This window comes from Chrysemys picta, chromosome 7 (genome assembly GCF_011386835.1).
Source record: "Chrysemys picta bellii isolate R12L10 chromosome 7, ASM1138683v2, whole genome shotgun sequence".
Classification (NCBI taxonomy): Eukaryota; Metazoa; Chordata; order Testudines; family Emydidae; genus Chrysemys; species Chrysemys picta.
The window spans coordinates 50,464,538-50,605,392 of record NC_088797.1 but is presented as its reverse complement, the minus strand read 5'-3'; the positions used below and the strand labels follow the sequence as shown (position 1 = coordinate 50,605,392).

General features: G+C 56.5%; 1 protein-coding gene across 2 annotated transcripts; it reads left to right on the top strand.

Annotated features, from left to right (window-relative positions):
• Positions 1 to 30,574: 30,574 nt before the first annotated feature.
• On the top strand, positions 30,575 to 136,790 carry SEMA3F (semaphorin 3F). 2 transcript variants are annotated; one of them, XM_005289349.5, is made up of 19 exons: positions 30,575 to 30,875; positions 39,057 to 39,208; positions 104,403 to 104,563; positions 108,365 to 108,427; positions 110,131 to 110,250; positions 113,475 to 113,564; positions 120,557 to 120,650; positions 123,080 to 123,199; positions 126,871 to 127,010; positions 127,474 to 127,588; positions 128,328 to 128,397; positions 129,724 to 129,868; positions 130,779 to 131,001; positions 132,898 to 132,986; positions 133,564 to 133,605; positions 134,122 to 134,279; positions 134,624 to 134,691; positions 135,871 to 136,004; positions 136,248 to 136,790. In XM_005289349.5, exons 2-19 carry the CDS (start codon positions 39,097 to 39,099, stop codon positions 136,704 to 136,706), a joined length of 2,403 nt encoding a protein of 800 aa, XP_005289406.2. In that variant the 5' UTR covers positions 30,575 to 30,875; positions 39,057 to 39,096; the 3' UTR covers positions 136,707 to 136,790. The 2 variants fall into 2 exon arrangements, with proteins under 2 accessions (XP_005289406.2, XP_005289407.2); XM_005289350.5 differs by lacking the exon at positions 113,475 to 113,564.
• The last annotated feature ends 4,065 nt before the right edge of the window (positions 136,791 to 140,855 follow it).

Below are 140,855 nucleotides of genomic sequence, written 5' to 3'. Positions count from 1 at the left end.
GGAACTTAAAGGGGCAGGCACTCTTGCAGGGCATAGGCTAACAAACCAAGGTAGAAAAAAGTATCCCGTTAAGGACCTCATGCCAGTGACAGGTGGGGCTTGCAGCTGGTGCTGAGCTGCTCCTGGTCACTGCCCCCTCTTTAGAAGAGAGAAATCTGCTCTGGTTCCCTTTTCACCCTATTTCTCTATCATGTGTGTTTTTCTTTCACTATGAATAATGGCTTGGTTTATACTTGTTCTTGGATTAAATATTAAACTGATAAGACTTTTCAAGAGTTCTTCAGTGCTAAAAACAATCCAGAGGATTGTTTGTTTTGTTTTTGTATCCCAACGCAGCTGGGCCAAGAGCCCATGAACAGCTCAAACAAGTCTCCACTCGAGCTAAATACTGACACAAGGCATCATCAATCGCATTCTTCGTGGCCAGCCGGGAGAGAGATGGTGTCAGGGCTGAATCCCCACTCTGGCACTTCGAGTGCAGAAGGTGGAGACCCACAAGGTTTTAAAAAATTAATACTGGCCACTCCAGGCTTGTATTACACTCCCAAGGTTACAGCTTTTCTCTGATCTTGGCTTGGTAAACGCTGCCACCACCCAAATGCAAAAAAAAAACCCTTTGAACCCAGGAAGGAGCACTTGGGAATTCCTCCCTGTGGGGTACCCTCAAGCCTTTCACCCCCATATTGGGAAGAGCTGAGAAACGAAACAAAGGAAATTAGCTGTTGCCACCAGCTAGTCAAACAACATTCACAAACCTCTTAGGACACCAAAAAATCCAATCCTGTTATTAAAAAAGGTAAATTTTATTAGAAACAAAAAGGAAGAAAATACATCTGAACTTAGGCTTTTGCTAGATTTTAAAAGCGCAATTCCAAAAATCAAGTACCAAGAATAGCTTTCTTGGGGTCCAGCTTAAAAGTTACAAGCAAACAAAAGCATCTGGGGTTTAGTACAGAGGAGATCCACAAGCCAAAATAAAGAAATAAACCTGATTGCGTCTAATTAAACATTCGCTGTCCAATGATTTCTTCTAGGTATGGAAGATGAATTTTCATACCTGGTTTAAGCCTTACACAGCATTCCTGCTTATAGCATTGCTGCTCCCTGTCTCCTTCTCCGGAGAACAACAGACAAAAGGGAAGGTTTTTTTCCATTTTAAAAAGTTCTAGCCTTCCCATTGGCTCTTTTGGTCAGGTGCCATCTCCTTTTCTTTTACCTGTGGGCTTTTTAATCCTTTACAGGTAAAGCAAGCAGAGAACAGACATTAAGAGTGATTTTACAGCCAACTGGCTGGCTGGATGTCCATCAAAGGGAGCTACTCTCCCCCGGCCCCCCCTTCATTTATCACAGATGGAGTTACATTCTTCGGACTCTCCATCGATATTCTACTCTCCACCATCCCCACTGGCCACTTGGCCACTTTCCTTCCGGATTGGCCAAGACGAGCCTGAAATCCCAAGGTGAGCCAATGAAAAAGCCGTTTCCCTGGGGGGAAATTCTCCTCCGGTGTTTTGCTTTTTTTCTTTCAGCGAGGTAGAAACAAAACATTCAAATATTGGCCGGGAGATGTCTGACTGAGTCCGCCACTCCCCTTTCCCCACCCCACAACCACTGGGTGTAGAGCGCTCCTCCACCCCACCACAGGAAACTCCAGCAAGAGGGAGCCAGATGTTTGCAATTAGCCACCTCTCCTCCTGACAGCTGTTTCCCTGCCCTCCTGCTATGCCACTTTCCACGAACTGCTAGCGCATGGCTCTGAAGTTCAGGTTCCTGGATGGAGAGAGGAGGCGATACAGAGGGGTAGCCCTGTCATCACTCCGGAGAAGGAGAAGGCCGCCGATGCTTGGGATTGCACCACTCCACACTTGGTTATAAAAACCTCCTCTGAAACCTCCGGGAGAAGAACCTCCATAGACACTGTATCCCACTGATCAGTGTGTGTCATGTGTCCCTCACTGTGCCTGGGAGTCTCTTACAGCCCCACCTAAGGAGCCTTGACTCTAGCTGTAGCAGATCGGGCTGTTAGATCTGGCGGTCCCTGATTCAGTGCCTGGTGCGGAGGCCAAGATGGCAGCTGTTATGCAGCCACACCAGGCAGGAGAGATCCCTCAGCAGAGGGAAAACCACTCCTGCCCTTAACGAGTGGGAGGAACCGAATGAGAATAATAGACACTTGGAACCAGTGGCCATGAGCTCCTTGCCAGTAGCATAACAAGGAGCCGGAGCATTGCATGCAGCAGTACAAGAGTGCTGGGGTCGGTACCGCCAGCCTGGGGAAATTAATGAATTTAGGATCAAGGGACAATGGGAGGAAGTGATAAAACCCAGCTGGAGGCCCATGGGAGATGCTCTCCAGATGGAGCTCCTCCAACTAAGGCTACTTCAAGCAATGAGAGCTGGCCAGGGAGACTCGCAAGGAGAGAGCTGCTGCTAGGCGAATAGGGCAGCAGGGAGAGAGGAGGTCACCACTAGCCAGAAGCCTCAACGGGAAATGAGGATGAAGAGCAGGCTGAGCTGATGTAGAGTCCCAGGGAATGGGAAGGGCTTTTACAAGCCCCCCGGGGGAGAAAGGAGCCCTGTGAACGAACATGCCGCGGGGGTGGTAGCTGGGAGGGGATAGGAACATGGGCACTGCCAGAGTGGATCCGAGCTGAACCCCGGCTAACCCAGTGCCCTGTCTCTGGCAGTGCCCCGTACCAGAGGCTACGGGGATGGGGTCAAAGTCCTGCAGTACCAGATGTGTGTTAATCTGCCCCGGTCTCTCATAGGCAGAGGGCTGCTTAATGCCTGAAGCTGGAGGTTTAACAGCCTTGCCGGAAACGGTACGATCATTACTACAAGACTTCTGGGTATTTTTGTTCTTCCATACAAATGACTGCTCCCTTGCTGAAGCTTGCTAAGAAGGGATACAGAGGTGGCAAGGAGAGTTGGGCGAATAGTGGATTTTTTGATTTATTGGCAATTCCAAAAAATTAGGGGGGGGGGGGATCATTTCAGATTGAACCCAATGATCAAGTGATGGTGCATTAATTATATAGATCAATTAGAAATCCTAATTAACACTCTTATAACAAGGACCACAGCGTGTACAAGAGAGACAAGCACACTTAGGAAAGGCCTTCTGGCCTTTGAATGGTTTTATTAGCACAGTTAGCAAAATCACAACCACTCCAACCCAGGGAAGTAGATAAAAATAATACAAAATGGTCCAGAGGTCCGGAATCTGAGTGCTTGGCTACTCACACCATCTCCCAGAGACATCTAGAATTGATGAGCCCCCAGTGGGCTGATCTCTGGCATGCCAAGAAGATCCCAACGGCATAAGGTGTGGTTAGCTCTCTGATAGGGGCACGTGGCAGGTGTGAATATTCCTAAAGCTGTCTTGCCTCCTCTATCCATATCTAAACTCCCTCACCCTAATACTTTTGGGGTGCTCTCTTCCTATAAGTTAATACATCATTTATCTCAAGCTCATTATCTTATATGCCAATTAGTGACCACAGCATGCTTGCGGTTGAACATCTGCTGATGTTCATATCCTAGAATATCCCAAACTAGCATAAACTGGAATTCTGGCCCATTGGCAGCTCAGGTACACTTGGTTATTACAGCCATTTGTTTTGTGATATCTTATGCCCCAGGATTACTCCTGGTTAGCTGCTTCTGCTGAGACTTCTGGGCGTTATGCTTCAGCCTGGCTAGACTATTGCCTGACACCTGTCAGCTTCTTGCTCTAACGTATACCTTATGCCTTGCCGAGCAAACACCTACAAGCTATAGGCTGCAGATTAAAAAGTCGACAGTTTGTTTTGGATGGAATGTTTCATCCAAACTGAAATGTTTGTTTCGATCTGGAGCGTTCGGTTTTGGGTTCATTTTTAATAAAACTGCAGGACCGGTCAAAACAGAGAGTTGGTTCAAACTGAAAACTTGAAACACACTGTTTTTTTGGAGGACTTATTTTGTAATAGGTTTATTTCCCCTCACTGAAACAATTTGGTGAATTCACATCATGCTTTGGGCTCAACGAATGATGCCATTTTTTTTTTTTTTTTTTTTTTTTTTTTTTTGCCGGCAACAGTTTTGGATGAAAGATTTCCCTAGCTCTGGTGAGAATTGGCTAAGGAAGTGGGGAGTCGGCTGGAGAGCTCAGCTGTGTCAGAACAATGTTTGAGAAGAAAAGGGCTTTCCCTGCAACTCCCCTCATCACCCTCAAATCACCCTCTTGCCTCTCCCTCTTTCCCCTCTCCGAGTCACTTGTTACCCTCTGTCCCTTACCCAGTCACCCCTCTGAACTGTCTCCCCTGCCCCAAAATCTGAGTCCCCCCATCTCCTCCTTTATTCTCCCCCCTGTGCCCTGCCTTCCCTCCAATCTCTGCCGCACTTTGTCCCCAATTTCCAGCTCCTCCCATGTCCCCAACATCACACGCCCCGCCCTTTCCCCAGGGACCCCCTACCCCACTCTGCCTGACTCATAGGAGGCTGGGGTCTCAGCTGTGCAATGGTTCCTCAGGGGGAGGAAGGCAGGTTTGGAAATCAACTTGTCTGTGCCCCAGCCACAGGCCCCTTTCCCTTCCGTTCCCAGCCTTCTCTCCTCAGGGCTTCCTGAGCCAGTGCTGGGCCTCACCCCTGGAGGACTCTGGTCCTTGGGGGACACTGCTGCCACTGGCTGCTCCCGCTAGTCTGTGTGGCCATGGAGGGCTCCGCTGCGTTCGGCTGAAGGCCGCCCTGGGACCTGACGCCAGCGATGGGGCCAGGCAGAGGGTTCCCTAAGCAGTCTGGACTGGGGGGATGTCCCGCCCGCTGGATCCCCCAGGCCCACTCTCTATACGGGGCCTGGCATCCTCCTTCCCCCGCGGGGAGGGGCCGGTGTCGCACTGAGGTTCAGTTTCCCACATGGCAAACCCCATCGGCCAATGTTTACATGTAGGTACCTTGCTGCTGGCTGGGCGGCCCGGCTGAGAGAGCCACACTTCCCTGGTGGGTCACAAGCGAGTCCATCAGCACAGCCTCAGAACACTCACTTCTTTTTTAAACTCAGGTGTGAAAGGGGTAGGGAGGGACATTTTTCACTGAATTACTGGAATTGGGACGTTTTTTCATTTTCAAAACTTGTGAAAATCGGCCCGTTTTCTTGTGAAAAACATGCTCCCTGGCTTGAGGCCGACTGCTCCTTTTTTTCCTTTTCTTTTAGTCATAAAGGAGCCATTTTAAAACTTCAGACACCTTCTCATGCTGCCCAGGCAGGTGCCATGGGCCCCCACAGTGTGGCTCAGTGCTCTGGGACGGCAGCTGTGCTAACTGGCCATTTGCACAGCTTTCTGGGATCTCTCCTGCCAGCAGTGGTGAATGCAGGGGGAGGGAGCTCAGCACCGGGCTGGGGCCATGATCTGGATGGGGCAGCAAGTGCTCAGCACTGGGCTGGCGCCGTGGTCTGGATGGGGGCAGCACCAAGCTGGGGCCCTGGTGCAGCCCCGGGGACCTGGCTGGAGCCCCACACCACTGATGGATCAGAAAGGCTCAGCAGGGGTGCTGGGGAGTGCTGTTCCCCCTGTGCCGGGGAAGGGGCCACAGTGGGGAACCTGCTGCCATGGGGCGCACAGGATCCCCCAGGCCCAGGGGAAACTGCTCCACATTGCATTACTATGAGTGACAGCCCTGGGAAGTTCTGCCCTGTGGCTTTCCTGGAGCTCTGCTCCGGGGTCCTGCTACCCAGGCTGGGCTCGGGGTGTCTTGCCTGTTAGGCCCAGGAGCCCAGTTAGGAGGCAGCGATTAGTTACAAGGGCTGGACCCTGCTCCTTCTTAAAGGGCCAATGTCACTGATGCAGCCAAGGAGCAGGGACTGGGGGAGGATGGGCAAGAGCTGGAGGTTGGGGAGGGACCGGACAGGAGGAGCAATAAAGGGGCCGGGCTGGAGCTGGGGGCTCATAGCAGGTGAGGGGACAGGCCAGAGCTGCAGGGAGAGGGAGGGAGGAGAAGAGGACAGGAGAGGCTGTGGGGGGCAGGGACAGACAGGTCTGTGACCACTAGCGCACGCTCCCCTCCAGAGCCTGTCTTTTCTCTAACCCCGCAAAATGAGCCAGCATCCCACGCTGCATTGCCCCGCAGCGGCCAGGACATATGGACACCGGGGAGATGCACAGACACATCGGCAGGTCCTGAGTTGTAACAGGTTCCAATAGAGGCTAGGAGGGGGAAGATGAAGAAGGTGGGAAATTGGGGACAAAGCAGGGGGGAGACGCTGGGACAGAGGAGAAGGGACGAGGGAGTCCATCGGGAACAGCAAATCTCCTCTGCAGTTTGAAAGTCCTGTTCCCTGGCAGCTGTGGGAGGGTTTCCCCAGCTCTCGGCAAGGCCAGGCGAGCTGTGACCTTGTCGCTGTGTCTGTGCAGAGCAGAGGACACAGCACTGTTAAACAACCTTCAGGGGCGGGGCAGAACGGATCGGGTTTGGTTAATAATCAGAGATTAATTCTGAAGGTTGAACAAAATTCTGCTGACGGCCCGCAGCCCCCCCCACCACCGCCCCAGCTCTGCTGATGCCCTCGATCCCAGCCCGCAGCCCCCTGCTATCCCAGCCCTGGTGTCCCTCCTGTCCCACTCTGCCAATGCCCCTCAGTGCTGCCCTCTACCCCGCTGGCATTCCAGGCCTGGCATCTCACCTTTCAGAGACGGATAAAGGCCCAGTTACAAGCCGTTGTCTAGACAGGGTAAACACAGCCGAAGGCTTGCAGGCAAAGGGCAGGCAGGCAGCAAGAGGCGGCCAGGGGATAAAAAGCAGGAACGTTCCCAGCCCAGCGGGACACCAAAGGAAATTCCTGCAAACCAGCGGGGAGCCCAAATCTTCTTACACTGCTGCTCCTAGGAGGCTCTAGCAGCCGCCTCCGGCATAGCCGGTGAGTTGACGCGTTCCCAGCAGAACCCAGGAGCCCATCCAGATTCGATGCCCTCTTCTGAATGCTGAGTCAGCACCTCATGCTGCATGGGCAGGGGTGGATCGGTTTGCCGCCACACCAAGCCATGGGGCTACGCGCAGGTGGAGGGGTTGGGTGTGCCCACCCCTGAACTGCCTGCTGGGTGTGAGTGGGACACACATGATTCCGAGGCCTCTGCCCTGGGTGAATCCCCCATCCTGAGAGGACTTAGGAACCTCAAGGAGAATAAAGCATGAAGGTAGCAGCCCCTATACAGGGTCTGGCCACTAGAGGCGGATAGAGAACAGCACCGGGTTGGCCCATGTGATCAGTTCCTCACTCCTCCAGGGAGTCTCCCATGCACAAAAGCACAGATGGGGACTGAATTTCCTTAGTTTCTCCCTCCACTTTCAAAGCAAACCAGTCAGGCCTTTGGTTTTCTATACCCGGTTCCCCTCACAGGTCACCTTGGGCGGAATGTGGCCTGAGCCGGATAAGCCCATTAGCTGGAGGTTTCTGTGATGAGCATCGACAGCAAGATAATTAACACTCGGAGCATATTGAAATAGCACATTAAGTTAGGCTCCTGCATTAGCCCCCCGCGGGGATGAATGGGGGTGGGGAATTTCACAGTCTCTGCATTGCTTGCTCTCAGCCTGCTGGCTCGGCAGCACCGTGCAGCGCTAGAACTGCATTATGGGGGTTACTGCCGGAGCCAGAAATGTTCTACCTGTGGAGCTCAGGCAGTGGGGAGAGCCAGAGGGGTAATTCATAGTGACTGGATTTCTACTGCCCCAGCTTGCTACCCACCTGGCTGGATGGGCAGCGAGCTGCCCCCCAGACTCCTCAACGCTGTCCCCACCGGCGTGTGCCCGAAAGGAAAAGGGAGGGCTGGAGGGCTGCCAGGGTGGAGACTAGACCAAGGGCTTCGCTGAGATGAACTCTAGAGCCAGCCACTCCAGTTGTGTCTCCATGTAGGGGCGTATGAAGTTCTCCCGCCAGTTCCACTAGCCACAGAGCAGCTAGTGGTAGTGGGAGCCCTGGCAGACCCCAGACCCTGGAGATTTGCACTCACAGCTCATTTGAGGCAAGGCCTTTCTGGGCAGCAGGGTTCAAATCCTAGGATCTGTCAAAGCTGAGTGGTGTAAGTGCTGCCTAAGAAAGGCTGAAGGAGGGCTGCAGGTCGGGAGTGAAAGGTATCAGCAGAGCTGTGTGCGAGGGGAGCCCAGGGCTGGGATAGCAGGGGGCTGTGGGTCAGGAGTGAAGGGCAGCAGTAGAACTGGGTCAAGAAATATACCCCATCTTATCGCCTGGCTTTCCAAGCACTAAACCCACATGAATAACCCCTCACCCCAAGCCCATCTCTGCGTGAGATCAACCATGCTGCTGCTCCGTGGCTCAGGAAGGGTTAATCCCGATGATCCTGTGCTGCTGGAGCAGTCCCTAATTCCCAGAGACACTGCAGTGACCTTGCCATCACCTCTGCGCTGACTGTGCCTAGCGCTCCTGGCTGGGCAGGGGAGCGTGGCTGAACGCTGGGAGTGTCCAGGGCGGAGAAGCGGGGGGAGACTTTCTGACTCCTACCGGAGCAGGCCAGGAGCGTGACCCTGAGCACAGCCCTACGGCGGCACGCCAGCCCTGAGTTACAGTGCCACTGGTCTTGCAGAGGACAATCGAGTCAGGCCAATGTCCCCATGGTTTGCTGGCACCTGGGGGCGGGGCCAGCTCCGTGCTCCTTGGCACTGGGCTCCCCCCTGGGCACTGTGTCCAGTCGCCCCATGGCTGTGACCTCTGCACTCGCTCCAGGCCCTGTCTGCACGACAGCCTAGAACTGGGTTTGGAGCCAGAAACGCAGGCGGCCCCAAGCCTGGTTCCGGCCCATTGGGCCATGAGTGACTGTGGCAGCTAACAGGGCTTTGACCCGGCCAGAGGCCATGCTGGGATGTGGGGGAAGAGGGACCTGGGGGGGTCAGGGATTGGCCTGGGACTCAGGAGACTTAGGTTCAATTCCTAGCTCTGCCGCTCAACCCCATCCCGGCCATGTGATTGCGGGCAAGTCATTGCATTGCCCTGTTCCCCAGCTGGAAAACAGAGCCAGCCTGTCCCTGCCTCACCGGGATGGGTGAGGGCTAACGTGGGGGTCAGAAGCCATGGTGAGGGGGCCCAGATGGCACCTGAAAGCACCTGAAAACTGTAGACAGAACCTCCTAACCGTGTCTGCACGGTCAGTCTGCCTTGCTCCCATCTCCTTGGCCACTCGGGGCATCCCCCAGCGCAGGACCCCATGTGCCACTCCCCATTCATGCCCTCTGGGTGCTCTAGTCCCTGGCTCGGGAGAGCTGCCAGACCATACCAATGCCCTCCTAGTCTACTGGACCCACAAACCCCCCTGCTGCAGGTTTGAGCTGGGGGAAGATCTGCTACGCGGACACAGCTCTGCCATGCCAGGGCGGGGTGAGAACATCCCAACCCGGCACAAAGCCACGGCTGATGCTGCATGAGAGGGATGAGTGGTCACATCATCCCGTGCCAATAAACCACCCCCAGCAGAAACCCCACCCAGCAGGGAGAAGGCTGATCCTGACAAGAGGCCCAGTGGTACACCTCTTCATGCCCACGTCTGGGCACAAGCCACACGACCACAATGGAAAACAACGTGGCACAGATGGACCGAGCCACATGAGCGAGGGATACTTTGTCACCACAACGCGAGTTGGAGTAAAAGAAAAAAAAAATCTGCCAAACCAAGTATTCTTAGGACTAGTTTCCATTTTGGTAAAAAAAATTGGCCAAAACCCAGCAACCAAAACACAACTTCTGGGCAAAAACCTTCACCTTGGGGATTTTTGAAAACCAAAACTCTGCCCCCAAAGTAAATGTTTATATAGAGCTATTGAATAAAAATGGTTTTCAAAACCGGATCTTTTTCTTTTGGTAAAAAAAAAAAATATGGAAAAATCCTCAGGGAAAATTCCATAAAGGAAATAAGATTTAAAAATAAACGTATATGGAGAAATAATCGGCATTTTCCAACTGGCCCCTGCCATCAGGACTGTGAGGGGGTAATAGCATAGAAGGGTGGACTCAGGGCAGGTACACCCCCCTTGTGTCCGGGTATGGCATAGCAGATCTCTGCTTTATAGCGTCACCTGCTGATGGTCATTCCTGTCCCTCAGTGCTCTGCCTCATCTGTACGGCCCTACCAAATTCACGGCCAGGAAAAACTCATCACGGACCGTGAAATCTGGTCTTTTGTGTGTTTTTACCCTATACTATACAGATTTCCTGGGAGAGACCAGCATTTCTCAAATTGGGGAGTTGCAGGGGGAGTTGCAAGGTTATTTTAGGGGGGTTGCAGTATTGCCACCCTTACTTCTGCACTGCCTTCACAGCTGGGTGGCCGGAGAGCAGTGGCTATTGGCTGAGCGCCCAGCTCTGAAGGCAGCGCCCCACCAGTGCAGAAGTAAGAGTGGTAATACCATATCATGCCACCCTTACTCATGCACTGCTGCTTTCAGGGGCAGCTGGAGGGTGGTGGCTAGTGACTGAGGGCCCAGCTGTACAGGCAGCAGTGCAGAAGGAAAAGTGGCAATACCATATCATGCCATCCTTACTTCTGCGCTGCGGCTGGCAGTGGCTCTGCCTTCAGAGCTGGGCTCCCGGCCAGCCTCCGCCGCTCTCCGGCTGCCCAGCTCTGAAGGCAGCGCCGCCGCCAGCAGCCATGCAGAAGTAAGGGTAGCAGTACTGCAACCCCCCCTACAATAACCTTGTGACATCCCACAACTTCTTTTCAGGTCAGGACCCCTACAGTTACAACACCACCAAATTTCAGATTTAAATAGCTGAAATCATGAAATTTATTATTTTTAAATTCCTATGATCGTGAAATTGACCAAAATGTACCGTGAATTTGGTAGGGCCCTACTCCATCTGACAGCTCAGCCCTCTTGCTGGGTGACGTTTTGGTCCCACCCCTTCCAGGGTACCAGAAAGGCCAACAAATAACAGTCCAATATCCTTACATCAGATCTATGGCCCCACCGCATCCCCCATTTGCTCAGGGCTTCCTGGTGTCCTAATCCCCGTCCCACATCCCTTTCTTTCCCCAGTGGCTAGCAGGGAAACCCAGTTGCAGCAACTCTGTGACTAGTTCCCTTAATAAAGGCCTGGAGCCCGCACCTGCCACTGTCCAACCCATTGGGCAGGAAAGAAGTAGGGCAGGTGACAGCTGGGCTGGGGGAGGGGCCCTGGCACCCACGGCACTGCAGACCTGTGGGGCGAAGACAGCGTTCCTGCTGGGCGTGCTGGCCTTTGAGGCTGGGGAGGAGCAGCAGGGAATGGGTGCTTTGGAAAGCAGGAAGGTTCCTCCGGGAGCTGCTGGGACGTTCGCCTGGAGGGACGCGGGTGGCCCCTGTTCCTGTCTCCCGGCCATGCTTCCCAGGACTCCCTCGCGGGCACACTTCACCGGGTGTCCCTCGAACCCAGATTCCCAAGGGGATTTTGGCGCTTGACTCCACCACTGAGGCACCAGTGGCCTTTTCAAAACTGCTGCTGAGCTGCCCACTGACCCCATAGGCACCCAACTCCCTGAGGTCCCTGTGTTGCGCCATTGGCCCAGAGCCCTCACTCAAACCAGAGCCCTGAAGCAGGATTCCCAGGCTAGGTGGGGGTGGCGGGGGGGAGGAGGGCATCTCTCTCGGGGCCAATCCTGTCGTCGTGCTGTGGGCACGCCCAGGACTGGCTGCCTGTCCAACCCCGCGGGGAGCATGGGGGCGTGGGTAGGTGGGAGGGGGCAGCACGGCTTGCAGACAGCCATGAGCACGGGCAGCGCAGAGCGAGCATGAGAGCTACTGGCATGAGCGAGACAGACGGTTCTGGCTGCTAGGCCTGGCCTACACTAGCGGCCTGGCCTGGCTTAGGATCTGACTCCAGGGGGGTCATGGCTGAGGGGCCGAGCGGAGGGAGCTGCCAGTCTCTGGCTTGTCAGCCAGGGCAGCCCCTCTCCTCTGCCCCCCATTTCACTCCGGGCTAGTGCGGGCCACTCCCTGATCAGCTTCCCGGCTTCTAGGCTCCCTGGCTTAGTCCTGGCTCTGCCCCGTGTCTGGCACAGGGAGCCCAGGCGCCTCACCAGGTCTGATGATTCTCCTGGGCTGCCGACCCACCGGGTGAGGCATTGGACTGCTGAGCCATGGAACCTGTAATGTAGACAGGGATCAGGCCCTCATGTCCTCTGCCCCTGCTCCACACCCCAGCCCAATCCTCACGCTGGCCCTGTGACTGAAGCAGCCTGTGGGGGATGCCTTGAGTTCTCCCCAGGGCTCTCAGCCTGTGGGGTGAGACCAGAGTAGAGCAGCATAGAGCTGGCTTGTGAGGGCAGTCTTTGGGCCTCCAAACAGCTGGCCCAGAAGCACCGGGGCTGAGCTATTTGGCTGGGGAGGGCCCAAGCGCTCTGGGCCCGATTCTCCAAGATCAGCCCACCCCCATTGCCTATTGAAGGCCAGCCCTCTGCACACCCCAGATCCCAGACGTCCACACACACTGGCTCTTTGTGACAACATTGGCCTGATGATTTGCCCGCAGCCACAAGGCACAGCGGGGCCAAGTCACAGCCACTGCCTGGCCCCCAGCCCCTAGCTTCTAGCCCGTGCTTCCCCCATCTAGTCTAGGGTTGCAGGACTCACCAGTTCCCCTTTCGCTGGGGCAGGGCCATCCAGCCTGGCTGAGGGTGGTTGACAGGAACCCTCTGGCTAATGGACATTATGTTCTGCTGGTCCTTGGCTACCACGGTAACTCTCCAGCCCCCAGCACAGCCCACCTGGCAGGGCAGGGGCAGGGCAGGACAAACCTACCTTCCTTCAGCTAGGGGACCCTGTGACATAACATAGAGCAGCCTGGCTGCGGCTCTCATGCTCTCTGGCACTGGGGTCAGTGCAGGCCATGGGGAGAGGGTGCTGCAGGCGCTCCCCGGTGCCCCTTTCTCTCCTGGCAGAGTGGATCTCGCTCACAGGGGAGACCCAGCGCACTACCCCAGCCTGGGCAACAAATTCACAACCCTGAGGAGCCATCTCAGAGCTCTCCCTGCAAGCAGGGGCATGCACTAGCTGCACCGTCCTGCAGCTTAGTGCAGCCATCTCCCCATGGCGAGCCAGGCTCTGCCCTCCCTCCCCCCACCGCTGCCAGTTCACATTCATGTGACACATGCCCCTGACATCCATGCTCCTAACCAGTGACTGTGAGGGGGTGGGGCAGGGAATGGCTCACTGCTCCGCTGGTTAGGGTTACCATACGTCCGGATTTTCCCGGACATGTCCGGCTTTTGGGGGCTCAAATCCCCGTCCGGGGGGAAATCCCCAAAAGCCGGGCATGTCCGGGAAAATCGGGAGGTCAGCCGGCCCGCGGGGAGCCGGGGGAGCCGGGTCAGCCGGGCCCGCGGGGAGCCGAGTCAGCCGGGGAGCCGGGCCCGCGGGGAGCCGGTCAGCCGGGCCGGTGGGGAGCCGGGCCCGCGGGGAGCCGGGTCAGCCGGGCCCGCGGGGAGCCGGGCCCGCGGGGAGCCGGGTCAGCCGGGCCCGCGGGGAGCCGGGTCAGCCGGGGAGCCGGGCCCGCGGGGAGCCGGTCAGCCGGGTCAGCCGGGCCCGCGGGGAGCCGGGCCGGCGGGGAGCCGGGTCAGCCGGGCCCGCGGGGAGCCGGGCCGGCGGGGAGCCGGGTCAGCCGGGCCCGCGGGGAGCCGGGTCAGCCGGGCCCGCGGGGAGCCGGGCCCGCGGGGAGCCGGGTCAGCCGGGCCGGCGGGGAGCCGGTCAGCTGGGCCGGCGGGGAGCCGGGCCCGCGGGGAGCCGGGTCAGCCGGGCCGGCGGGGAGCCGGTCAGCTGGGCCGGCGGGGAGCCGGGGGGTGCGCCGGGCCGCCGGGGCCGGCAGTGCTGGGCGGGCCGGGGGTGGTCGGCTGGGGCCGGCACCCCAGGGCCCGAGCTGACCCAGGCTGGAAACGCCGGGGGGCCAGCCTGGGCCGCGCCTCCTCCCCCCACACCCCCCTTACCTGCTTCAGGCTTCCCGCGAATCAAATATTCGCGGGAAGCAGGGGAGGGGGCGGAGACTTTGGGGAGGGGGCGGGGTTGGACGGGGGTGTGGGCGGGGCTGGGGGCGGGGCCGTGGGCCGTGGAGTGTCCTCCATTTGGAGGCACAAAATATGGTAACCCTACCGCTGGTGGGAGGCGGGGTGACTTGTGAGTTAGTTCTGCCTACCCTCCCCTCCCCAGTGCACTGCAACTGACCTGGCAATTAAGGGGGCTGTTATCCAGGAATGCCCAGGAACAGGGAACTACTTAATAATTAAATTAGATTGACCCTCTGAATCTTACCTGCCTTTGCAGGCAGGGCCGGCTCCAGGCACCAGCTTGGCAAGCAGGTGTTGGGGCGGCCACTCCGGAGAGGGGTGGCATGTCCAGCTATTTGGCGGCAATTCGGCGGACGGTCCCTCACTACGGCTCGGAGCTAAGGACCTCCCACCGAATTGCCGCCGCAGATCGCGATTGCGGCTTTTTTTTTTTTTTTGGCTGCTTGGGGCGGCCAAAACACTGGAGCCGGCCCTGTTTGCAGGACTCTCTTTGCAGGACTCCCAGTGGGCCAGAGCAGCAGAGTTTAAAGCTGATCTGGAAGATTTAAGACTGGTCTAAGCTATGAAATCCAAGGGCCTCTGCAATCATGCCAGCTGACTGGGATTTGCTTATTATTAGTCAGAACCCCCTTGCGCTAGGCGCTGTATGGACACAGAGTTCTGCCCCGATGAGCTCACATCTGCCACTGAGACAGGAGACAACCAGGGGCCCAGCAAACAGTGTGATGAGGGCCTGCCACAGCTCACCAGCTGCCTAACCACTATCGAGTTCTTTGCAGCCCACGTGGCAGAGGCGAGTTGTCAGGGGTGTCGGGAAGAGGACAATGACGCAGCTGTTGGTAGGGTGACCTGACAGCAAGTGTAAAAAATCGGGACAGGGGGTGGGGGGGTAATAGGTGCCTACATAAGAAAAAGCCCCCAAAATTGGCACTGTCCCTATAAAATCGGGACATCTGGTCACCCTAGCTGTTGGGGTGTTTACTAGGGGGCGGAGTGGAAGAACACATGAAGGGGCTGGTGGGGATGAAGAATGGGAATGTCATTGGAGTGGAGCTGCCATTTGATCCCACAAGATGGTCCCATTTGGTCTTGGGATCTAGGAGTCTCAATAGCTTATACCCTGTCCCATGAACAGCCGTCTGCAGCCACCACTGCACTGGGGATGAGAGGAAGGAGGCAGAAAGGGAGAAGTAGATGTGCAGGAGGTTAGGAGAGGAAGCGTAGCCTTATGGTTACAGCACTAGACTAGGACTCAGCAAATCCAATTTTGATTCCTGGCTCTGCCACAGACAGCTTGGGTGGCCTCGGCCCACTCCCTGTGCCTCAGTTCCCCCTGTGATGGGGAGAATGCTCCTTCTTTTCTCCCATCCTCTGGCTGCAGAAACCCTCATCTCTTTGGGGAAGGGACTGCCTCTCGCCGATCCTGCCCTGATCTTGATTGGCACAACAGTTATAATCCCACATAGGTTCTTATACCATGCCTAGCACTGTGGCATCTGGGCACCAAAGAGAAGATAGATAGATAGATAGATAGATAGATAGATAGATATTACTGTGGTAATTTGAGGCTGGATCCAACATTAGCCAAGGGTGAGTCACTCCAACAGCCCAGTCTCTTTCAAGTCCTGTTCTTCCGAAACCCAATGTGTAATAATCCTCGCAATCGGCGCGTACGTTTCGCAAATTGACGCATTCTAAAACTATGTATAGATCTCAGGAGCCAGCAAAGAGGTCGTCACTTCCTCTCCAGCTGTAATAATACCGCAGCGGAAGACAGGGAGGGGGAGCGGCCTGCAAAGGTATTTGATGTGCAGTCCCTTTGAATTGCAGGAGAGAGATCGGAAGAGGCCAGGCAGAGGAGCTGGTTAATGATTTTTGGCTCTGGAGGGTAGGAGCTAAATGCTGGTTGATTTCACTTTAACCTTGAATAGCGGCAGGCAATTGATCAAGTCTGGTTCCATTCTGGAGGCAGGCTGGGGCAGAGACATCCCAACTGGCTCACACCAAGATATTCATGAAGTCCCACTTCTCCTTCTAAACACAGCCCCAGACTAGGATATTCCCTGCCAAATAGATGCAGCTGCCTGCTTCCAGAGGGAAGGTCCTGACCCGGGACACCCTACCTGTTCCCAAAAGGGCGCTGCAAAGAATGGCCAACCAAGCATTCGGGGTTGGGAGCATGGCACCAGATTTTGTCCCAGTGCTGGCTACCCTGGACCAACACCTCCTCTGCCCCTTGTGCATTTCCTAGCATAAGCATGGAAGATCCTTCAGGGGAAAGCTCCAGAAATGACTTCTTCACTCTTCCTGGGGAAGATCCCAGCAGCCCAGGTAAAACCTTCATGATGGGATGGCACAGGCTCCTGCCAGGGAGCAGATGCACATGCATTAGAGCTCTCAGCGGTAGTCTGGCCAGAGGCCTTTGGTGCTACGGTCGTGGGAGGCTGGAGCAGAAGGAATGGAGAGGATCTATTGCATATGGGCCAGCCCAAGGGGAAGGAGCTCAGGGGAATTCCTGGATCTACCTGGAGCAGATTCAGTGTGCAGGCCCAGGGTGAAAGTCTGAGCTAGGCTCCTGTGGAATAAACTCCAGGGACCACCCCAGGAGAAGTGCCTGAACTGGGTTTCCATGCTCCTAGGGAATGGACTCCAGCCTGGCTGGCCTGAGAGCTAGAGCAGGATACAGTCCACACCCGGCTTGTCAGGAGTATCCTGCTGGGGGGCAATGGTAGGGCAAGGGAAGGGCAGGGCTGCTTGGGTGATGGCTGTGGCTAACAGGAAGAATTCAGGCTGGAGGGGTGCCAGGGGCTGTCAGCTGCAGGGAGGGCAGGTGTGGCTCTGAGATCAGTTGTAGATAAGAGTGTTCACATCATGGAGTGTGGTAGCTACCTAGTCCCAGGGGACCTGGCCTTGACGGGATGTGCTGGAAAACACACCCAACAGAACCAAAAGCATCCCAGCAGCTCCCGGGCTGTGGCAGTGGGCATGTCATACACAGCAAAAACAGCCCCGTGGTACCAAGCATCAGAATCCAGGGCAGTTGGCTCACCCTGGGGCTGCAGGGCTAGAAATAGCAGTGAAGATGTTGCTGCTCGGGCTGGAGCCTGGGCTCCAAAACCCAGCGAGTGACCCAGTCCCGAGACTTGCTGCTGCAGAGGGGGTTTGCAGCGTAGCCATGCCCAGCGACAACTCACTTCGGACAGCGACTCCAGCACGTCTAGCAAGAGTCACTGGCCAGCACGCCCTCTTCAATGGCCCTTTGACAGGCATAGCGAGTCCGACTCACCAGTGCACAGTCCCTGTGTGACTGCTCTGCCCGTGCACAGGCTGGTGGAGCCAGCCCCTGGGGAATTCAGCTGGCCTGGAGGAAGGTCAGGAGCCAGGGCCTGAAGCAGAGCCAGGCTTGGGGCAACCTAAGGAGCACTGTTGGTCTGGAGGAAGTTTCCTGATTGGTTTTGCCACCTGAATGGTCGGGAGAGTCAGCAGCCCGGTTCTTTAGTTCAGCAGCTGCTCAAACCATTTGCCCAGGGCCGCGATATCCTCTGCTCCTGCCTTGTTCCAGCCCTGCTCTCAGCTTATTCCCAGCCCTGCTCTTGCCTCACCTCACTTCAGGTAACCCAGCTCTGACTGCTGACTTCAGCTCTGACCCTCCGCTCTGGCATCCGGCCTCTGCACCGGCTCTTACCCTGGCTACCAATTCCTTCTCTAACCACTAGGCTTGGCTGCCCACAGGTTGGTCCCTGACAAGGCAGTCCCTATTTAGCATAGAGCCAGCACAACAGCTCAATAGCACTCCTTGCAGTACTCAGTGTAGGGGGTTGTGGCCAGGAACAAAAGGGCCCAATGAGAGAACTGCTGTACTCTGGAATAAACTGCCTAGGGAGGTTGTGGAATCTCCATCTCTGGAGATATTTAAGAGTAGGTTAGATAAATGTCTATCAGAGATGGTCTAGACAGTATTTGGTCCTGCCATGCGGGCAGGGGACTGGACTCGATGACCTTCCAGTCCTAGAATCTATGAATCTAAGAATCTATGAATCATGGCTAGTGTGACGGCCGCTTGGTCCCACACAGAGCCCGCTGCAGATTACAGCCACCCTGAAGCTGCTCTACGTTGCGCTGGAGCTGAAGAGTACCAGAGAAGGTGGAGCACAATCCCCCACCCCTCCCCTCCCACGCTTTGCACCAAATGTTGCTTCGCTGCACCCCAAAACTGATCCCCAGTGCTCTAAGCACCACCGCTTTGGGCATCCCCCGTCCCCATCCACACTGAGGGTCAGGCCTTAGGAACCATAGCTGAGGCCTAGGAAAAATAAGGCCTAGTGGAACAATCATCTGAGGAGGGAGATAAGAGAAGTTTCCATCAGAGACCTCAGGGGTGTTATAAAGAGGCCAGGGACCAGTTCATCTCATTAGTGAATTAGGACAGGAAACAGTGGGTTTAAGCTGCAGCAGGGGAAATGTAGGTTAAATAGGAAGATGATTTATAGCGATCCACACTCGGGAACAAACCATTCCAGTCGGATACCACCAAACCCTAGGTTAGCCATGCGGCCGGAGCCTGAAGAGCAATCTGGCTAATAAAACCTGCCAGACAATTTGTCTTGTCTCAGCCCGAACGTTTAAACAATGTTAGGGGTTCAGTGGGATGCCATTAATTCTGCAACCCACCCTAACGCACTAGAGCAGTCTAAGAGCTGGGGAATGTAAGCTCTTTAGCTACTGCAGGGAGTTACGGTGGTTTAAAGTTTAAGTCAGTTTAATGCCCTGTTGCAGTTCAAGAGTTTAAGCCATTCAGGATTTAAGGTGGTTTAAGGCGGCTCGTGACTTAACATGGTTTAAAAGCTTACAGAGCAAAGCCATTTTAAGGAATTATGATCCATTAAGCCTTCCATAATCGATCGATTTGTAAAGATCCATTCAACAAAGCAGTGGATGGGGAGCCCTGAGATCTGGGTTCGAGTCTTGGCTCTGCTACCGATTTTCTGGCTAGCCCTGTGCAAGTCACTTTAACCACAGTGTGCCTTAGTCTCCCCATCTAGACAGTGGCACTCGCCTATCACATTACAGCTGCAGCATGGGATTGTGGATGATAGAATCATCTGAAATAACTGAAGGGAAGCGGGACAGAAGTGACTCAGGAGGGCATCATGGACTTCAAAGTAGGATCACTTAATCTTAAAGCCCTCATACAATAAGTCAGGTTGACTTACAAAGAGTTGAAATAGAAAAATTCAGGCAAGATCTGTTCAGACCCTTCCTTCTTCTAAAGGCCAGCTCCCCAAGACTAGAGCGCTCCCATCTGTATCTCAGGCCAAGTTTGAGATCACAAAGGTGTGACATATACAGGGGCGGCTCCAGGCACCAGTGCACCAAGCGCGTGCCCTGAGGGCGGCAGTCAGGCTGCCTTCGGCAGCATGCCTGCGGGAGGTCTGCCAGTCCTGTGGCTTCGGTGGCAGGTACACCGAAGGCGCGGGACCGGCGGACCTCCCACAGGCATGCCGCTGAAAGCCACCTGACTGCCATGCTTGGGGCGGCAAAATACATAGAGCCGCCCCTGGACATATAATAACTTCCTCTCCACATTGACTTTATAGTCCTTTGGCTCCTCCCAAATTGATTTCAGCCAATCAGAGCTTTGCTGGAGGGACGGGTGTGTGATGCTCTGTATCTCAGGGGGACACCCTACACCCCCATGTTCATTATAAAATGATTGTGTGGTATCCAATGCAAAGTTTGTCATGTTGGGTGGCTTCGGAAGGCTCATAATGCTATGGAGCATGGTTGTTATAGTGCTGTTATAGTAATTGTTACAGTAATGTTATAGTAAGGTTATAGGTTATATTTTCATGTACCGGTATATAGTTATAAGGCTGAAAATGTATCCTCGTGGCTTAGAACAAGCCCATGCAAAAACTCTCCAAGAGCAGAGAGGTAGTTCACACCTCATCAGGGCATGGATGGGACAAACCCAGCCCAGCCTCTCAGGAACAATGGACACTGGCTTAGGCAGGAACAAAAGAATCTGTTAGACCCTCGAGGGAGTGACCCCCTTCCTTTGGGCAGTTTGGAACTGTGATGAGGTAATGCTCACCTGACTCTGAAGAGAGGTGGGTCAAAGCCAAGAGGAAAGAAAGGACATGATAAAAGGGAGAAACATTTTGCCATGCTTCCTCTCTCTCCCACCTACAGCTACAGACACCACCACCACCACCACGCGACTGAAGCGCTGATCAAAGGGGAGAGCCTGGCTGAAGAGCAACCAGCCAGCCTGTCGTGAGAAGCATCTAAGTTTTTAAGGACATTGAAAATGTTAAGATCAGCTTAAGCAACAAAGAGTCCTGTGGCACCTTATAGACCAACAGATGTATTGGAGCATGAGCTTTCGTGCACAGCCCAGCTGTTGCATCCGGCGAAGTGGGTATTCACCCACGAAAGCTCATGCTCCAATACATCTGTTAGTCTATAAGGTGCCACAGGACTCTTTGCTGCTTTTACAGATCCAGACTAACACAGCTACCCCTCTGATACTTAAGATCAGCTTAGAATGCGTTTTGCTTTTATTTCATTTGACCAAATCTGACTTATGCTTTGACTTATAATCACTTAAAATCTATCTTTATACTTAATAAATTTGTTTAATTTAACTGAAGCAGTGCACTTGGTTTGCCATGTGTCAGAGGCTCCCCTCAGGATAACAAGCCTGGTACATATCAATTTCTTTGTTAAATTGACTAACTCATGCCAGAGGCTGTGCGTGAACAGCCCAGGAGTGGTGGTTCTCACAGCAGAGCAGGGTAAGGCTGGCTCCCAGAGTCAAGGATTGGGGTGACCTAGCAGATCACCGGTCCAGATAACACCAGAGGGGAACCTCAGAGGGGGGTTTCAAAAGTTCCCCTCCACATTTTTTTAAAATGTCATTTTGTGCATAGATTGTAAATCTCCTTCAGACAAAGCTATTCACCTGTCAGAAGGTGGACGCTACACTGGGTCGGCAGAACTCCGACAGTCCTTTGTAACCATAGCCTGCAAGCCAGAGTCCTGCACCACCACTGTCCGGTCTGTGGAGTTTACAAACTCCACAGGTCATATGTGCAGGCTTTATAAACGCTGCAACAGCTACTGAAAGAGCAACAAACTCGATGTTCCTAAATGCAAATATTCATAACTCTTGAGTTAATGAGCCAACCATCTGAAATCAATAAGAATCCTGTGCATTAACATGCTGTTGAGAGCACATGAATAAAACAACATTTGGAATTTCGATATCAGGCTCTGCTGGGGGGTATGACGTTCCTCTAAGGTTTGGTGTTTAGACAAGGTTTTCGGGTAGGGTGACCAGATGCTAACTGCAAAATATCAGGACCGCCGCAGGGGGAGCGTCTTTACACTCACCCGTCTGGGTTTTTGGCGGCACTTCGGCGGCGGTCCTTCAGTTGCTGACGGCCTTCGGCAGCATTTCGGCGGCGGGTAATAAACCTTGCCACCAAAGAAAGAAGTACCCGCCGCCAAAATGCCGCATAAGACCATCAGTGACTGAAGGACCCACCGCCGAAGTGCCGCTGAGACCCGGACATGCCGGGTGAGTGTAACAATTGAAAAGGCGCTCCCCCTGCCTCTCACCGCTGCCTAGGCATGAAAAAAAAAAAAAAAAGCGCCCGAAACAAAATATCAGGACAAATGGCGTCCCGACTGTACTTCGATTGGGACGCGGGACAAACTGCTCAATATCGGGACAGTCCCGATTTTATTGGGACGTCTGGTCACCCTATTTTGGGGGCTTTGGTTCAAATGGGAAACATCTCTATGAAAAGTCTTGTATCTCAGGAAGCCCCTACATTTCACACAGTTTATTTTCACTCATTAGAAGATTTTTTTGGGGGGGGGGGAGAAATTACACAAATTGGCCAACAATTAGAGGCCTGGAGAAAACTTCCTTTTGAAGAGATTGAGACTGATAATCTTTCTGGAGCAATGAGTAAGAAGGGACATGATAGAGGTATACAGAATAATGCCCAGCCCAGTGAAGGTAGTCTGCATCGACTCTTCATACTGTCTCCTCACACAAGAACAAAGGGACCCGCCGTGAAAATGAAATTTCAACTGATAAAAGGAAAAGGCTTTTTCATGCAACACAGTTAACCTGTGGGACTCCCAGCTACAAGGTGTCATTGAAGTCTGGAGCTTAGCAGGACTCAAAAGAGGACTGGAAACACTAAAACTTCCAGAGTTACAACAGTAAGGATTTAACACAAAACAAAATGTGACTTTTAGATGGGCTTTCTATGCCCCCATGCGTCAGGGCCTAAGCCAATGAGGAGGGCTGAGCCATTAGGGAAGGACAAGTCATTGTAGAAGCACAGCCCAGTGATTGCAGGCTAGTCTGAGACTCAGAACACAGAACATTCAAGTCCCTGCCACAGACTTCCTTGCAAGTCACTCAGTCTCTGTGCCTCAATTTCCCCATCAATACAACTGTGATAATAGCCCTGCCCTTCCTCATGGAGGTGTGAGGATAAATACAGTAAAGATTCTGACAGGCTCAGCTGCTCTGGTTCTGGGGGCCATGTAAGCACCAGACATAGAGAGAACCTCTGACTAATGCGGGATAGGAGGAAAATTTCCCTGGGGTCAGGTTACTCCGTAGCTGCCTCCTGCAGAGTTTCTTGCATCTGGCACTGGCTATGGTCAGAGACAGAATGCCAAATGGGATGGATTTCAGGTCTGATCCAGTCTAGCAATTCCTATGTTCTTAATAATAAGTCTCCTGAATGGAGCTATGACCATTGAGTGCATCTTCTCTACCATCCCCTGGACCTCACTGGGCCAGGGACTGCCTTTGTCCTGTGTTTGTAAGGCACCTGGCATCCCGGGGTCCTGCTCAGCGACTAGGGCTCCTAGGAGCTGCAAGGGACCAGGGCAAAGGCGGTCTGGCCTAGTGGTGTTGGCTGGAGCTGGGATCAAGAGGCAAAAGTCAGGGTCAGAGCCAGGCCAAGGTTGGAGACTGGAGATCAGAACTAGTCCCAAGCTGGGTTGGACCAGAAAACAAGGTGGAGCCTGGAGTTCACAGCAGTCCAGGACAATTTCCTGGCTCACCCTCCAGGGTTAAATAATGAGCATTGGCCAATCAGAGGGCTGCAGGGTGCTGTTCCCTTCGGGCGGTACTTCCTGTGGTGCCTAATCTCCACAGTGCTGCTTCGAGGTGGCTCTGCCTGGCCTCCCAGTGGTGATGTGGCAACGCCAGCTGTCCCAGGCTCCACAGACCCACTTCTAGCCCTGTGGCTCCTCACAACAACGCAGCTATTTCATGTCTATGGCATGGGCGCTGATTTTTAGTTTTCCCAAGGGGGTGCTCCACCCCTGCTCTGCCCCAAGGCTCCGTTCCCATTCCTCCTCTTCCCCCAATGCCCCGCCCTCATTCTGCCCCCTCCCCCGCAGAGCCACCCAGAGGATTCAGGTGGCCTGGGGGCAAAGCAATTTCGGGGGCCCCTTCCATAAAAAAAAATTGCAATATTATAGAATACTATATTCTTGTGGGGGCCCCTCTGGGGCCAGGGGCCTGGGGCAAATTGCCCCACTTGCCCCCCACCTGGGCAGCCCTGCTCCCCCGAGGCCCTGCCCTCACTCTGCCTCTTCCCACTCCGCCCCCTCCCCGATATCCCCACCCTCTGCTTGCTGCTCTCTGCCCTCCCCCAAGCCGACAAACAGCTGTGACTGGTGGGTGCTGGAGCACCCATGGAGTCGGTGCCTATGGCCATGCAGCCACAGGGCAGCATTCTAAGGCAATACCGTCCCAGAGGTGACATAAAAGTTACCAGTCCTCCCCGAATCACACTAGCAGCTGATTCAATATGAAGACCCAGAACACTGGTTGAAAACTGACTTTTAGGGATGGCAAGATATATAATTTCCCTCCGTTGCTGTTATCACGTAATCTTCTCCGAGCCATGCATGTTCTGATCCTTCTCTTTCGTTTAATCAGCCAGACTGCAGACGCGCGTAGCTCAGCTTCCCTGGTTATAATCCTCACCTCTGTGCCGCACTGCCTATGAAACATGGGCCACAATTTCTACAAGGGCTAATTGATATTCTCTCCAGCTCTTCCTTTTCTTTAGGAAAGTCACCTGCTGAGGACGTCCTGATGTGAGGGAGAAAGGTAAACAGGAGAGACGACTGGCTTTCTTTTGCTCATTGATCATTTCATATTCCTCGCTCATATCTCCTCCTAGGCCTGGCCTCTTTCATCTCTCCTTCTGCAGAATGTTTTCATATCACCGATCGTCTCTCTCGCCCTATTACATATTTCTGCAGTCTCTTATTTCGGGACGAAGTGAACATACTAACAAAGGGGAAGATGTAGTGCTGATTTTGTGCATTGAGGTTATGGTATTTTTCAGATTGTCCTCTCTGTACAGCTCAATTTGATCTGGTCCATGACTGAAGAGGACAGCTCTATGGAAAAAACAGCTGGTGTAGAAGCAGCCTAGTGATTCAGTAGGTGGCACTCTTCTCTGTGAAGACGTACCCCCTGCACTCTGCGAGAGGGCAAGGGCTAAATGTAAGCCTAATACTCTGCCCCCCTCATGGTCATTAAAAGATTCAGTGGCAACATAATTAGTCCCAGTGTCCCACTCTGATTCCGATGCAGGTAATTCCATTCTTCTGCAACCTAACGTTCCTCCTGGAGTTTCAACTGGAGAAGTTATTCTTCACTTGATGACACAGCAAGGGGCAGAGTGGTGGGGATGTTCTACCCCAGAGGTGGCTGTGTTTTAGCTGGTGGATGGCTCAAGTGCTCTTAGATCCTCCAAGATGAAGGACTCTGTCTTGTGGAGCTGGCTGGAAAATGGGAAGCATTTGCTGGAGGAAATTCAAATAAGTGAAAAAAGTGTTGTGTTTCCACTTTCTTTTGTAGAGACTTTCCAGGTGTGTGTGTGGGGGTTTTTTTTAAATATATCTATATTTCTATTAAATATATCTATATATAGAAATATAGATATCCAATAAAATAAAGGGTTGAAAAGAACCTGGAAGATTTAGAAAGAAAAAAATTGTCCGTAAAAACCCCCCATTTTGACAAAAGAGACCCCTTTTCACTGAAAAAAATTCAGCCCACTGTAATAAGTGATCCTGCAAAATTCCATGGGTACCCATATGCTCCATGCACTTAACAGGGTGAGTACAGAACTGCTGGACTCTTCCCTTTCATTGGCCTCTCCTCATTCCACTGACCTGGCCAGTTACTCCCTCTGCATATGAACGATTGTGGTTGTACCTAGGAGCCCTGGTCCCGAACCAGGACCCAATAGTGCCAGGTGCTGTACAAAGAGAACAAAAAGCCAGCAACCTACGTTCTGGCTTTCCTTCATTGGCGTTCGGTTGGTGCTTTGACCCGCATCACATACTCACCTCTGCTTCCCATTCGTCCTATGAGCCTAAATTCCCCTTCCACAGGGACTAAGTGACTGCTGATGGTCTGTGACCCCGAGATGAGGTCCCCCCACCACAAGCTCTGCTGTGGCCTGGAGTTCCATGGGACCATGCTGGTATCAACCCATTCGTAGGGCACTCATTTGCAATAGCCCCCTTTGTGCAGAGAGGCCATCTCTGGTGCGCTGAGCACCTGCAGTTCCAGCTGACGGCCCAGGGAGCCACAGATCAGAGCAGCATTGTTTAAAAATGCATTTCCCAGGAGAGGGGGCGTTAGCTTCCTTCCTTCTTGTTTCATTTCCCGTTGTGCTGGAGCCAAGCCGTCTCCCTATTGCCCAGACGCTGCTCATGGGGGGTTCAGACTGAGCAGTGCATCCAGTCAGCTGGAGCCTATCCCCTGGATACAACCAGCACTTCACACACACTGCCCCCTGCTGGCGTGCCCCTCAGCTGGCAAGACCATCTCCAGGGGATGAGAGGAGCTGTGACTGTGGTGAGCCAGATTATGAAATGAGTCTGGGTGATCTTAAATCGTGATGACTAGCAGCATCTCCCAGCACTCTTGAGGTGCTACCCCAGCTGAGATTCCTTTCCTTAGACTCACACCCACTTACCAATACATATACTGCTCCCTCCCAGTCCATAACACAGCCCAGGGTTTGGAGACAGCCACTACACACCTACCCCCCCCATGCCAACAACTCTCTGAACCTACTGGCTTGTTCTCCAGAACCTCAGCTTTCCTGTAGAATAAAAAGTCTTGTTTTTAGTTGTTCTGGGTGCAAAGAAAACATTAAAAATGAGACCTGGGAGTACTTGCTGCAGCAAGGGTCTGCAGAGCCCGGAACAGCCACTTGGAGAGGTGTGAACTGCCCAGTTAGCGAGTACTGACCACCAGGGCTGATCATTTCAGTGCCCCATGTCTCACAGCAGAGAGGAGAGGGCAGGTCCCAGATCTGCACCCTCCGAGAGACATCTCATTTGCATGTGGGTGGTGTGCAGAAGATACTGTTTTCCTCCCCGAGCCCAGATTTTAAACATCTGCATGATCTACTGTGCACGGCGTCTTATTGAGGCATCCCACAAGGGCAGAGCTCACTGTGCAGCTGGAGCTCGGAAGAGTCCCACGGCCTTTCAACCCTGGGTAGGCCTAATCATGTCTGAGCTTCAGCACCTCTGTGGTAATTAACCAGCTCTACAGCTCACCTTCATATTGCAGGTGCCTGGTAGCAACTCACCAGTGAGGGCTGCATCTGAGGCTGGGCTCCAAATTCCTATTTTTCCTCTACATGTAGGCAGCCGCTGGGTGGGAAATGTCATCCAGGATTAGTTTTCATGCCTTTGAATATCCTCCATCATTTTTGCTTGAGTTTTCTTCATACATTTTTAATAGGAAGGGTTTGAATTTGGGCTCGGAGTGAAATTTTTCCTCAGCAGCCCTACTTTTTATTGCTGACCAATCTCTCTTTTAAAACTTCACCTGTCTGCACAAAACGTAGTGGGGATGCCAAGCCCAGCAAGATCTGATGCAAGACGGAGCGGTTTGTTAAAAGAAAACATTGGCTGTTGAGTCATTTTCAGCCACTGTTCATGTTCTAACTGGAAGTCCATGTTCTGTGCACACAAACCTGGCTGATAGAAAACCAGGCACATAGAAAAATCTTCTCCATGAGGTGGTACAATTACCGGTCAGGTTTTGTCAGGCAACATCCCATGAGTCATGTGCAGTTGCCAATGCACAAGGACTCATGCATGGCTGCTAGCAGACAAAGCATTCTCTTTCAGCCACTGCACGTCTAACCCCACAAGTCCACCCTCAGAGTCACGAAACATTGAGAAAAAGCCTGTAGAATTAATAGAGAACAATCTCTGTTGTAAAGTAGTCAGGATTAACACACACACAGCACAAATCCACAAAAGCAAGGCAATGAAAAGTGAATCCACTTAACAGTACATCTGCCCTACACCTCCACTCGCAAACACACATTGCCACAGCTACTGGCTGCACCACTCATCACAACCTTAACTCTGCCTTACTAGAGACACTAGCCTTCCATTGCCTCCTTGACTACCCTTCTGCACCCACCCCTTTATTCAGCCTTCTCCCACTACAGCAGCATTCCAGGGGGCTAACTTGCCAGCTCAGGAAGGGTCAATGTCACATCAGAGTCTGTGTCAGGGCCTTGCCTCATACGACACAATTTATGGGTTAAACCAAATGCTTAGGCAAACCGCCAAAATAAAGTAGCTTCTCTTCCCCACCTGGCTACAATTTCTGAAGGCTTTTCTCTCCACTCTCTCAGCCCTTTGCCCTGACCCCCCAGGGATGCCTGCAGGAAATTTTCTACTCCTTGTACTCCCCAACTCCCCAGGCCACATGCCAGGTGTCAGCTAAGAGCTAGATCCTTTCTCCTGATACAGGGTCCTACCTGCTGTCTGCCCTCCACCTGAGAGGCTGATACGTGAACTGGGTTCTTTCCCGGGATCCAGGCACTCCCTGCAACTCTCCAGCTCAGCTGAGCTCATGCTGGTTCTTCTGGGGACCTGGGGAATCATCCAGCTCTCATCTGCTCCCTGGCCTCACCAGGAAGCAGCCTGCTAGTCACAGGTAGGGGCCAAGCTGGACTCCCATAAAGGGCCAGCCCAGTCTGTGGCCACAACCAATGACTGCACCAAACACCAACCACAGCTAGTGAATCAGGCCCAGGGGCGGCTCTATGTTTTTTGCCACCCCAAGCACAGCAGGCAGGTGGCTTTCGGTGGCGCGCCTGCGGGAGGTCCGCCGGTCCCGCGCCTTTGGCGTATCCACTGCCAAATTGCCGCCGAAGCTGTGGGACTGGCGGACCTCCCGCAGGCATGCCGCCGAAGGCAGCCTGACTGCTGCCCTCACGGCGACCGGCAGGCCGCCCACCGCGGCTTGCCGCCCCAGGCACGCGCTTGGTGCGCTGGTGCCTGGAGCCGCGCCTGATCGGGCCCAGGGCTGCGTGCCAGAGGGTGGAGTTAAGGATGGGGTGCATCTGGTCTGTAGCACAGACGTGTGCCTGAGGATGGAGGAGAAGAGGGTATGTACTCTGTGGTCACTCGCCCATTCATTTTCTTGCTGTATAAGCTTCATTGATCCCAAGGCCAGAACAGGCTGTTGACCCCCTTGCCTGATCTCCTAAGTGACACAGGCCAGGGAATGCCACCCTCTTACCCTGTGCGGAGCTCAGTGACTTGCCTTTGTCCAAAGCATCTTGCAAAAAGGCAGCAGCTCTAGCTTTATGTCACTTGGATGGTGTAAGGAAGGGCTCTTCGCTTGGTTACCATGGGGGGATTGAACCACAGACCTCTAGGGGTAAATCACTAAAACTAAAGGGGCACTTCCCCTAGCCAACAACTATACTAGACCCACATCCTCTGTGGGTCCAGCACACTAACACACACTGAGCGCTGGGCCATGCATCGATTTGCTTTGGAAGTGTACCTTTGCTTATTTGCTTTAGTTCTTTCCTGGGGAAATAACGGCCCAGAGTTGCCCTGCCCCCAGGACAGCCGTTGCCAGTGATTTGGACATTTCCTTCACAACAGTGGTACCTCGCTCCCTGGATCGTCTCATGAATGAGCCACATGTTTGCAGCACAGACGCACCCAAAGCACAGACTGGGAGGGAAAAGACGCATCATCCTTGCTTAGCCCCAGACCTGAGCCAGGCTTTGGGATTGTATGGGATAACTCCAAGAGGAATGACTGTGACAACCCAGGCCCCCAGCTCTCCTCATTAATCACAGGAATCTCCTGTGTCTCATCCTGACTGCAAGTTACTCAATCTTACTGTGCAGAAAACAATCCTGGGTGTTTGCAGAACACCTTTTGCCCCAAATGATCCCCAGATGCTCTGGTGGCCACACAAATCACCCCACCCACCACTGACATGCAGCCACCTCTGGGGAGGAAGAGATCAACAGCCATAGTTTGACACCTCATCGGAAAGACGTGGCTTCCAGTAGCACAGAGTCTGCCAAGAAATGTGGATCAACATCGGGCTTGCTCAGAGTAAAGAGCACCACCTGCTGAATTTTGAGGCAGGGCAGGGCTCCGGAAATTTGCTGGAGATCCCAAGCACCGATTCTACTGATGCCTTGAAGCCTTGCCACTCCAAACAACTTCCCCAGCCGTGCATTGGGGGTTCACCCTGCATCTCCCGGGAAGCTTGCCTTCTGGCTGGTGTGGGCGATGGTTCCGAATCTCCTCCCCCGAAGGGTTAACCCATCTTGTCTTGGGGAGCTGATGCAAGGAAGGAGGGGGGTTGGGGGGGCTGAGATAATGACGGGAACACGCTTGGTGCTGCTGTCAGTTATGCCTGAGTTTTTCTTTGTTGTAGGATATTTGGCTGGCTGGATTCTGCAATATCACAAAGGCCCCTTCCTCCCCTCCCTCTCTCCCTCTGTCACTCACACTCCTCTTCCTCCTCTCTCTCTCCCCCACCCACCCCAGGGAGCCAGGAGGCTCCAGTGCAATAGGCTGCAGAACTAAGCCAGACAAAGGACTAGCTTTATTTATTTAGATTTGCTAGGTGACATTTCCCCCCCCCCTTTTCTGGGCACTCCCCCTAGAAAACAGGCATCAAAGAATCGGTGGGAAGTGAGGAAAGGTACCAAAGGTTTGGAAAGGGCTGTTCTAAGGTCTGCACCAGCCAAGCCAGGCCCTAAGGCTGGAGCAGGGGAGCGGGGCCGCGCTGGGGCGGGGGTAGGAGTGAGGCTGGAGGTGAGCTGGGCAGGGCTGGGGGGGGCATGTAAACTGATCCGGGGGTGGGGAGGAGACCAAACCAATCCCCTTCCAAGCATTCCTCTGCAATGCTCCCTCTGCCAAGCCCTCCTGAGGCTCTGGCACCAGCGGCTTCAGCGGGGAGGGGCGGTACAGGTGGAAAGGGGTGGGGGGGGAGAGAAGCCAATCAATCCAGCCCCCCATCCCAGGCGGGGGAGGGCGGGGCTATGCAAATCGCAGGCAGCAGAAACCAATGGGCTGCGGCGGGGCCGCGGACTCAGTACGAGTTGTGGAGCCAGGCGGGCCGGGGAGCGCACGGGGCCGGAGTCTGCGATCGCTGCGCGCAGTTCTGTTCGTCTCGCCAGCGCTCCGCGCACGGAGCTGCCAGGGGAAGGCAGCACAGCTCGGCTCGGCGAGCCTATGGCCCTGGGGGTAGAGCCGGCTCGCCCCTGATCGCCGGCACCCCGCAACGGGGGGCGCACGGGAATGGAGCGGGGACTGTGCCGCAGGGCACCCTGCTGAGATGCTCTTGGACTGGCGCTAGGGTCCCGCTCTCCTCCGGGCTGGGGCTGTCCCTGGATCGGTGCCGGCTCCACGCCCGCAGCTCGCCGCAGCTGGGAGCCCCGCGCGTCCACGCTGCCCCGTCGGGGGGCTCAAACCCCGGAGTCGTCCGAAGAGGTACGTATCCGGCGCGGAGCAGGGTGCGAGCCCCAGTCCGGGGGGCTCGGTCCCCTGCCCAGCGCGCTCCACAACTCCGCTAAGGCTTTCGCGCCGGCTGTGGCTGCGGAACATTCTCCCCTGGTGCGAGGCCAGGGCCCGGGGAGGCCCGTTGGGCTGCACCTCCGGAGGTTCGGCAGGGATCGGGCCCCGGCAGGGACCTCCCGTCCCGAGATGGGGCTGAGGGGTGGGAAGGCAGAGATCCAGGCGAGCGCTGCTCCCAACAAACTTCGGGCTGGTTTGAACTCCCCCGAGCAGCGCAAGTCTTCGGGTCGGATCGTTTTGTCCCGCGCCCGGGGGGCAGAGGAGGGGAAAGGGGTCCTGACTTCCTAGGGGCTAGCAGGGCTCAGGGAAGCTCCCGCAGCCGAAAAAGCCGTGGGAGCAGATAGACCTGCTGAGTCCGCCGGCGCCCCGGGGCAGCTCGGCGGCTCTAGCCCTCCGGGCGTGCGGCTGGCGAGCGGGAGCTGCCCTTGGCCGCGGAGGGAGTCGGGTGGGACAGATCCGCGTGGGAAAAGGAAACGGATGGCGTGCCAGGGCTGGCCTGATTCCTCGCAGCGCCCTGACGGGGCAGGGCTCTGGGAAGCCACCCGCAGCCCCTGCAGCTCAGGAAAGTCCGTCTCCCTTTCCGAAGTCTCCTGCTGGTGCCAGGAAGGGGCTACCTCCAAACCCCAGCCCGGCTTGCACCTTTAGGGGGGTTGTTCCTCTGTCCCCTTCCCAGGCCCAGGCCGATTTGCCCAGCCCTCTTGACGCTGCCCCAGGGTTCTGCTCTCAGCCGCTTCAGGGCCTTTGCTTTGGGCCTGGGGTGACCCAGCGCAGAGGTGGGCGAAACCCCTGGGTCTGAGCGATCTTGCTGCTCTTTCGGCTTTATTGGTTTTTGAGTTCCCTGCATTTGTTGTCCATTCTCCCTTCTCTCCTTCCCCTGGTCCCCTCCTCTTCGCCTTGTTTGAATTCTTCTCCCGAGTTCTGGGCCTAGGGACAGCGGTGTGTCCCCTTCTCTGCCCTGCTTCTGGTGGGGCAGTAGGGGAGGGTTAGCCAGTCCCCCACCTCCATCATCTTCCTACAGCCTGCGTTGTCAGACGGGGAGGAGAGGAGCTCTTCAAGGTTCTGCTGCCAGCCTCACTCCCACATCGGCCTGTTTGTTTTCACTTTGGCTTTCATTTCCCCAATGAAAACACAACTGCTGTATAATTAGTGGGAGACATTCCCGTGCCCGGGGAGCTGCGGCCGCCCCGGCTAATTGCGTCAATTTGTTAGACAGGACAAAACCCCCAACCCCTTGTTTTCCTTTGCTGTGGCTCAGATCTCTCAGGCCCCAGTGCAGCCAGAGACTCCCCTGCTCCTGCCAACAGCTGGCACTGGTTGCTTGGGCTGGGGCCCTTGGGCCAGAACATCAGGTGGCTGTTGGACACTATGGAGCCAGGTCCTGGGATGGGGGACGTCTCTTGTTTGGGTTAGTAACAGCTGCTAGCATTTATTTCAGCATCCCCCAATTCCTGCTCCTTCCTTTCTTTGTGCAGCAGCCTCAATTAAAACCTGTTTCGCCTTCTACCATGCAGGGACCTCTCTCCTCGTCCGTCTCTGGATGGCCTGGTTGTCCCTGAGTCGTGGGGCTTGTAGATGTCCCTGAGATGTTGGGTAGGGAGGCTCCCAAATCCATGGGAGAGGTGGATCTGCCTCAGGGGAAGCATGAAGTGAGGGAAGAGCCAGAGGGCTGAAAGATGGAAAGAAGGAACCCAGAGAGAAAAGAGGGACCTGTCAATGGGGCACGGAGGGGCAGGCCCTTGGCAGTCTGACCCCACAGGAGCCAGCGTGCCCAGACCCAGAGTGCCGGGAGACTGTTAATGAGCTGAGGGGTGGGGAGGGCAGCTCGGCTGTGTCCTGCTGGAAGGCTGAGGGGTTTGCTGCAGTGACAGCAGTGCTGAAAGCAGTGCTGCACCCTGGGGTGTGCTGGGTGCCCCAAGATGGCTGGTTTGGGAACGTGGCAGGGGTAACCCTGGAGATGGGCAGAATGCTCCTGGGGGTCCAGGTTTGGGGACCTGCCTGGCTCACTGCCATGTCTGCTTATCGTTGGGCCCTGGCTCATCCTGTCAGTTTTCAACACCAGCCCCCGCCCTCCCTTCACTCTGCCTTCTCCCTCTGCAATGGGGGTGTGTGTCTCTCTCCTGTGGCCGGGAGGGAAGCCGATCTCACCTTGGGGGAATAGTCAGGAGTCACATGGCAGCCCCAGTTCCTGCCAGTGCCACCCTGCAGGGCACGAAGTGCCGTGAACTCCCTGGGAACATGGCTCTTGTGGGGAGTGGCAGAGGGTGGGGCAGTGGGGACACAGAACAGAGTGCTAGTGGAGAGCCACCAACACTCCCCTCGTCGTTCAGGCTCAGGGCGCTTCCTCTTCAGAAATACAACCTCCCCTCCCCCCCGCCGCCAGCCCATGCTGTTAGGATGCTGGGGGGCACCAGCAGAGGGGGCCACATGCAGCTTGCCTGCTCATTCCTCTCCACCAGGAGCAAAGGGTTCTGGGACAGCAGATGTCTCAGGTATAAGGGCACAGCATCAAACCCAGGACAGGTGCCTTAGTCAGAGGCTACCCAGGTGACCCCGCTGACCCACCCAACCTATGATGCCCACCTGGCCTGGTCTCCTAAATACCTCCAGGCTGTCAGCCCTTGGAAATGATCTAACAAAGTGGCAGCCCTTCTTTTACCTGACTGGTCCAAGCGCCATACACACGGGGCTAGAATGGTGATGATCTCCTGAGAGGGGGGGTACTAAGAGGAAGTCCTGTTCCCCCAACCATCTCCCAGCCTTGACCCACTGTCAGACTCCAAGGCTTCCCCCTCCCAGCACAGGTCAGGCAGGTGAAAAGATAGAGGAATATCCCATATCCCCACCCCAAGGACCAGAGCTGCACAGAGAGACCCCTCCTGGGAGAGGGCAACGGAGGGTTAAATGTGGCTGCGGAGGAGTTATGTAGGGGGAAGTTATCTGTCCAGTCCGAGGGGCTGCAGCGTTTTGCTGATGTCATCGTGTGCATGTCTTAGTCACAGAGTTCTTAAGAAGTCCCTTTTGACTCCTGAGCCTGCGGCTTTCTTTTTCTCCCAGAACACTTCCTGCTCTCTGAGCCCCTTTCTTGGACACACGCACACCGAGAGCCAGGCACGGCACAGGCCAGCCACTCCCACCCCCTCTGAATGGGCATTTCAGCAGCAGAGCTGAGGAGAGCTTTCCCTTTCTGCCCAATTGCCTTGGCTCCCAAACGTTTTGGCTAATCTTTATTTGATTTATTTTGGGGACGGGGAAAATAGCTGTGCTGTTTATAGTGAAATAAAAATAACCTAGAATGCCCAGCCTCGGAGTTTGGCCTTGCCCGCCTGCGCCAGGAGCGGAGGGTGGCTGGTTCTTGTTGAGAAACAAATCTGTCCAGAGCAGTTGAGTTTCCACATCTGAGTGTGAGCGACATCGGAGAGAAGAATCGCAGCGCTGAGATGCACTTGGAGATTGGTCTATTCCCTCTGCTCTCTCTGCATTTGTTTTCCTCCCAGCTTTGGACCCTGTTTTTCTTTCTCGTTCCTTTTACCGATCCCTCTTTCTTTCCTCCTCCTCCCTTCTTTCCATTCTCGTCTTTCTCCTCTTCCCCCTTTTCCTTTGTTTGCCATCTCACTCCCCCTCTGACGCGCACACAGCTCCATCCAAATGCAATAGCAGGATCTGCCAGAACTATTTCCCAAAGCCGGCAGGGGGGTTTATTTAACTGCAGCCGACTGTAGCTTTTATATCGCAGGGTAATTTGGTTTTTAGACGTCCCGGCTCCAAAACACATGGCATTGTGCTAAGTGCAGAATCTCAGCCGGGAGATGCTGACATGGAAATGAGCGAGAGTACAATAGACTCCAGAGAGAGAGTTGTGTGTGCCTGAGAGGGGAAATAGATCGATGAAACAAATATTTACGAACTCCAAAGGCAATAGCAATACAGTAGTGACTGGGAGAAGCTGTGATTCCTGTGATGGTGGGGCATTGCCCACAGTTGAAAGAAGCTCTGTATTCCCAGGGGCTCAGCCTAACATCCTTCCAGCCATTCGTCTGACTAATTTGAGGGATTTTCCTATCAAATCCCCAAAGTTAGTTTCCACCATTTAGACAGTCTCCTCCAGTCAGCTCCCTGCAGTTTGCTCCTTGGGCACAGGGGGCAGCACTAAAGGCCTCTCTGGCCCCCGCTGCCCCAGGAGCAGTATCAGGGCATGTTCCGCCCCTCGCAGCCAGCTCGCCTGCCATCTCCCTGCCCTGCTGCCCCCAGCACCTGTCCCAGACATCAAGGCCTCAGACGAATAGTGCAATGGCCACATCTTGGGGCTTGAACCGGGGACCTCCAGAGCGCAACGTGGGACCTGCTGCAGAGCCAGAGCTCCTGGGTAGGGCTGTACCAGCCTCTGGACTGGCAGAGACAGGGACCTGTGCCCAGTGGGGGATGAGCACCAGCTCATGTGATCCCGTGGCCCAAGAGGGTTTCGTGCAGGCACATGTAATTATTTGTGGTACTCCACCTCCCCCACGCACGCTTGCTGGCCTCATCCACCTGTTTCAGCTGGGCTGATTGACCAACAAATACCCCAGTGGAGACAAGGCCCTTGGGCAAGTGTCTGAGACCCCCATCTCTCCACCCTTACCTCCGTCAATGGTGCTTTGCCACCATCAATTTCCCCATGCGACATGTGGCCCATCTGTGGTGGGAGGGAGATGGCTGGATCTGTCCCTGAGCCAGGAAGAATTAATAACCAGGTGCCTGAAAAGCACAGAGCTGTGAAATGAACCCGCTTTCCCTCCCCCTTGGCAAACCAGATATCCCCAGACACCGGCAGTGTCGCCACCTCCCGCGCATTTACGGCAAATGTCCCGGAATTTGGGGCCCGTGAAGCTGCAGTGCCTGGATTCATGTGAGCATTTGAGAGCCTCCCTCTTAGATTGGGAAGAAGGAAGTTTCTGGCCCTGCTGGTTGTGGAGAAAAGTTGGAAAACGGTGACCGTAACAGCTCAGAAATCAGAAGGCAAAGGGGAAGAACCTCGGTTTCTTATTGGCTTAAATCTCATGATTTTTAGGCCAATCTCCTGATTGATTGGGACCTAACTCCTGACTGAGCACAGGGGTCTTAGCCAGACTGCAGTGAGGAGCCTGCCAAGTGATCAGTCAGATCCTCTCCTCCCCAAGCTAGTCCTCTCCTGTCCACTGTGGATGCTCTGGCATTTTGGGGCGGCTAGTGTGCTTGCTCTCGGGGCAGCTCCGATCCGACCCAATTCTTTTGGTGCCAACGGGCTGTTCCTTTTTGTTATTGCTTATCCCAAACAAGATCAGATCCACCCTGCTTGTCCAGGACACCTTGCCAAGCACCCCTCTCACCGACTGGCTCCGTTCAGCAGGGATCCATCCACAAGACGTTGGATGGAGCTGGTCCTTGAAGGGGCAGTGGGTCTCGTCCCAGCTGTGCCACTGTGCCTCCCTGTGGGCGAGAGGGAGATGAAGATGGTCATGTGACCCAGTCAGGCCCCCTGGATGAGGGATTGGGCTGGCTACTGGGGGAGATGGAGAGAATGGGAGGAAGGCCTGGGGGCAGCTGCTGAGGAAGGGGCAGAAGGCAGCCCAAAGAAGTCTGTGATAGATGGAGGGGAGCCTGGCAAGACTCTGTGTTTTGTGTTTGGTTTTGGACTCACACCCTGGAAAAGGTGGGCTTAGCTGAAGGCCTGAGTCACTGAGGGGAAACTGAGTCAGGGATGTTTCAGGAACACCCCCCTCCCCCGCCATGAAGGGTGAACTGGAGGCAGCGACCCTGTTAGAGAGCCCCTCCCACCTCCTTCCAGCCGCTTGCCAAAGCAGGGAGGCCTACTGGGTAGGGCAGTAGCATAGGACTTGGGAGACCTGGGTACAAATCCCTGCACTGCAACAGACTCCCTGTGTGACCATGGGTGAGTCACCTGGTCTCTCTGTGCTTCGGTTCCCCACCTGTCCAACGGGGATAACAGCTCGGCCCCCTAGGGGTGTGTGAGGAGAAATACACTACAGATTGTGAGGGATCCAGTCACTACAGTGATGGGGGGGCCCAGCTAGATAGTGATCTTAAAGCACTTTGCAAAGAGAGGGTCAGTCCCTTTATCCCTGCTACGCAGAAGGGGAAACTGAGGCAAAGCATGACACACACACAGAAGATGCATGGCAGAGCCAGACTAGAGTTCTGACTGCCCAGCCTGTGCCTTGCTCACTGGACTGCGCTGCCTCCTTTCTAGCAGATAGGTTGCCATGTTCAGAGGCCGTGCGTGAGGATTGGGGTATGCCCCACGTTCGTAGGGAGTCTGGTGCAGGTCAAGCTAGAAGGGCAAGACTGAGCACGGGGTGTGAGCACCGCACTGGGGAGGAGATCTCTGGTAGCAGGCGGCTCTCTTTGAGCACAGGTATCAAAGACCTAGCACTTACGGGGAGGGATAGCTCAGTAGTTTGAGCATTGGCCTGCTAAACCCAGGGTTGTGAGCTCAATCCTTGAGGGGGCCATTTAGGGATTTGGGGCAAAAATCTGTTTGGAGATTGATCCTGCTTTGAGCAGGGGGGTGGACTAGACGACCTCCTGAGGTCCCTTCCAACCCTGATATACTATGATTCACTGGTAGGTGATATTCAACCTATTCCAAGAGGCAGTAAGTGGCTTTGCTGACAGGGTAATTAGCCAGTGGACCAAGGGGGTTGCGGGGAGTCTCCGTCACCTGGAATCCAGACTGGGCATCTTGCTAATGCCTGCTCCTGGCTCGGCTCAACACAGGACTAACGGGAGGAGCCCTGGCCGGTCACTAGGGTCCTGTCTGGATTTAAAATCCTGTCACTGCCACATTAAGATAGGTCAGCTTCAATTCCCCCCATTACCCCTGGGAGCCACATCCCATGTGAGCCTGGTGGTTCCTGCAGGGCCCCCAGCTCTCCCCTTCATGGTATTGCCGTATCCCCGCGGCTCCCAGCCAACCTGGCACATATGGATCTTTTTCTTTTTTTTTTTCCAAAATGCCTTTTGTCTCTTTTTGTTCTGTAAATAATGAAGTCCAGATTTCCCCTCCGCTCCCTGGTTTGCACGGTTCTTTGCTTGGTGGGGGATGTGAAGGGGAGGGAACAATCAGGATCCCGGCCAGCAGCTGCCAGCTGGTGGGCCGGCCAGGTCCCTCCATGACTGCCATGGGATCAGGCCAGGAGGGGCCTGTTTAGTCCTGAACCAGCCGCTTGGATTACTGCCCCTCAGTCAAACCCCATTTGCTTTGGCAAATGAGGCCAGCCTGTGAGCTGGTTAATTACAGTGGTGCTGCACCCGGGGATGCTAGCTTGCTTGGCGGAGTCCGCTGTCCTGCAGAGACTGGGGACCCCTTCCTGAAAAGCGCCTGGTGATGGGGCGAGCCTTTGGGCCTGCCCCATCGCCTGCCTCCCCTTAGCCCCACGTTCAATGAGCGGCTGGTGAATAGTTTGCAAACTGGTGCGGGTGGGATGGGCTGGTCGGAGCAAAGCTGGGTTTGATGGGTCGCTTTTATAAGCGGGGACCTGGCAAAATGACGGGAAAGATACAAAAGAGCCAACTGCCCGGGCTCCTCTAGATGGGCCAGACGGCAAGAGATGTGGAAAGGAATGACAGAGTGTCCTGTCTGGTCTACTCAAGCCCTCATGGGAGGTTGCCCCAACTCCCCAGAATCTGTCTCCCCAGCTTCTAGCTCTCCCCCCGCCCCAGATCAGTGCTACCTGGGAACTGGGCAGGGGCTGGGGAATTACTCCAACGGTAGCCCTAAGACTTGGGGCCCCATCTCCCCACCGCAGGATCTGAGGAACAGTCAGTAGGGCTTTTGCCGACTGTCAGACCCCTGGGGTTTATGGACTCCTAGACTGGCTCATTCCTCCCCTCTGCCCTCTCCCCCCAAGTTCTCATCCATCTTCTGATGCAGGGGGAACTATGTGGGAAGGAGCCTCGGAGGTATGTGTGAGCTGGGTGTGCCCTGGCAGTAGTCTGGAGTGTGTCTGTGGATGGTGCCCCCTATATGAGAGGCGGATGGGGTGAGAACCACATCCCCGCAGTGGGCGGGCTACTCCGTTCTCAGCCCCCCAAGTAACACTGCTTTCTCCTGCCCGCTAGGCTTCCCAAGGACTCTGCCTAGACTTAGACCCACCCCACCATGCCCCTCCTTGGCGTCATCCTCTGGGTCACTCTGCTGACGCTGGGCTGGAGGGCGGCCCACGCCAAGGACTATATCTTTGCCACACCAAGGGTGCAGCTCTCCTTCAAAGGTAAGACCCTGTCTCCTTCCTTCTTGAACCTGAAGCTGGGGGTCCCGTGTCTTGTGCTTTGGGGTCACTGCAGCAGCTGTGTCCAGAGTCCATTCCAGGAGCATGGGAAATCCAGGTCCGGTTCTTCCCCTCCCAGGGGCTGTACCAGAGTCCATTCCAGGGGCTCATAAATCCAGGTCCGGTCCTTCCCCTCTTTAACCTCGGGGCCATTAGCACATCCATCAATCCCCTCTGTGTCCACCCCCTTCCTGAGCCAACATGTGCTTTGGGGCACAGGGAAATCCAGGCCAGGATCATGGTACCTTGCTGGAATGGATTCTGGTCAGTTCCTCTGGTGCCAATGAGATAGGGTTACCATACATCCGGATTTTCCCGGACATGTCCGGCTTTTTGGGCTTCAAATCCCCGTCCGGAGGGGAAATCCCAAAAAGCCGGACATGTCCGGAAAAATCGGGACATGCGGGGCCGGCGGTGCTGGGCCGGGGGCCGGGGGCCGGGGCCGGGCCGGTGGTGCTGAGCTGGGGGCCGGGGGCCGGGCTGGCGGTGCTGGGCCGGGGGCCGGGCCGGCAGTGCTGGACCGGGGGCCGGGGCTGGGCCAGGGGTGCTGAGCCGGGCCGGCGGTGCTGGGCGGGCCGGGGGTGCTCGGCCGGGGGCTGGCCCGGGGCCGGCACCCCAGGGCCCGAGCCGACCCAGGCTGGAGACGCCGAGGGGGCCAGACTGGGCCGCGCCTCCTCCCCCCACCCCCCGCCCTTACCTGCTTCAGGCTTCCTGCGAATCAAATGTTCGTGGGAAGCAGGGGAGGGGGCGGAGTTGGGGCGGGGACTTTGGGGAAGGGGTGGAGTTGGGGCGGGGCTGGGGGCGGAGACGGGGCCCCGTGGAGTGTCCTCTTTTTGGACACTCAAAATATGGTACCCCTAAATGAGATCCGCTTGGTGCTGTGGGTGGTGCCACGCGGCGTCTCCAGCTGAGCGGGGGAATTGCATTGTGGGACAGGGAACTTTCCCACCATTCCTCAAGTTGAGCGCTGTGGCTGGCAGACCAGACAGTGGGTGGCAATGTGGCGAGCCCAGGCTGGTCCTGGCACCTAGGACCTGGCGATGCCCCGCGAGCAGGCTCCCTTGGAAGGGGGGAGGGGCGACATGGTTCTTCTGGCTAGTCTCCCCTCTGCCCATGTGGTTGCACAGGGCTGTTGGACTCCCCCATGCCAGATGGCTAGGGTTTGGAGCACGTGGCTAGTGGCGTCTGTGGGGCCGCAGCTGAGCTAGTCCTAGAGGGGAGCCCTGTGCCCAGCCCCACAGCACCCTGTGGAAGGGGGCACAGGCCCAGTTCGCAGTTGATGTGGTTGAAGGGTGAACTGGCAGAACGTGGCAGCTGCTGTTTCAACAGAGGGTGCACAGTGAGCACTTCTGCTCCCCTGCCCTTCCTTCTCGTCCCTGCAACACAGAATGGCCCGGGCCTTGGGGGAGCCGGCAGGGCGGGTTTTTCTGTAAACCCCAGCTGGGGCGAATGCAGAAAGCACACGTGAAGGATCAGAGCTGGCAAAGGAAGGGACAGGTGCAGAGCCCCGGAGCAGGTGCAGAGCCCCGGAGCAGGGCTCGCTGTTGCAAATTAAGCCACCCACTGGTGTTGGTGCCTGTATGGGCTGGGACACTCCCTCCTCCCCCGCCCCCGTCCGTTTGGGGGATCTGTTCACTGGCTCTGCACTTGCTCAGATACCTGGACCCTGTCCAGATGTACATGGCCTTTTGCGCTTGCCCCAGGGGTGCTGGACCCTGCGCCAGGCGGAATGCTGCTGGGGTGGGGGTTGAGCTGGAAAGAGGAGGGGTGTGAGTGGGTGGCAAGTTTCAGCAGGGCCAGGATTTGTACAAGCAAATTGTGGTTATCATGGGTGCCTCTGACCAGTCTGGGTGAACGCTGCATGGGCACCTGTGTCCTGGGTGTCTCTGCCACTTGCCACCTGTGGAGTCTCCCCAGCTGGCAACATTCCTAGCGGGCAGGGCACTGCAGTAGGACTCATTGAGACCTGGCTTCTGTTCCCACCTCTGCGACCTTTGCCGAGTCACTGCCTGCTATGTGCCTCAGTTTCCCCTCTTGCTCCTCAGCTCTTGAGACCAGGAGCTCTTCAGGGCAGAGTGTCTTTTGCTGTGTTAGACAGGGCCTGGCCCAATGGGACCCCGACGTGGGTTGGTGCTGCTAGGTGCTACCATAGACAATATGATGCGGCCCAGGGAGAGTCCCATGCAAATTCAGCCTCTGCCTCTTCTCTCCCCTGGAGGGGTTTGCCCTTTGGGCCCCTCTCGTCCTGCTGCTGGTGCTGGAAGCGATGTGGGACTCAGCTGAGCAGAGTGGGCAGGTGCTGTGTGGACAAGGAGCAGGTGGATGGCCGGGGCGGGAGTCCTAGAGGATTGTGGGAAGGCTTTGAGGGTTTGCAGCCCTCAACAGTTGTGCCAAGGCGCTAGCCTGCATCCGCACTAGAGGGAGCAGGAGGGACAGTCGCTGTACCCCAGCCATGCCAGCGCAGTCCTGAGATTGCTGCCACTCCACCCATGTGGGGTTTGTGCGTGTGGACGGGGTGGTGTTAATGGGAACACTCGAGGGATAACTCGGCATTCACTTGCTGGTGGAGGCCAGCCCACAGCCCCATTGCAAATGAGATCCCGTAATGATGCCCGCATGCCCGCTGGCTCAGCCAGGCCCTTCGCCATTTGGTACCACTGGGCGGGTGTGCAAATCTGTGCAAATGGCTGTGAGCCATACAGCCGTGGCTCCTCGTTTCCCCCACTCTGTGCTGCTAGGGCCCAGAGCTTTGTTTCCTGCCCTGGGCCCTTGGCTGAGGAAGCAGGACACTGCATGCCCCCGTTTGGGATACTGCTGTTGTGCTAGCATGGTGCAGACAGGGTGAGATCCACCCCTTGCCAGGCCTGGGTGGCACCTGTGTCCCTGTTTTGCTGATTTCGGTGGCCGACAGGGCGTGAGCCGGCCCTCAGTGAATTTAATTTTACACTGTATGTAGCTGATCCCATGTGACCCTGCTGACTCCAGTGGCGTTCCTGCTGGCTTACGCCGGGGTGCCCGAGTGCAGAGCCCGGCCCTTTATTTCTCAGAAAAACTTGAACTGAAACATTAATTCAGATGGTCTCAGGGTGGGGCACTGTCAGATGGGCTGGAAAGCGGGTCAACCACCGTCCCAGACCAGCCCCGTGTTGTCTGGGAGATGGGTGGCCATGGTGATGGGCTCAGCCCAGCCTCGAATAATATCTTTGCTAATGGATTGGGAGTGACCCACACGCCGATCAAGGCGAGCTGGGAGGAAGCGAGGAGAATGAAACCACACAAAGGCGCTCAGCAGGGTTAGGCACACGGGCAGCAAACGGAAGCTGATTTCAAGGAAAGCATGGTGGTGGGGCCTTCTGGGGAGCTGAGAAAGGAGCCGAGTCCTGGGACAGATCTAGCTGGCAAAATGAAAAGTTCAGCTCCACAGACTCTTTGCAACAGGCCACTACTCTCTGCAGGGTATAAACTGAGGAGGAGGAATTATTTCACACAATACTTGTGGGTATAACTAGGATGACGCTCGGGGTGCTGGGCTGGGGACGTTCCAGCCCTGGGGACTTTGGAGACCTGCCTCGGGGGTGTGTTTTGTGCACAGGCTGGGAAGTGGATTCGATTACTAAGGTTTTTGCAGGCCTGTGGTTCTGTGATACACTGCAACAGGGCTGCATCGCGATGTGCGGTGTTCCCAGCTGTTCTGGACTCCAGCATGGAAAGAGAGGCAAGCCAGAGCAAAATTCAGTCTTTAGTCCTTCCTCCACCTACAGTGTCCACTCCCGGCAAGCCCGTACTGAATGGAGAGGTCTCGCCGACCCTCTACGTAATCACCCAACAGTGTCCCCTATTGGGAAGCTGGTTATCATAACACCCAGGTGTATGTGCTGAGCAAAGGATGTTGAGCAGTGTTGCAAGATTGAGAAATGGGGGGTGGAGGGAATTGCAGCCACCTGATCTCTTTGGAGACTAGATCAGGCGCTTGTTGCACGGGGCTGCCGGAATGTAACTGCACATCATGTTTCCAACAGCGTGTGCGTTGATGCAATGCCCATGCCAGGGGCGGCAGCTCTAACATAGTCCAGACAAGCATTGTTAAGCCTGGTCTGTGGCGGGATTGTCCACACGCAGTCGCTTCCACGGGAGCTGGGCATTGCTTGTACGTCTCTGGTTTAACTCCTTTAACTCGCGCTGCCCTCGCCGCTGTCCATGACAACTGGATCGGGCAGTTGTCAGGTGGGATTCCCAAAAGCATCTGTGACTTAGGAGCCCAAATCCTGTTGCCTGAGGGATTTAGGAGCATGGGTCCTATTGACTTTGACTTTTCTCTGGAAATCCCAGTTTGGGACTCAGGGTGGTGTTTCCAATTTTCACTCCTCTACCTGCCTCTGCTGCCGCCTCTGTGTGGTACCCACTGGGGATCTGTGTGGCTGCGCTGATTGACAGCTGTGTGCCTGCCTCTGCAGCCATCGGAGAGCTGTTAACGAGAGGCACTGAGGGAATTGCTGCTTCCTTTTATCCCTCCCCCCCGCTCTGAAAGCCACCTACCCTAGGTGCAGATTGGCACGGATGTGCTGGGCAAGGAGGGTGCAGTTTACACTTCGTTGAACTGGAGTAATTATTGGAGCAACTTTTTTGCCTTACTCCGAATGAGCAGGTCACCACCCCCGTCCCCCGTCCATTAGGGGGTCTCTTTGCCCTGCGGCTGCGCTCTTTCAGTGTCTCCAGTCAATGAGAATTAACCTCTCGCCTTCCTTAAGAGCCAGCTGGGATGCTGGAGTTGTAAACTGAGCTGGCTTTAATCGGCTTTTACGAGTCGATAATTTCTCTGTGTGTCTCTCTGCACCGAGGCAGCAGGGCGAGTCGGGATGGGCGGCTGCAGGGAGACCTACTAAGCAACACAGGCCCTCATAGCCAGCTCTGTGCATGAAAACAACTTCAAGGCTGGGGGAAAGGTGAGGGATTCACTGGGCCGGCACTCTCCTCCTCCTTGGCCCAAATCCCACCGCAGATTAGTCGACAGGAACAGGCCCTACCTCCGCAGGCAGGAAAGGAAAGCAAGCGAGCAAAGATAAGCCCTGGCGGGGGCGTCAGTACAGATGGCGCAGGCCCAGCAGGCACTGAAATAGGAGCCAGGACTGTGCCTCTGCTGAGCTGTCAGGGCTAATGGCGTGCCGGCTTTGCAGGACAGGGATCCAGCCCTGCTTTTATGTCACCAATGGAATGAGTTTGGCGGTTTGAGCCATGGGCCCATTAGGAGGAGCTGGTCATGCCATGAAAGCTGTCGTCCAATAGCGCACAAGTTGTTGTGTTTTGTTCAAGAGAAAATTATTGGAATTGGGGCAGCACTGCAAGTCGGGAGTGAGGGGCACTGGCAGAGCTGTGGCGGGAGCCCAGGACTGGGATAGCGGGGGGCTGCAGGTTAGCAGTGAGGGGCACCAATAGAGCTCTGTATGTGGGGAGCCCAGGGCTGGGCTAGTGGGGGAGTGCTAAAAGTTCAGGAAGATGCCCAGAGCTGGGGGTGGGGGACGCAGGTCTGCAGTTGGTGGGTGGCTGCTGGTGGGAACTGAAGGTCACCGGTTGAAGGGGTGTCCAGGTGTGGCAGGGTGTTTAGCAGGACTGCAGGTGCCAGGAATGCCAGGAGCCCCAGACAGCTGGACTGGCCAAGCCCCGCGGGGGTCCCGGATCTGGCCACTAACTCTGTGCCCAGCCAGCCAGGTTCATCCCTTGTGCTGCCCAGTCTGGCTGGCTGGGCACAGAGTTAGTGGCCAGCTGGGAGAGCAGCGGAGGGTGGGTGGGAGCTAGGCTGCGATGGGAGGGGGCTAGTGGATCAGGTTTGGGAGGCTTGGTCACCCCACAATGACCTGGAGGAAGGGGCTTGCTTGGGGCAGGGTGGAGCAGGGGCCACGGCAGCACCCGGTGGCTCAGAAGGTAGCAGAGAGAAAAGCATTTTGCCCCCAGGGCAGATAAGGGGAGGTCAGGAGGTGAGATGAGGATGGTCACCCGCTGGGCCCCTCCCACTGGGCCTGCAGTCTGATTCCATGTTTAATGTCCCCAGGCCTGGCTCCCCGCCCGGCTGCAGGCCACGGTTGCAGCCGGGTACCCTGCTGGGGTCTGCCTGTGGAAGGAGGCTGATAGATGGCCCAGGGCAGCGCTGGGCAGTGCCAGGCAGTCCAGGGCAGCTGGCACCTGGTTTTCATCCCTAGATTACACGTCTGGAAGGGACCACTGGGATCTGACCCCCTGTCTATCCCAGGTTAGGGATCTTTTCGAAAACCATCCAATCTTGCTTTAAAAGACAGTATTTGGTCCTGCCATGAGGGCAGGGGACTGGACTTGATGACCTCCTGAGGTCCCTTCCAGTCCTAGAATCTATGAATAAAAAATGGGCAGGGATAGAGAATCCACCCCGTCCGTGGGTAAATGGTTCCAACGGTTAATTACTCTCACTGTGGAAAATTTACCCCAATTTCCAGTGTGAATTTGTTGAGCTTCAACTTGCCGACATTGGGTCATGTTAGACCTCCCTCTGCTAGCCTGAACAGCCCATTGTTAAATATGTGTTCTGCACATAAATACCTATAGACTGTGATCAGGTCACCCGTAACCTTCTCTTTGTTACGCTAAATAGAGTCTCTCACTGTCAGGCAGGTTTTCTAATCCTTTCATCATCCTCGCGGCTCTTCTCTGGATACACTCCTATTTATCAACATCCTTCTTGAACTGCGGGCACCAGAACTAGACACTGGATTCCAGCAGCGGTTGCACCAGTGCCAGGTAAAATCACCTCTCTGTCCTATTAGAGATTCCCCTGTTTATACACCCCAGGATCACATTAGCTTTCTTGACCACAGCACCACACTGGGAGCTCACGTTCAGCTGATTATCCATCACGACCTCCAAACATCTTTCAGAGTTGCTGCATCCCAGGGCAGAGCCCCCAGCCTGTAGGTACAGCCTGCATTCTTTGTTCCTTAAGGTTTACATTTCCATTCAGTTTGTTTGGAGAATCTCCTGTGACCGGACAATTATCATCTACGTCCTCTCAGTCCAGCCAGTTAATCTGGAACAGCCTCCTTTTGCCTTTCGTATTACCTGGCATTACAGGGCCAAGATCCCATCTCACGTGTGCCCCTGGTGTAAACCAGGAGTGAAAGCTGTTGAAATCCAGGGATCCATGCAGGTGTACGCAAGGTTCAGGCCCATTGAGGCATAATCTCCTTTACTTCTGGTGTTGATCCAGAGCAGCTCTCTGATGGTGTTATGTGCATGCAAGAGGTGGGACTGCCTGGAGAGAGTATGTGGATCAGCATGCTGTTGGGTCTGGATGGATGGATTCTCTCCTCTGCAGGAGGCAGACGGAGAGCTAGGAAACTCTGGGTCTGAGCCCACCCCTTTGGCGGGTGGAGACTCTCAGGAGAGATTCCCCAGGCTTGTGACATGCACAAAGGCAGGGCCATTCCTACCCATACGCAAAGTACGCTGCTGCGTAGGGCACCAAGAAATTTGGGGCACCAAATTCCCTGGTGCCCTGTGCAGCTGCGTGCTACTCCAGCCTCTGCTCTGCCTCTTCCCCATGGCCCCTGCCCCTGCTCCACCCTTTCCCCACCCTCACTCCACCCCTTCTCCAAAGTCCCCGCCCCACCTCTTCCCACCCCTGCTCTGCCCCAGCCCCACCCCCACTCCACCCCTTCCCCCAAACCCCCGCCCTGCTCTGCCCCAGTCCCACCCCCACTCCCCTGAGGACTGCAGCAGGGCCGGGACTGCACTCACTGGCGGCGGGAAGTGCAGCAACCCGGCCCCAGCCCACTCCGCCTGTGAGTGCTGGAGGGCTGTTCCCCCCTACTCCCCAAGCCAGCCCCGCCCCCCCACGGAGGCCTGGAGCCCCACACACTCCCCCCGCAGGGGGGCTGCATAGGGCCCCAGAATTGCTAGGGACGGCCCTGCACAAAGGGACTGGTGATGGGGGTTGCAGAGGTCCCCAAGGCGAGGCTGCCGAAGCCACAGCTCTGGAGCTGCGCGTGCACCGAATGGCTGGTGCAGTGGCAGACGCCCAGAGGGAGGCGCCGGCCCTGCTGTGCCACAACAGGCAAGGGATAGCCGAGGGTCTGGACCCAAGCGAGAGTTTGGCTGAAACCCTGGTGATGGAAACTGCTGCCTTGGCTCTAGCTTCGGGGGCTCCCCACTGAGCTCTCTCATTGGCCATGTGCGCATCCCCCACTGGTGAGCCTGTCTCAAGCACCGTGTGCCTGAACTGGGGCATGAGTCTGGTGTGGCCCAGCTCGGGAGCTCTCGGTCTGGCTGCAGCAAGTCCTGCTCTTACTCGGGAGGGTGCCGGTCAGGCCCCAGTGCCGGGCAAGGGGCGGCTGTTACCCCTGCGCAGAGACGTGCCGAGCAGCGCTCTAGAGTCAAAGTGGAATTTTGCTTTCCACGACTGCTCAGTTTTGCTCCTAAATTCCCCAAGGAAACTCTCAGCTGGGCATGTTTGGCTCGCAGCCAGTGCGCTCTGTTCACAGCAAACTTGGGGTGATCCGTGCGAGCCCCTTTAGAGATGTGGGACATAGGAGAACAGGTGACATGACCTGAATTGAACTTGGCTCTGAGCTGCCTGGCTTTGCACTGCTAGGATCTTCTCCTCTGCAATGTTCTTGCCAGGATTTCACCCCTGGAGTTTCTGATGGGGACTTTCAACCTGATCTCCAGCTTGATAATACATCTGTTAGTCTATAAGGTGCCACAGGACTCTTTGCTGCTTTTACAGCTCCAGACTAACACGACTACCCCTCTGAAGCTTGACAATGGTTTTTGCTGGGCCACTGGAGTGCCTAGGCTGGAGTGTGCTCCTGTAGGCTGGCTTCACCCCTTTGCTTCAGAACAGTTAGTTACTCCCAGTGTACGTGAGATCAGAACCAGCCCCATAGCACCCATTGGGATCCTTACCCTCCCAAGCCTTCCCATCAGCGCTGGGCTGCTCCTGCGGGGCACCTCCATCTCAGCTTGGGCCTGCTTTGAGGCAGCACAGGCGGTGGCGTGGGCTAGCTGCCCAAGTCCTGCCTAGGCTCTCAGACGGGGCTGTGCCGGGCGGCTGGCCCATGCTGTCTGTGCTGCTGCTAAAGCGCTGGCTCCGAGCAAAGCTCCGGCTGCAGCATAGACGGCCTGCATGTGTGGATGTGGCCCTGGTGGCGGGGATGAGCAGCGATGGAAAACAGCCCCGATCCAGAATTTTGCTGTTCAGGAGGAAAAGGGCCAGGCCACAGGGAGGGTCTGTGCCTCCTGCTGTGCTGATGGGACGGCTAGGCTCTGATGGGGACCCCCACGGGCACGGCCAATTTCCCAGCTTCCTCTGCATTGGGCAAAACCAGGGTGGATATTTTTAATCAGCTTGTCACCCAGACTCCATTTCCCAGCCTGCTGCTGTCTCTTCTCTCCCGCCACCATGCGCGGGAGGCTGGCTTAGGGCCCCAGGGGCATTTGCAGGCCGCTCCGGGCCCTCTCCTCGCTCCTTTAAACTGGGGCTTTCCCAGCAGTTATGGGGAATTAGAAGGCGACTCCCGCTGACTTTCGTTGCCTTAGGCCCCTGTGGAATCCCAGCCTGAGATCTGTGCATCTCACCTGTTGACTGATCTTAGCAGCAGCCCCCAGGGCTCGTGTCGGATAAAAGGAAACACACTTGTTTTTACACAGGATGCCGTTAGTCGTTGGAACTCCTTGCCACATGAAGTGGTTGAGGCCATGTTTGAAAGAGGGGCTGGCCATTGATATAGAATCATAGAATATTAGGATTGGAAGAGACCTCAGGAGGTCATCTAGTCCAATCCACTGCTCAAAGCAGGACCAACACCAATATGGATCACATGACTGTCCCGAGTTAGAATAGTTACTGCTGACAAGTTCTGGCAGGGGTGTTGAACTTCCAGCTGCGGGACTAAAGCTGATCGCTGTTAAAGACCTCACGGGGGGGCAGGTTATCCCACATCTGCTACTTCTGACACCTTCTTTGGCAGCATCTGGTGTTTCCGCAGCCAGAGACAGGGGCTGGGCTGGAGGGAGCTTGGTTCTGCTCCAGCCTGGCAATGCCCGTGTTCCAACGAGGGCATGGGGCTCCTTGGCGCCTGCTGCTGGAATCCGGGTGAATTCTCTGGCCTGGGTTATGCAGACCAGCCATCAGAATTGTTCCATCTGGGCTTAGGATCCAGGAATCTCTCTCCTTTCTGAACCTCCCTCTTGCCTGTATTGCACTTGCTCCCCAGCCGGCCAGCGGCCAAGCTCACAGTGGCTGCATTGCAAGTAGCTCTGGTGGAATTCTGCCTAGCCGCGCTGCATGACCTCGTGGGAGGCACAGTGGCCAGCAGGGAGCTGGGCCCAGCCATAGCTAAGCCACAGAGATAAGTGCTGGTGAGAATCAATTGTCTTCTTAGTGGAAACCAGCCGCTACACTAAGTGGGAATCCTTTACTTCCCAATGAGAGAGACAAGGTTGGGGAGGTGATAGCTTTCACTGGGCTGACAAGTTCTTGGCAGAAGAGACAAGTTCTGCGCCACACAGAGCTCTGCCTCTGGTCCGGGACAGGGCCTCGGAGCACCGCAGCTAAACGCCAGGTGGAACCGATTGGGAAGCATAAGGAGTTAACACATGTTGCAAGGAAGTGGGCAGTCACAGCACACAAGAGGGATAGTGGGTATGTGGTAGTGAGACAGAGAACCAGCGTTGCCACTGAGACCTGGTTTGTGCTAAAAAGCAAAGGCGACCCCTTCTGGTAGCATAGGGTGCAGTGCCGTTGAGTCCAGGATTTCAGTGTCTTGCCGAGGGAAGAACAGGAGCCTCTCTTTGGAAGGGACTGGGCTGGTTTCCCGAAGGACCAGGGCTGAGAGGCCAGGGCTGGAGCGATGGCTTTGGGAGAAGTGTTCGCCCGGGGCTCAGAGGGCAGTTTTGTCATTTTTCGGTGCAAGCTCATTTGGCAACGTGGGGATTGGCTGCTTTCACCCGCCTGGCTGCTGGTGGGGCATTGGGTGCCCTGGACGGAGTCCATCGTCTGTTGTGATAGGTATGGGTAGCGCTTCCAGGGTCGGTTGTGCCCCCCTCCGGTCCGGTGGTTATGCTGAGCCCCAGTGGTGTGGCAGTGCCACCAGGGCAGGGCAGCGATGGGCAGTGGGCGTGGGACCGTTGGCCTCGAGGCCTGCAGTTCTGGTGTGGCCCCGCAGCTGGTAGAGGGCTGGCTTTGGTTGAAGGACAGTGTCGTGGTGGGCTTAGCTTGGCTCCTCATGCAGAGGGGTCTCTGCCCCCATCCCTCCTCCCTCACTGGCAGGATGGCCTGGCCAGGGAAACCATGTTCCTCTTGTGTCCATCGCACTGTGGCAGCCTGCCTGGCCTGGGGTGTTTGTGCCGCTGCTCTGGGGTTAGCTGGAGACTCCTGGCCCCAGGCCTGTGTGCGTGGCACCCTGGACCATGAGGAGAACGAAGATGATAAACGTCTCCATGGATTGCAAGGCCCGAAGGAACCTTTGTGACCCTCTGTGAGTAGCCGCGGGGCAAGATGCGATGTCTCGGCTGTGCCGAGGGGCAGAAGATGCAGGTCTGGCCAGGAGCTTCTTGAAGGTGAACAGTGCAGCTTGCCGGGCTCCCTGGGCAGGTCCTGCCCTGATTTATCGCCTGTCTCGATCTGGCACTCATCGGAGCACCTTGCGGTCCTTGGCGGGTGTATCCTCCCACATCCCGCTGAGGCCAGGCGGGGCTCTGTCCGGGCCCGATGGACAGCTGGAGACTGAGACACCGAGAGACTCACCCCAGTCCCATAGCCTGTCTGTAGCAGAGCCAGGAGCTGAACCTAGGCATCTCAGAACACAAACTCAACCTTGTCTCATCGCTTCCGGAGCCAGCGACTGTCTCCTCTTCTCTGCTCCTGCCTTCCCCTTTGGGCTGCCTTTGGCAGCTTGTCTGTGGTGCCATGCCACGGGGCGCTGCCAGCTCACCCAGTGTCCCAGCTGCCCACTGGGGACCCCTAGGACCCAAGTGGGGAGAGTGGTAACAAGGTGTCCAGCCCCTCTGGGTTCTGCGGACTCGTCCCTTCCTGTTTAGCCCTGACCAGGGACGCTTCCCCTGTCCCCCTTTCCGTGGTCTCCAGCCCAACCGCCTGTTGCGAAGGACAGTCGGTATTCCCAGTACAGTCTTCGGGAGCAAAGCATTTCGGCTCACTGCTCTCGGCTGCGGTGCCCAGGGAAGGCAGAGGCGTGAGATTTCTGGTATGTGGCTACTTGGGTCTAATCTTAATGCCCACTCCAAGCACAGCTGACCCGAGCCTGCCCCAAGAGTGCTGGGTTGTTTTCTGACCCGACCCCAACACTCGCAGGTGGGTCCTGGCGGATTGCCAGGCACTAACCCTCGGCGCTCTACAGATGGCTGCTCCCCGCTCCCAGAGCACGGGGCTTGGCAGAGACAAAGTGCAGCCATTGCTGCCCCTGGGTAGCATGTTAAGTCCAATGGCCTGTGTGGCTTGTTCTCCTCCATGTCCAGGCTGGCTCCCTGTCGGTGGCTGGCTAGTGGCCGTCCCTCTGGCGTTGGGGCTGCTGTGGAAAACCCAGGCACAGCCAGGGAGAATGCGCCTGCATAGCTGCCTGAGGGATTGGGTACGCCCTGGCATGCTCTGTCTCAGCACCTAGCTCCGCCGGGGGGCGTGCTTCCAGCAGCGAGGGGTTATGGTCAGGCAGAGCCAGGAGTGCCGCCAGCTTTTTTGCCACCTTAGGCGGTGGAAAGTCCCGCCCCCGACAGAGGTGGCGGAAGGTCCCGCCCCCGAAATACCGACGACGATTGGGGCGGCCGAAGATCTGCCCCCCCCCAAATGTTAGCGCCCTAAGTGACCGCCTAGGTCACCTAATGCGTTGCGCTGGCCATGGGCAGAGCCTGGTGCTGGCTTCCCACGGAGATGGGGAACAGCCAGCTCTGTGCGCAGGCGGCATGGTGTAGCAGGCAGGGCACTGCACTGGCAGTCAGGTGCCCTGGGGTGGGAACTCACAGCCCAGCAGGAAGGGAGCTGAGGTAGTTTGAAGCCACCTTTTGCACCCTCCCGATCCTGGGCTTGAAAGGATGGAGAAGAGCCTGTAGTCACTTAGCCCACAGCCCTGCCCCTGCAACACTCCTCCAGCCATGCTCCTGGCCTGCTCCCGAGGCCAGGGCTTGGAAGCGAGTCCTCCAAAGGCCGCCCTGTGGCTGTCTCTGCACTGCCTGCATTAGGGGAATCCCTCCTTGGCTGGACCCTGGGCTCCTGGGGACCCTTTATGCCGCTGTCTCTGGCACTTTGACTGGACATAAAGGAGCTAGAGCGGGGTGAGGATCCCACCCCGGGGTTCTGTTCTCAGCTCTGCCACTGGCCATGTCACTTCTCTGCCCGTGCCTCATTTTCCCCTCCCAGCACTTGTCTGTGTGGTCGATTTTGTTTGGAAGCTCTTCAGTGCTGGAGCGGCTCTCGCTGTGTGACTGTGCAGCACTTAGTGCTTTGGGGCTGTGATCTCCATGAACCACCTGCCAGGGACACCTTTGCCTGCTTTATACACAACACGCTGACCTAGCGATTAGCAGAATGGAGCTGCATCAAGGAGCAGGGAATTTGGGACTCTGTGTGGAAGGAGATTCCTTAAGCCACAGCTGGAGCTGCTGCAGCTGCATTGCTAGGGATTGCCTCATGACTGCATAGTCAAATAAACATGGCAAGGCCTGGGAAATCTGGGGCGGGGATCGCTGGCCAAGGTCTGGAGAGAGACCGGAGAGTCAAGGCCTGCCGACTTAGAGTATCCAGTCACACCTGGGGAGCCATGCACCGCTGTGGGGCGTTGGAGAACAACAGCCCGCACACCCAGAGCACAGTGAGCCGTGGCCTGCTCTTAGCCACAGCCATGACCCTCCTGCAGTCCAAGGAACCTCAAGGTCTGCTTCAGTGTTTTTAAACGCTTGTATCATTACTGGGGCTGGACAACTGGCTCCTGTACCACAAAGGATGGACTCCAAGACCAGCAAGTAATTGTAACTAGTTTTATGCTCTTTGTATGCATAAGAATGCAGCTCCAGCGGGTCCTTGCTGAGGGACTGCATCCAGGCCTAATCTCCATCCCATGTGCCTCCTCAACACTCACAAGGGATTTCCCGTGGCCATGTCCATTTCTGGGCTGGGAACAAAGAACCGTCAGGCTACAGGGACATTTGCCTGAGAACAGGTTGCTGTGGAAAAGCCCTGCACAGCTTACCAGGGCTCTTTTCTGAACACGCCTGTAAGACGTAGTAGAAAATGACCTTATCTTGAAATCAGAAGTGAATTCGAGCGCTGGAGAAAGGACCAACAACCCTGGAAACTAAGACCTGTCCCCAGAATACATGCAGCACAGGCTGTGCTAACCAATGTCCCCTAATCCTAACCATGAGGGACCCCTGCTAGAGTTCAGGGGGTGACTCTCCAAGAGTCTGTCCTGCCACCCGCCCCAGGGGTTGGGCTGGGGGTGCATCCTGCTCGCCTGGCCTGTAATGAGCCCAGCCAGCCACTCCCCGCTGACCTGGCTTGGGCTGAAATTGGTGATCTGGAGCTGAAAGACTCTGTAATCTTGTTGCCAGTCTGCTAAATGCCTGACTAAAGTCAAGATATAGTAAGTCCCTTCTCCTCCCTTTATCTACTAAGCCTGTTATTCTACTAAATAAATGAAGTTAGTTTGGCTTGGTTTGTTTCTGAGTAACTCCTGCTGCTTACCACTCATGGCTTGCATTGCTCTATGTGCTTGCTTCCAAAGGGACAACTTTGGTCACTACCTCAGCCCTTCCTAAAGCAGAGACCTTCCTTTGGGGGTTCTTGTCTCTCCCCCTTATCTTGCCTTCACTGCTCTCTTTAACTCTTTTCATTCCTTTGAGTCGGCTGTGCCAGGAGTTCTCCAAAACTATCCCTGATGCTTTCCTTCTGGCATCCTCTACAATAGTTTAATATCCCAGAGTGGAAGCTGGCTTGAAAGTGTTCAGGTTCACTCTGCAGGTAGTGTAGCTGTAGCCGTGTCAGTCCCAGGATATTAGAGGCAGGTTAGCCAAGTATTCTCGTCAGTGTTTACTAATAGGGGCCATTGGAACTCTCTGCTCCTGGAAATGCCTGTTGTGAACGCCGTTCATCGCATCAACCTGCTTCTCTTTAAATCCGCTGCCTCTTTGCAAGGGCTGTCTGCATTTCATGGCGAAAGTCTGAATTTTAGCTTAAAAAAGAATCCTGGCACACAACAGCTGATATTACTAAGTTTGTTTTCCATTGGAACTAGCTGTCACGCACAGTATAAAAGCACCACACCACAATCCTCATGCTACTGACTAGATCTACAAATCTTCTAAAGCGTTTGCTGGTGTGTCTTGTTTGGATAAAGGATGTTCTACGGTATGAAATTATATGCTTGAAAAACCAAAGTTTCTCTTCCAAACCCCACTAGGTTGGACATGGACAGAGCCAGATGTGTAAACCAGTTTGTGGAGTGTTCCTCAGTCACACGCTGACTGGGGTGATAGACTGATTTTTTAATTTATTTTTTTAAGTGGATTTTATCCCAAAATGATGACTTGGATAAACAGGCTTACTCGTAGCTCTTCACCAGGGCCTGATCCTCATACCCTTTCTCCAGTGAACTTGCTCCATCAATAAGACTTCTCACAGACTAATCAAAGTATGGAAATGTACCACAATCTTTTCCTAATAAGTTTATGGGTTGTTTCTTTGGACTTTTAGGCACATTGCACGGCTGATCAGCTAGGTCACGTGCATGTGTTTCCGTTCCCTAATTGAAAAGGGGAACAGGTTTAAAGGCAGGAATAGGCCATAGCATGCTTTGGGGATGAATTAGCCTTTGGGCCCAACGTTGTGCAGCTTCCTGGAGGTGTAGCTGGATTCACCAAGGACAGGGGGTTAGCCTAAATCCTGGGAAGGCTAACAAGTAAACCCAGCCTCCAAAGTTAGCCCTTTCATTCACCACAGTAACATCCCCATTGTTTTACTGTTTGGGCAGTGTTTCTTCTAGAGCCCATCAATGGATACAGTCTGAATGGGTGTCTAGAGTTGAGCAGTGGTTCCTCCGGGTACACATGTTTCTCCGTCTCTTGCACTCTTTAAATCAAGCGTGGGTCTTTCCTAGGGTGACCAGATAGCAAGTGTGAAAAATCGGGACAGGGGGTGGGGGGTAATAGGAGCCTATATAAGAAAAAGCCCCGAATATCGGTACTGTCCCTATAAAATCGGGACATCTGGTCACCCTAGTCTTTCCAAAAGCTCCGTGCTAGCTCGGCCACCCGTTACGGGGCTCAACACAGGAATCGCTGGGGGGTGGAAGGTCAGACCTGTTGATCCTAATGGGCCCTTCTGGACGTGGAACCTGTGGGTGGAATCTGGCCCCAGATGAAGGTGATGGGAGTCAGGAGCGGCGCCAGGGTTTTTGCCACCCTAGGCGGCAGCGCTCCTCCTCTGAGCATTCGGTGGTGGGGGGTCCTTCCGCTCTGCGTCTTCGGGGCACTTCGGCGGCGGGTCCTTCACTCGCTCCGGGACCCGCCGCCGAATTTCCGCCCAAGACCCAGAGCGGAAGGACCCCCCGCCGCCGAATTTCCGCCGAGGGCAGCAAAAGGCCGCCCCCCAAATCCTGCCACCCTAGGCAACCGCCTAGGGTCGCCTAGTAGAAGCGCTGGCCCTGATGGGAGTTTTGCCATGGAGGCCAGGATTTTGACCCACATAGCAATGAAAAAATAATATTCGTGGTAGCAGCCTTTCAAAACCAAACCAAACTGGCAGTGAAGTAGCTTGTAAATGTTTAAGCAGAGAGGATCTGTTCAAATAAGTAACCACAAAGCGGCCTGCGGCCAAAGTCCATTAGTGCTACTTCAGCAACGCTGGCTGACGGTACGGTCTGGGTGGCCGACTCCTAGCCAGTTTGTTCGGTGTGGCCATGAGGGCAGGAGCTCAGCACCTCGGTTAGTCCTGGCGATGTGAGTCTAGGTGCCATTGGCGCATCCCCTGCGGATGTTAACCTGTGGAACGCCCTGCTGTAGGATAACTGTTGAGGGAAATAGCCTGGGAGGAGGGGAGGATTTGAGATTTATATGCATTAGCAGCTGCAGTGCCTGACCCTGTCAGGAGCAGGAGCGTGGGTCTCTTCCAGGCCTGCAGGTTCTGTGTCCTGCACAGAGCTATGCAGTCCCCTGGATCTGCTTAGGGGAAGCTGCGCTGTCCCACCCCTGGAAACGCCACTTGAGGCCTCACCCTCATCATAGTGGGCTGCCCCCTGACCACCCCCTTTGTTTCCCCTTGCCTCTTGAGTGCTTCCCCAACACACCGGCAGGAGTGTTCTTGGGCACTGCAGCTAGAGGCCAGTCTAGGGCTGGGCCCGGCAGTGAAATGCTCCCACCAGCCCCAGCCCCATGGGTGAGAAGTTGTGGGCTGCATGGCCATGGTGGGGAAAATTCCTCCTGCTGCCACGGCTGTTTCTCTGCATTTACACCAGCACTGGGGGAGCAGAATTTGGCCCTTGAGCAGTTGAGGTGCCCGAACACCTGGTGGCCCGGAGGTGCCAACCCCCCGGTCAGTGGAGCACAGGTTAATTAACAAGTGGCCCAGGTCTCGCCTCCCAGGATCCCAGCCAAATCCCAAGGCAGGACCAGCTTTCTCCAGTCCCAAGGGTGGGGAAAGGATGCTGCTGCTGTCTGAGCACCTGGCTCCTTCCCTGCGAGGGGGAGAGGCAAATCTGGGGCGGGGAGGGGGCTGGGCCACTGGGAACCAGTAGAAAATGCTCCCCATGAAGGAGTGATTTATTGATCTCAATTAGCTGTGGAGAGTTTGTTTCCGTTAGACAGGATAATAGGGTCGAGATGGGGGGGGGGGTGCTCTTCCCAAGCTGCTGTTTGGTGCTACCGGGGCTCAGCTGGCTTCAAGGAGAGTCCCCCCCCACCCCACCCCACTCACACACACACACACTGTGAAAACTCGCCCAGGTTCCCAAAGTGCTTCCCAAGCAGCAAGCTCCAGAAACCCCATGTGGGAGCAGAGGGCCCCACAAGTGCTGCTTCCCTGGCTTTGTTATTCCTCATGCCCTGGCCCTTATTTTCCTCTGGACAGGCCAGGACCGGGGGGGGCTCCCTTGCTAAGCCGCTGCCTGGTCTCTTTACCTCCCCTCCTCTTTTGCTCTCCGTGCCTGTCTTCCTTCCTTCCTTTCCCTCCTAGGATCTGAGTGCCTCCCTTGCTTGGACAGAGGGCGGCTACCCTTCCTCTCCAGCCGCAGGAGGCTTCTCGGCTTGCTGTTGGGGTGGGGTGGGGGGCAGACTGGCACCCCGCAGCTGTATTTAACCCCTTCCAAGATGACTGTGGGCTGCTCCCAAGGCCTCTGCCTTCTGCCCCCATGAGACTGGTGGGGCCCTGGCCCCAGCCTCGCTGCGTCTGGGATGTCACTGTCATGCACAGTCACATGGTCTTCCAGGTGCTATGGGCCAGTTCCATGAGAGGCTTTACAGTTGAGGCCTTCCCCGGTATTCGGTAGGAAGGGGAGCGTCACAGGACCTGCTTTTGGGGCCCTGTATTTTCATGCTGGGCAGTCGAGAGCACCCCCTCCTGGTAGCTCCACTTTTCCCCCTCCCTGCCCCTCTCCAGCACTGATTCCCCCTTGGAGGCACTGTGCGAGTTTAGAGGCAGGGGTTAGGTGATCACACAGGGCAGAGCAGCCCTCTGGGAGGTGGGAGCGGCTCGCAATCAAAGCAAGTGAGCACCAGTAGTACAAATGCTCAGCAGAGCATCAAAGAAGCCAGTTGTTTCATCTCCAAGGCATCGTCGGCGTTCCTCAGTTCCCTCCCACCTGTGAAGTGGTTAAATAGGAAAAACGCTTGGCTCAGGGCCACAGAGCCGCTCGCATTACATGTAATTAGTTTAATTACATCATAAATAACCCATCAAGGGGGAGCGACACTCAAACAAATCAGCAGTACCACGGGTTAGAATGCAGCCCGCACCACTTTCTGATCAGTCCAATGACAACAAACCATTTCAGCACACAAGGGGACGATCCCACGGCAGCAGCCTCCACCTCGCCAGCAGCCCAGCCGGCAAACTCCCAGAGCCACCATCCAACCTGGGGAGCTCCGATGTCAAGGAGAACCAACGCTCCAAAGGGATTTAGGTGCCTAAAGCGACTGCTAGGCACCTGTGAAGTGCCTAAAATTTCAGAAGCAGGGTAGGTGCCTAACTCCAAGTGGAGTCAGTGAGAGTTAGGCACTTTTTGGAAATCCTACAGGCTGTGTATCTGTGTCTTTAGGCCCCTAAATATCTTTGTCAGTCTGGCCCTGGGCCCCAGTGGGAGGCTGGAGGCCTGGGCTCTGTTCCTGAGCTGCTGGGCGATGTGCCTCGGTTTCCCCAGATGTACAATAGCGAAGACTCTTGTTACTCTCTTGTAAAGTGCTGTGTGCCTAAGGGGTGGAAAGCTCCGTATGAGGGTAAAGCCCAGACCCACAATGTAATTATCAATGTTCCTAACTTCCATTGGGTCTAACTCTTTATTATTAGACATGCCTGTAGCTCAGCAACATGACCCCCTTTAAAAGCAGCTCAGACTGTGTGATGACAATTTTCTGAAGTGTGCTGCAGAGGCGTGGCCGGGTGCTGCTAGTCTGCTGGGCTCCCCCAGCTGCCGTGCACACACAGGGCAGCTGAAAGCGGCTCAAGGGCAGCATGGAGAGGGCTGCGGTGGGTTTGTTGGGGGCCCTGCCCCTGCCACGAGCTGAGACCAGCGCCCCTGGGGTAAAGCAAAGACAGCATGAGTGCGATCAGAGGCTCAGACAAACTGCCCATCCTCAAGCTGTTGGGAACCATTTGGAACTATGTAAAGAAACCCAGCCACACACACCCAGCGTCGCCAGCCCAAACAGTCCCCAGCTCCAGGGCCGGGGCCCCCGACATGGCGCGCTGTAAAAGGGAGTATGGGTGGGATTGTTGTTCTCCTCCTGGGGGCGCTGGGGCACCTTTCCAGCTTTGCAATGCAGCCTCGGGAGCTAGACATGGTGGTGGTTAAATGCAAGCTGCGGGTCTGTCATCACCTGCCTCCCGAAGCTGAGGCTTGAGTAGTGCGAGGCGCAGGGTCCAGTTGCGATTGGTGACAGTCCCGTGTGCCCGTTGCCCAGCTAGCCCTCCTGCTGATCTGACACTCTGGTTCGTGGCAAAGTGTCGTGTCAGCAGGAAAAGGCGACGGGCTCTGAAGCGGGGCAGGGGGGCGTTCCTGGAAATGCCACGGCTGGGCGCATTCCAGGCCCGCCCCCTCCCCCTTGATGCCTTGGTTCAGCACTGCAGAGTCAGCATGGGGCAGGCTGGCTGTCAGCTACCCAGTCAGCTCTGAAAGCCCCATGCCCTCTGGTGACGGGGAGGGGGTAGGGGTGGGGGAATGTACCTTTTATCCCAGGGGGCCCACAGGGGACGGTGTGTTCGCTGAGCGGGGTTGGATGTTCAACCATGTGTGAATTCCCTCTGCACCTGTGTTTGTGCCCCACTGAGTCTTGAACCCCACATCCTAGGAGAACCCCACACTGGCTGCCTTTTGATCACCACAGCAAGGCTCTGCCTCCCGTGGATCGGCCTTCCTGTGGCTGCTGGCCCCGTCCAGTGAGAGGCAGGGGAAACAGGATGGGTACATGGCTAAGCCACAAGGGCTGGGTTCTGATGCTACCCTGCCTCTGTTTTGTCCCCTCCCCGGGCCTCAGTTTCCCCCTCTGTTGAATGCTGACTGCACAGCGGGGAGCCTGCATCCTGTGAGGCTCCAGGTCTGGCAGCAGGTGGCCAAGGGATGATGCCTGTAAATAACTAGGCCCAGGAATGGCTGCACAGCCATGTTAGCCCCAGGTTACGGGTCTGGTGTCCGGATGTATTTAATGGCTGAGCCCAGTGTTTCCCAGCTGTAGGGGCTGGACCGTAGCAGGTTGCTGCATGGCTGAGCAGCATGTCCCCTTCCCAGAGCTGGCTGCTGTGGACGTGGCTCTCCCTGCAGCACCAAGGAGGTGTTAGCACAGGGCCTGTGTTGCAGTGTTATGGATCATGGGTCAGAGAGCATGTGCCCCCCATTGAGCAGTGGGGCTGTGGCTGGGCACAGGTGGCAAGCCTGGTTCCAGTAGTGGTGCTATGCTTGCAGCAGCTGGGAGCCCTGTGTCTCTGATGCCCTTTAGGGATGAGCAGGCCATTCCCTTTCTCAGGGGCTCACTGCAGATTCTTGCCATTATCCCCCTCTGTGCAAAGGGGCAGTGGGTTCAGAGTGCACTTCTCCCTCCCTTCCCTCAGAGCTCCACAGTTCCCCAACTGTGCATCTGAGCGATTAGGGGGCAGATCCCGTCTATGAGGGGAGGAGCTGGGGCAGGCCTGGGGGAGACCCTCATTCCAAGCAGGATTTCAACCCCCTTTCAGTGAGCTCTGAGCGCTGGGTGTTCTCTGCTGGTGCCTGCCCCCGCCCCCCCATACCCTCCATTCTCCAGGGGCATTTTCTGTGGGAGCCATGTGCCATGCCTCCAGCTGTCCACGACCTCTGAGTGAGCCGGGAGTCTGGGGAGGGTTAAGACATGGAGCTCCCTGCCCTTGGGGCCAGTTCCACCCACGCCCAGTTCCCACTAAGAGCACCGAGCTCTGCCCCGGGCTACGAACTGGAGCTGAGTCAAACCTGCCATGCAGGAAATGAGCCTGTGCAATTCCCAGTGCAGGTGCAGACGAGCTCACCTGAGCAAGACAGCCCTAGGTTAATGCTAACGTCGGGGCCAGGACCTCCCTGCTGAGGACATAACCTCCCTGCCAAGCCACAGCCAAGATCTCCCAGGCTATGGCCTCCCCCCTAAGGACACGGCTACCACTGAACGTCCTGCACTCTAGGAATCTGGCCCAATACAGACCCGAGGCATGATTCTTAGTTACACCTCGGCCGCTCTACACTGCTCTCAATGTAAATGACACTGCCTGAGGCTCACACAGCATCCTGGCCCAGACCCGGCACTGTCCTGCTTGGGATGTTTTGCAATCAACCTTTGCAGAGGCAGGATCAGCCCTTTCTGTGAGCGCTTTCCCATTCTGTCTGTGCAGGCTTGTGCTCTTTCCTGCTTTCCCCTTCTCTTTCCTCTCCTCCCCTCTGGCTGGCTTTTTTCCCATCCCTCGCTCCTTGCCTGCCTCCTAGCTCTCTTCTTCATTCCTTTGTCTCTTTCCCCCACCCTGTCTCCTCTCACCTCCACACATTGCTCTGTTCCCTTCGCTTGGAAGCAGATTGCTCTCTGCCTTTTCTGGCTGTGCCTTCCCCTTTCTCACTCTGCCTTCCTTGTGTGTGTGCACACAGGGCGTGTGTGTGTGTGTGTGTGTGTGTGTGTGTGTGTGTGTGTGTGTGTGTGTGTGTGTGTGTGAGAGAGAGTCCTGCTGAGAGACGCATTCAGGGTGTGAATGATCCCTGCGTACCAGCAGTTATTATGTTGTGCGCCTTATAGCTAGGGAAATACGGTATTGGCTACTCTGTTGGCATTTAAATTAAATTCAGTCACCCAGATTCAAATAAAGCAAAGCCCCCTCCCGAAAGGCAGCACCGTCCCTGCAGCCAGGAACACCGGGAAGTGGTTATTGAATATAAACATGCCGTGTAATTTACATGTTAATTATGTTGAATGCACTACAAGGCCGTAATTAGAAACTAATTGGGTGAGAGCATATGTAATTGGTTTTACGGGCGCAGTGGATGCGGTAATGGCGCACCTGGGGAAAGAGCCGCCTCACACCCCAACCGGAATTAACCCTTGATGCTGGCTATGCCAGCTCCCAGCAGGGGCCTTGTGTAAGCACCAAGGGAGGTGGGCAGCCAGTGGAAAAGCCTGATGGGGGAGTAGGAGCCAGTTGAACTGCCCCGGGCAGTCAGTGATTCTGGGTTCCCTGGGAGCATGGTTCTTTGTCCCCAAACCAATCCTGGTCTCTGCCATCATACTTGCAAACAGACCCTGCAAACACATTCCAGCCTGTGGGATGTTTGCCTGCTGAGTCGGTGGAACTTCTCTTTTCCTGTTTGGTGATTGGTCACTATTATCCTGATCCTGAATTAGATGCTTGAAAGTTTGAAAACAGGAGAGTATCCAGTGGCGCCCTTCCAGTGTGAATTTCTGGGATCCCTCACATTCATGAAACCTTTACAGTCAGTAGGCAGGCTGGTGGCTAACCCAGCACTGGAATACGCAAGATCAAGGAACCAAACAGCCCATGGCTAACGGTGGGGCAAAGCCACCTTGGCTATCCACGAAACCACATGCAAGTTGCTTTCTTACACGTCTGGCCTGCCTCGGGGATGGGTTCTTCTCTCTCCACCTGGACAGGGCTTTTATATGTAATTAGAGAGCCAGATCCTCAGTGGCTTTACACCAACGGCGGATCTGGCCTCCAACGCGAGTAAGGGGGGGGATAGAAAAGGTTAGAAAATAACACAGAACATGCTATTGATAGGGCCAGAAGATTGAGGCTCAAGGACTTGGAGCAGTTGTGAGTGGGCCGTGCAAATGGCTCTCCAGGAAATGCCTGTTTTCAGGTGGAAAATGACTATCTGCGTGTAGGCGTCCACTTTCTGACCATCCTACCCACCGTGGCATCATCTCAAACATGGCTGGAAAGGGGGGGTGGTCCAGTCTGGGTGAGCTGCCCGAAGGAAGGAAACTGGCATGATTGAAATGCCCCAGAGAACAACAGTGGAGATGGCTGTGGGTATGAGGAAGCTTCTCTCTGCCAAAAACTGGCAAGAACTAGGTTGCTTTACCCAGCCAGGAGAAGGCTTAGACAGGACTGGACTGAGGACGGAGTGAAAACTGATGGGCAAGTTCTTTCTTTGCTGCCTCCCAGCGGGGAGTGGCTGGGTGAAGTGACCAGGCTGGAAATGTAGAACAAGTCCAGGGGAATTCTACTTCATGGAGCATCTCATCAGTCAGGAGGGCGCATTGAGTCCAAGGGGCTGGGAGATAGGTTCTTTAAAGGTCTGGATAATTTCATGATCACCAGCGTCATTTGTAGCTGTTCAAGAGATGATGCCATGGGTAATTAAAGCTCATGCCTGAGGGAGGAAAATGGTCTCCTGGATTCCCCCACTGCCCATGTTCAGTGTGGCACACGGGGCGAGCTGCCTCCTGGGCAGGGTGAGGTGGGTTCCAGGTATTGGCTCCTACCAGGCTCTGGAATGGCTAGAGCAGGGGTCTGATCTAGTGTACGAGGCAAGATATCAGACAAAGGGTAGCTGCAGGGGAAGGACATGGGCTTGGATGGGTCACTGCGTTGTCTGGTGGAACTGGAGGCAGGATCATGGTTTAGATGGGCCAATGGTCTGATCCAGTCAGGGGACTTCTGTGTCCACATGCCACGGGATGTTGGTTTGGTGGGATGGGAGAGAATGGATCTTGTCCCAAAGAGGAAGAAGTTGCTGAGGCTGGAAGGCTGTGATCTGTGGCTGCAACAAAGCCAGGCTGGAATGCCCTTCACAGTGCAGCCAAAGAAGCAAAGCAGCGTGGCCAATCCCAAGAGTTCAAAACCTTGAGCCAGCCCCCTCCCCCACTCCAAAATCCTGAGATTGGCTTTAAAATCATGAGATTTTTAAAAAAACCAATGTTAGGTTCTTCTTGTTTCTTGCTGGTTTCTGAGAATTAGGGGCTCATGTTTTCATGCTGCAACCAGAAGGGCTAGAAACTTCCTAGGGTTTTTTCCCCCCTGAAAGTGGTAATTCCCCCATAATGTTGGGACTCCAGGAGCTGGAGCCTTCTCAGCCCCAGATATTGCGAGAGGGGAAATAAAATCCCAACACTGCTTGACATTTGGGATGTCCTATTGTTTGAATGGGGGAAGTGGAGCTCTAATGGCAAGCACCCCAACACGGAGGCCCCGTAAATCAGAGGCCACTCTCAAGTTGGGGTGACACCATTCACTGCTTGATCCTAGGGACTCAGGGAGGGCATCTGCCCAGCAGCCTGACAGCGTGCATTGTCCCCCGTGCGCTCTTCCCGTCCGCAAGGAGCCTGGCCCAGAACTCCGCGCCGCTGGCTAATTGGCTAGCTGGGCTGAAGACGTTTGGGAGTTCCGGGATTTTCCTCTGGTGGCAGCCAATTAAAAGGGGATTAGGCTGCTGGCCAGCCATGGAAATGGGCTGCTTTGTTGGTCTCCCTTGGTGCAAGGCAGGGCTCTGGGATGCAAGAGAAGATCTGTTGTCAGGAAAGCGACTCCACTAATTAGCTGTTTTCTTTGGCAGGCCTGTGTTTCGTTTGGTTACATGGGTGCTGGGGAGACCCCAGCAGTGCTGCCTCCATCCCGTGGCCAGGGCCGCGGCATTTCCCAAGCTCCAGGAGCGGAACCACACCAGGGACACCGACTTTCCCAGGCTGGGAAAATGCCGTCTCTGCTCGGGAGCACGTCCGGACAGACAGGACAATGGCTCAGCAAACTCTGCTCTCAGCCGTGCCCTGTCAATCCCCTGGGGCAAGGGAGTTATACTGGATTTATACCCCCATTGAATTTGGCCCACAATGTCTCAAAATCGTTGTATGATCTTAAAATCCAAGGTCCAGCTCCTCAGCTGGTGTAAATTGGCATGGCTCCATTGGCTACAGTAGGGTGACACTGATTTACCCCAGTGGGGGGGCCTGGCCCCATTGACTCCAATTAGGGTGACCAGATATCCTGATTTTATTGGGACAATCCCAATTTTTGTGTCTTTTTCTTATATAGGCTCCTATTACCCCCCACCCCCGTCCCGATTTTTCACATTTGCTGTCTGGTCGCCCTAACTCCAATGGGGCGCTGGTGATTCCCCCCAGTCAGGGAGCTGGCCCTACCACGGGATGTTGGGTTGCGGAGCCGGGGGTGGGTGCTTTGCGGGGGTGGAGAAGGGCATGACTAAGATGGAATGGCAGGAGTCTGGCTCTGTGACACAGGCGGAGGGCTGACAGGCTCAGTGCCTGGGGGCTGTTCTGTGCTCAGCTGGGCATTCAGTGCCTGGGCCGCCCTGGGGGGCTCAGCCTGGCCACTGTCATATGGGAAATGGCATGTGCTGAAAACTAAACATGGGGCATTCCATAGCAAGGGGCGAGAGAGGTCTCCTCTGCCAGAGCAGCCTGCCCCCCAAGCTCAGACACACCCAGGGGCCCACTATACCCCCCACAGTCTTCCCCCTGAGCCCAGACACGCGAGGGCCTCCCATACCCCCTATCCTACCCCCCTGAGCCCAGACAGATCCTGGGGCCCCCCATGTCCCCTCAGGACTCTCACAGCCTGCCCCCCAAGCCCAGACACACCCAGGGCCCCCCATGTCCCCTCAGGACTCTCACAGCCTGCCCCCCAAGCTCAGACACACACGGGGCCCACATGTCCCCTCAGGAGTCACACAGCCTGTCCCCCAGAGCCCAGACACCCCCTAGGACTCCCCCACACCCCCCAGGACTCATATAGCCTTCCCCCCAGAGCCCAGACATACCCTGGGGACCCCCCACATACCCCCAGGACACTCCCAGCCTGCCCCCTAGAGCCCAGATATGCCTTGGGGATCACACACCTATTATCTGCACTGCTTCCTCAGTGCACCCCAGACGGGCACCCCTGTGACCTGCACACACAGCCTGATAGGTCAGATCCCAGATCCAGGGCTGGTGCAAGGAAGTTTCGCACCCTAGGCAAAACTTCCACCTTGCGCCCCCCCCGCCCCCCGCGGCGGCTCCCCCCCAGCTCACCTCTGCTCCGCCTCCTCTCCGAGCACGCCGACCCCAATCTAGTTCTCCTCCCCTTCCAGGCTTGTGGCGCCAAACAGCTGATTGGCACCGCAAGCCTGGGAGGCTGGAGAAGTGGAGCAGCGACGGCGTGCTCAGGGAGGGGGCATAGGAGAGGGAAGCTGGGGTGGGGAGCCCTGCGGCAGCTCCCCCCCCCACCCTGAGGCACCCCCGCGGCAGCTCCCCACCCCCCGCGACCCGGGGAGCAGTGCGGCACCTCCCCACCCCAGCTCACCTCTGCTCCGCCTCCTCCCCGAGCACACCGCCCCCGCTCTAATTCTCCTCCCCTCCCAGGCTTGCGGCACCAAACAGCTGATTGGCGCCGCAAGCCTGGGAGGCGGGAGAAGTGGAGCGGCGACTGCGCGCTCGGGGAGGAACGCTGTAAAAAAAAATTGGGGGCACTGCTTTTTGGCATCCCCAAATCTTGGCGCCCTAGACAACCACCTAGTTCGCCTTAATGGTAGCACCGACCCTTCCCAGACCCCAGCACGTGTTCCCGGGGCCCCCCAGCCACTCACACCGTAGACCAGACCCACACTCCAAGCACCCGCCCAGCTTCGTAGCCCGGTGGTGAATCTGTCCGGCAGGTCGGTGGGCACGGGGTCTCCCTGCCTGTTGGACAGCATTTCAAGGCAATGATTTAGCGAGGCACCAGGCAGCAGCACCCCCCACCCCTACACACACACACCTTGAAGAGGCAGCATCCTGACTCAGACACCAGGGTTCTCCTCAGCTCCCTCGTGGAATTGCCACAAGATCTGGGTTGGGTTATATCCCACCCCCCTTCATTCCCCACTCATCCGCCCCATGCTGAGTCTGCCTTCCAGGGCTGAGTGCCTGGGCAGCTCCTCAGAGAGGCATCTCGCGCCTGCTCCCCTCAGGCTCAGCACTCCAACAGGAGCCCTGAGCCAGGCCTGGCCACGCTATTGGTATCCACAACAGCCCCCGGGACCGCAGAATAGAATTGCCCTGCCCGGCCAGCAGTGCCGCACCCCCTGCGCTGCGAGCACCTTGCCACAAACCCAGCCCTGGACTGGGACTTGACCCTCCGACCTTCCCGGTGAGCCCCAGGCTGGTGTGCCTGGCAAAACACTGCCTTGCAAGTAGGGGGCACCGCTGGAAGGCGGCCCAGCCACTGGTGTGAGCCCACTCTCAGGGAGCCCGTTAGATTCCCAGAGTCCACAGCTGGGACCATCTAGCCTGACCTGGCTAACCAGGCCAGAGAACGTCCCCACAATCATTCCTGGAGCAGATCTGTTAGCCAGTCTGGATTTAAACATTGCTAGTGATGGAGAACCCACCTTGCCCATTGGTAAATGGTCCCAGTGGTTAGTTACCCTCCCTGCTAAAAATATACTCCTCATTCCCAGTATGAATGTGTCTAGCTTCAACTTCCAGCCATGGATCGTGTAGGCCTTCCTCCGCTCAATTAAATATCGGTTCCCCACGTAAACTTATAAACTGGGCTCAAGTCACCCCTACACCTTCTCTTTGTTAACCTAAATAAATCAAGCTCCTTGAATCTACCACTATAAGGCAGGTTTTCTAATCCTTTAATCATCCTCATGGCTCTTCTCTGAACCCTCTCCAATTCATCACCATCCTTCATGAACTGGGAGCACCAGAACTGGACCCAGGGTTCCAGCAGCTGTTACATCAGGGCCAACACAGAGGTAAAACCACCTCCCTTCTCCTACTGGAGAGTCCCCTGTTTATGCATCTGAGCATGGCACTGGAAGCTCCTGTTTAGCCGATTAGCCCCCCCCACCCTACCCCACTCCAGATCTTTTTCAGACTCCGTGAAGGAAGGGATCTGGTCTGTCCCCTGGTGGGAGCCGGCCGGGCATGGCCTGACCTGAGTGCGTTTAAAATCTGTGACGAGCTGCTAAGATCTCTGCTGTGGGTGACCCAGGCCCCAAGCCCCCCTTCCCATAGGGCTAGCTGAAAGGCAGGGATTAAGCAGCAAGGGGCCTGCCCACCTTAGTTACACTTGTCAGCGGTTCCTGGGGATTTAGGGTTGGGGGGGTCAGAGGTCAGTGTGTGGGTGCAGCTGCCTGTCCATCACCTTCACAGAGCTCAGATCAGCAATTGCTGAGCTGTCACCGGCTGTCAGGCGAGCAGACAGGGGAGTGACGAGTGTCCATCAGGACCACGGACCCCTTTGTGGGCGCTTTAACTGAGTGGGTGTGTCCGCCCACTGCTGAGCACTGAGCCGTGGGGCTGTTTTGTCTCGGCAGCCGATGTTTGACTGAAGGGGCGGGAGGGTGAATGGAGAGCTTAGCTTCTGAATGGGCTAAGCAGCGGGGTCCGGAGCCCCACAGAGCCCTTTGTACCCAGCCTGTCCCATTCTGTTTGCGGGGATACACTGAAGAGAACCCAGGAAAGCCCTTAGAGACAAACCTCTGATTCACAGCAGGGCCCAGGGAGAGCGGGCGGCTAGATCAGATGATTCCCAGCATGGACCTTCTCTGAGAGAGTCCAGCACAGACCCCGACGGGTATGGTGTGCGCATGGCCCTGGGGTGCATTCGAGATCCATAGGAGAGGAGAGGCTGCTTCCCCTCTGGGGCACAGTAAACCAGGGGAGTTTGCTGGTTGTGGGGACCAGGAGGAGCCCAGCCTCATAGAACAGCTTAGAGAGATGGGTGGAGAGATGTAGTTTGTCTGTCTGTTTGTCTGTCTGTCTCTCTATCCACATACACACTATCTATCTATCTATCCTAGTGATAGGCCGCACAGGCACCTATGAGCGAAGGCTCCTGCAAAGAGGCGAGATCCGGGGTTCCCAAGGGATGAGGAGAAGGAAGGGCTGCTGTGGTAGGTGGGCACTGGCCTTCCATGAGCAGAGCTGGCACCATCCGGCTAGTCACACACCGGCGTGCTGGGGCTGGTGCAGCATGGTCCCAGGGTGGCTGTTGTGTCTGGAGTGGGATCCGAGGGGCAGGAGGGATAGCTCAGTGGTTTGAGCATTGGCCTGTTAAACCCAGGGTTGTGAGCTCAGTCCTTGAGGGGCCATTTAGGGAACTGGGGTAAAAAAGTGTCTGGGGATTGGTCCTGCTTTGAGCAGAGGGTTGGACTAGATGACCTCCTGAGGTCTCTTCCAACCCTGCTATTCTATGATTCTATGATCCCGTGTGATCAGCCGGCTCTGGGCATATGCAGGGCAGGTAGTGCCCACCGAGGCACATCCCCGGGGAGTCCCATTCGACCTGGAGGCCTCAGCACTGGCACTAAAGAGTAAATGGGTCATGGCAAAAACAGTGACCCCTTGCCCCACCAGCAGAGATCGCCGCCTGCTCCCCATGCTCGGGGGCATGGCCCTTGCAGCACTGGGGCCAGCAAAGGGGGTTGGGAGATGCTGATTGGCTAGAAGGTGTTGATGGCTGGCCAATGCTGATTGGCTGCAGGGCTCTCATGGATAAAGAACACTGGTTGGCTGGTCCAGGAGCGCTGATCGGTGGGAACATGCTGAGCGGTCAGAGTGTGTCGACCAGCCAGATGCCACCAGGTAGTGTCATTATACATAGTCCTCCAGTTCTTTCTCCTAGCGTGCGAGCAAGTTGTAACTCTTGGGAAGACATTCTGCCATGTGGTTAGTTTGGGATTATGCCAGGTTTTGTGTAGAGGCATCTTTGGCAGAAGAGTTTGCTCTGAATAGGCAATTCTTGATGCCAGGAATTTGGGTTGGGCTGATATCCCTGAGACAGCATTGCATGGCTGCTGTTTGACTACTGCTGTTCTACACCTGGTGTATCTGTGTAAACAAAACCTCTTACATTTAGTATTCACCCAGACTAATCATTAACTTCTCTTCCACTGGGAAGACAACCTGCAGGGCCCTGCTCAGCAGAGGGACAACAGAAGAGGATGTCAGCTGGTGTCAGGAGAAGGGGCAATACTCATATGATCAGATCATCAACTTACAGTAGACATTGTACCTCTGAGTTGTAGCAGGTGGCTGGCTTTGGGGACACCTCCAGCGGAGGTGGTAGGTGATTGATGGACTCCTTGAAAAGCATCAAGCTGTGGCTACCTTCCCTGTTTAAGTCCCCTGCCTTGCTTGAAGGGCTCTGATTGCTCAGTGTTTCTTTTTATCCTGTGGTTGATGGTTGGTGGATTGATGGTTTTTAATGATGTCATAAGCTTTTCCATTGATCCCATTCTGTACCAATTTAAGGAGTCTTCTAAAAGTCTATAAAAGCAGACAAGTATCTCCCACTGCCTGGTTTGTTTGTCTCTTGTTTGTTAATGAACATCTGTGTGGTCAGAGATGTGTGTAGTGGTTTGCTTGTCTCGTTGGAATCCAATTTGTCTTCCCCTTATAATGGTGTTACCTATCGGGTATTATGTTTGTCTTTTATTGAGGATGCTGCAGTACAGTTTGCTGACTTTAACAGATACCTCTGCCGGTGTTTGGGGTGAGAACATATCAGTTTGGGTGGATTGGGGTAATGCGGCCATCTGGCAGCATCTCTAGGAAGTCTCAAAATTGGAGAGTTAGTGAAACAACTTTAACAAGGCTTCTTGCTGTGTTTCAGCACCTTGCTTAATCTATTGTCTGGGCCATAAAACTCCCCAAAGCGAGATTTCTGGTGGTAGTTTTGGCATTTTCAGGTGTAACTGGCTCTTCCACGATGCCATTTTGTTCTCTAGCACGTCATTGGGGTTGGATTGACTAGATTGCGGACCTGTTTTCTCCAGATCAGATGCCTTTTTCTGGGTTTAGCTTCTTCTCAGCTTGGCTGGCAGAAGAAGTTGCACCTTTGGTATGTGCTAACTTTCCCTTCCCGGGCTCTGATCAGATTCCTGTTGATTTGGGGCACTGCAGGGAGCACAGGATAAGTCAGCCTCCAGTGGCTCTCGGAGATTTCAGCTGGAGAGCTCCTGCATTTTCCCCCATGATTTTTGGCTGTTTGTATAAACCAGAGGGTTCTCAAACTGGGGGTCGGGACCCCTCAGGGGGTCGCGAGGTTATTACATGGGGGGTCGTGAGTTGTCAGCCTCCACCCCAAACCCCGCTTTATAATGGTGTTAAATATATTAAAAAGTGTTTTTAGTTTATAAGGTGGGTTGCACTCAGAGGTTTGCTATGTGAAAGGGGTCACCTGTACAAAAGTTTGAGAATTACTGGATAAACCATTTCCCTTCTTTCTTTGCCAGTCTCAGGGCTTGTTCTCTGGCTGTGCGGTTGGGGGCTCCTTTGCTATGTGCAGGTCTATCCACAATACCGCTGTGATCTTGGCCAAGTCCTTTCACCTCTCCATTTCCACTCCCCGCATTTGTTTATTTTGATTGTAAACTCATTGGGGTGGGAGCTCTGTTACCATGTGTCTGTGTAGCTCAGGCCTGCTGACAGGGGGCGGGGGTGCAGCAAAGGAAGCAATTGCCCAGGGGCCACTGCCATGGTAGCTGCAGCGGTGGTCAGGAATCCTGGGCCTTTTTAAATTGCCTGGGCAGGCCGCAGGGCTCCTAGGTGCGTGCGGGGTAGTACCGGCGGTGGTGAAGGCAGCCGGGCAGGCATGTGGAAGCCCTGGAAGAGCTGGCAGCAGCTCTCTGGATACCAGCCAGCGCAGGCGCAGCACCACCCAAATGTCTGGCAGTCCGCATCTGTGCGGGCACAGCATGTGCGTGCATGCACCAGTTGCCGCATGTGGTCCAGCTCCGCACCCATGTGGCGACGCCATGCCAGGCCAGCAGCAGCGTCGGGCCCGGCTCCAGCCTGCCCTGCACGATGCGCAGCGGCAGTGGCTCCCCGCCCCAGCAACCCACCCATTGACTGTTCTGCCCTGGGGCCCGGAATTGCTGTTGGTGAGCCTAAATGTATTTATTTATTTAGTGGCCAGGCTGGGATCACTAACCAGCTTGCGTTAGGGCTTATTCAGCAGTCTAGCAATTTGCTCTTTTGATGACGGTCATTTTCACAGTACCTCGGTAATTTTCTTTGGAGTCCCGACCCCAGGCGTGTTCTTTGGACAGAGGTTTTGTGGGGCCTGCTCCCCACTTGAAAGATATTTCAGACTATGTTTTTCCACTTGAATTAATTAGCTATAACTGTTCAGAAACGGTGCCTGCATTATTATGCTGCTTCCATTCTGAAACACTGCTTTCACACCAGGGTGCGCATTTTCCTAATAAGCCCCCAGCATTCTGGGCAGACTTCCCATGGTGCAACGGTCTACTGTCTCCTGGGATTTTTCTGGCGGTGCATTGTGGGATGCCGCTGGCATACACGGGTGGTGATGGGCTGTTGTATCCTGTGGCATCTGTCTCACTGTCAGTAGGGCTTGGTGCTCCACAGCACATTTTTTCCAGGGAGATGTAAAGTGAGGCATTCATTGGAGGATGGGCTGGATGCAGTGCGAGCAGGTTAGCCCTGGGCTCCATGCAGCTGCTGCAGCCCATCCAACGTGAGAAGGAACCCAGGTATCCCTGGAGCAGCTGCTCGCTCCTTCTCTCCATGTTGCCCCCCACAAACATTGTATTCTCAGCCCGGGGCTAGTCAATGTCTTTATCAGTGATCTAGAAGACAATATAAAATCATCGCAGGTGAATCAAATATTGGTGGAGCGGTAAATAATGATGGGAGCAACAGGTCAGCTAGACAGAGCAATCCCGGTCGCTTGGTCAGGTGGACTCAGTCGAACAACAGGGTTTTGAGAGTGTCAAATGCAAGCCCATGCATCTAGGACCAAATAATGCAGGTTGCACTTACAAGATGGGGGATTGTGCTCTGGACCACAGTGAGGACTGCAAAGGACTTAGGGGGCACGCTCAGGAAACAATTGAACACGAGCTCCCAGCAGGATGCTGTAGCTCAGAGGCAAACACAGTCCTTGGCTGTATAAGCCACAGAACATCAAGCAGAAGTCGGGAGGTGGTGTTACCTCTGTACATGGCCTTAGTGGGTACTGTGTCCAGGTCCGGGCCCACGCTTGAAAAAGGACATTGAAGAATTGGGAAGGGGTCAGAGAAGAGCCACGAGAATGATTGGAGGGCTGGGAAACCTGCCTAAGAGTGAGACACTTAAAGAGCTCAAGCTGGGTAGTTTATCCAAGAGGTGACTTGAGCATGGTCTACAAAAACCTACATGATATTAGATGGCGCCGTAATCTAGTAGGCAAAGGCATAACAGGATCCAACGTCTGGCAGCTGAAGCTAGACAACTTCAGATCAGAAATAAGGCACCCATTTGTAACAGTGAGGGTAATTATCCCTGGGAATGCCCAAGCCAGGGGCATGGTGGGTTCTCCCTCTGAGTCTTTAAATCAAGCCTGGGGGTCTTTTTAAAACCCATGTTCTAGCTCAAGCTGTCGTTAGGAGCTGGAGGAAGGGATCCCTGAATGAGGGATGTTGATGTACCTACCGCAGGGGCCGCACTGCTCATGTGGCGAGCCCTGGCCCTACACGGTGGGACTGCGCTGGCTCCATTGGCACAGGCTGGTGCAGGGTGAGCCCCTTGGGGCAGCAAGCCAGATGCAAGGTGGCTCAGATCAGAGTGGAAATATAGAACGAGGGGCTGGGCATGCGATCAGATGCAGAATACATGGCCAGTGCTTTTACTGATTTATCCAAGGGGGTGCAGCGCCTCACACCCCTCCAACCTCTCTCTCCCTTGGCTCCATTGCCATCCCCCTGGCGGGACACTGTTCCGGCCCCACAGATGCTGGTTCCAGGGTGAGCGTTTTGACTCAGCCAGCTGCTCCAGGGAAACGGAGGCACGTTCCATGTTAGCAGAAGACAGTAAACTAGTAAAACTCCCATGCAACATTAGCAGGTTAGTACTCCCTACTCCATCACATCTTTTCCCCCTTAGAGAGTGAACTGAGCGGGGTCACCCTCACCAGTGACCTGGGGAAGTTCAGGCCCCTCTCTCTGGGACAATGCATCACCTATCACGTTGGCACTCCCCTTCACGTGGACCACCTCCATATCGTAATCCTGGAGGAGCAGGCTCCACCTCAGGAGCTTGGCATTGGCTCCTTTCATCTGGTGTAGCCAGGTCGGGAGAGTGGTCAGTGTACACAGTGAAGTGTCGCTCAAACAGATATGGCTGTAGTTTCTTAAGGGCCCATACCATAGCCAGGCATTCCTTCTCTATGGCCACGTAGTTTTGCTCCCGAGATAACAACTTCTTGCTCAAGTACATAATGGGATGTCTCTTCCCCTTTTCATCAACCTGCATGAACACCTCATCCAGCCCTGTGTCTGAGGCGTCAGTGAACACCATAAAGGGCTTGTCAAAGTCTAGGTTTACCAGAACTGGGCCACTGACCAGAGCCTCCTTCAGCGCACAGAGAGGCTTCTGGCACTGCTTAGTCCAGACCACCTTGTCTGGCTTTCCCTTCTTGCATAGCTCAGTGATGGGGGCGGTTATGGAGCTAAAGTGTGGCACAAATCTTCGGTAGTACCCCGCCATCCCAATAAAGGCCTGGACCTGCTTTTTGGTTGGGGAGCGGGCCAGCCTCTGATTGCCTCCACCTTGGCTGGTTCTGGCTTTAGGCAACCGCTCCCCACCCGGTGGCCCAGGTAAGATACTTCGGCCATCCCCACCTTGCACTTCTCAGCTTTTATAGCCAGCCCAGCCTCCTGGAGTCAGTCCAGCACTTGTTAAACCTGGGACACATGGTCCTCCCAGGTCTGGCTAAAGACACAGATATCATTAATGTGCGCCACGGCAAAACTCTCCATCCCCCTCAGTAGCTGATCCACCAGGTGCTGGAAGGTAGCAGGCACCCCCTTCAGGCTGAAATGCAGGGCCAGGAACTCATAGAGCCCCAGAAGGGTGATAAAGGTAGATTTCAGCTTGGCATCTGCATTCAGCGGCACTTGCCAGTAGCCCTTTGTAAGATCCATAGTGGTAAGGTAGCGAGCTCCTCCCAGCTTGTCTAGGAGCTCGTCAGGCCTGGGGTAGGCATCAGACACGGTGATGGCATTACGCTTCCGATAGTCCACACACAACCAGATCGACCCCTCCTTTTTGTGGACCAACACCACAGGAAAGGCCCAAGGGCTGGAAGATGGCTGGATCACCCCCCAAAGCCAGCATGACACTGACCTCTCTTTCCAGGTCCTGAGCAGTTTTCCCTGTGACTCAGAAGGGGGAGCATCTTATAGGAGGATGAGATCCTGTCTCCACCTGGTGGACAGTCAGATTAGTGAGTCCAGGCTGGTTGGAAAACAGCTGTCAGTACAAATGCAGCACCCCTCTGATCTCAGCTTGCTGGGCAGGTGTTAGCTGATCAGAGAGGGAAATTGTTTTCAGGAAGGAGCCAGCTCCTGTCTCAGAGAATAGATCTACTAAAGGGTCATCTCCCTGCTCCTCCCAATGCCTACACATGGCCAACACCACATTCCCCTTGTCATAATATAGCTTCATCGTATTAACATGGTACACCCGGTGGCAATGTGCCCAGTTAGACAGTTCCACCACCTAGTTTACCTCATTTAGTTGCTTGAAAACCTTGAAAGGGCCTTCCCAAGCGGCTTGTAGTTTGTTTTTTCTCACGGGGATGAGAACCATCACCTGGTCCCCGGTGGTGTAGGCGCAGGCCCGCGCCGTGCAGTCATACCAGACCTTCTGCTTTCTCTGGGCTCTGGCCAGATTCTCCTTGGCCGAGCCCAGGAGCTCAGCAAGTCTTTCTCGGAAGGTCAAGACATACTCCACCACTGATTCTCCATCGGGAGTGGCCTTCCCCTCCCATTCATCTCTCATCAAGTCCAGGGGCCTCCTTATCCTTCTTCTGTATAACAGTTCAAAAGGTGAAAACCCGGTAGACTCCTGGGGCACTTCCCTGTACGCGAACAGCAGGTTAGGTAAATACTTGTCCCAATGCTGCAGGTGCTGGTTCATAAAGATTTTCAGCATCATCTTTAGAGTTCCATTGAACCTCTCCACCAGCCTGGGGGTGATATGCTGAGGCCCAGATGTGTCGGACCCCACTTTTCTCCCACAAGCACCGGAGCAGGGCTGACATGAAGTTGGATCCCTGGTCGGTCAAGACTTCCTTGGGGAACCCCCCTCGGCTGAAAATGGTCAGCAGCGCATCTGCCACTGTGTCTGCTTTGAGAGAAGACAAGGCCACTGCCTTGCAGTAATGGGTAGCGAAATCTACCGCTACCAGAATGTATTTCTTCCCCGACCGGGTCGTCTTGCTGAGAGGCCCCACTATGTCCACAGTCACCTTCTGAAAAGGCTCCTCTATAATGGGCAAAGGTCTCAAAGCCGCTTTCCCCTTGTCCTGGGCCTTTCTCACCCTCTGACGGGTCACAGGATCTGCAATACTGTTGGACAGTATTAAAGACTCCGGGCCAGTAAAAGTTCTGTAGGTACGCTGGATTCCCTGATGTCCTGAGAGAGGGATGTCATAGGCCAGGTACAGTAGCTTGCGGCAATACTTCTGGGGGATCACCAGCTGCCTCCAGATCCCCCATGACTCCACTTCCCCTGGGGGAGACCATTCTCGGTACAGGAATCCCTTCTCCCACAGGAACCTCTCCTGGCAGCCTTTCCCCATGGTCTGTGCTGCATTGCGGCCAGACAGGTCCCTTAGCTTCTGCAAGGAGGGATCTTTCTGCAACTCGACCTGGAACTCAGCGGCTGGGGAGGGGAAGAGATGGGGGCCTCCTCCCTCTCGCTGGCTGGGTCTGAAGCCACAGCCCCTCTGAGCCTTGTCCCTGGGCACTCCCTCCCCACCAGGGTAGGGTCCTGCACCTCCGGTGAGGTACCCTCCCCGATGTCAGGGTGTAGTGCCCCTCGCCGGCTCTGGCTACGGGTCATGACTAGGGCATTCTGGGGTTGCTTGGCCAACCTCTAGGTCATCCCCCCCTCAACACCTCAGTGAGCAAATGATGGTGCACCCCCACGTCTTTGGGGCCGTCCTTGGCCTCCCATTTCAGATGTACCCTCACCACAGGCACCTTGAATGGGGTCCCGCTCATGCCTGTCAGGGTCAGGTAGGTATTCGGCACCACAGAATCTGGAGCCACCACTTCGGGCCGGGCCAGCGTCACCTCAGTGCCAGTGTCCCAGTATCCATTGACCTCCCTCCTGAGCAGTTGGTAAGCTGCCAGTCTGGGAAGCCTGCCCCTCCTCCTTCTGGGTCCCTACACAGTTAATCCTGTGAGGGTTCGATTTGCTCAGTCTGTCCTTGAGCTTGGGGCACTGGGTCCATATGTGGCCTCTCTACCCACAATAATAACAATTCACATTCCGTTGGTCCCCTCGAGCCGGTTGGTTGGTCCTGGTGCCAGTTGTTCCCCTGGAGAGGGGGTTCTCCACATTCCCCCTTTGGGGGGTCCCAGGTTGACTCTCTCTCTGCACCGTGGTGGACTCATTCTTTTGGGACTCCTCCGTTCCACCCCTGACTGGCTGTCCAGAAACACGTTGGCCAGCTGCCCTGCGTTCTGCAGGTCCTCTGGCTTTTTGTCCACCAAGCATATCCTCAGGTCAGATGGGCAATGTTCATACAGGTGCCCCAGTACAACCAGTTTAACCATGTCCTCCTTAGTCTGGACCCCATCTGACCACTTGTGGACATATCCCTCCATTCGGAGGATCAGTTCCAGATATGTGTCCTCAGGGGTTTTACGCTGACTCCGGAACTTTTTCCGGTACGCCTTGGGAGTCATCCCAAACTCGCGTAAGAGGGCCTTTTTGAACAATTCATAGTCCCCCGCCTCCACCCCTTCCATTCGGTTGTACATCCCTATGGCTTTGGGGTCCAGTAAGGGTGTGAGAAACCGGAGCCTGTCTGCAGGGTCAATTCTGTGCAGCTCACAGGTCTTCTCAAAGGCCATCAGGAATTCATCTATGTCCTCCCCTTCCTTAAACTGGGATAGGATGTGCTTATCAAAGTTCCATGTAGTCCTGGATCCCCCCTCACTCACCACACCTCTGCTCCTAAACTTTGCCAACTCCAGTTCATGCTCCCGCTGTTTCTCCCGATCCTCCAGCTCCTTCTTTCCCATTCCAGCTGCCTCAGCTCCAGCGGGGAGCTTGGCCGTGAGGATCCCCTGCTGGCTGTGGGGGGTCACAGTGTCCCTGGGGTTCACCTGGCTGCTTCTAGCCCTTCCCCTAGCCATAGGTAGGAGGGGCTTCAGAGTGCCCTCAGCAGCAGTCTGACCAGTCCCAGTCGGGACAGACACCGGTGCTGGCACTGCATCTGCCAGGCTGCTTCCCTCAGGGACAGTGATCAGCTCCTCCAAGCGATCCTTCTCCTCCAGCTGGGCAACCACCTGTGCTTTGGTGGCCTTCCCTCTGCGAATCCCCCTCTCCTTGCACAGCTCTACAAGGTCCGTCTTAAGGAGATGGCTATACATCTCCCCACTGTTCCCAAGTTGTTGTGGACTTGCAGGCCTGTGTGCTCTCAGCTCCCCACGGTTTCCAGGAAGAACCTCTACTGTGCCGGCCCTTCTCCAGGTCACCACCTCTCTCCCAGTGTCAAGCCGCAGACTCCTCCACCCCTGAAATCACTCGCCGCAGTCCCCAGGGGGACCCCGTTACTGCAACAGTCCTTCTCACAGGTCCCACACTCCCAGGGGTTAAGTGTAGCTCCTCCGCCTCCTGAAACTGCTCCTCTCTGAGCCTTCAGCATGCTTGGTTCTCATTAATCCCCCTTCGTTTTACTGCTCCCCAGTCACTTACTGCAGGAAGTGCCATCCACAGGGTGCAGTACGTTCCACTGCTGCCAGCAGTTGTCATGGAGTGTGGGGGAGTCAGGGCCCTGCACCCCCCCACTTCCTGCAATTCACCATGACTCTCAGCCAACCTATAAAACAGAAGATTTATTAGACGACAGGAACACAGTCTAAAACCGAACGTGTAGGTACAGAAAACAGGACCCCTCAGTCAGGCCATCCCTCTTGAGGGGTGCGAAGCAACTGAAACTTCTTTCTGCTGCCTCACCCAGCCACACCCCTTGCCCCTCCTCCAGCCTTTGTCCAGTTTCCCCGGGCAGAAGGTGTCATGTGACCCCAACCCCCTCCTGGGCTCAGGTTATGAAGGGCAGCCACCATTGTTTAAGTCAGGGGTCTCAAACTCAATTTGCCTTAGGGCCAGTGTCAGTCCTCAAATCCTCCCTGCGGGCCAATAATGTCACTGTAGATAGTATTCAGAAAAGAAAACGTTTATATTGTATTTTTTATTTTGAATTTCTTAGAAATAATAAAGCTGTCATACAACTTTATACAATTCTTTGCCTGCCAGAGAGTTTTTAGTGTTTGCCAGACACCTGGCAACGCTTCAGTTCTGTCATTTGTTGATGTTTGGCCTCCGTGACTGAGCAGTTGAAACCTTCAGGATTGCAGCAAGGTGTGCGTCAGATAGTTGTGTTCAGTATTTTGACTGGTTTATATTCATTGTGGAAAAAAGTGATCCTGTCTCCATGGCTGACTCTGCCCGGCAACTAATGATGATATCTCTAGCCCTCTCTCCCAGCCAATGGGAGCTATAGGGGGCAGAGCCTACAGCCGACATTGCCGGCAACGTCTGCCTGTGTCTCTCCTCCCGTCTCTCTGCGGGCCGCAGTGGGGAGTTTCTCAGGCTGCAGATGGCCTGCGGGCCGGGAGTTTGAGACCCCTGGTTTAAGTGTTGGCTGTCAAGTATCAACCCTCAGTGAAGTCACCCCCTTATTGCCCATCACCATCTAGTATTGGTGCAGTACCCCAGGGAAACGGAGATACGCCCTGTCTTAGCAGAAGACAGTAAACTAGTAAAACTCCCATGGAACATTAACAGGTTAGTACTCCCTACTCCGTCACATACCCCTCCCCCGATCTACCCCAGCCTGCCTGACCCCTGGTACGTCCCTCCCCAATCTACCCAGCCTGCCTGACCTCACCCCCCCCCCCGTATGCCCCTCTCCGATCTACCCAGCCTGGCTGACCTCACATACACCCCCGTACACCCCTCCCCCCGATCTATCCCAGCCTGCCTGTCCTCAGACCCCCCCATCCGCTCACCACGGCCCCTCCCGTCCTCACCTGTCCCTGCCCACACAGCCATTCGCCCACTTGTTCTCTTCTCAAATCCCAGCCTCCCTGGCCCTCTCCCTCCTCGCAGGGGGTAACTGTGCCCTGTTTCCCCCCCCCCCCCCCGAGAGTTGCTGAGTCGCCCCTCGCTGACTCTCGGCCCTTGGCTTCGAATGCAGGCTGTGATGCCGGGGATGGAGCTGTCACATGGACAGGCCGTGCATCGGAGGGCACCCACGGTCAAGCAGCAGCGCCTAGCTGCGGAACTGCGGGGAGCACGCAGCCTACCAAGAATAGGGTCCTGGCATGTCCTGCATCTGCAGGCAGGGCGAGAGGTGCCAGTTGGCAGAACTGAGCAGTGGCAGCAGAGAACAGGCCGGCTCAGGGCTGGCTGGTCAGTCTAGGCTCTGGGGTGGCCCTGGAGGTTGTGTCCTCACAGCACCATGCCTTATCCCCATTGCACCGAGGAAAATGGAGGCCCAGTGAGACTGAGGGTCTATCTGCGCTGCAATCGGGAGCTGTGACTGCAGCCCATGTAGCCATGTCCGAGTGAGCTCGCATGACAGCAGCGAAGGCATGGCAGCACAGGTTAACCTCCCTCACCCAGGGCCCTGGGCACACAGACCAGGGCCCCCCGCCCAGCTTCAGTGGCTTCACTGCTATTGTTTCTACCTGGGCTGCAGCCACACCTCCAGGGCCCATTGCAGGCAGACCTTCAGTCTCACATGGCCTCAGTTTCCCTCTGAGTTCAAGGATGGGTGTTAGCCTGGACTAGCCCATGGCCCTTCAGGAGGCTGCATGCAGCTCCCCCAGCTTGGATGGAGGCTCCGCTAGCTCTGTCTAGCCTCCCCCAAGCATCGGAGGCATCTGCCCTATGCTGCGGCGTGGTACCCACGAGCAGAGAGCAGATGCAGCCGAGCTGCTGACACCCATCGTCCTCCAAGCAGGGCAGTGGGTGGAGGAAAGCAGAGGAGCTCGTGGGTCCATGGAAAGCCATGGGGGTGTTTGCACTGTAGCGCTGTGCGGCGGCATGGCCTTGTGATGCAGCGCCAGGGCGTCTGCGGCTCCCTGCTAGGGACCCAGGCTGGACTCCCCCAGTACTGGGGTTTGCTGGCTGGTGTGGATGCAAGTCTGCAGGGCCAGGTTCAGCGCTCTGGAATTTACCCAGTGGCCAGCATCTCTTCTCTCTGAAAAGCAAAGCAGCGTGAGAAGCTGCGGCAGAGTCCGTCCAGATCCCACCCGCCGGCCACTCTCCTGGCCCAGGCTGCAGGAAACGCTTCACCGGCAGCATCCCCGTTTTCGCTCACCGCAGGGCCAGGAGGCTAAATTTAGCTCTTGAGGCGAGACCTTGGGCAGGGTGGCCCCGGTTCCCTTTCCTGCCCTGCAGGACATGGGAGAGAGTGGCCCAGCCGCGCCTGGGACAAGAGGGGATTTCGGCCTTGTCCATCCCGGAGCAGCCCCACTTCTACTGGCCCAAGCCAGGGGACACCTCTCGGCTGCCATCGTGTTCTGCAGAGATGTGGTGGGCCCAGCCGTACCTACAGCATTTCCTCCGTTACCAAGCTCCGTGGCTACCCCAGGGCCAGGCCGAACATGGACGGGCGTTTCCATCCCCAGTGGAGAGAGCAGCCCAGTTTGTATTGGGGTGCTGTGGTGCACAGTGGGCAGGACGTTCCACACACCGCTGCTTTGGCACCCAGAGCGGGTCTGTGTCCCGGGGCCATTCAGGGCTCCCCCAGTTAGGATAGGGAGCCTGGCACTGGGGGAGCCAGAGTCTGCGGGGGGAGGACTGAGCCCCCACTCTTACAGCCCTGGTGCCTCACGGCAGTCCATAGGTGGGTGTCTGTGCCCACATGAAACTGGCTCCAGGGCGCCCCTGCCGGAGGGGTACAGCCCAGCCTTCATTGGGCTGCTGGATGCCCATCTGCACAGGCGAGGCTACGGAGGAGAAACGTTCCCTGGCAGGGCTCCGCCTGAGCAGCAGATCAGAGCACCACTTGGGGCTGAGAGATCCCTAACAGGCAGGATTGGCACACACACAGCTGGCCCCGCCCCGCCAGCCCCACACACAGAGGGCACGCTGTGGACAGAGAGGATCACCCGTGCTGGGCGTGAGGAGGGGCAGATGCAAACCCTGGTGTTCCTCACACTCCTGCCCCCCAAGGCGAAGTACCAGGGAGCCAGGCCCAGGTCAAGGATATTAAAACGCCTCTGGTTGGAGTCCAGACTCCAGGCCTTGGGATAGTGGGGCCCTGTACTCTGGTGGCCCCCTCCTGCTGGAGCCCCCTCTCCAGGCAGCGGTGAACAGCACCTTCCAGAGCCCGAGCCCAGCTGTCTTGGGCCCCCTGCATTTCCCTGCCCTCCCAGCAAGGATCCCGTGAGCTCCAAAACAATGTCAACAAACCTGCCACCCGCAAACAATCCATCACCCCAGGGCTGTAGCTTATTGAAAACAGATCCGAGGGCCATAAACAAACCCTGTCTTTGCTGTGCTTTTGTTTGCTGTCACAGGTTGGGTTTCCTTGGCCAGCTGTATTGAATAAACCCAACTTGAGTTCATCAATTATCCAGACACGCATCCGCGGGTCCCCTGGGGAGCACACCAGCCCCACAAGCCGGCCTGCCGGAGGTCAGGAAAGGTGCTCGCCCGCCTGAGACCTTGGGAAAGCAAACAGGGCAGCCAACCGTCATGGCCAAAGGAGCCTGGTGAGCTCACATCCTGTGCCTGTGTTTCCTGCAGCGGAGGTGACTGTGGCACGGCCCAGAAAGGAAACGGCCGTTGACATTGCCCAAATCAGAAAGGGAAGTGGCTGACTGCTCCCCTGATTCTTCCTACCCATTTTCCAGCTCACGATGACTAACTTGGGCACGGATGTCAACCAAGGAGACAAAAATCTGCCACTCCCTGCTTTGGGCAGACTATGGTCCCTGGGCTCCCTGCACCGCTGGGGATCACGTCACCCACCCAATCCTGCCTGCCCTTTGCTGGAGGAAGAAGGCTGGGCTGCACTCAGATGCTGAGCAGTGTCCAGGCTGGGCTGGGAGATGCCCAAGGAAACCCAGGGGCTGCAGGAAGTGATGTTGGCAGTTCAGTAGGGGGTGTGCTGCCCCCTGTCACCCACTGGCATTGGGGCTGGTGGCATCTTACAGATGAGCCGTTTGAGTTGGGGCAGGGGTCTGAGTGTGTGCAGCCCCCAGCCTCCTGGGGCGTGCCTGGTCTGCTAGGCACTCTGGGAATAGGCACAAGAAATAATGATTGTTAATTACAAACCGCCTGGCACTTTAGCACCACTGGCTTTCCGGGTAACCACACTCTGACTCCTGAAATTCCCCCCACAATTGCAGCTGTATTCGATTCTCTCCCTGCCTTTGTGTCCCAAAACGGGTTGCTGGGATATGTGTGTACCCCTTTGGGTCCAAACCAGACCGGACCATGCGCACTCACACCCTCAGAACCTGCTCGGCACCCCCTCTGTATACCCCCCCCCCCCCCGTCTCCCTGGGCGTCAGGTCCATTGGAGCACCAGGTGGGGGCTCTTTAAGCCCCTCCCGTGGCAGCATTAGCTTCCGGCCCCACATGCCTAGCTTTAAGGACAGGGAACTAGACAACAAGAGCTGGAGATTTTCCTCCCAGCCCCCACAAAGGCTGAGTTCAGCAGGGAGTGTCGAGAACAGGTTGCTGCCCCCGCACAGCGCAGCCAGAGAGCAAGGAGGGTAGAATTTGGGCCGCAGAGAGAGCTGGGCAGGCCCGGGAGGAGCAGGAGAGCTGCCTCAGCCTCCTGAACTGGGAGGGGCGTAATGGGGAGACCTCAACCCCTCCGATCTGTGTGGCTCCTCAGGAACCACTGTCTGGAGGCCTCGGGGGGAGCCATTTCGAACCCTGGCACTTGGGCATGGACAGGGGCTTGTGGGGGAGCAGAGGTGGAGCTGTCACTGCCGGCTCCCCCAGGCATCTCCTCCCCGTCTCCTGCACCTGTCCTGCGGGGAGGGGGTCACAGGAACTGGGGGGAGTCTCTGGATTCAGAACCTCTTCCTGTTCTGGCAGCAGGAAGAGCAACAGGAGCAGGCCTGAGAAAGCGGTGAGGGGCTCTCCAGGGGATTGGTGGAGAGGCCAGCAGCAGCTGGAGTGTCAGTAGGGAATTAGCACCGTGGGTGGTGATGAGGGGGTCAGCCTGGGGCTGGCCAAGCAGGTACATCCCTGAGCTGCTTCACGCCCACCCTGACTGCCAACCCCAGCCTGGGTGCCACCAGCTGGACCTACGCTAGCCCCAGCCACCTGTGGTTGGCCCCTGACAGGACACTGGAGGGGCTGCAGGGCTGCAGCCCTTCCCCAGGCCAGTCGGAGGGAACAGGTGCCCCAGGAAGCACAGCCTTTGTGGTTCTGTGGTTGGCGCGAGTCCCGTGGGCAGCTGGAGAGGGGGCTGCGCAGGCCGACGGCCCAGGGAGCAGGCGCTGTGTCCAGATGGCATGTTTGTGGGTGCTGAGGGATGTCCGTTGATTCTGTGCGACCTTGAAGGGGTCACCTCAACCGGCTGGGGCGCAGCTTCCTCCAGACAGGGCCAATAGCCCTGCACTGCCCCGGGGTGTGTGAGGAAGGAGCCTGGCTTCACGGTCCCCATGCTGGCTCTGAGGCTCTTGCCTTGGAATCAACAGGCAGCATGTTTCTATCCCAGTCCCGGGTGGGGGCGGCATGCCCGGGGCTGGCCCTACGGGGCAGCGTGTGGCCGGTTGAGGGGCAGTGCTAACCCCAGGCTCCTGGCGAAGGCACCCCCAGTGGAAGGTTGCAGGCTGCGTGTGCAGCACTGCGAATGCAGACGGCATTGCAGGCTTGCCCAGGAAACCAGACTCCAGCCTGGGCATGAGCAGCGCCGGCACCTGCGTGGGTCAGACAAGCCTGTTAGCGAGGCGTGCTGAGTCTGAGACCAGCCCAGTCCCCAGCCTGGCACTCTGCTGCGGCATGGGCCCAGTGATGCCGGGTCTGCAGGGGAGAGGCTAAGGAACCTGGGTGCAGTGGGGGTCACTGGCAGGTCAGCGCCTGTCCCAGGACAGGGAGGGAGCAAGGGGGTCTGGGCCGGGACTATAGCTCTGGTGGCAGGTGTGTGCAGGACTCTGACCATCCCGCTTGGCCGAGTGAGCCAGAGACTGGCAGAGGCAGCGGGTCGGGCTCACAGGCCCCATGGCTCGCGTTGGCAGCGACGCACTGGGTGCGTGAGTGCCTTGCAGTGACACACACACACACACACACATGATTTGTCCCGTTCCTGTTTGGTTTTGTTGTCGAAAGCTCGGAAAGTTGCTGTCTGTCGAACGAACGTGCTAACAAAATAATTGCCGCCAGCTCTGGTGTGATCGCAGGTGGGACATCTCCACACATTCCTCACCCAGGTCTCCAGAACTGCTCTTCTCCCTAGGGTGAGCTGTGCCTCTCATCTGCCAGCACGCCTGTCCTGCCTGCCTGTGCCCTGTTCACATGCATCACCCAGCTGGGACGCCCGAGTTAATGAAAACTTGCTGCAGCCTTTGCCCAGGCCATTAGCACAGTGATAGGGTTAGCCCCCCACGCCCGTTACTTTCCTGATGGCTTTGCTAATTTAAAGGGACAGTGCCCCTCATTTGAGCTGTCAGGCCCCGCGCTTGGGGATAGTATCACCAGGGCTACCCCAATGAGGCGGAACAGGCTAATTCACTCTAATTGGTTTTTGTCTAGAGCTAAGGAGTGGTTCCAGGGAGGGTGTCAAATGGACATTCATGGAGTCAAATGGACACTCAAGTATTTCCTTGTAGCTTTGATTATTGTTTATGTGCACACTGGTCGCACCAGCCTGGTCTCCCGCTGTGCCTGGAGCTGGACAGACACAGAGAAGAGCAGTCCCTGCCCCGGGGCGGCAGGGTTAAATCACCTCTTGGAAGGTCCTTTTCTGTTTGACACACAAACACACACACTCTGTTCCTGCACACACAAAAACACACACTTCCTACACACGCACACTCTGTTCCTACACACACACACACACACGGCTTCCCCTCAGCACTTCCCCAGGCCGCCCTAGTGTGAGAATCACACTTTGTAGACCCGGTGAGGGTTTTGCCCTATGCCAGAAATGCTGCGGAAAGGGTTAATTGGTAAGCTGCGCCCTGTTGCCTGTACTGCCCGAGGCAGGTGCCGTTGGAGGAGTTCCTAACCTGGTTGGGGGCTGGGGGGCGCTGAGGTGTGGTAGCTGGGAGAACAGAGCTGGCTGCACAGAGCACAACAGGCTGGACTCAGCAAAGCTGCTTGTTCTTCACCTTAGTACCCAGTCCCACAGTCAGACCTTCAAAGATATTCTGGTGCCTAGCTGCCCTAGGAATCAGCTCCTTTGCAGACCTGGCCTTAGTACGTTCAGTGGCCCCAGCAGGAGCTGGGTGGCAGCATGGGTCAAGTCCTGCTCTATCCCATGTGGCAGAGAAGGGCCAGGGCCAGGCTGTAGAGGGGAAAAGCAGATTTTGTTTCACAGCTGTGGGACACAGACAGACCCTGTGGTTCCCTCTGGGTCTTCAGCTCCCAGACTGGGGGTCCAGGGCTCCCCATAGCTTAGCCTGGACTTGGCAGTCACAGAAGGGACAGTGCACTAGGACAGGGCAGAGGGCATGTCCGCTGGGAGCCAAGGACGGCAGTGAACAACTGATTGAGGCGTCACCCACTTCCCTAACCACTGTCATTTGGGAGCACACCGGAGAATTGCTTTGCTTCCTTTCCTGCGGCTGGGGGAAGAGCAAAATAGACATGTCCCTGGGCTGTTTCGACTTCCCATGTGCGTGTGTGTGTGTGTATGCATTTGCATGTGTGAGTGTTCACGTATGTGCATGTGTGTGCATGCAAACACACACACAACTGGGGCACAGTGACCCTGCTCTCAAACACTATATCACAAGAGCAGATTTCAGACACACCCTAGGGCAGAAGATCTCAAAACAGAGGGTGTCTGGTCTGTTATGCCCAGCTACGGAGCTGGGCCCCACACCCCATCTCGGGACGGCTAAGCCCAGAGTGTCTTTTATAGGCTGACCTTACTACAGTCTTGTACAGTCTGTGTTGTCTGGGCTATGGAAGGGTGTGGGGTACTGGGACTGGCAGAGGGGGAAATGGAGGCATGGTACCAGAAAATATGTCCCAACTCCTACGTCACTAGTGCACTGTGCTTTTAAGAGACGTGATAGTGGTGCATGCATGCACACATACACACAGACTGGGAACACGCACACAGAGGCTGGAAACACACACAGACACACCCACACTGAGGCTGGGAACATGCACGCGCACACACAGGGTGGGAACGCACACACAGACACACCCACACTGAGGCTGGGAACATGCACGCACACACACAGGGTGGGAACGCACGCACAGACACGCACACTGAGGCTGGGAACATGCATGCGCACACAGGGTGGGAATGCACGCACAGACACACGCACACTGAGGCTGGGAACATGCATGCGCACACAGGGTGGGAATGCACGCACAGACGCACACTGAGGCTGGGAACATGCACACACACGCAGAGGATGGGAACATGTGCACACACACATGTGCACTGAGGCTGGGAACACGCACACACAGGCTGGGCAGGTGAGAGGCTGGCTGGAGATGGGGTGCGGGCAGAGTGGCCCTGAGAGGCTGCGATGTGTGTTGAACCATCCTGGTCCCTAGGTCCAAGGGATGTTAGTTGTGCTCAAGGCTCTGCTCTGCCCTGCTGCCTGGCCCCGGTGGGTCTCTGGATCCTCATGGGATGTCACTGCTCAGGGCCCCCTTCCAAGCCTGTGCCATGAGCCTCATCTGCACCGAATTCTGGGGAGCAGCTGAGCCAGCGGGCACTGCCTGTGCTATATGAATCCAGGGCTGGGCACCGCATGGAGGTGGCGGGGGGAAGTTGAGGGCCCGAGTGAGCCACAGTCTGTTGCTGCCATGCCAGGTTCTGGATATCCCAGGTGCACCGTGGAGCTGAGAGTCCTGGGGCTGTGGCGGAGGGCACAGCTAGGACAATGGCGAACGCGGACAGGGCCGGGAGCAGGGGGCGTGGCAGGAGCGTGTGGGGGGCAGCCAGGCCCCCATTCGCCTGTGGGGTAGCAGCAGCTAGGGAGGATGTTGAAGCAGCAAGCGCCGTGCAACATAAACAGAGCTGGCCGAGGCTGCCGGCCCCCCTTCCCGTGTCTCCTACTTGGGCGATCGCTCAGCCCAGCTGGGAACCAGATGTGGGAGCCACCCACCAGCTCCCATGCCAGATGTTTGTTTGGGAAGAGTGAGGACAAAGGCATCTGCTCCCAGCAAGGGACACGCTGGGATGTTGCAGCGGGCAGGGTGCCAGCCCCCTGCAATGGCCCCCCCTTGCACTCTTCCCCCCAGGCATTGCCTGCTGTGGCAGCCGGGCAGGCAGCTCCCAATTAGTGCACGAGGGCACCAGGGTGAGCGGGGGGCACCCCTCCGGAGAGCCAGGGTCATAGCACGGGGCCCCCAAGGCGCAGCTGGACCTGGGGGCTGGGGCTGGGCCAGGAATGGAGATGGACTGAGGTCTGGTGGGGAGAGCCCCCAGTACAGATTTGTCGCTCTCCTCAGTTTCTGCTACACACCTGAACTCCCCCAGTCCCCTATCCCTCCCAACTTCCCCCTGCCCCATTCCTACTCCCCCCGCCCTCCCTTCCCCTTCCCAACTCCTTCCTGCCCCCTACTCCTCCCAACTCTCCCCAGCTCTCCTGCCACCTCACAACTCCCCGCTTCCCCCTCCCAACTTCCCCCAGTCCCTCTGCCCCTTCACAACTCCCCTCTGCCCCCTCCCTATTCGCTCCAGCTCCCCAACTCCTCCACCCCCTCACAACTCCTCCTGCCCCCTTTGCCCTTGTGACGTTATTGACATAAACTGGGACCATATAGATCATTGTTGCAACCAAAGTCCTGTAGTGGCACCCAAATCTTGTATAAAGGGGGTCAAATGGGGTGTCTAGGACAAGGTTATGGTTTACTGGTTATGATTATGCTGTCTATATGTGTGTATCAGTTTTGTAGTCGAAGTTATGAATATTGGCTCTATACTGTCTGTATGGCAAACTTATGCTATACTTCTGGGTGACATCCCAGACAAGCTGAGATTAGCTCTGCCTAGCCTGCTTGATGGCCCATTAAGGACCATCAGCTATACAATGGACCCATGGAGAGAAGGCAGATACGCCTTGTACCTCAGCAAAGTATGCAGGGACTGGCCCATGTGACTCCAGACTCCATGTTGCTGTAATTTAAGAACAAAGAGGTGTTCTTACACCTGGAAAAGACTATATAAGGCTGATGCCTGATCTCCATCTGGTCTTCAATCCTGCTTCTTACCTCTGGAGGAACTTTGCTACAAGCTGAAGCTTTGAACAAAGGACTGAGGACCCATCCCAGCGGGGGATGTATTCCAGAGACTTGATTTGAACCTGCAGTTTATTCCATCGCTGCTGCAAGCCTGAACCAAGAACTTTGCCATTACTGTATGTAATTGATTCCATTTAACCAATTCTAACTCTCATCTCTATCTTTTTCCTTTTATGAATAAACCTTTAGATTTTAGATTCTAAAGGATTGGCAACAGCGTGATTTGTGGGTAAGATCTGATTTGTATATTGACCTGGGTCTGGGGCTTGGTCCTTTGGGATCAGGAGAACCTTTTTCTTTTACTGGGGTATTGGTTGTCATAACCATTTGGCCCCATAACGAGTGGTACTGGTGGTAATACTGGGAAACTGGAGTATCTAAGGAGATTGCTTGTGAGACTTGCAGTTAGCCAGTGGGGTGAGACTGAAGTCCTCTTAGTCTGGCTGGTTTGGTTTGCCTTAGAGGTGGAAAAAACCCCAGCCTTGGGCTGTAACTGCCCTATTTGAGCAATTTGTCCTGAGTTGGCACTCTCAGTTGGGTTCTGCCAGAACCGCATTGTCACAGTGGCGTAGTCGTGCTTGGATCCACAGAACCAGGTCAATTAAGCTTTGGGTCAGAACCCCACGCTATCCAAATTTGAATTTTGGGATTGAGAGTTTTGTTGGTTAAAGAGCTGCTGCAATGGCTGAGCAAAGAGCATATGAGGGACTTGGCAAAAAAGCCCTGGAAAATTTGTGTTCAGAAAAGAGGATAAGCTTTAGAAAGAAAGCTACAAAGGAAGAATTGAGAAATCTGCTAATAGCCAGTGATCAGGGGGCAAGAGCACAGCCCTTACCTGAGGCTGCAGAAGATGCAGAAAAAATTAGGATGCAAAGGGTGACAAGTAAACTGCAATTTGAGCATGAACAGAAGCTAGCAGATCTTCGATTGCTGGAGAAGCACAAAATAGCAGAGTTAGAAGAGAGAGCTCGTAAGGGGCGTCTAGAGCTGCTCGCTGCGGAACAGGAGACTCACAGGATGGAGCAGGAGACTCACAAGATGGAACAGGAGACGGCCAGACTGCAGCTCCAAGTAATGGAAGAGCGGAAAAAGTCATCCCCACCTGGTACTCCACTTCCCCCCCACCATGAGAAAAACTGGGAAAGGATGTGTCCCATTTACAATGATACTGAGGATATAGAGGAGTTTTTGTCTACCTTTGAACGCCTCTGCAATCTGTACCAGATCCCTGAGGGTCAGCGAATGCCTGTCCTGCTAACCAGACTGACTGGAAAAGCCAGGGAGGTGTTTAATGACTTGGGGGAACAAGAAGCATTAAATTATGAGCGGTTTAAGGATTCTGTGTTAAGGCGATTCAAGGTTACTCCTGAATCTTACAGAGTTAAGTTTAGAGAATTTAAAATGCCTAAGGATTGTACTTTTGTAGAATGTGCTCATAAGCTGATGGGTTTTGTTAAAAAGTGGGTTATGGGAGCCAAGGTTCATGGGAGTTTTGAAAAACTGCTGGATTTAATAACTTTGGAACAGTTCTTAGACATTGTGCCTGACAATGTGAGAGCAGCTGTGTGTGACAGGGACCCTGAGTCAGTCCTACGGGCGGCGGAGATTGCGGATGCCCATACCCAAAACAGGGCTCGAGAAGGGTGTAAAACCCCGGGGAAAACTGATCACCATTCTCCCCAGTTCAAGAGGAGGGAAGGATTTAAAAATAAACCTGACTCTTCTAAAGGAGTTCAAGGGGGCCCGGAGGGTAGGAACTCACATCCCCAGCAGGTTACATGCTATCGCTGTGGTATGCTGGGCCACATGAGACCAGACTGCCCGACACTGAAGGGCAGCCCAAAACCAGCAACCCCAAATGCCACGGCCAATGCTAACCCTGTTGTTGTAAACTCACAGGCAAGCCACACAGAGCCCAGCATTGGTGCCCTGTGTGCAAATGCTGTTTCTGTTGTCTCTGAAGGATTTGACCTTAAAACTCACATTAAAGCTAAATATGGGGGAAATAATGCAGAGTTTATTAGCAGTGCAGAAGTGAATGGAGTGAGGTGTATGGCATGGAGGGACACCGCAGCAGATATTACTCTGGTTAAAGCAAGTCTTGTCAGGAAGGAAGATTATTTGCCAGGTGAAGATGTAACTGTTGTAGCCTTATCTAAGTATTTTGTCAGGGTGCCTTTGGCTAAAATCCACCTGAAATGGAAGGGATTGGAGGGCACCATGGTTGTGGGAGTAAAAGACATAATCCCTAAGGATATTATGATTGGAAATGATATTAAAGCTATGGTCAGTCAAGTTAATACAAACCAGGCACAAGAGAGGATTGATCCTAAGGTTGTGCCTATGGAGGGTTTCTCCAAAAGTTTGTCTTTGGAAAGTAGCTGTTTGGCTGTGAATGAAGTTTCTGAATGTCTATCTAATGTCTCAGAAGTAAATCTGGAATTAGATCAAGCGAAGGGAGAGGAGAACAAGGAGCTTTTGGATGAGCCTAGGCAGTCTTGTGAGCTGATGGCTTTATCTAGTCAGCAGTTTGGGAAGGCAAGGAGAGTGGAAGATGAGTGTCCCTATACCTTATCTGTTTCCTGTGCGAAGAATAGTGACAGTGAAGGAAATGTGCCTGTGTCTGTCAGGGGTATTGACTTGCCTATGGAGGAAGCTACCCCAGTCTCCAAGCAGTTGTCTGTGAACAGCCCGGTGAGCTGGGACAAGGGAAATGAAATCCCAAACAGTATGTCTAGTAAAGGAAAATGCGTCTCCAACTCTTTTTTGTCTGTGGAGCAGACAGAAGGTGCCTTTCGGCCTGTGATGGTTGAGAGTAATTTAGTTGTCTCAGAGTTGGTTCTGGATTCAACTAAAGCCCAGGAAGGGAATGGTCCTAAGTTTGCATCTGCTGGGGAGAATGGCCCCGTAACTAGGTTGCATCCAGTTAGTGGCTTAGCAAAATCCCAGAGACCAAACAATTCTGGTGCTTGTATTTTGCCTGTTGCTCATGTGTGGTTGGAGAAGGGTGTAACAACTCTGTCTGATCAGGGTGATACCCTAGCCAGGGCACAAGGAGAGCAGAAAGGTAATTTGGTTGTGTTACCTACCGACAGTTTAACAACTTGTAGCAAAAAGGAAAAAATTCCTAAGCTTGTGTGTGGCAAAGAGAAGGGAAGTATTTCTAACCTTTTATCTAGGAAGTCTATGGGTTCGCCTGAAAGGGGATTGTGTAGAGATCTGCCTGATGGGCCAAAGGTGATCCTGAATGTAAGTAAGACCCAGACAGAGTCTGTTGTTGCTCAGGAAAGTGTGCCTTTAGAGCAAGCCCTAGGTGAAGAGGGTAAGGGCAGAATTTCTGTGAGGGGTGAATTGCTGCTTAGAAAAGCTCCTGGAGAAAGGAATCCTCATGGTACTCGGTGCAAGCAGTTCCCTGCAATTGAAGGGTGTGAGAGTGATTTAATCAAGGAAGTTTCAGTTCCTAGCAGCCAAAAATTGTCTGTTGTGAAGGGATCCACTAACTTTCCTTGTAAAAGATCCAGTGTGGGTAGCTTTGAGAAGGTCTCAGAGGAAGTAAAAGTTGTTAAGGAATTGAGGCATCCCTATAACCAAGTGGCTGTGTGGGGCCAACTTGTTGGGGAGACAATGGTGTTGGAACAGGAATGTCTCCTTTCTGATTCTTTAAATGAGCAGTTTGTGCTTCAGGGTTTGAGGACAGATTTGGTTACTGATGTGTCAGAGCAGAGCAGTTTTATGGCTAAATGCTTGAGGATGCGGGGGAGAGGAAGCAAACTCTCACCCGCAGACTCTTTGGATTTGTGTGGTATCTCTTTAAGACAGAGTCCAGCCTTGGAGATGATAGCAGTTACGAATATGAAAACTGGTGGACTGGCTCTGGTCTGGGGTAGTGCAAATTACTTGCCTGGCTGGGAAAGGAAGGACTTGCTAATAGCTGTTAGCAAAGAGGGCCCACCCCATCAGCCAGTGAATTCTGTTAAGCAAGAGAAATCAGGGTTTGATCCTGCAGGACAAGGAGGAAAGAGAAAACTGAATTTTGCAAAGGGAAGCCACAGGTTAACCCTAAAATGCCCAAACTCCAATGGTATTGAGCCAAAGGGGTGGCATGACAAACATGACTGTAGATGGACACTTGCAATGAACTTGTTGTTATTGCTAGATTTTGTAATTAATGTGTTGCTATTGCCACAAACTGTAAAAATATACAATGTGCCTAATCTTTTGGAGAATTCCTTGAACATGTTAAAAGGAATACATGAAAACACACGTTATGTTAAAAGGCCTTGTTACACTGGGGTTTCACAGGCAATGCATATAAACAATATGGGAACTTTTCACAGGGGAAAGGACAGTCCAGACCTAATGTGCTGTATGAAAAGGAAGACTGAGGCACACTACCATATTGCTTTCATGGCTAAATGCCAAGATTCCTGGACTATGAAGAACATTAATATCTGCATTTATTCGATGTTAATTGGGTTCCAAACATTGGCCCGAGCTTGTATGGATAAAGTAGCAGTTTTCTTTAGCTCTTGGCAAGATCACATGGCACATACAGGAACCATGCTGCCAGAGCAGATCCAATCCACTATTGTTCTAACTAAGTGTTACCTTGAGTTTGTAAAGAGGTTCAATCATGTGGTTGAACATGATTTTGATAAACCATTTCTGTTATACACTGGTATGGCTTCTAACCCAATACTAGCTGTAGTGAGACAGAACCCAGGATGGGGAGCTCTTGGGATGCAGTCAGTGATGTTTGTGTCATCCCTTCCTGCATCCGTTTTGCGTTGGGGGTGTGACGTTATTGACATAAACTGGGACCATATAGATCATTGTTGCAACCAAAGTCCTGTAGTGGCACCCAAATCTTGTATAAAGGGGGTCAAATGGGGTGTCTAGGACAAGGTTATGGTTTACTGGTTATGATTATGCTGTCTATATGTGTGTATCAGTTTTGTAGTCGAAGTTATGAATATTGGCTCTATACTGTCTGTATGGCAAACTTATGCTATACTTCTGGGTGACATCCCAGACAAGCTGAGATTAGCTCTGCCTAGCCTGCTTGATGGCCCATTAAGGACCATCAGCTATACAATGGACCCATGGAGAGAAGGCAGATACGCCTTGTACCTCAGCAAAGTATGCAGGGACTGGCCCATGTGACTCCAGACTCCATGTTGCTGTAATTTAAGAACAAAGAGGTGTTCTTACACCTGGAAAAGACTATATAAGGCTGATGCCTGATCTCCATCTGGTCTTCAATCCTGCTTCTTACCTCTGGAGGAACTTTGCTACAAGCTGAAGCTTTGAACAAAGGACTGAGGACCCATCCCAGCGGGGGATGTATTCCAGAGACTTGATTTGAACCTGCAGTTTATTCCATCGCTGCTGCAAGCCTGAACCAAGAACTTTGCCATTACTGTATGTAATTGATTCCATTTAACCAATTCTAACTCTCATCTCTATCTTTTTCCTTTTATGAATAAACCTTTAGATTTTAGATTCTAAAGGATTGGCAACAGCGTGATTTGTGGGTAAGATCTGATTTGTATATTGACCTGGGTCTGGGGCTTGGTCCTTTGGGATCAGGAGAACCTTTTTCTTTTACTGGGGTATTGGTTGTCATAACCATTTGGCCCCATAACGAGTGGTACTGGTGGTAATACTGGGAAACTGGAGTATCTAAGGAGATTGCTTGTGAGACTTGCAGTTAGCCAGTGGGGTGAGACTGAAGTCCTCTTAGTCTGGCTGGTTTGGTTTGCCTTAGAGGTGGAAAAAACCCCAGCCTTGGGCTGTAACTGCCCTATTTGAGCAATTTGTCCTGAGTTGGCACTCTCAGTTGGGTTCTGCCAGAACCGCATTGTCACAGCCCTGCCCCCCATTAGACGGGGCAGGAATCTATTCCTCCCACCCCCAGGGACTCATGCCCACGGACTGCCCCCTCCAGCCCCCCCAACCTTTGCTCTCCACCTCCCTGCCACCCCACCAGACCCTCCCCAAATCTCTTCCACATCCCTTCCTTGACTTCCCACCCATCAACCCTCCCCCCCCCGGTCTGTGTCTAACATCCATTGGCACAGGCCCGGCCTGGATTTCCCGAGGGGGCTGGGGTCAATGGCCTTAGGGTTGGTCCGGAGCCCGTTGCTCTCCGTGGAAAGGCCCCAATGGACTTTGGGTCCGGCTTGGAGGTAGCCCCCCAGGAGATCGAAGTGGACAAACCCTGGTGGCAGGGTGCCAGGAAAGGTGGGGCATTTGCGGGGCATGGATGAGTTGTCTAACGCTCCCCCCAGTGGGAGTGTAGCTGAGACACCCATGGACACCCTGCCTGGGTAGCCTGTGCCAGCCCATCTGCCCACAGACCACGCTTCCATTAGCTCAGCCAGGGGACTGCACTGGAGACTGGTTCTCCTGGGGAGCCTTTGCCCGGCGTGGGTTGTCTGGCTGTGGGGAGGGGAGGGAAATGTAGCTTGTTATCAGCACCTGGCTTCCCCTGCAGGCTCTCCCAGGCACTGCGGGGCTCTCATGAGCCCTGGAAGGAGGGCGGGGTCGCTGAAATCTCCAAGTGCTTTGCCATCGTAATAACCCGGGACAGAGAGGCTGTGGACACGTGCTGGATCCCTGCCCGGTGGGGCCTGGAAAATAGCCCTACCGCAGCCTGTGTAGCCATATAGGTATAGTCGGTGCATTCATCAACCACTTAAAGGATCTCCTGCCCTGCTCCCCACAGCGCCCCCTGCTGGGAGAGCCTGGGGCTGAAGTAATTGGGAGCTCCCCTCACAGCCAGTGCTCCTGCCCCCTCCCTACAGCACCCCCTGCCAGGAGAGGCTGAGACTGGAGTAGAGAAGAAGTCTGTCAAAAGAAAGTTTCCCTTTCTGGAGAGACTTTGGAGGCATCTCTTGCACGTGACATCCTTGGATGACCTTGATAGGACTTGTTATTTCAGCCATACCCGGCAGAGCTGGGATTGCAGTGATGCAGAGGAGAAATCCAGAGGGCACTGCTGGTCGCAGGCCTGCAAGTGTGCTGCTGCATTCAGTGTTTGCAAGGAAGAGGGGGGATTGAATCAAAACTCTCGGGACTCCCTCCCCACTTGTGTGAGGCCAGGGCGGGCACCTGTGGGATTTCAGATTTCAGTGAGCGACACAGAGAGCTGGCTGGGATGGGAGATGAGTGGGTGCCTGGCAGTGCTGTACGCCATCCCAGAACAGTCCCAGGAGCTGGGTTGCTAAGACCTTGCAGAAGATGCACGCTGATCAGTGCATAAAGGGAACCGATGTCCAGACCCCATGCTATTTTGGGGTATGGGCGGAGCTGGGTTTGTGGGGGGCTGTCAGGGCTGGGACGTGGTAGAACCAAGCAGTGGGGGAGCAGAACGAAGCACAAGTGTCCCTGTGACACCCGTTGGGTGTCCAACACTGACTCTGCCCATCATGCCATGGGTACTGCCAGGGTATGGCTGTGAGGGACCTTGTGTGCCTAAATCCCGGCTGGCACTGGAGGGGCACTGCCAGAAAGAATTAAAGTAGCTGGGAGCTCCCCCCACAGCCAGCTCCTTCCCCCTCCCCACAGCACTCCCTGCTGGGCAAGGCTGGGGCTGGAGAGAGGGAGCTCACGCCACTGACGTCCTGGTTAGTGCTGATGGGGCACTGCTGGGAGGAATCCCCCATCTCCTGTGGAGCGTTGGGTGCCCTTGGTGAATGGAAGCGAACACCTTGTACTGATGAGCCAGCTGCAGGCTGCCCACACTGCCCGGCTCCTGATGGGCATCCCGGGACATGCCCTGAGAGGTGGCATCACTCCACATCCCCGGCCAACGATCCAGGTGGCATCATTGCAGTGCCCCTCTAAGCATACCCCGCATGCAGGTCTTTTCTAGCCCGTTGATGTTGCTTTTGGCCCATGGATGTAATCTGGCCTGGGACTCTGCCATTCCTTGCTGCTCCCTCCTGGGTGTGCCATGGCAGGAGGGGTGGGCTGGCTGGCTGGCTGGAAGGGAGAGAAGATAGGGAAGTCTGAAGGATGGACGGGAGGATAAATGGACCTGTGGATGGACGGCTGGCTGACTGGATGGATGGACGGATGGAGGGAGGGAGAAATGGATGGATGGATGGACGGACGGAGGGAGGGAGGGACAGACGGATGGAGGGAGGGACAAATGAATGGATGGATGGACAGATGGACAGAGGGAGGGTTGGACAGAGGAACGGATAATGTAACCAGACTGAGTCCCACTGTAGTGCTAGTGACACTGTGTGCTTACGAAAACCTGGCTCTTGCCCAAAGCATCTGTAGCGCTCCTGACTTCCATCTGTCTGCCTCATTTAGCACGTGAATATTCATGACCCTCATTATACTCTCAGTCGTTTCTCCCACACTCGGGCTAAAAATAACTTCCCAAGGGGGAATATTTCCTTCCTAGAATATAAAGTGCCCGCGCCCCTGGTTCACCAGCTCACAACATTGCATGCAGGGCCCATTAGATGCCAAGAGAAGCTCCCATAGTGAGAGACAAACATACCCCATGGGGACATTACAGACCTACCCAGGTCGGCTTTGTCCATTCAACCACTCGCTCTCTTCTCGTCCTTGTGGGCTTTCCTTCCCCTGGATCAGTTCCAGGTCTCTCCGCACAGCTCAGCACAAGGTGGATCAAGAGAGTTCTTCAGTCTCAAGAGCCTGTGATTTCAGTGTGCTGGTGCTGATCAGAGATAAAAGGGCATGAGGGTCATTGCTGGGTCCCTGGGGGAATCCTGTCTCCAGAGAGGGAGGGAAAGAAAGAAAGAAAGAAAGAAAGAAAAGACTAGCAAGCAGCATTCAGCCTAAATGGCCAAGGGTTGGAGCCATCTCTGGTGTCACTCCATTGAGGGCAGGAGATCTCAGGTGAGGCCTGGCTTTAGGAAGAGCTCTCCACCTATGAGGCACCTGAGTAAGGGCCAGATTTCCCCACACGCTCCACACCCAGCAGCTCCTGCCAAGGCACCTCAGGGCAAGTGTCAGGGAGTCCCCGGGTGATGCTCTGGAACTGCTCCCCACAAAGCCAGTCAGGACTTTGGGGAGCCTCCTCTCCCTCGGAGCAGACTGTCTTCAGGGCAAGACGCTCACACGGCTTCACCTCCTGGGTCTCTCCTGGGAGCATTCAGCATATGCCCCTCCGTGCACTTCCCACAGCAAGTCCGCCCAGGTGGGGTCCTGGGGAAGCCAAAGGATTCTGCACCCTCCACTTCGCAGTCAGACGTTACTCTCGGCCAGCCAGTAAAACAGAGGTTTATTAGATGACAGGAACACGGTCTAAAACAGAGCTTGTAGGTCCAGCGAACGGGACCCCTCCGCTGGATCCATTATGGGGCCCAGCGAGGCAGACCACCATCTGCCCTCCCTTCCAGTCCCCAGCTAGCTCCAAACTCCAACCCCCGTCCAGCCCCTCCTTCTCTGGGCTTTGTTCCTTTCCCAGGCCAGGAGGTCACCTGATCCCTTTGTCTCCAACACCTTCAGTTGGCACCTTTGCAGAGGAGGGGCCCAGGCCATCAGTTGCTAGGAGACAGAGTGTTGGGCATTTATGTACACTGGCCCTTTGCTCTGCAGCAACTATACACCCTTATCCCATCACCTAGATACTTAAGAACTGCATAGGAGAAACAAGGAAAACATTAAGAACAGTCCCACTTCGTCACAGCAAGTTCTCAGGGTGCACCCAGCATGCTGAGCTCTCGGTCAGATCTGGTCCCTCGTGTGTGGTTTGAACCCAGTTCTTCCTTCCGGGCCACTGCATTCCTGGCATTCATCCCAAAAGGCTGTGGGGGGAAGGTGGGGGGAAGTACAGAGGTGTGCACCTGGGAAGCTTCTAAACTATGGCGAGGAAGTGAGGATGGCAGGATGGATGGGCTTTGCCAGCTCAGGCATTGGAGTAATTCATGCCACATAGCTTGTGGGATGGCTGTGGGGGGCTCTTCTCAGGGACCCCCCATCCTGAGTACAGTCAGCCAGTAACCAGCGAGGGGGTCTCCCAGGCGCTGATGGGCTGGGGCGGTAGCATCACTGCTGTGTTTAGCATTGCCCATCCCCAGCAGCCAGCCGGGTGGGACTGGCACTCATGCGTGGCGCTCAGCCCCTGGAGCAAGGAGTTCGGCTCAGTCCTGGCCAGTGCCCATTGACACGGAGCCATGGTTGCTGCCCCAGCAGGCCCAGGGGTTGATCTTCTGGCTGATGTATGAGTACGCCTTGGCAAGATGCATGGGGTGCAGCCCACTGGGCGTTGTGTGGCTGGCATTGCTGGTGAACGGGGCTCTCTGAAGAGTGCCATGACAGTCAGGAGGCAGGGGAGGGCGAATCCCCTGTTAACATCTGTGCTGGCTCTATCTGGGGCAGGGCAGCACGTGGTGATCATGGTGTCTGTGGGAGCTGGTGCCAGTAGGGCTTGGGGGTGACACGTGGCTCCAGGGTGCAGGTGTCGTTAAGGAGCCCATCACACCGCGCCCCGTAGGGGGTTTATTGCCTCTGTGGGGTGGGAGGGGGCGGGGGCTCTGTGCTGCTCATACAGGGTGAGCGGAGGTGGCTGGGGTGGGATCAAGGCCGGCTCTGGCTTTTTTGCCGCCCCAGGCAAAAAAGCCTCCCGCCGCCTCCGGCCCCCGGCGGGGAGCGTGGCAGGGGAGGGCGCCGAGCCCGGCTGCAGCCCCGCTCTCCCCGGCTGGCCAGAGCGCCGGGGGGAGGGCGGCAAGCTCGGCCGGGGCCCCGTTCTCCCCGACCGGCCGGAGCGCCGGCCCCCTCCAGGTGCCACCCCAAGCACCTGCTTGGTCGGCTGGTGCCTGGAGCCGGCCCTGGGTGGGATGAAGGTTTGCAGCCCTAGTGCCCACAGGGCGCGGGCAGGTGGGTGTTCTGGTGCCTGGCAGTGGGTGTAACCCTGGTGCCAGGCTGTGGGGCTTGTTTCCCTTGCAGGGTGGTTGGGGCAGCTCTCGGCAGATGGCCGAGTCCTGCTGTGGCCGATGTGCACCAGGGGCCGCTGGGCCTGCCTGGCATGGGAGCCCAGCCGGAGGGGGCCTTGGGGCTGATCTGACCTGGAAAGTGGGCACAGATCTGCCTTTTGGGAGAATCCTGCACCAGTAGCCTGGGCAGGAGCGAGACAGGTGTTGGGCAACCTCCCCCTGCCCCCCAGTATGAGCAGCTTGGCTATTAGCGTGGCAAAAATAGCTGTGTCCTTGGCAGTGCTGGGGCATGGGGGAGGGGTTGTTCAGAAGCAAACCAGGGGCTCCCAACATTCCCCCCTCCCCACTCCTGTACCCCATGTGGGGGCACCTGCTGCAGACAGTGTCCTGAGCTGGGGTTCTTCAATGAGTTCTCTCTGTGCCACCCAGCCCTGCCTCCCTGTGCCACCCAGCTCTTCCCCACTGTGCCATCCAGCCCTGTGCCACCCAGCCCTGCCTCCCTGTGCCACCCAGACCTACCTCCCTGTGCCACCCAGACCTACAACATCCAGCCCTGCCTTACTGTGCCACCCGTCCCTGACCCATTGTGCCACCCGTCCCTGCCCCCCGTGCCACCCAGCCCTACGACATCCAGCTCTTCCCCACTGTGCCACCCAGCCCTGCCTCCCTGTGCCTCCCAGCCCTGCCCCCCTGACCCAACCAGGCTCTGCCATCACTGATGGATGGATGGATGTGTATGTACAGGGAGGGAGGGATGAATGAGTGTGTATGTACAGGGAGGGAGGAATGGATGGATGGGTGTGTATGTACAGGGAGGGAGGGAGGGATGTGTACAGGGATGGATGGGTGGGTGTGTATGTACAGGGAAGGAGGGATGGATGTGTATGGGGATGGATGGATGGGTGTGTATGTAGAGGGAGAGAGGGAGGGATATGTACAGGGATGGATGGATGGGTGTGTATCTACAGGGATGGATGGGTGTGTATGGGGATGGATGGATGGATGGGTGTGTATGTACAGGGAGGGAGGGATGGATGGATGGATGTGTACAGGGATGGATGGATGAGTGTGTATGTACAGGGATGGATGGATGGATGAGTGTTTATGTATAGGGAGGGACGGATGGATGGATGTGTACAGGGATGGATGGATGAGTGTGTATATACAGGGAGGGAGGGAGGGATGGATGTGTACAGGGATGGATGGATGAGTGTGTATATACAGGGAGGGAGGGATGGATGGATGGATGTGTACAGGGATGGATGGATGAGTGTGTATGTACAGGGATGGATGGATGGATGGATGGATGAGTGTTTATGTATAGGGGCGGATGGATGGATGGATGGGTGTGTATGTACAGGGATGGATGGATGGATGGATGCATGAGGGGTGGGTGGATGGATGATAATATTCTACATTGCCATGGGGCCGGCCAGAGTATTTGACTGCTTGACTTTCTGGTGCGAGGCGCTGGAGCCTTATTCTGAGCCCAGGGCCTCATTGCGCCGGGCACTGCAAGTACACAGGCGAGAGAGTCCCTGCCCCCACAGGCTGCCAGTCTTAAATACCCACAGGCTGGGAGGCGGCACAGAAGGGGAAGGCAATTGCTGATGGTGCCTGGCACAGCTGGGCATAGACCCTAATGCTCAGTCCGCTCTGCCTTACGACCCAGCTTCCCAGGAGGCACAGAATCCCCTTTCCCTGCAGCCCCCCTTCACTAACTGGCAGCTGTGGGCACAGATGCCCATTGCATGCTCACGTCCTGGCACAGCTCAGCAGGCACCTGTACTGGGCCCTACGCCCAGCTGCTGCCAGTCTGTCATGCTGAGATCTCCAGTACGGCTGGACTCCCAAAGGGATTTGCAGGAAATGCCTCAGGGCCGGGTGCAAGGGCCTCGGCCGCCCACCCCCCGCTGCACAACCTGGCTCCGCTGCCTGGGTGCCAGTCACTGCCAGGGAAAGGACACCCAGATGGGCCCTGCTGGAGATCCCGGCCCCTGCAGTCCACATTGCCCTCTGCACCCCCCAGGGCCATGGCTCTGCCTGCCCCTGCCCACTCTGGGATCAGTGGGTGTGAGCTGCCCTCACAACGTCTGCAGGATCCAACGCCATGGGGCGGGGCGGGGCCCTCTGGTTTCCGGGGCCCCAGCCTAAGCAGGGCACTGCCCCTTCTGCCAAGGGGACCTTCCTGGGTGTGGGTTGCAGAGATGGCTGGCTGCTGGCAGGGATAGGGAGTGATAAGTTGGCAGGTCACTGGCGTTTAGCTGCCCACTGGCTGAGCCATGAATCTCTTAAGCCCAAGCAACTCTGCCCATCCTGAGGCGCACAGCACTGAGTGATGCCGTAGGGCGGTGAACAAGCCCTGGCTATCTCAGGGGCTGTGCCGTGTGGGTTCCCCAGTGCCCTGCGCCGTGACAGCATGTGAAGGGGTTGTCCCACTGTGCCAGGCGGCACCCAGCCATCTGTCAGGTCCCGTGTGATCCGGGCGTCCTTAGGGGAGCGTGTTTGGAAGGGCACTGTGGTCTCCACAGAAACCTCAGGGGCTAAAGGAAAAGGTGATGGTGACTCAGTAGGGGGCGCTCTCCCCTCTGAGCTAGTATGTGCCCCAGTGCAGCACTAGGGGGCACTGTGCCACAGGGAGTGGGGCAGGTGGCTCAGTAGGGGGTGCTCTCCGAGCCAGTGCTAGCCCCAATACCCCAGTGCTAAAGGGCACTGTGCTGCAGGAAATGGGAGGGGGTGGGTGGATGGATGATAATATTCTGACTAGTGCTCCCCTTTGACTGGTGCTGACCCCAATGCCCCAGGGAGGCTAAAATTCCTGTATAATTTCATTGGGATACAGGATTGTTCGCTCCCTGGGCGGTGTTGTGTGGGCTTGTAGACACGTCCCACCCCAGAGGTGGTTGCCTTTCAGTGTTTGATGACGTGACCTGGGTGTCTATAGGCATGACTGAAAGGGCTGTGGGCTCGGATCTCTTGATGTGAAAGGCACCATCGGCATGTCCAGTGTTAGCCTTTAGGAGAGCGAACAGAGGTGGCGGAAGGGCGGGTGGAGGTGCAAAGAGGGATGGGGCAAGGACGGGGCTGGGCTGCCCAGATCTGTCCCATAGGACGGTGGCCGGCCTGAGGTTAAGGATGGTCAGTCTGCGGAGCACGTTAAACACAGGCCACATGGTGCCAAGGCCTGGGTCATTGTAATCCCCTGCCAGCACCGTCCCTGCCCGGCCCAGGGGTACCCTCGCCTGGGTCATTGTAATCCCCTGCCAGCCCCGGCCCTGCCTGGCCCAGGGGTACCCTCGCCTGGGTCATTGTAATTCCCTGCCAGCCCCATCCCTGCCCAGCCCAATGATACCTGAGCCTGGGTCATTGTAATCCCCTGCCAGCACCGTCCCTGCCCGGCCCAGGGGTACCCGAGCCTGGGTCATTGTAATCCCCTGCCAGCCCCGGCCCTGCCCGGCCCAGGGGTACCCTGGCCTGGGTCATTGTAATCCCCTGCCAGCCCCATCCCTGCCCAGCCCAATGATACCTGAGCCTGGGTCATTGTAATCCCCTGCCAGCCCCGGCCCTGCCCGGCCCAGGGGTACCCTGGCCTGGGTCATTGTAATCCCCTGCCAGCCCCATCCCTGCCCAGCCCAATGATACCCAGGCCTGGGTCATTGTAATCCCCTGCCAGCCCTCTCCTTGCCTGGCCTAAGGGTGCCCGGGCTTGAATAGAAGGGCTGCTTTATGCCCATGGGTTGATCGGTGGAAGATCAGTCCAGGAGTGAGGAGGGAATGCTGGAGGGTCCTGGCCTGTGGTTCGGGGGCTTAGAGGCTGGGGGCCCAGGCATGTGGGTTGGGCACTCAAAGGCTGGGGGGCCCTGGCGTGTGGGTCGGGCGCTCAGAGCCTGGCAGGGACCTGGTGTGTGGGTCGGGCGCTCAGAGCCTGGCAGTTCTATTGCACCCCAAAGCTGTGGGAGTTTGAACCTTGCAGCTGTTGAGGCTGTGGTGGCCATCACAGCCCTGTCTTGCGGGCTGACTAATTCCGAGGTGAGGGGTCATTGCTCTCTTGGATGCCACTGCATTCAGAGCCCCGCCGGGAGGAGCCTGACCCCCCCATCTCTGTTTGCCCACAGAGCTGAAGGCCACCAGCACTGCTCACTTCTTCAACTTCCTGCTCAACTCCACGGACTACCGCATCCTGCTGAAGGACGAGGACCATGACCGCATGTACGTGGGCAGCAAGGACTACATCCTCTCGCTGGACTTGCACGACATCAACCGAGAGCCCCTCATCGTAAGGGCCCTTCCGACCTGCCCCCGCCTGGGGGGCCCACGAGGGATGAGGGGCTGGAGAAGTGGGGCAGGAGGGGGAAGAATGCTAGGCCTCTGGGCTGGAGTGAAATGAGTTGGTAGCCACCATCCATCCCCTGCTTTGCCTGGTTCCACCTCATATTGAGTCATTGCCAGGGGGAGACAAAGGCCCCAGGACATGACCCTTGCTGGGGACTGTCCAGTTCTAGTGTGCACTTCCCCCAGGACCTTGGCAGGCTGGGAAGCCGAGAGCCAGTCAGGGCCCTTTGCTGACTGACTTAGGAAGCTCCAGCTGTTTAATTGATCCCAGAGAAGGTTGATCCTCAGAGATGGGAGCCTGCGTGGGAAGGACAGATCCGATAGCTAGGGTCTTGGAAATAGTGGACAAAGGCAGAACCTGCCCAATGGCTGGGAGCTGAAGCCAGAGAAACACATGCTAGGAATATGGTACAATTTTTTCTAGGTTGGGGTTCAAAGCTGGCCCACCCCAGTGATGACCAGCTCAATCCTACGGCCCTTCCCGTCTCTTTGGGGACAGAGAAATGGGCTCCTGTCTCAGTCGGGGTCTCCCTAATGCCCCCTGACCCAGTGCTCTTTCTGATCTCTCAGCAGAGAGGCCGAGGGTTAAATGGAGACTTGCCCCGTGGGCTGGCTCTGCAGGGAGCTCTCTGAAGATTCCCCATTGGCGCTAGCAAGAGTGGAAGCACTAGAGCAGACGGGGCTCCGGTGCCTGTGCTCCTGCACTGGCTAATCCTGCTCTGAGAGTAGCTGGGCCACCCAGTAAAAACACCAGCCTCCGTAGGCAGCCTGAGCACTCCAGTGCGGCTGCTCTCAGTGGCACGGTGTCAGCAGTGGGAGATGGGCAGGAAAACCTCCGAACTGATGAGGCCCCCGGGTGATGCTCTCACTGAGCTGCCAGCGAGGCACCACTAATCAGCACCAGTGTCACCCCCAGCACGCCCACGCACGGCCCCCTAGGGTTGCCAACTTTCTAATTGCACAAAACAGAACACCCTTGCCCCTGCCCCTTCCCCAAGGCCCCACACCTGCTCCACCCCTTCTCTGAGGCCCTGCCCCCACTCACTCCAGCCCTCTCCTCCCCCCCCATCGCTTGCTCTCCCCCACCCTCACTCACTTTCACTGGGCTGAGGCAGGGTATGGGAAGGGGCTCAGGGCTGGGGTAGGCGGTTGGGGTGCAGGAGGAGGTGTGGGGTGCGGGTTAGTGGGAGGGAGTTTGGGTGGGGGAGGAGGTTCCAACCTGGGGCAGGGGGTTGGGGTGCAGGTGGGGGTATGGAGTCTGGGAGCGAGTTTGGATGCGGGAAGGACCAGGTGTAGCAGTTGGGGTGCAGGATGGGGATTGCTCCATCCAGACGGCGCTTACCTCAGGCGGCTCCCAGTCGGTGGCACAGCGGGGCTAAAGCAGGCTCCCTGTCTGCCCGCCTGCCCGCCCTGAAAGTGGCCAGCATGTCTGGATGCTAGGCGGAGGCATGGCCAGGCAGCTCTGCGTGGTGCACGCTGCCCGTGCCCACAGGCGCCACCCCTGCAGCTCCCATTGGCTGCAGTTCCCGGCCAATGGGAGCTGCGGAGCCGGGGTTGGGGACGGGGCAGAATGTGGAGCTTCCCTGATTGCTCCTGTGCCTAGGGGCTGCAGGGACATGCCAACCACTTCTGGGAGACACGCAGAGTCAGGGTAGGCAGGGAGCCTGCCTTAGACCTGCTGCACCGCTTACTGGAGTCACCAGGTGTGACGGAGCAGGGAGCAGGGCAGATTTGACCTGGGAATGTTGCAGGGGGGTTGCAGTGGGGATGTGGGACTTCCCTTGAAGGAAGCTACCTGAGCTGTAACCTGAGCCAGGAACGGGGGTGGGGAGAATTAACACCTTCTGCCCGGGAGACTGAACAAAGGAGAGGAGCAGCGGGAGGGGCTGGGAGTTTAGTTTCGGTTGGGGCTGGGTGGTGCAACGCAGGGAACCCCAAGCTGGGGTCTAAGCTCCCTGAACCTCCCAGAGGGACCTAATTGAGGGGGTCTGGTCGTACCTACACGCTCTGCTTGAGACTGTGTTCCTGTCCTTAAATAAACCTTCTGCTTTACTGGCTGGTTGAGAGTCGCAGTGAATCTCGGGAAGAGGGGTGCAGGGCCCTAACTCCCCCACAATCCGCAACACCAGGGTCCCTTTTCGACTGGGCATTCCAGTTGAAAACCGGACTCCTGGTAACCCTAGTGGCCGTGTGGTGATGGAGCTGTGGGGGAAGGGAGGATGAGCTTGCCCAGACCCTGCCTCCTCTCTTCTCAGCTCTTAGTACTGCATGTGGGATGTCATGTGGCAAAGCCACCCCCAGAGCATTCCCAGGTTCCTCACAAGTGCCCTGCTGGCCCACCAGACTGGGCTCAGCTGGGCCCTCTCTGGAGGAGCTTTCCCCGGTCTGTGGCCCTGGGGCCTGGCCAACAGGGAGGCATGGAGCAGCAGCAGCAGATCGTGGGTCCATCCCCGAGGCTGGGGAGGGGCTAAGGGGCAGGATATGCTGAGCGGGAAGGGTACCAGCCCCTCTTGGGTCCTTTATCTACCTCTGGGCCGCCTCCCCCATCTGGCGCCTGAGCTGCAGGGGAGTAGACCAGGAGCAGATTTACCATGAAACAAACCAACAACCCCAAAATGCAGGACAAATATCTGACAACCTGCCCCTGAGTCCCAGCCGGCGGCGCAGCAGGGCTCAGGCAGGCAGGATGCCTGCATGCCGTGGCTGGTGGCCCCACAACGCTCCCGGAAGCGGCCGGCTGCTGTGCGCCCCTGGCTGGGGGAAGGCAGCTCCATGCACTGCCCCCACCCCGGGCAGCACACGGAGACCCGCTGCTCCCCTCCCCACAAGGGGTGCGCAGAGACATGCCAGCAGCAACGCAGCAGGGCTAAGGTAGCTCCCTGCCCGCTCTGCCTCCCTCCCTCTGTGCCGCTTTGCTCCCGGAAGCAGCTGGCATGTCCCTGCGGCCCCTGGGGGGGGCGAGGTGTTTCCAAGTGCTGCCACCGCCCTGAGCACTGACTCTGCAGCTCCCATTGGCCGCAGTCCCCGGCCAATGGGAGCTATGGGGGCGGTGCCTGCAGGCAGAGGCATCCAGAGACCCCCTGGTCTCCCCGCCGCCTAGGAGCCACTGCCAGAGGGGTGTGTGCGCCGGTCGCTTTGGGAGCCACGCCATCCAAAGTATGCGCCCCCCCATCCCCCTCCTGCACCCAAACCCCCTGCCCCAGCCCAGAGCCCGCACCCAAACTTCCTCCCAGAGCCCGCACTCCCTCCTGCACCCCAACCTTCTGCCCCAATCAAGGTACCTCACTTTATTTTCATGTACTTCCCATTATTTATAGGAGGATGAATTAAAAACAGGAAAGGGGGAGATAAGAGAGAATGTTTTTTTTCTTGGCTGAGTCCCGAGGGGGTGTGTGAAAATGAAGCTGCACACAGGGCCCCACTAACTCTAAATCCGCCACTGGAGGAGATGCCTTCTCTGTGGGCCAGAAGTGGAGCCACTATTGGGGAGAAGTGAATTCAACCTCCCCGTCTGTCAGCCCAGAGCGGCTTCTCCCAGCCCCTGGAACACAGTGAGATGCAGGGTCCTGGTTCGATCCCCGTGTGCTGGCCGAGCTGTTGGCTGTTCCCGCCGGGAAGCTGGTAGCAGACCCTGGCATGGAGCTCTCTGAGGGGCCCAGGCCTCGGCTGCGTGGGTTCAGCCAGATCTAAATTCAGACCCAGTGGAAAACCCCAGGTGACGACCCGGCATCTGTTGTTTTGTCAGATTCACTGGCCCGCGTCCCAGCAGCGGATCGACGAGTGCATCTTGTCGGGGAAGAACAACGACGTGAGTCCTTCTGGGGGCACGCGGCCGGGGGCTGGGCAAAGACACCTGCGGGCATGGAGAGCCGGCCCGGGCACTCCTTCAGGGTTGGCTCTTTGAGATCCACACTGGCTCTTTGAGTCAGCTGACGGACTATGGGCTGTAATGATGACAGGGAATCTCCACCTGGGTGCTCTGTCATTCCATCATTCAACCTGCAGGAGGATCCTTGTTGTGCTGGGAGGCTGAGTGGCCATGGCAGAGCGCTGAGAGCTGGGGACGTCCTCCCGTTCCAGTGGATGTCTCAGGGCCTGAGCTGGAGAGAATGTGGGCGTGGGGGCAGAGGCACCTCCTCAGAAATCTTGCCCATGGGACGCACCTGTGGAGCCATTCCCCTTGCACCGCTGCTCCCAGCATCTCGCCCCCTGAACCCATGCTAGGCTCAGCCCCCGCCTGCCAGCCTGGCCCGCCCAGGTCCAGCGTCACTCCCCGTCCTTGACAGTGGAAGTGGGGAGCCCGGGGGGGAGGCCTGGTGCAGGAGCCAGCCCCATGGCAGCGGCGATGAGCAGCACTGGCTGCCCCTGCCCACGCAGGTTTGGCCCTGTGGCCCCTCTGTCAGGAGTATAGGGTCAGGAGGGGTAGCTGGGCAGCCAGCACTGTTGCTCCTCGCCACGCCCGATGGTACAAATCCTGTGTGCCGTGCGGTCACTGCTGCTTGGGGCACACCCAGGCTCAGGCCGGGCTCCTGCTGGTACCAGCCGGGCACCACCCGAAATCCCCAGCCCACGCACTCCGCGGTTCCTGTCAGGCCATCAAGCGAGTGTGCATGGCTCCGAGGAAGCGAGGGGTTGGCGGTCACTGAGCTGCTTCCACTGGAGCCAAGCCCCGCATGCCTGGCAGCCGCCTGACCCCGAGTCCTTCCCTCCACTGGTCGCTCAGCTGCTGTCGCTCCTGCCGCAGAGCTCAGCCCCCCAGGGACAAACATGTCTGAGCCCCCGCTCGGCCCCCCAGCTTGCCGGATGACTCCTTCACTGGCTTCCCCTGCTGCAGTCCCAGGCTCCCCTCCCCCATCGCGGAGGAAACAGGAGCTGCTAACAGGATGCTTGGCCCTGACCCTGGGTCCTTAACTAACGAGCCAGGCCCAGCAGGACACCCAGCCGTAATTGCTGTACTGCTGCGTCTCACCCGTTGGTAACACATCCTGACTGGCCCCGGAATGCAGACCCAGTGAGAACAGCCCTGGAGCAGAAAAGGGTGGTGCGCCCACTGGCCTGTGCCCCAGAGCAGAGGGGGTGGGGTGCCCGCTTGCCTGCACCCCGGAGCAGGGCAGGGAGCACTGGCTTGTGGGGGAGCTTATGGCTACACCAGCCCTAGCCGTTCCCAGTGGGACTCCATGTGTGGAGAAAGTTCCTTCACTGAGTCCTTGGGGTTGGATCAGCTCCAGGCCACGCAGCGGTGTCGGTCCTGACAGTACCTACTGACCCCCACCATCCCTGGGCTATTTGAATCCCTTTGCTCAGAGGAGCCCCAGGCTTGGCATCAGGCTACACCACCCCTCTCACACCAGGACACCTTCCTGGCTACATGCCAGTCCCCAGAGGCCCTGACATCTGAGGCCTGAGCATGCACCGTGCGAGCAGGGCTGGGGTGGACATGGGGGTGCCGAGGATGCTGCGCATGCTGCCCCCGCCCTGCATAACCCCTTTCATTCTCCTCCTGCTTCGCAGGGCGAATGTGGCAACTTCATCCGCCTGATCCAGCCCTGGAACCGGACCCACCTGTACGTCTGTGGCACTGGCGCCTACAACCCCATCTGCACCTTTGTCAACAGGGGGCGCAAAGCACAGGTGAGGCGCCGGGGGGGGGAGAGGCACTGCTCGGCCATGCACGCTGAGCCAGAGGGGTGGCATCCCCTCAGCCCCAGGGAGCTGGCCTAGGCATGGCATGTCCTGGCAGGGCTCCCTGGGCGGTGCAGTATTTACTCCAAGAGGCCGTCGCCCTGGCTCAGCCTGTGGCTTGCAGTCGCTCTCAGCCTAATGGACCCTGCGAGAGGCACGTAAGAGGCCTGGCCAAGGTCTCCGGCACAAGGCCAGGCAGCCGCAGTCTGGAACCTGGGGCCATTGTAGCCAGCTCAAAAGGGGGCACTCATGGAATACAGCAGCCGTCTGGCCATCCCTGTGTCTTTGAACTGCGTGTGGGGGGTTCGCTTTACATGGATTTCCTTGCAGGGGGAATTTTCAGCTACTGGGCTGTGAATCCCCTTCGGACAGGATCCTTGGGCAGGGAAGGGCTCCATCTTGAAAGCAGCCGGAGGTCCCTGCACTGTGCTGAGATGTGCCAAGCCCTTGGCTCTCGCTGAAGATCTGCCGGGAGCTTTGCACAGGTGGGAGCTTTGAGGTGGGAGAATCTCCACTTTGGGCCTGGCTGCCTGCAGAGTCATTGGCGCTGCTCGTCGTCGTAGCTTGGGGCAGTGAGTGGTCCCACCCAGGGGCTGGAATGTCTCTCTCCCCTTGGAGGCTGATGAGTTTTGGCGGCATGGGGCACATGGGGAATGCAGAAATGTTTGCATAGCAGATGCTCAGGTAGCCGTGGGGAGGGAGGGGTAAATGAGAGAGAGGGTTTGGTACATTTCACTTTAGATTACACTAGTGAATTCTTTGTATTTGTCTCTAAGACGGGATCATGCCCCCGGAGTCAAGGGCGGGGACACATATAAAACAGTGAAAAACAAAGTAAGCGGGTGCTGCTCCTCAGCTCGGCTCCACCAGAGCTCTGGTAGCGCTCGGCACTGGGTTATTCTATCATGTGTATACAGTGAGGTGTGGAACGGGGAATCTTGGTTTTCGCATCGCAGCTGGTTGGGGTTGCCAGTCCTGTGTTAATGGAGAGCTAATCCCATGCATGGGTCAACGCCTCGGTCCCATTACTAAGCCCGCCTGTGTCTGCGAATGGCTTCATTAATACTGCTGCCCCTCTGCCGAGCAGCAGCAGAGCTCGGGGCCTGTGGGCCAGCCTGCCAGTGGAGGAGAAAGCAGCGACGCCGAGTGTGGGGAGATTCGCAGTGTATCCACCGGGCCCGGAACTGAGGTGGGCCCAAACCTTCCAAGAATCTCGCCCACGCACTCGATTCTTCAGCAGCAACTCGCCCTCTGGACTTGACTCTAGTTAGAGAGGATGGAGCGGCGAGCAAACTGCCCTGCTTCTTGCCACAGCCACCACCTACAGAACATGCATCACAGCACCCAGCCACACCAGCATTTCTTCCAGCTGGCCAACTTGTAAGTCTGGGGAACAGCATTACCCGGTGACACCCGCTGTGTCATGGACTGTGCCTGGCTAATACCTGCCTTGTTCTGACTGTGTGATTTGGGTTCATCACTCAAAGCTGAACAGGCATGCATTTTTGTGCACTCTGTGCAAGAAATGGATGCACCCCTTCCTGGTTTTCTATTGGCTGTCATGTGGGGGTTTCTATTGGCTGCCTGCCTTAGAGGATGGGGTCTGGGACAGAGGGGCTCCCCCACATCCATGTCATCCATTCCAATCCAGCTGTGATCCCTGATGAGCAGAGTCTGTGCTGTCCCCTCCTTAGGGCTGTTTAGGGGCTCATGTGGATCTCAGTGCGTTTCCCCTGGGGCTGCATCCCCTAATCGCCGTGAGCATCAGGGGCCCTAATCAACCTCGGGCCCTTGCTGTCAGTCTCCTCCGAGAGGCCAAGGCAGGAGGGGGTCACCCCCAGCCTGGGGGGGTGGAGGGAAATCTAATCCCACCCGTGCCCATGCTGTGGGAGTGGGCTTTTCTTTCGGAGAGGCTCCGCCCACCACCTCCCAGGTTTCAAATAGGCTGTGGCTGTCGCTGGAGGGGGTGGGGCCTCTTGTTCGCCATAGGCTCTACCCACCAGTCCTGGGGTCCAGGTGGGCTGGTACCTCCCAGTAGCGCAGCACTGCAGTCCATTGGAGAGAAGGCAGACAGTGAAGCTGTGCATAAGGTGACTAGAGAAGGAGGAGCTGGCCCCACGCAGCAGCTTTGTGGGATTGGAGTTATCCTGGCGTTCCTCATCATCCTCATGCTTCAGGGCATGAGCTGAGGTCAGGAAGGATTTTCCCAGTCGTGCTACAGAACTGTGGGCTCCATACTATTCCCAGCTGAGACAGGTGCCCTCCTCAGAGGTCAGATGTGCCCTGTCAGCCAGGGTGGCACCTCCTGTATAGCACCCATGGGCACCGCTGGGCAAGCCTGGCTGAGTGTGGGATAAGGTCACTTGGTCCTGCTAGTGAAGGCAGGGGGCTGGACTTGACCTTTCAGGGTCCCTTCCAGTTCTGTGAGATAGGTACATCTCCATATATTATTATTATTATAAGGACTGGGAAGCCCTGAGGCTCCTCGAACCACAGGCCACATCAGGGAATTTGCTGCTGTCCTGGCCTCTCGGCAGCCTGGGGTTCTCAGTCTGGGTGTCACAAGGATGTGGCAGGCAGAGCAAAGGGCACAGTTATACATAATGTGCAGCAGGTCTGAGCCAGCCATGTGGCATTTGGTCACACGCAGTCCCAGAGACGGGCCAGGACCCAGCCCTGCGGGAGCCAGGATTCCCTGAGGTTTAACTGAGGGTCTTGGTTCCTCCCCCTGTCCCTGGAGTGTGTGTGTGATCACCGGGGGGTGGGGGAGAGGGCTTGTCACAAAGTTCCACATCTGCTGTCAGTGTCAGTACGGGGCAGCAGGAGGCCCATCCAGTGTGTGCCACACACACACATGCCACGTATGCTGGCACACACCATGCCCACACATGCCATCACAAGCATGTTGCCACGCTAGCACATGGTGGGCACAATCACATGCGGCCCGCACAATAGCCTGGGCACACTCACAATGCCCTGGGCTCAAGAGCGCTGGCTCTGCCACGGGGGCGCTCTAGGAGCTGGGGCAGGCGCGCTGGCTGGGGGTGGGGGGAGTTTCTTGCCCTTCCAGGTGGGCATGACCCCTCCCACTGCCCTAGTGCCCATCCCCACCCACCCCCGGGTGGCCTCTGGCTCGGCCAGCTCTAACTCTCTGCACTGCTCCTTCTCCTCAGGCCTTTGCGCTGACCCAAAGCGTCCAGCCGGGAGGACGGGGAAGCCGAGCCGCAGACTCCTCCCACAGCCCGACACCAGCAGAACGCAAGGTGGGACTCGCGCTCAGACCCCCCCCAAGGGCAGGAGCCGGCTCCCCTCCCAGGGCATGCCTGGGCTCCCTAACCTTCCTCCCCCATGGCATGCACCTAACCGCTAACCCCCGGCTGGGCATGCCCCTTGCAATGGCTGAGCTGTCTGTGCCACCACCCAGCACAGAGCAGCCAGTCCTCGCATCTCCTCTCAGACTAACGCCTTGCTCCCCCAGGCCTTGCTCCAGATGCCATGGGGAGGAGGGACACTGTCAGAGGCCCCGTGCCGGGAACGGAGCCACTGGCTCCGGATTCCTTTTAGAGCACCGGCCACTCGCAGGGGTTGGGGAACGGTGGGTGTTGGGCCTGATTGTTGGTAGGACCTACCAAAACACATGCGGGCACTCCCCCGGCTGGCTCTTTAAGCACAGCAGTGCCCACCACCCACCAACGCTCCAGCTGGAGATGGATTGTGTTGTTCAATTGGGAACGGGCCAGATCGGGCAGGGGAATGGGATATACGGCTTTGAGGCCCTGCTCCTGACAGTGTCTCTTCGACAAGATCATCTTCCCGCCAGGCTAGCAGCTGGGCCGGCTCACTGCATGGAGGCAGGATTAGCCTGGGTTCGCATCGCTGGCTCCATAAGCAGCTCGGGGTGCTGGGAGGAATCAGGAGCTCATGGTCCCAGGGGGAAGTTCAGCTTCTTCCAAGCTTTGATTTTCCCTGAGTGATCCTCCTCCTGTGCCGTGAGCACCACCCTCAAGGCTGCTGTTCGAGGGCATCTGCTCTGCCCTCCTGACTCCGGCTGCCCCCAGAGTCCATTCCAGGGGCTCAGTAATCCAGCTCCGGTCCTTCTCACCCACCCACCCCCCAGAGCCTGTTCCAGCAGCTCAGAAATCCAAGTCCGGTCCTTCCCACCCATCCCCCCAGGCTGCTCCCAGAGCACATTCCAGGGGCTCAGGAACCCAGGTCTGGTCCTTACGTCCCCGCCAGAAGCAGCCAACAGCAGGCGCTGCCAGGCCACGGGCACATCCCATGCCCCAGCACCTTCTCCACAGAGCAGTTTGCATCAGGGATGTTATTCACTGAGAGCCTAGAGACCGAAGCCCACCACAGCACTGATGGGCAGGGCCTAGCGAGATCCAGCAGTGCCCCTCACACACACATGCTCCTCCTGGGCTCAGAGCACCCCAACTGCCCACGCTTGGCTGGCGTCTCTCAGCTGGGACCAAACCCCAAGGGTTGTAGATGCCAGTCCCTGTGCAGGTTTCAGACCGGCCGCCTCCCCCACCCTCCAGTGGGGTCCAAAGCATGGGGAGCATAGCAGCTGCCTGGCAGGGGGCAGGAGGCACCTTCTGCAACCCAGCGAGGGGTCAAGACACTGACATGGGGACAGTTCCCTAAAGCAGCCATGTGGGGGGCGGGTGTCACAGACCTGGGCACCTGCCTCCCACGGCTGCCTCCTGAGATGGAGCCTGGTGTTCTGCTCTACCTCTGCCATCCCAGGGCAGGGTGGGGGTGGCAGCTCCCCCATTCCTGGGTCTTCTCAGCCCCTCACTGTCCCCCCCACTATGCGTATCTCCTCCCCCAGCCCGACTGCAGTCCAGCTCTCCTCCCTGGCTCCCATGTGGGAACTGGCTTCTCTGCTGGGATTCGGGGCCTGGCGTGTGACTGCGTGAGGCCCTCCATGGCACATGACTCTCCTCCGGCGCCTGCCTGCCTCAGCCCCAGTCCCATCAGCATCGCTGCACCCTGCCAGAGAGGAGCCATGTATCCCCCATCAGGACAACAGCATGCTCCGCGCTGGGCCAGGGGCAGCCTGGGCTGGGCTAGAGGCAGGAGCCCCCGTGACAGGCAGACAACAGTTCCCAGGAGGTGCCCCCTCTGCGCCAGCCCTCTCGGGCCAGAAAGGAAGAGCTCCCTTTGACATCTCGCCACACACCCACTGCTGTGCCTGCGTCACCATCATCAGAGAATGGAGGAAAAGCCACAGTGCCCTTTCCCTGGGCAGAGAGGCGGACGTCTCGCGGGGAGGGTCACTGGGGCCCTCCTGGACTGGACCCCCCCAGCAAGAGGATGAGGAGTTACGAGGCAGAGAGACAATGTCCTGAGGAAGAGACAGGAGCCTCTGGTCAAGCTCCACTCAGCACCAAACTGGGGCAGGGGGCCACTGAGCTGTGCCCATGAGCTCTTGGGCAGCCCGGAGCTTTAATCTATGCCAGTTTGTAGCAGCCCCAGCACGCCCACAACTAAGCTGGGAGAACCCACTCCAGTGGCCGTGAGCAGAGAGACTCTATTGTTGGGCTGGCCCCTGGATATCTCATGTTACCACATTCCCCACTAGCACCAGGCGAAGCCCGCAAACCAGTGTTGCCAATGGGCCTTGGGATTCCAAATGGCTCAATTCTCGTGAGATTTCGGAAGGGGGTGTTCTTAAAGTGCCAGTACCTGGAGTCAGAGGTTTATGGGAGGAACTCAGCTTGTATCATCTGTCAGTTTTCTAGCCCTCGCTGATGTGCTTGGAGGCATGGATGCCAAAGGCTCCAAGCCCAGGAGACTCTGAGTTTGAAGCCAGGATATTTGGTTTTTTTAACTGCTGGTTATTCACGAGTAGGTTTTACTTGGTGTGACTATTCGGGGGATGGTGCCCTTTATCACGCTCTTCATCACGCGGTCTCCTGCTTAAAAAATTTAAGTCGTCCAATCAGGGAGCAGAAAAAATTCCACACGGCTTAGGGGACCAATCACACACTTGAGAAACAGTGGCGGTGAAGTTTTCATGAAGCCATTGTCTGAAAGTGTCTGGCCCAAATGATTGGTCTCACCATTGCAAATAGGAACTCAATTGGGAAGATCAAAGATCAAAGGGGTTAAATTTGCTGGATGAATTATCCACAATAAATGAGTTGCCCAGCGCTGGGTCGGTTTCCAGTAACACTTAGTGCAGCTCACCTGCATCACTGAATTGCAGCTGCCGTTCATGCTAGAAGAAGGCGCCATAGTGCTGCATATGCAGATGGGGTGCCGCGTGTTTGTACTCAGTGCGGGTGTGGCAATAGCTGTTGGATTGGGATGGTTGGATATACACCAGGGTGGGGGTCGTACGTACCCAGTTTTACCTCAGTCACATTGATGTGCATGCTCCCAGTGAAGCTAGTTGTTTGCGTTACCCATTGTCACCACACTAAATGCTCTTTTTTATCCCATCCATTCATCTGAACCTTAATGCCCCTGTATGGCTCTGTGTTATAACAGCACCTCCTGCCCTGACTCAGCCCATTCCACTGAAAGGAGCTGACATGAGCAAGTCCTCAGGTAAAAGAAGGGTCAAGGGAGGGAGATTAATTCTGTCTGATCCAATCCATCTTTAAGACAACTTCAGCACAGCTCAGCACAGCTCGTTTGTGTGACTCTCTGAGACAGGGATGAGCTCAGCAGTTAGCTATTTGAACCCTGTGTCTTTCACTTCCAGCCCTTCAAATCCGGCCACTTCCAAAACAGTCACCATGCTCCGAAGCCCATAACCAACCCTCCTTTTCATCCCCTTGTTAGACAAATATTCGCGGAACATTCCAACAATCAACAGCAATTATGTTACCAACAGCTTAGATGCGAGCAGAACATCTGGACTAGATACGGTTGAAATGTTCCAATGGAAAGTTTTTCCATTGAAAAGTAGCATTTTTTCATAAATGTCCCTTTTTTCTTTTGGTCACACACCACCACCAGCATTATTTTTGGTTTCCAGCAAATATTTTTTTTGTCAGAAAGGTGATCAAAGTTTTGATCACAATTTTGTTTCCCAACTTTCAGGCAATGAAAAATTGCAATGACCATTTGGATAAGGGTTTCTATTTAAAAAAAAACAATTTGCAAAGAAAGAAAAAAATGGGTCAGTTTCAAACCATTCAAAATGAAAACAACTTCAGCGGTTTTCACTCCACTGGTTTTTCAACCAGTTTTAAGCAGGACTGGCTCTTGGATTTCAGACAAAAAAGCAGAAGACACCTTGTCAGGTTATAGGAATGGGTGTGTGACTTTTCCTCGAAACACCGAGACTGATACCCATGGCTCTCTACTCACAAGTGCAGGAGTGGCACAAAAGCAGGCTGGCTTGGGGCAGTTGGGCTGGTATGACTTTTCATTCATGGATGGTTTCTACCATGCTGCCATACAAAATATCACTAGCCAGGGATGAGACACCTTGGACTGCCCAGGTACACGGGAACATGGGCATTGCCAGGCTGAATCAGAACCGAGGTCCATCCAGCCCATTGTCCCGTCTCTGACTGACGCTGGTGCCAGCTGCTGCAGGGGAAGGTGTAAAAGCCCTGCAGTGGTCGATGTGGGGTAATCTCCTCACGTAGGTCTCTAGTAGCCAGCGATTGGCTCATGCCCTATGTACAAGATTGAATATCCCTGCCAAAAGTTATTGTGGACATAAGGTGGCGATAGCACGCTGGGGGGGACAAACAAGGCAAGCCCATTGCTGGTGTAGGTCTAATATGAGGTGTGATAGCAAATCAGATGATGGTGGGCTGGCTGCCATGGAGATGGTCTGGGAACTTGGAGCGAATTCAAAGGGGCACCATCCATTTGAAATCTAGCCTGTTTCAATCATGAGTGCAAGGTCGCTCCCGGCCCCGCCCCTGCCAGTTCTGTGGTGTTACACTCCTCTTTCTTCCTTCTCTCTTCGTGATGCTTTTCTCTGCCATCACTGTGGGGGGTCACTCGGACTGCGGGAGAAGCTGGCTAATGCCTGGGCTGCATGGAGGATGTCACCCTGGTGTAGCGACCCCTGCTGTACACAAGGGAAACCACAGCTGGCACAGAAGCAGCCAACCCAAGTGGCAAGCAGGGTTGGACTCAATCGGTGCAAATAGCTATTTAGCCCTGTGTACACTAGGAGTTGTACTGGTGCAGCTACAGTGGTGGCTGGCTGGACTCAGGGGAAATCACTAGTACAGACCAGACCTAATTAAATATGGGCCCCATTCAGCAAAGCACTTAAGCGCATGCTTAAACTTTACGGTTAAAGGTTAATACTGCTGCCGACTCTCACAGTTTGACTGCGAGTCCGGCAGTTTCTGGAGTATTTGTTTAAACCTTCGGCTGGTGGCATCAAGAGATTGCAGGAGAGTCTCTGCTTTCATTCAAAGTCAAAGGCAGTTTCTAGCCCTCCTGGTTGCAGAGGAAAGCTTGAAAACATGACGCACGTGTGCCCCAAAAGCTTGGAAACTAGAAATCAAAGAAAAACAACCCCACAATTATTATTTGTTTTTTTTTGCAAATCTCATGATTTTTAAGCCAATCTCATGATTTGGCAGGTCAGATAACGGATGTTTAGCATTTAAAGTTGGCAACACCTGAGTTAAACACATGCTTAAGTGCTTTGCTGAACAGAGATGGTTTGATGACTTGGGACCTGCTTTATGGGGAAACCAGGGACTATTTCCCAAGTAAGGTCAAATGTACAAAGTAAATAAATTGCCACACTGCCTGGAATGCCATCCTAAGGGGCAGTACTTCCTGGATTACACTACTGGTGGGTGGAACTTCCTGGAATGAAATCACCCAGTATTGGTGGTATGATGTAGTGTGAGAGTAGGACGTGTAGCCTGATCTCACCATTTGATCTTCCAACACACATTTACATAGAGACGCTTGCCGTCCCCACTTCCTGAGCTTCCTACTCAATGGAGTTTAATTAGTAGACTATAATTGTGGTATCACATGCAAAATGGAGATATATCCTATCTCCTAGAACTGGAAGGGACCTTGAAAGGTCATTGAGTCCAGCCCCCTGCCTTCACTAGCAGGACCAAGTACTGATTTTGCCCCAGATCCCCAAGTGGCCTCCTCAAGGATTGAACTCACAACCCTGGGTTTAGCAGGCCAATGCTCAAACCACTGAGCTATCCCTCCCCCCCATCCTTCAAAGGATGAAGGACTGTGGAGGCTTTAAACTCATTGCTGCTTGTACTGGAATGTCATTTCCTTAGCAGCCACTCAGACGGGCCCTAGCTGGGGTTGTTTCTGGTTTTGTTCTAACCCAGGCTGCCATCAAAAGGCTTGTGGCTGACGACCAGCAGCATTCCTGCAAATCAGTCATTCTGTAGCTGTAATAACATGACAGAGGTACTGACTGTCTCTGCTCTCAAACGCTAAGCAGGGCCAGGCCTAGTTGATATTTGGATGGGAGATTGCCCGTTAAAAATGAATGATTAGGCCCTCTTAGCTTTGGGTCAGTGCCCCCGGCGTGGCTGAGGTGCCGTTGCTCGGGCAAGATGGCAGAGTTGTCAGCTTGTGGCTGTTACTACTGTAATAAATCTGCATGCAATGCTACTCTGCTTGGAAAGCCAGGCCAAAGGTGTGGCCAGACGGGGGCCCCACCACCACAGATGCCCAGCCATTGACTCCAGCGAGATTAATGGTAGTGACAGAAGGACAGGTGCTGTGATGGGGCGATCGCTGAGGAACCGTGGGCTTGTGCCATTGAGGGCTTTGTCTAGGCCCACCTGGGAAAGGAATTGGGCACTTGCAGCAGCATTGGAGTAACAGCTCCTCACCACTCCACTGTACAAACACATTCTGCATCAGCTGATGCTTTCAGGTTGCCTCCGGGATGCACCCCAGCTGGAGTTTGGTGCCGGAGCTGTGAAGCAATAACGATCCCATGACATAATTCCCCAGCGGAGAAGTGATAACCCCCGTGTCCCGTTCAGATTCTGCCTCGGCAATGGGTAATTCCGTTCTGCCTCTAACTTTGCCTCTGCAGTTCCAATGGACCCAGCATTCTCCGTCATTGCCTGCCGTTCGGTATGCGCAGCATGACTGTGGGCTGCTAAATAGCTGCTGTGCTCCCCCCGCCCCCCCCCCAAGAGGGGGCTGCATTTCATTGCTGGGTGAGGTGAGGCTTGTGAGCGCTGTGGAGTTATGAAAGCGCTTTGGGCTCCTCTGTCCTACAGAAGTGGAAGGGGTGGGTGTAATGGGCTCCCTCCTTCTGTTCCAGGATTATATCTTCTACCTGGAGCCGGAGAAGCTGGAATCAGGGAAAGGGAAGTGCTCCTATGACCCCAAGGTGGACAGCGTCTCAGCCTTGATAAGTGAGTCCTTCTCTCTTGCAACTGCAGCACTGCAAGGTTTCCAAGGGGATGGGGGCTGCTCTGGCTGGGTCCTGCAGTGCTCCAGAGGGACATCCAGCTTGTTCTCGGCATTGATTCCAGATGGACCTAGACCAAGGGGGCAAAGGGGGTATGGCGGTGCCAGCCATTGCCAAGGCACAAGGCCAGGAAAGGGCCAGAGCAGCGAAGGGGAAATGCAGATGGGGCTTTTGCCTGGTCTCCATAGCGGGGAGATGTCTGCAGGGGTGAAGGTGGAGTAGCCAAGGCCCAAGGAGCACCAGAGCCCAAAGATCTAAGCTTGGCTCCTCGCCAGAACCACTTCAGGCAGGGCAGGAAGGTGCCTGAGCCCTCCACCAAGGGACCAGGCAATTGGGAAGGTGCCCGGGCATGTGGCCTTTAATTCATGAGCTCCGGCCCGGACCCAGGACGGGCCTGGCTGGTTGGCTCATGGAGGATGCAGCCACTGTAGATAACGTGTCAGTCCTGTTGGGCTGTTCTGTCCTCCGCACCACCACCGATTGAACCCTCGGTCACTCTCTCCACTGGTGCCACGCGACCACTCTTGTTGCCCAGGGAACCCCCAGAAGAACTCGACAGCCACAGAACGCCTGCACCCTGCTCTGAGCCAGCCCTGTTCTCAGCTGCTGCGAGCCTCGCCTTGTGCAGATACTGCTGCACTGCGTCCCGCGTGGACTTGCCACTCCAGTGAGAAGCAGCCACTTGCAGGTTATGGGGAGCTGAAGCCAGGGAGTGCACAGGCTGTGGGAGCTCCAGAACTCCTGTCCAGGCTTTGCCTGGGACAAGCCAGGGAGCAGAGGCCTGGGGAGCTGGCTGTTCTCTTCCCGGCCCCGGCACACATGGTTCCTCTTGTGTGGACCTGGAATGGCGCCCACCTGAAACAGATGCTGCTGGCCTGGCACAGCTGGGGAAGTCTCTCCCCATGAACTCCCATTTTGTCCCCCACCCCCTTGAACTAGCCAGCACCACAACTGCATGGGGGTGGCCCACAGACCCCTGCTCTCCCGCCCAGCTGCATCGGAGTGGAGCAGTGGGCCAGCCCCTGGGGAGGGACCTGCACCAATCTGGGTTGAGTGCCAGGGCTGGCTGCATGCCAGGGAAATATTAGGTGGTTTGAGACTAATGTTAAAATGAGAGGTGATGAGAAGCTGTTTAGGACTTCAGGGCAGGTGGCTGCTGAGTGGCTGCTCCCCCCTCCCCAGAGCCGTTAGCCTGGCGGTGTTCTGCAGCTCCACTGAAGGTGGCTGCCCCCAAGGAAGCCAGGCAGAGATCCGAATCCAGGGCCCAGCAGCTGTAGGGCCAGCAAATCCAGACCTGGTGTGGGGGAGGGAAAGCAGCGGGGTACTTTGGCCCGATGTGAGGACTTGGAGGTCTGTGGCTTGGCAAGAGGCACCCGGATGCCATGGTGATGGATGTGGGACGAACCTAGGTAGAACAGAGTGGAAAATGGGGTAGGAGAGGCTCTGACGGCCACCGACAAATGATGGAAAAATCCCCAGGGCATCTCTTTCCTCGATGAGGTCAGATCCAACCCTGGGGTAGGAATGGCCACGGTGAGTCAGCCCCATGTGCTAGGAGCATCTCCACCCCGACTTCCTGTCCTATTTCTGTCTCCACATTCATCTCCCATTTCCTGTACCTCCCCTGCCTCCTCCCAACTGATCAGGCACAGCCCCGGGCACTGCTGGCGCCCTCCTGGAAGGTGCAAGGCCACAATGCAGAGCATGGCATCCCTGGTGTCCGTGGTGCTTTGCCCCTGGGGTGATGAGGGGTGGGGCTGGCTGGGATGGGGTTGCAAAGGGCAGGAGAGCGAGACAGAGCAGTGAAATAACACGGGATGGTATCGATGTCCTGCCATCGCCAGGCCTGTATAGGCAACAGCTGTGCCGAGCTCCCCCAGGAGCGTGGGCCAAAGCTCTCACTTACTGTTAATCCCCCCCCCCCCCGGGCCTCGATGGGCCTCGGCCGCCTCTGATCCTCTCCAGGCGTGAGTGTTGCCTTACACACTAGCCCCAGCACTGCTTCGTTCACTGGGGAGCAGCTGCAAAGCAGGGGGCTGGCAGCCAGGCCTGGGACAGTGCCCCCAACCTGGTGCCTACTGGGTACCACATGGGAGATGGAGACCTGTCTATGAGCTGACAAGGAGCTGGGGTCCCTCTCCCCAGAGGGGAGATGGACTGCAATCAGGGCTGCCCCCGGGAGCACAGGACGTCCTGTCAGGGAGAGGGCATCAGCCCCTCCCCCGAGCTTCCCTCTTTGGGCAGGGCTTGGGGGCAGGACAAAGGGTCTGCATGAGGAGGGGCTGGGGGGTCCTCAGGCCCCCCACAGTCCCCCTTCAGGAACTGCTCCCCTATACATCCCAGTCCCTGCTGACCTCTGCTTCCCACCTGCAGATGAGGAGCTCTATGCTGGCGTCTACATTGACTTCATGGGCACGGATGCGGCCATCTTCCGCACCATGGGCAAGCAGACAGCCATGAGGACTGACCAGTACAACTCCCGCTGGCTGAACGGTGAGTCCGGGGGAGCCACGGGTGGAGACGGGGCGGCATCATGCATCTCCGGGACGTGAGATGCTGCCCAGGACCTCGCAGTCTATATAAAGCCCAGTGCCTGGGTGCCCTCTGGCCTGCCATTCCTGGGGCTTCTCTGGGGCTCAAGTAGCATGAGCACTGCATCCAGGGTGGGGCCCACACCCCACAAGCACCCAGAAGATCCCCACCCCCTTGCATGGAGTTGGTGGAGCACTCTAGCTACGGCTGCAGCGTTTCAGGAGAATCTCCATGGGTTAGCCCTGGCAGAAGGCAGCTGTTGCCTCATGCCAGCTTGGCAAGGCTGTGCCAGGTACATGGGGCAGCCTGGGGGTGCAGTTTTCCCTTTGCCTGTGATACGCCAAGCAGAGCTGGTGAAGTCACAGCCCTAGGGCTATGGGCAGTAGTAGGCAAGGTGCGTTTTAACCAGGGTGATGTGAACGACAAACTTTCCTTGACTTCCCTCCAAGCCCCCGACTTCCCTTCACCCCCCACCCCAGCTTTGTGCCTTCTCCCACGCCGCCTCTGTGCTGGGAGTTGCCACTCTCTTCCTTCAGAGCCTGGCGCCAGGGCATTTCCACCCCTGCGAGCTGATTCCAGGGCCCCTGGAGCCTGAGGCCTGCACATCTGCCCTCTTCTGGTTCCTGCTAGCAGTTCTGCCTCTGCCAGCAGATCCGGCGACACTGGGCTCCTACCGCCAACCCGCTCACGGCTGGGGGCATTCGTAGGCAGCAATCCCTGCTCTGGGTGTGTTTCCAGCAGTAAGAGATCCTTCTGCAAAGACCCATCAATGCACGCTCGTCCCACTCCATCTCCAGTGGGCACCGCAGAGACGCTGCCTGCCTGCCTCCTTGCAAGCTTCTGAGGCACTCCCACCATGGCAAACTGCTGTCAGGGCCCCAGCAGGAATGCCGGGCCTCCTGGCCCCAGTCACAATGGGTCTAGACATCCTGAGGGCCCCCACGCAGAGACCTGCTGTGGAGCCGTGGCGATGCTGGCGCCAGGGGGGCAGTTCTGAGGCTGGGCCCATCTCCTTCCCTCAGCAGTTTTGCAGAACATGGATGAGTGCAGCTACTGGTCCATTGTGAGCAGAGAGAGATTCCACTGCTGCTCCCCTCTGTGCTGGCCAGAACCAGGCTCTAAGTCCTTGGGTGCCCTGCTCGAGAAGCTTGTGATCACTAGAAATACCAGAGGAGCGAACGGGCTAGCCACCATCTTGGCCTGGGAACCTCCAGAGCTCAAACCAGGAGCTGCTACACCGTGAGCTAAAGCCCAGGCTGGGGCTGTGAGAGCCTCACCTCCTGTGTGGACCAGGCACAGAGAGGGGCCTGTGACCCATGCTGACCAGAGGGTTACGGCAACCCAGGAGGAAAACAAATCGGAAGGTTGATATCATCCCAGAACACAAAGCAATTGGCAACTGGCTACATTCTCCCCTCAAAGGCATTGTCCTCATTGAGCAGGAGAACCTGGACACGTGTCAGATTGGGAAGTGCTACAGACAGGACATGGCCGTCTAAGGCCAGCCATTGCCTAGGACGGATGTCACAATTTCATCCCTGACAAAGAAGTGCCCTACTGAAGGGAGTTCTTACTGAAGGACCAGGCTAGTGCTGGAGCTGAGGAGGAACTTTGAAGCATCCCTGACCTGTTTTGCCAGGACAGCCCTTCCCTGGTGCAGCGATCTGAAAGGGTGAGACCTTCCCCAGGTGCATGATCCGAGACACTTGCAGATGTGCACCCAGACTCACCAAAATTCAGGCCATTCAACCCAGTAGCTGCCAAGCCCTCATGGCTCCATCCCTGGAAAGTGGGCAACCAGTGAGCAGCACTATGTACTCAGCCACCTTCAAAGCTGGTAAAACCCAGAAGAAGTGGTGGCCATTTCATCAGGCAAGGACAAGAATTCCCTCCCAGCATGTGAGCCTCAACAAAAGGATCTTACCAAAGGAACAGGGAGTCCCTTGAAGGCCCATGTGGTGTCTAGGGGAAGTGCCAAAACTCAAGTATTGCAGAGCCAAGTCCTGGAATAGAAACAGCAAAGGACAGAGAGCAAATAAAACTCATAGATAGATAGATAGATAGATAGATAGATAGATAGATAGATAGATAGATAGATAGATAGATAGATAGATAGATAGATAGATGGGTCTGGGTCTGGGTCTGGGTCTGGGTCTGGGTCTGGGTCTGGGTCTGGGTCTGGGTCTGGGTGGATGGATGGAAGGGTCTGTATAGAGGGATAGATGGTTCTGCATGGGAATAGGTGGATGGGTCTGGATGGGAATGGGGTGTCAGCCCCATCATCTGCAATAACCAATCCAGAACATCTCTCTCCTGCTCTCCCTCCCTTCCCCGCTGCACCAGAGGGAGGTTCCTGGTGGGAGGTATGCCTGGCCTTCTCCCAGTAGCACCTGCACCTGTGGCAAAGCAGCAGTGACAGCTGAGTAAACTGAAGTTGGAGCGATCATATTATACCTCTGGGCACAGTAGCTGCAATTGAGAAGGCAGAGCTGTCACCGTAGGCTTGGAGGCATATTGATTGATGATGGACAGATATTCTAGCAGGAACAGCACTGGTCACTCCACTTCCAGCTGCCAGACAGTTTCCATTCTAACCTCCTGCTTCCAGTTGCTCGAAAATTGCTGGAACTTTGGGGCTAAAATTTCCCAGGCATGGGCTCCTTCGTGTGAATTGATATCCAAACGTTTGAGCAAAAAACTGTCAAGCAATTTTGGAGTCCAAGGAGAGTTGGGGGCCAAAAGGGGATACACTTTTCTCATTATTAAGAAAAAAAATCATCGGACTTTTGTATAGCACCTTGAGCACTGACACAAGCGGGGGTAGGCCACTGATGTATGGTATGAGACGTGCCAGTGAGAATGCATGGGCATCAGTCTGCGTTATGGCCTTAGTGAAACACTTGTGCCAGATGGTTAACCACGGTCACCCTAACCACAGTCACTGCTCCCGTCGGAATCAGTGGCAAAAGTCCCCCTGCCTTCCAAGGGATTGGTCACAAGATACGTTGTCGCTGCAATTAGCCTGGGGGCTTGGCAGCTAGGTCTGAGCAGCCGGGTTAGCCTTGTCTGGGTGTGAGCGTCCCCATTGCAAGGCCCAAGCTGTGCTACTGTGTCTTCACTCACCCGTGTGCCTGTGGCACATCCCATGGTTCTTTGTGCTGAGAAGTTGTTCTTGGTCACTTGCAGAGAACTTGTCTGTCCTTTGGGGGGGACTTGTGGGAAGGCCCTGGAGGCTTCATGCTGGGGGTGCATTCCCCCCAAACACAGGGAGCTCTCTAGCTAACTAGTTCCACTTTACGGGCTTTATTGCTAGCTAAAAACTTAGGATATTACATTAAAAACTGTTAAGAAAAAACTAAGGTTGCCTTGCTGAGCATTCCAGAGCCACACAACTTTAACTGCCCTGTGTGTGGGTATTGCCATAGGGTGTTTTTTGCTGAGCATTCCAAAGTCACACAACCTAATCTCTGCCCTTTGTGTGGGTATTGCCAAAGGGTGTTTCTTTACAAATTCACATGTTCTTTTGCCAGTCGGGGGGCAATGGGGCCATGTACTAGCCTCTCAATAGATTGCAGGGCAGGCTCCTGTCCCATTGGCACATGGCCTCACAGCGCTGGCATGTCTGGTTGCAGACCCAGCGTTTGTTCACGCCCAGCTCATCCCGGACAGCGCTGAGAGGAACGACGACAAGCTTTACTTCTTCTTCCGGGAGAAATCAGCTGATGCCCCGCAGAGCCCTGCTGTCTACTCCCGCATCGGGCGCATCTGCTTGGTATGTACCTGGCTCCCCACGGCACACCCTGCTGGGAGTGGCTGGGAGCTCTCCCCACAGACAGAGCTCCTGCTCCATTCTCTACAGTGCCCCCAGCTGGGACTGGAATACCAGCAGTGTCCCCTACAGACTGAGCTTCTGAAAGGAGAAGCTGGGATTTGAATAGAATAGCTGGGAGCCTCCACACAGCCAGCGCTCCTGCCCCCTCCCCACAGTGCCCCCTGCTGGGAGAGGCTGGGGCTGGAGTACCGGGGAGCCCCCCACAGCCAGCACCCCCTGTCCCACTCCCCACAGCACCCCCTGCTGGGGGAGGCTGGGCTGGAGTAGCTGGGAACCCCAACAGCCAGCGCTCTGTCCCCTCCCCACAGCGCCCCCTGCTGGGAAGCCCAAGCTAGCAGGACGAGCCTAGCTCACATTCTGGTTGCCCGAGTGCCTGAGAATGGTATTTTCCCCCCTGGTTTAGAATGACGACGGAGGTCACTGCTGCCTTGTCAATAAATGGAGCACGTTCCTGAAAGCCCGGCTCATCTGCTCCGTGCCGGGGCCTGACGGGATCGAAACGCACTTTGATGAACTCCGTAAGGGCCTGTGGGCAGGGTGCACTGGGGCGCTGCCATGGAGCGCGCCGGGCAATGAGGTGCCTGGGAGGGGCAACAGCTGACTACAGATACCAGAGGTGGTAGCGGGCAGAACCTCTGTGCTGCCCAAGCTGTCACTGCAGGCTACAGCGTCTCTGAGCAGAGGCAGCGCCACATCTGGGTCCCCAGCACCTCCTGGGGAGCTCACAGGGGCCTTCCTGCCCAGCCAGGAGCCTCCATGGAGGTGTCCAGCGAAGTCGCTCTCGCCAGAGGCTGGGAGGCAGTGCAGCCCCCAATAGCTTGTCAGCACCTGCTGTGGCATGTGATGGATGGGCTGCACCCGGGAGCAGGAGGCGCCGTCCCATCGCCACCTGGTTCCCTGCACTTTGCTTGCCTAGATCAATTCCAGATGGTGCCCAGAGGCTCCCCTGGTTCCTAAGGGGCACTCTCCCCAGCCTGCATCTTCACCACTGGTGCACGCCTTGCAGCTGAAGCATCCCCTGTGCAACAGCGCTTAGCCGGGTGTGCCCCCCACAGCCAGCATTCCTGCCCTGGTCCCCACAGCACTCCTTGATGGGAGAGGCTGGGGCTGGAGTAGCCAGGAGTTCCCCACAGCCAGTGCTTCTGCCCTGCTCCCTGCAGTGCCCCCTGTTCTCCCTCCATCTGCCCTGTGTCCCCTGGTCCCTGCAGAGCTCTGGGGCGTCTCTCCGGCTGTTGATGCTTTCTCTTCTCCCCTCAGAGGACGTGTTCATCCAGCAGACCCAGGACGTGAAGAACCCCATCATCTACGCCGTGTTCGCTGCCTCTGGGTGAGCCCACCAGGAGGGGTCGGGGATGGGTCTCCGTGGGAGTGGAGGGGAGAGGCACTGCAGCAGGGCCTGGGGACGACATGCAGGGGCTGCTGGGGGAGCGGGGTAGATATGGGGGGGGTATCACACTCGGGGGAAGACCCTCCTGATGCAGGGCATGCTGGTCAGGCCCATCCCGGCACTGGCAGAGGGTTCTGGGTCAGCCCTGTCCTAACACGAGCAGAGAGGGTTCGGGGTCAGACCTGTTCCAGCGCGGGGCACAGGAGGTTCTGACTCAGGGCCGTCCTGGCGCTGGCAGGGAGGGTTCAGGGTCAGCCCCCGCCAGGTGAGAGCAGTGCCCCGTTGGGCCCTGTTCCCCACTTCCCCTGGCGCCCCCTCCAATGTGGTCTCCCGTCGCACAGTCTGAGCTCAGGCAGGAGGGGCTCCATGGCCTGAGATTCCCTCTTTCCTGCCTGCACCAGGTCCAGGAGCGGGGCTCCTTCTAGGCTCCCCTTCCCCACGTTCAGAACCCCGCAGGGCTGGGCACTGGCCTGGGCGACACTGGGTTCTGACCCCATCTTGGCACGGGCCTGGCGCTCCCTATCTATCCCCATGCTCCCCGGGGCTTTATGGGTGCAAAGGGGTCTCTTTCCTCCCAAAGAAGCCGGCCCCACCCATTCAGCTGATCACTGCAGGGGGGCAGGGGTGTCTGGGGCGGGTCTCGCACTGCCGCAGGGGAGGGGATCCCAGCCTGACTGGGGGTTCACTCGTTATAACCCAGAGCCCTGGAAAGCATCACGCCCACCCCCAGCAGGGAGACACGCACTATCACAGATGGGGAAACTGAAGCACAGAGAGGGTAGTGACTGGCTCAGGGTCACAGCGCAGTCCTGTGGCAGAGCCAGGCATGGAACCCAGGCATCCTGGCGCCCAGGCCAGTGCATTAAGCACGTGGGCAGCCTTGCTGTGTGCCAGCTGGCGTCACTGAGTCAGTCCCAGCGGGAGAGGCCAGGCAGGGCAGCTGCTGAGGACCTGGATCCCTCCGGATCTGCCTCTGCAGAGATCCAGGATCACAGGCAAAGCAGCTGGGTGGGGCCGTTCCCCAGCCATGTCCGGGCATCGCTGTGCCATACCTTCACGGCCAGTGGAACCCTGAGACCCCCGTGCCAGGCTGGGATCGTTGGGGATGAGCGTTTCTGGATCCCACATGAGCAGAGAGCTTGAGGTGCTGTCCCAGTCTGACTGGGTGGGTCCCTACCAGACAGGTCAGGGCGGGGAATGGGTTCAGGGTGGGTCTGACAGAGTTGCCCCCTGGGGATAACGTGATGCTCCCCCCTCCACCCCCAGGTCCGTGTTCAAAGGCTCCGCTGTGTGTGTGTACTCCATGGCCGACATCCGCATGGTCTTCAACGGGCCCTTCGCCCACAAGGAGGGACCCAACTACCAGTGGATGCCATACACGGGCAAAATGCCCTATCCACGCCCGGGCACCGTAAGTACGATTGGGACCTCCTGCCAGAGCGCCCGGCAGGGCCGGCAGCAGGGGAGCGGGGGTCCTCTGGGTATGGCTGCAGTGATGGGAGCTGGAGGTGGGGGGTAGGGGGCACAATCACAAAGTGCCCACCAATAAGTGTGTCTGGGCAGGGACCTCCCCTGTGCAGAGACTCTGACGTTGCCCCCCAGGACTTCTGGGACCTGCCCCACGACGGGGTTTAGAGCGACTCCCTCTGGCCAAGCCAGGGACTAAGAGGGGCTATGGGAACTGGGAGAGGGCCTGTTTGGCCCTCTGGCTGCCTGGCCGCCTGCTGCGTGGAGAGAGGGTGTCAGTGTGTGGCGTGCTCAGCCCAGCACCACCCCATGCTGGCCTCGTGCCAGGGCTCTGCCAGCCCCTGCACCAGGGGCACCCAGCCTGCTCTGCCAGGGGAGAGGCTCCCCCTATACCACAACCCCCGGCTTGGGCAGAGGCAGGGGCAGTGCACAGAGGCAGCGCGGTGGGGAACGGAGGAGTCAGAGGTTCCCCACGAATGGGGCACCAGTGAGATGGTGGCTGTGGGTCGGAGTCTCGTGGCACCTGATGCTGGCTGCAGGATGGGTGTGCCGGTGCCTTCAGGAAGGGAGACGTGGGCAGAACAGTGCCCTGGGGGCATGGGGGGGCCGTGCCATGCGGTGGGATGCTGGCTGTGCATTGGGAGGTGGGCCATGCGGTGGGGTGGAGGAACCATGCCTCAGGGGACAGAGCAAAGGCCGTGCCATGGGGTAGGGTGGGGGGAAGCCAGGCCACGGGTGGAGAGCGGGGGGGGCTGGTCCGTGATTGGGAGGAGGGAAGCTGGGCCACGATTGGGAGAAGGGAGGTCGGGCCGTGGGGTGGGGCTGGTGTCTTACCTGCCCGCTCTGTATTTCAGTGCCCAGGAGGCACCTTCACCCCCTCCATGAAGTCAACCAAGGATTATCCAGACGAGGTGATCAACTTCATGCGCTCGCACCCGCTGATGTACCATGCCGTGTACCCCGTGCACCGCCAGCCGCTGGTGGTGCGCAGCAACGTGCACTACAAGTTCACCACTGTGGCCGTGGACCAGGTGGACGCAGCCGACGGGCGCTATGAGGTGCTTTTCCTGGGCACAGGTACCCGCAGACGTGCTCTGGAGACACACACAACATGGACCCACACGGGCCATGTGGGAGGGCATGCTGCCCGGCACTGGGCACGGCAGGGAGCTTAGCCCTGCTCTGGGCCGACTCGCCAGGTCAGCGTTGCCAGGGCTGCGCTCCGCGCTGTCCCCGTCAGACATGCCGGGCGACCAGTTCGTTGACAGAGGAGCCTAGCACAGAATTCCATCTGGAGTCCCCCAACCCAGGGGCTGCCCCAGAGCCCGTTCCGGGGGTGCAGCAATCGACGCCAGGCTGTCTGTTCAGGATGAATGGAGTGGGTGCCCTGTGGTGACTCTAGCCTGGCACAGTGCCGGGGAGGGTATGGGGATCTGGAGGTGAGTGTCCAGCCCTCCAGGCTCCTGGCGTGGGGTCAGGTTTAGCTCCCAGTCCCCAGAGAATGTGGTGCCCTCAGCAGGGACTCAGACGCCAGAACTGGGCCACACCAAGCAGGGCTGCAGGCGGGGCAGGGTCTGCACTGGCTGTCGGTTCCCCACCCCTCATGGAGGGATTGTGCCAGGATGACGCCCTGGGCAGACCCCAGCCACCCCGTGCTAGGCAGCCTGGTGCTTGCCGGGCCACGTGGGGCCTGGGCCATCTGGGGCCACCGGGGCAGGGTCTGTGCCAGGCCCCCAGGAGCCAGCCTGGGGGCAGAGAGGCTTGTTTAACTGGGGGTCTCGTTGTGGCAGAGTGGCCGGCGCTGCCTCGGCCCCTCTCAGGGAGCCAAGCCCCTGGCTGCCAGCCAGCCTGGGGAGCCCAGCCAGTGCCGCCACGTAGGTGGCAGGGAAAGCTAATGACCCAGAAAGATCCCGTTAGCTAACGGATGCGCTGCCTCCTGGCCAGCTGTTCTCTCAGTCGCCCCTGCACATGGCAGCCTGGCCAAATTCTCCCACCACCTGTCCTGCCCACTAGGGAATTTCCTCCCTGCCCCACCATCAGTGTAACGAATTGCCAGAACTCAGCTGTTCCTTCCCCCAAGGGACTGGGGGGGTCGCCAGCAGGGCCTGCAGCAGGCCTGTGCAATGGCGAGGGGGGATCGCGCTGGTGCCTGGATGCAGACGACTGCGCCAGCAGCACTTGATGGTAATGAGGAGCTCCCCCACCTGTGCCCCTGCACGGCCGAGGGTGGGGTGCCCAGCAGGATGTGGGGGCCCTCGCTCCCTGGGCAGCCCTGCCTGCCAGCCAGTTCTCCCCAGGCCCAGGATTGGAGTCCCAGACCAGCCTCACTCTGCATTGTGCAGCTATGTTCTGTTCATCCACCACTGCACTCCCCCCAGAGGCAATTGGTTTGAGTGACGGGAGCTGGGCTGTCCCTCCCCCAGTCAGCGGCATGTGCTGTGAAGTGCTGGCGGCCCGCGGGTGAGGGGCCAGCCAGTGCCATGTGCACGCGTTAGTTAGAGCAGCACGTTCTGCAGCTCCCCAGGTGTGCGGGGCCCATCTCTGGGGCTCACACCCAAGTCATAGCAGACGCCAGCAGCTTTGTGAGTTCCTCCTGCTGGTGCTGCCTGCAGGGCGCCCGCCTCCCCCTGGCACTCCAGCGGAGGCTTCGCGTCAGAGATCCCCAGCCAGGCGCAGCAGCTGCTGGAGAGATCCGAGCATCGTGGTTCTGCCGGTGTCTCTGGGCAGCTCCAGGGCTGGTGGATCCCCCCAGGGAAGATGAAGCTGTGGCTCTGGGGTTCAGTCCAGGCCCCAGAGCCCTGTGCTGGCTAAGAGCCACGTGCTGATCCAGCCTCGTCATGTTTATAAAGCCGTGATGGCAGGTTGGCCTCTCCCTTCCCATGCCATCCCCATCGGTATGGCCCCGCGCCCCAGGCTATGGCAGGGTGGAAGGGTCCATCCTGCATGGCGCTGAGTGCCGGCTGTGCCTTGCAGATCGCGGCACAGTCCAGAAGGTGATCGTCCTCCCCAAGGATGACCTGGAGACCGAGGAGCTGATGCTGGAGGAGGTGGAAGTGTTCAAGGTAACGCCTCCTGGGCCCTGCACGCACTGCGCTCTCAGGCCTTGCTGTGTCCCCCCCTCCCCCCGTCATGGCCTGGGACAGTTCTCCCTCCCTCGCCCCCCGCCTGGAGGAACCTCCCTTCCTCCCGCTGCTGTAGCAGCCATGTGCAGCAGGCCGCCACTGCAGCCTCATCTGTGGCTTCCCGGCGGGCACCTGGGCCCTGATCCAGCACTTGCTGGTGTCAGTAGGGGGCATCACAGGGCCCACGGCTTCTGTGGGCACTGACCTCCGGCATGGTCAGTGGCAGGAGGTGAGCGTGCCATTTGGCTGGCTCCACAGGAAGGATAAGAGCCCTGCTACTGCAGCTTGCTGAGGGAGTGCTCCAGTAGATCATGTGCCAGCAGACTGTTCCCGGCGCTAAGGGGCCGGGGTTGGAGCCCTGGCTCCCCGGGGCATGTGTGGCTGCTCCAGGGAAGGGTTTTGATGCCAATGGATTTGTTTCTGACTCTCTCAGCCCTTTGCTCCCTGTGATTGGGAGCAGCTCCAAGGGGGCTGAGTGGCCCGGACTAACCACTGTGCTCCCGTGCTCTCATTCCAGGTTCCAGCCCCCATCAAGACCATGACCATCTCCTCCAAGAGGGTAAGCTGGGGTGGTGCGCTGCAGGGGGTGGGGTCCTCACGGGGGTCGTCCACCCGGCGCAGACGCCAGCCCAGCCACGGCACTCCCGCCTGCTGAGGAGGGACGGAGAGTCCACGTGTTCCTAGTCGGACAGGGACTCTCCGAGTGTCCCAAGGGCTTCCACCTTCAGATGGGCTCTGTCGCTAACTCGCAGGGGCGGGCAGGCCACTCAAAGATCTGAGCTCCCAGCCCCGCTTGCGGGAGCATCGGGGGGCCGGCTTGGAGGGAGATGCGCGGGGCGCCCCAGAAACCCGCTTGCTCTGCCTCAGCCAGCCCCGGGGAGGGGGGATCTGCTGGGAGGGGGGAGTTCCCGCCCATTTCCAGACAAGTGCTGCGCTCTCAGAGAGGCAGCCCCTCCTTGATCCCAGCCTCTCTTGGGGCGCCCAGGCCAAGGGAAGACAGGTGGGTTTGGCACCTGGGACAGTGCAGGGTCTGCAGCAAGGGGCCATCTCACCATGTCTTCTTTGCGCCCCATAGCAACAGCTGTACGTGGCCTCGGCCATAGGAGTGACCCACCTGGCCCTGCACCGCTGCGACGTGTATGGGGAGGCCTGTGCCGACTGCTGCCTGGCCAGGGACCCCTACTGCGCCTGGGACGGCAAGGCCTGCTCCCGCTACTCAGCATCCTCCAAGAGGTACGGCCCAGCTGTGCTGTGGGGGCAGTTATACCGCGGGTCCAGCACAGGGTCAGGCAGTGCTAGAGGAAGGGGCCTTTATACGGGGGCTCCTGCGCTGTACTCACTGGCTGGGTTTGCCAACAGGGCGCTGGTGCTGGGAGGCAGCGTGTGGGGGCAGGGGACTCAGTATCTTTGATGAGAGGCAGAATAGGGGCTCCGCCCCAATCCCCATGGTATCTGGAGGGGGATGACTAAGCCCCGCATGATGCAGCCAATCTCCACCTATGGGGCTGCCCCAGGTGGTTGGGGGTGCCCTGAGACTGTGAGCAACTTTCCGTCTGTGCCTTCTCCCCCTCCCACAGGCGGAGCAGGCGCCAGGATGTCCGGCACGGTAACCCCATCCGCCAGTGCCGGGGCTACAACTCCAACGGTGAGTAGGGCCGGCCGGCCACCCTGCCCCTCCTCACACCCATGGCGGGTACGTCTGGGACACAGGGGATGGAGAAAGGCAGGGTGGGGATATGACATACGTAGATTAGATATCCAGATTGATAAATGAGTTGCAAGGTTGGATGGATGTGTATGTACAAGGATGGATGGATGGATGTGTGTGTGTGTGTATACAGAGATGGATGGATGGGTTTGTATGTACATACAGGGATGTATGGATGGATGGCTGTGTATGTACAGGGATGGATAGATGGATGGATATGCTGGGTGGGTGGATGGAGGGATGGATGGAAGTGCTGGGTGGATGGATAGAGGGATGGATGGATGTGCTGGGTGGGTGGATGGATGGATGGAAGTGCTAGGTGGGTGGATGGATGGATGAATATACTGGGTGGGTGGATAGAGGGATGGATGGATGGATGTGCTGGGTGGGTGGATGGATGAGCTGGGTGCGTGGATGGATGGACGGATGGATGGATGTGCTGGGTGGGTAGAGGGATGAATGGATATGCTGGGTGTATGGATGGATGGATGTGCTGGGTGGGTGGATGGATGCAGGGCCGGCTCCAGGGTTTTGGCCGCCCCAAGCAGCCAAAAAAAAAAAGCCGTGATCGCGATCTGCGGCGGCAATCGGCGGAAGGTCCTTCGCTCTGAGCTGGAGTGAGGGACCATCCGCTGAATTGCCGCCGAATAGCTGGACGTGCCGCCCCCCTCCGGAGTGGCCACCCCAAACACCTGCTTAGCAAGCTGGTGCCTGGAGCTGGCCCTGGATGGATGGATGTGCTGGGTGGGTGGGTGGATGGATGGATATGCTGGGTGGGTGGATGGATGGACGGATGTGCTGGGTGGGTGGGTGGATAGAGGGATGGATGGATATGCTGGATGGGTGGATAGAGGGATGGATGGATATGCTGGGTGGGTGGATAGAGGGATGGATGGATGGATGTGCTGGGTGGGTGGATAGAGGGATGGAGTAGAGTGAGGGCTGAATACATACACTGGTCGGCTGGAGGTAGATAGAGTGCAGAGGATGCTGCAGTCCCCTTAGTGAGGACAGGCAGCTGGAGGCAATGGCTCTCCCAACTCTGTGAGTAGGGTCGGGTTCGCAGCGTTGTGTCGATCCATTGCCCAACCTCCCGTCTCCTCTGCCCCACTCCAGCCAACAAGAACACGGTGGAGGCCGTCCAGTACGGGGTGGAGGGCAGCACGGCCTTCCTGGAGTGCCAGCCCCGCTCCCCGCAGGCCACCGTCAAGTGGCTGCTCCAGAAGGACAACAGCGACCGGCGGAAAGAGGTAGGAGGGCGCGGAGCTGGGGGGGTGCCTGGAGAGAAAGGCCCTGCAGCCCACTGCCTGCTGTCTGGGGCAGAGGGCCAGGCTGGCATAACGAGGGCTGCAGGTTGGGACTGAGGTGGTGGGGGAGGCTTGCATGGGGCCTGTCTCTAGTCTCCCCCTCCCCTCCTCTGATGACCCCCCCATGCCTGGCTGCCATGTCTCACCCGTTCTAACGCTCTGGCCCTGGGCCTCTCTCCCATCCAGCTGCGCATGGAGGGCCGGGTGCTGCGGACAGACCAGGGACTGCTTCTGCGCTCCCTGCAGCTCTCAGACAGCGGTCTCTACTCCTGCACGGCCACCGAGAACAACTTCAAGCACACAGTGGCCAAGGTGCAGCTGCACGTGCTGAGCAGCGAGACCGTGCACAGCGTGCTCTTCCAGTCAGAGGCACCCGCCCTGCAGGCTGACGGCGACATCTCCACCTCCGCGCTGGGCATGCGGGCTGGCCTCCCTGGTGCCTCCGGCCCCCACTACCAGGACCTGGTGCAGCTCCTCACCCAACCTGAAATGGGACTCATCAACCAGTACTGCCAGGGCTACTGGCGGCATGCAGCCTCCAGCCACAAGGAGGCACTGGCCAGCCTCAAAGCCAAGGAGCTGCAGGACGAGAAGAAGCCTCGAAACCGCCGGAATCACCAGCCAGACGTGGACCAGCTCACATGAAACCGCCGCCAGGGACTTTGTAATAACAGTGCTATATTTTCCCCCCCTTTTAATATTAAAAATATCTATAAATATATATATAAATATATATATATACACACACACTCCCCCCCTCCCTTTCAAGACAGTATTTATTTGTAGGTTGTACATAGTCCATGGGAGATGCGGTCCCACCCCTTTGCCCCATGGCCCTCTGGGTAAGATAGCCAGGTTCCCAGAGGCACCCTGGCCAGCAGCTTGTCCTTTTCTCTTCCTAACTTCTATGGTACTGTAAAATAAAAGGCAGGCACCGAGCATGGGGGTGGGGCTAGGGTAAGATCCCCTCCTCCGGTCCCTCATCAAACCAGAAGCTCTTGATGCTAACGTAGAAATGGCCAGCACAGAACCTAAGCTGGGGTGCCATTGGTGGAGCTGCCATGTTCCCTCTCCCCCTGGCATGGGTGGAGGAGCCTGGGTTTGGTCTGTTTCCTGCCAGTGCCCTTGGCATTGATGTGTGCTGGGCCCGAGCAAGGGGGGGTGTCTGACTTAGGGATGGGAAGTCCATGCTGGGGGTGGAACTTCTTGGCCACTGACCATATCCTTCCCCTGTTGGCACTGGACGAGGAGGGGACTGGCAGGGAGAAAGAGAAGTGGTCCCCTCAAGGGAACAGAGTCCCCAGGAGCTGGCACCCACTGTGCATGCACGCCCGATGGCACGTCACTCCTGGCGGGACTGTCCAGGCTGGGTGCCTCTCGAATGCCCAGGGAGGCGCCATCGCTGGGCTAAACCCCGTGGGGGTTGAGGGCAGAAGGCCAGGCTTTTCCACCCGCCACTGGCCACGCGTCACTCCTGCGAGGGGTATGTCTGGGAATGATATCACAGGCTCAGCCTGGCCTGATTGGTGGATGATGTGATGCCCTCCAGGGGGTGGAGCTGCAGTGGTATAAAAAGCAGGCTCTGTGGCCAGATTAAATCAGGGATTCAGGAAGCAGAAGGGGTGAGGATGTCAGCTGCTGCTGTGCTCCTCTGGTGCCAGCTGCACCCAGCAGGCATGCCCCTTCCTGGGCTCTGCTGCAGTGGCACCTCGGAGGGTACTAGGGACACTGGGCATAGGGGCCAGGAATGGCTGGGGCAGACACTCCGCCCCCCCCCCCTCCACGGAGGTGGGAAGAATTCCTTTTGGCAGGCAGGGTGAAGCGAGGAAAGGACAGAGCGAGTAGGAGGATGGAGCGAGGCAAGTGGGGGAGAAGAGGCAGGCAATGGGTACCTGGGCAGCCAGGTCCTCCCTACTGAGTGACTTGGGCAAGTCACTCCCCTCTTGGTGCCTCAGTTTCCCCATCTGATTACTTCTCATTATTTATTAAGCCATGGCCCCACTGCTGCTGGACCTGGCAGCAGCAGCCTCTCTGCTGTGTGGCTTCATGATGGGGGGAGGAAAGGAAGGAGTGTCAGTATTGAGCTGTGAGGCATTGTGGGTAGTGAAGTCCTGAGACACGTGGTCGCTGCACTGGGCCATGTGGGAGCTGAGTAGTGGGTTTCCTGGCAGCTGCACTGTCCCAGTCATGGGGACTGGGAACTAGGGAAGCGTGTATGCAGGGAGGGAGCCAGAGGGATGGGGGGTGAAAAAAGGGGTCATGGGCGGGGGCTGACTGGCTAAGAGCACTGCCTGTATTCAATCCCTAGGGCTAGTGGCCACAGCCACACTCACCCTGGCAGACCCCAGAGTGCTTTGCAAACTGGACCGACAGAGGCACTTCAGTCACCTCTCGGGGTGGGGCGGTTACAATAGTGCCTCTGCCCCACAGCTTAAGTCAGGACTCCGAAATTGCCCCGGGAGCTGGGGGGAAGGGGGGAAATTGGACTCCAGATGCTTGGGGCAGGCATTGGCTGCTGCTGCTGCCGTAGGGGTTTTAAGGCCTGTGCTCAAAGCACCTGCCTGAAGGGGCTGTTAATTGGTGGGGAGAGACAGAGCCTGGGGTTTACCCTGGCTCCCCTGCTCCCAGCCTGTGCTGCCTGGGGTCACCACTAGGGGCCAACCTCAGCCCTGGATTCAGCAGGGGGCCCAGCTCATGGGATCACAGAGCCGCTGGCATGTTGCCCACACCACCCCAATAGTTCAGGCCAAGTCCGTGGCTGGTGCAAAGCAGCGCAGCATCACGGCCTGCCGTGGGTATTGGTGGGGCTTCACCCCTTCCCACCAGCTGAGGATCTGGCCCTGGCCCCTCCAGAGTCAGGTGCCCATCCGTCCACTAGCGTGGCATGGTCCCAGTGCACATGGGCACTCCATGGCCATTAGCAGCTGCAGCACTGCCCGCTGGGGCAATCCAGGCAGGCTGGAGCAGTGGGGCCAAGCAGGGCAGGCACTGCTCCCCAGACCGCGCACAGGAAGGTTACTCAGGCTCAGGGCGAGGGGGCTGGCCTGAGAGCTGGGAACACAAAGAGGACTGGGTGCCAGTCTGGGAAAAGACACCATTAGCCACAAGGATCACTGCCCCATCTGAGCCATGATGTGTGGGCACAGCCACACCCAGAGCCAGCCCTGGCTCTGCACACTGGTAGAGCCAGGCACCTGGCAGGAGCAGATGGAAGCCAGGGCAGTACTCACTGCACTAAGTGCTGACTCTCCCCGGGCAGGGGAGACTATAGCATAAAGATCAGCTCTCCCCAAGCAACTCCTGGCTTTCTGGGGTTGGAACCAGCTGCCCTAGGTGGCAAGCACATGGGGCTATAGAAATTAGTGGCTAGCCCCATAGAGGTCTGTAGTGAAAGCTGGGAATACTATGGATAACCATGCATGATTTCAGATAAGGGAAGAACATGTGACAGGGTCATTGTGCTGGGACACACTTCACCCTGCAATTCCACCACAGTCAGAGTGCCTGGGCGCCCCGGGGGCAGTGCCCATCTCTGTTCACATGACAGGCATCCGAGAGTCATCCATTGGTTTTCCTCTGAGATAACAATGCCAAGTTCCTTACGCACACACACACCCTTAGGGCTCTGCTCCCCCCAAGCAGATGGGTAAGGGAGCAAAGCATCCTGGGGTCAGTTATGCAAATTCCAAAGCAGGAAGTCAGGCCCTGAGAGCCCCACCCCTTTGCTCCCAGCTAGTTGAGACTCAAAAGGGTACACCATGGTGCATAGGGATAGGCAGGGAGAGCTCACCCTTGCCAGGCCAAACCAGTAAGACAGGAATTGTGCCCTTTGCTTCCCCGTGCTGCTAATGCCTGGTGTTAACCACTTCCAAGTGGGCCACTTCTGTGATTGAGTGGCCCATGGCTCATGTGGTGTGTACTGACAGGTACACGCCAGGGCCCTGCCCATCCATTTCCCTTGCCCCCCACCCCATGGGACAGCTGCCTGCGCCGGTTCAGACCAAGCGCATCTGCTCTCTGGTGTAAATAGTTGTAAATGGCGAATGTAACAGAAGCGGAGCAGGCAGCAAGGCTGAGCTCCAAGGCACATCACACCTGTAATGTGAACTTCCTGTGGCTGGGAACAAACTAATAAACACTGGCTTTGTTTATGGAGACTCTGCCTCTTTCTTCGGCCTTCTCTCGGCCCTGTTCTGACTAGAAGGGCCTTGAGCTAGTGGGAGTTCTCGCGTAATCAGAGCAATCCACTGTCCAGCTGTGCCAGTGCACATGTAACCCAACCGGCGCACTGTGTTATGAGTCCCCTCTAGTGGCTGCTCCCATAGAAGGATAAGAGTCTACTATTGCTACTAATGGATGGAGTTGCTCCTTTACCTCACATAATAGCAACCCAGGCTTTTAGTGCTGATGGTCCAGGGTTTGATGCCAGCAATGATTCTTAATGGCAGCAGGGCAGCCAGACACCACGGTCCTCAGCTAAGCATGTGTGTGGCATCAGGTGTAGCACTCAGGCGAACCTGCTCCAAGCTCAGCAACCTAGAGGAGACAATTCACCACTCAGCCACTAGAGGGTGACAAACCCTGGGGCAGAGCCCATCCCATCCAGTAGAGGGCAGCAGTGGCTGTAATACACCTCAGACCCCACTTTTAAACAGCTGGTTAGCACATGTCTATGCAGTGACACTGTGGGCAAATGCCGGCGAGGGGACCCCCCTCCCCACTGCACTGCATCAGACGGTGACACCCCCAAGAGAGCAGCACGACCTGTCTGTATTGGGCAGGGAGGCTCAGAGC

Bases quoted from the DNA above. Each gene is read 5' to 3' on its own strand.
- SEMA3F (XM_005289349.5), top strand. From the start codon at position 39,097: ATGCCCCTCCTTGGCGTCATCCTCTGGGTCACTCTGCTGACGCTGGGC. The intron at 110,251-113,474 runs GTGAGGCGCCGG...CCTTCTCCTCAG, and splicing joins ACAGGGGGCGCAAAGCACAG to GCCTTTGCGCTGACCCAAAG. The intron at 134,280-134,623 runs GTACGGCCCAGC...CCCCTCCCACAG, and splicing joins TACTCAGCATCCTCCAAGAG to GCGGAGCAGGCGCCAGGATG.